The sequence below is a fragment of the Bos grunniens genome, chromosome 20, assembly GCF_055505025.1.
Source record: "Bos grunniens cultivar Pamir isolate PY7600 chromosome 20, Bosgru_T2T1.0, whole genome shotgun sequence".
Classification (NCBI taxonomy): domain Eukaryota; kingdom Metazoa; phylum Chordata; class Mammalia; order Artiodactyla; family Bovidae; genus Bos; species Bos grunniens.
This window is the reverse complement of record NC_141184.1, coordinates 38,101,742-38,245,520: the sequence shown is the minus strand read 5'-3', so window position 1 is coordinate 38,245,520 and position 143,779 is coordinate 38,101,742. Positions and strand designations below refer to the sequence as shown.

The following is a 143,779-nucleotide window of genomic DNA, read 5'->3' as shown; positions in this document are numbered from 1 at the left end:
TCAACATTCAGAAAATGAAGATCATGGCATCCGGTCCCATCACTTCATGGGAAATAGATGGGGAAACAGTGGAAACAGTGGCAGACTTTGTTTTTCTGGGCTCCAAAATCACTGCAGATGGTGACTGCAGCCATGAAATTAAAAGACGCTTACTCCTTGGAAGGAAAGTTATGTCCAACCTAGATAGCATATTGAAAAGCAGAGACATTACTTTGCTGACAAAGGTCCATCTAGTCAAGGCTATGGTTTTTCCAGTGGTCATGTATGGATGTGAGAATTGGACTGTGAAGAAGGCTGAGCACCGAAGAATTGATGCTTTTGAACTGTGGTGTTGGAGAAGACTCTTGACAGTCCCTTGGACTGCAGGAGATCCAACCAGTCCATTCTGAAGATCAGCCCTGGGATTTCTTTGGAAGGAATGATGCTAAAGCTGAAACTCCAGTACTTTGGCCACCTCATGTGAAGAGTTGACTTGTTGGAAAAGACTCTGATGCTGGGAAGGATTGGGGGCAGAAGGAGAAGGGCACAGCAGAGGATGAGATGACTGGATGGCATCACTGACTCGATGGACGTGAGTCTGGGTGAACTCCGGGAGTTGGTGATGGACAGGGAGGCCTGGCGTGCTGCGATTCATGGGGTCGCAAAGAGTCGGACACGACTGAGCGACTGAACTGAACTGAACTGAAGATTTAAAATTAATTTCCTGAATTTCAATATTTTCCTTTAACGTGGCATTTTATTAATATTTAGGGTCACTCATAAAGTTAATTAAACTTCGCTTAGATTTTATTTTTAATTAGGATATAGTTAATCCACAGTGCTGTGTTAGTTTCAGGCATGCAGCAAAGTGGATCAGTTACACATATACATATATTCACTTATTTTAGATTATTTTCCCATATAGACTATTACAGCTTATTGAGAGTTCCTTGTACTATACAACAGGTTCTTGTTAGTTATTTATTTTACACATAGTAATATGTATATGTCAATCCCAATTTCCCAATTTATTCCCCCCTCATCCCCTGATAACTAACTTTGTTTTCTACATCTGTGACTCTTACTGTTTTGTAACTAAGTTCATTTGTACTCTTTTTTTAGATTTCACATATAACAGGAATCATATATTTGTCTTTCTGTGCCCTTACTTCACTCAGTATGACAATCTCTAGGTCAATCCATGGCACTGCAATTAAATATTTTAAATTTAATATTCCTTCTACTTTATGCTTCTAACTAGTAGAACTTAACCTAATGTTTAGGTTAAGACAATGTTTAATGTTTAGACAATGATGAATCTAATAAATTAAAGTTGAAAATTCTGCAACTCTTAAGTTCTCTTATACATTTCAGTGCTTTTTACAGACTTTGTAAACCTATCTTAAGCTTTTCAATTTAATAAAATCACAACTCTAAAATTAAAAATTCAGTTTTACATTTTAAGTTGGAGTCATGAGGCTAATATATCAGATCCTCAAATTAGTCAAATTATCTTAACTATGACAGATATTAAATATTTAAAATATGAAACATACACAATCACTCCAAAAGTTTAGGCAAAATAATTAACTTTATTGGTTGTCAGTTCGTTATTTCTATACATAAGGGGCAAATAAGCTTTATCATCCAAGCAATCTGGGGCTATTACTGCAAGCAAGTTGATTTAAAAATTCCAAACAAACAGGGTTATCTGCTTAGTGACTGATATCAAACATAAAATTTTTGACCAAAACATCCCTAGAGCAGCCAACATCTAGGAAAATTTTTCCTGCAACACTGAGGCTATTTGAGCCCTATTTTATGATCACCTTGAAATTAAAGGCTTCATCCTTACTTGTGAAAACAAGTGAAATAGTTTTATAGCCTCTATGCCCTAGGTTAAGTTGTGCGTGCTTAATCGCTTAGTCATGTCTGACTCTTTGCAAACCCATGGACTGTAGTCTGCCAGGCTCCTCTGTCCATGGGGATTCTCCAGGCAGGAATACTGGAGTGGGTTGCCATGCTGTCCTCGAGGGGGTCTTCCCAACCCAGGGATTGAACACAGGTCTCCTGCATTGTAGGCAGATTCTTTACCGTCTAAGCCACCAGGGAAGCCCAAGAATACTAGAGTAGGTACCTATCCCTTCTCCAGGGGCTCTTCCTGACCCAGAAATTGAACCAGGGTCTGAATTCTTTACCAGCTAAGCTACCAGGGGTTCAAGTTATATATTACCAAATATTCAAGATTGTATTCAATTTATTATTTACTGCTTGATTCTATTTTTTATTCTTTTCATATTTTTCCCTTTTCTGTAGGGCCATAATTCTCACAGATATTTTTATAATATCCAGTTGTGCTGTGTATATCTTGTTTCCTGTGTCATGCTAATGATAGTACATTTTTACCATCACTGCCACTCTCCTCCAGGCTACCCTATATACAATAGGAAAGGCCTGGGCAAAGGATACATTGCATAGGTCCCTAGCGTAAACATTTTAATGCTTCCCTCCCCTCTTGGGCCCTGGTCTTGGGCAATATGCCTTAGCCTGTGAAGGACCAGTATGAGATGACTTGGGTTGAGTGGGTTTGGGCTGAAAAGGTTTAGATTGGGAGGACTGGGGCTGGCATGGCTTGGGCTGAGTGGATTTGGATGGCGAACTTTCAGCTCGGGGGGCCTGGTGCTGAGTGGGCTTGGTTTGAGTGGGTTTGGGTTGAAAGGGCACAGGTTGGGAGGGTTTGTGCTGGGACTGTTTGACCTGGGGTGACTTGTGCTGATTAGGTCTGAATTGAGAGCTGGGCAAATACATGCTGTAGGACATAGGATGGAATCCCATTTGGAAAGATGGATTTGAAGGCCCACCTTGTGTCTTCAGCTTAGCTCCTTGCTGAGGGGCAGTCCTTCTTGGTTTTTGTGTGGCTCCTGCTGCTTGAAAGGCTTGATGATGAGGATTTTCAATATGGGGTTTTGTTCTCATGGATGTTCTCACTGTCTCTGTTGGCTTTGTTCCCCTGGCACTGACTTGCCCAGGCTTCCCAACTGCTCCTCCTGGCCATGAACCCAGGGAATGGAGGTGACCTACCTGGGAGTCCTCTTTCCCAGACCTTTCAAGGGTTCCTATTGTCTGTGGTCTCTGAGGCCAGGCCGGTATATGCTGAGACATGGGTCTTGGTGGTCTCCCAAAAGTTCTACCCATGTGATGTCTCCAAGGAGTTCCTGAAAATCTCATAAATGTTTCACCTGAATAAAATCTCTGGGGCTGGAAATATTGAATTCCAAAACGTTTGCCTGGACTATGTGCCCTTGTATTCTGAAAGGGCAAAGGATGGAACCTCTTAGGCCTCTGCTGTAACCAGAAGCGGGAGCCCATAGCCCAAGGGGCTTTCAAAGAAACATGGTTAAAGTTACCTCCAATTCTGGCTGGTAAAGGATGGAAGTTTCTCAGAGGAGGCATGAATACTGGGGTGAGATGGAAATTCTGACGATTTTGGTTGATCTGACAACTAGTCTCAGACATCTTAGCAGGGCTTTCAGATGAGTTTTTTCGCTGACTGTGTCTTTGTGATCCCTCATCTTCAGCTGCTCCAGCCAAGTTTTCACTAGGGGAAACTTGAATCCCCTGAATGTTCTCAAAGTCTTGGTCTACCTGTATCCCTAACTCTCTGGCCAGGGGGGCCATGTCTTCCACAGACACACATTTGAGTGAAGAGGACATCACTTCTTGGAGGGCAGCTTGAAGACCCTCCATGTTCCCTCCTCTCTGCCCTACTTCCTCCTCCTCCCAAAACAGTAGTTGTGATGGCTTCAACTTCAGGACCCTCTGGAAAACCTGAGCCTCTTCACTCTCCCTGGCCTGGGGACTGAGCACAAAGTAGCATCTTTCAATGGCAGCTTCTCCTAAAAACATTAGCAAGTCCCATTCCTTCTCACCTAGGCAGTCAGTTAAAAAAAACACAGCTGAGGAAACCTCCATTAAGAAACCAAACTGTGTCCAAAAACTTTCTAGATCTCCACGAAGGTTGGCCACAGCAACAGGCTTCTGGGGGAAACTGGGGCTTTCACTTAAACTGCTGCTATCAGGAAAACACCATGTTATCTCAACCAGGCCATCAGAGATCTGCCGGGGAAGCACCTGAACAGGCAAGTCCTGATGAAGAAAGATTTTGTGTGACTTCAGATGGGCAGGGCTGAGCAGGGCATTGAGGATTCTGGACTTGGAAAAGCTACAGTATCCTAGACGCACAAAAGAGATGACAGGCATCTTCATGAGAGTCAGAAACTTTTCTGTATCCCCTGTAGGCCCTCCTGAAGACTGTGTCGACTGCTCCTTCACAATGTCCTTCATGGCCCCTAGCATTAAAATGCTTCTGTTGTTTTCTGCATCTGGCAGTAGCAGGGGAAGAGCAAACCGGCAATGATACATGTTTGACATGACTTCACGTTGCAAAGAGCTGTCTGAAGACAGCAAAGAGGCGCAAAGGACATCCAGGGGATTAATGGTTTCTGTTTCTTTAATTTCCAAGTTCTCTACTCCAGTCAGCAATTCCCCTTTGCTCTCTTCACCCAGAACCTTGGGTCTGAGGACTGAATCTCTGGCTGTCACATCCAGTGCTTGAACTTTCATCAGGAAGTTCCAAGCCAAGTCACTTGGCGTCTCAGGCACCCACGTACATCCTCGGTCTAAGGAGAATTGTTTCACAAAGTCTGGCAGAATCTTTCTGCTTGTGTCCAGGTTCAAACAGGACAGGACATCTTTAAACACATTTTTTCTTTCTGTAGGAAGAAAAGATATAGTCAGTGAATGTCATGCTCAGCATCTAAGCTTCCTTCACTGACTTTTAAAATTAAGTAATTGATATTTTCTTTGGAAAAAAGAAAAGATGGTCCACCATCTTTCTGTTCTTTTTGTGGTTGAGTAATATGCAAAGTACATCATGAGAAACGCTGGGCTGGAGGAAGCACAAGCTGGAATCAAGATTGCCAGAAGAAATATCAATAACCTCAAATATGAAGATGACACTACTCTAATGCCAGAAAGTGAAGAACTAAAGAGCCTCTTGATGAAAGTGAAAGAGGAGAGTGAAAAAGTTGGCTTAAAGCTCAACATTCAGAAAACTAAGATCATGGCATCTGGTCCCATCACTTCATGGGAAATAGATGGGGAAACAGTGGAAACAGTGTCAGACTTTATTTTGGGGGGCTCCAAAATCACTGCAGATGGTGATTGCAGCCATGAAATTAAAAGACGCTTACTCCTTGGAAGGAAAGTTATGACCAACCTAGATAGCATATTCAAAAGCAGAGACATTACTTTGCCAACAAAGGTCTGTCTAGTCAAGTCTGTGGTCTTTCCAATGGTCATGTGTGGATGTGAGAGTTGGACTGTGAAGAAAGCTGAGCACCAAAGAATTGATGCTTTTAAACTGTGGTGTTGGAGAAGACTCTTGAGAGTCCCTAGGACTGCAAAGAGATCTAACCAGTCCATCCTAAAGGAGATCCGTCCTGGGTGTTCATTGGAAGGACTGATGCTGAAGCTGAAACTCCAATATTTTGGCAACCTCATGCAAAGAGTTGACTCATTGGAAAAGACCCTGATGCTGGGAGTGATTGGGGGCAGGAGGAGAAGGGGATGACAGAGGATGAGATGGCTGGATGGCATCACCGACTCAATGGACATGAGTTTGGGTAAACTCCGGGAGTTGGTGATGGACAGGGAGGCCTGGCGTGCTGCGATTCATGGGGTTGCAAAGAGTCAGACATGACTGAGTGACTGAACTGAACTAAACTGAATATTCCATTATATATATGTTCCACAACTTCTTTATTCATTAATCTGTTGATGGAGGAGGGATGGAATGGTGTGGGAGATGGAAGGGTGGTTCAAAAGGGAGGGGACATATGTACATGTATGGCTCATTCCTGTAGATGTATGGTAGAAACCAACACAATATGGTAAAGCAATTATCCTCCAACTTGAATTTTTTAAAAAGATGAAACAAGTAAAGTGAAAGTACTGTTTCATCACCCTGCCAAGTCTACTTTCCAAGAGATATGTCTATATGGTGTGGTATGTTTCCTTCTCTTCCTTTTTCAATACATATGCAGAAGTACATATGTAGACGTACATATGTATATGTACTTGCATATGTAGAAGTACACAGTTTGGTATAATGGATGCTATTTTATTCTATAAATGATCTTATACCAAATGATTTTTCAACTTCTTTTCACTCAGTGGTATTCCTTGCAAATTCTTCCAAGTAAGTATATACAGAGAACTACTTAATTCATTTTATGAATCCATTGTACTTAATGGTTTGGAAGAACCACTATTTATTTAACCATTATCTACTGATGATCATTCAGGTTTTCGAATTTTTTGGCTACGTTCATATGCAGTAATGAAAAAACCTGTTAATTCTTCTTTATACATATGTATAAGGAACTCTCCAGGTAGATACTGATTTATTTATTAAATGTTAACTTTTGCTAAACTTTGGAGAAATGGAAGATTTTGTCTTCTCAGAATTTACATGTTCTATATAATTTTTCCTGATGTCCTTTTCCAATTTATATTCTAGCCGCTTATTGAGAGGACAGAGATAGTGCTAAGTAGAGAAAGAAAATCAGAGAGCATTTTCTGCTCCTGATGGATAGTAACGTAGCATAAGCTTCTTGGATCCCTTGTAAAAATAGCCTAGAAGAAACAGTAGACATGAGAGAAAGTGTAGGTTTCCAGAATTAACAAAAGGAACTCTAAGAAATCCTTCAACAGTCTGAAAGTTGCTTGAACTGGTGCATCTGATGGGTAAGAAGGTAAGGGAGGAGTTGAGGCCAGCATGAAGGATCCCCAGAGGAGGCAGAGAGAAGTAAGAAGAGGGATTGCAGAAAACATATAAGTTCTGCTCTTGCCTCTCCCCTGCCTACCCCTTGCTTTTCCTTAGGACAACCATCCTCTGTTTCTTCAGCACAGAAATTGGTACCCACACAGCCCAAGCCAGATGCCAAATCTTGACAAGGTAATATCAGGCTACTGTGGAATAGTACAGTGACATGTCTAACAAGCACAGAGATGAATGAAAAATTAAGAAGCAATCATTTCTAGAACCCAGTACCATTTTTGCAAATTAAAAATTCATGAAAATAGCCCAGGTAAGGCAAAAAGAAATGATTGGAGATTTTAGCTGCCACCCACTGAAACGAGACAGAGTTTTTCATTTCAATCCCACAGTTGATCAATGGAGACCCACTCCAAGATGACCCAAATATTGGACATAGAAAATAAGAATTTTAAAAGTAGCTATCTTAACTATTTTCAAGAATTTACAATAATATAAACCCATAATGAATAATTTAGTAGAAATTACCAGGAAAAAAGAAGAAAGCATTTAAAAATTTAAATTCTTGAACTAAAAAGTGTAATATCTGAATTTTTTCAAAAATAAGTATATGGACTTTTAAAAAGACTGGAAATGACAGAAGAAAAATTCAGTGTACTTAGAGATATAGTAATATAAATGATCCAATCTGAAGAATAAGGATAAAAAATACTTTTTAAAAAATGAACAGAGCCTCAGGGACCTTGGAAAAAACATCAGAAACTCTAACATACATGTACTTGGAATCTCAAAAAGAGAAGGGGAACAAGTGGGACAAAAAATATTTGGATAAATAACAGCTTAAAATTTTCCAAATTTGGGGGAGGGGAAATTCCAAATTTAGAGATTCATAAATCCTACATAAGATGAAAACAAAGAGAATCGCACCTAGACACATCAGAGTTAATCACAGAAAACATTTTAAGGAAAACGTCTTGAAATCAACCAGAAGAAAAATAGCACAACGCAAGAGGGAACAATGATAAAATGACAACAATTGCACTCATCTCACATGCTAGTAAAGTAATGCTCAAAATTCTCCAAGCCAGGCTTCAACAATATATGAACCATGAACTTCCAGATGTTCAAGCTGGTTTTAGAAAAGGCAGAGGAACCAGAGATCAAATTGCCAACATCCACTGGATCATCGAAAAAGCAAGAGAGTTCCAGAAAAACATCTATTTCTGCTTTACTGACTATGCCAAAGCCTTTGACTGCATGCATCACAATAAACTATGGGAAATTCTGAAAGAGATGGGAATACCAGACCACCTGATCTGCCTCTTGATAAACCTGTATACAGGTCAGGAAGCAACAGAACTGGACATGGAACAACAGACTGGTTCCAAATAGGAAAAGGAGTACGTCAAGGCTGTATTTTGTCACCCTGCTTATTTAACTTATATGCAGAGTACATCATGAGAAATGCTGGGCTGGAAGAAGCACAAGCTGGAATCAAGATTGCCAGGAGAAATATCAATAACCTCAGATATGAAGATGACACTACCCTAATGGCAGAAAGTGAAGAACTAAAGAGCCTCTTGATGAAAGTGAAAGTGGAGAGTGAAAAAGTTGGCTTAAAGTTCAACATTCAGAAAACGAAGATCATGGCATCTGGTCCCATCACTTCATGGGAAATAGATAGGGAAACAGTGGAAACAGTGTCAGACTTTATTTTTGGGAGCTCCAAAATCACTGCGGATGGTGATTGCAGCCATGAAATTAAAAGACATTTGCTCCTTGGAAGGAATGTTATGACCAATCTAGACAGCATATTAAAAAGCAGAGACATTACTTTGCCAACAAAAGTCCTTCTACTCAAGGCTATGGTTTTCCCAGTAGTCATGTACGGATGTGACAGTTGGACTATAAAGAAAGCTGAGTGCAGAATAATTGATGCTTTTGAACCGTGGTGTTGGAGAAGACTCTTGAGAGTCCCTTGGACTGCAAGGAGATCCAACCAGTCCATCCTAAAGGAGATCAGTCCTGGGTGTTCATTGGAGGGACTGATGTTGAAGCCAAAAGTCCGATACTTTGGCCACCTAATGTGGAGAGCTGACTCATTTGAAAAGACCCTGAGAAAGATTGAGGGCAGGAGGAGAAGGGGACAACAGAGGATGAGATGGTTGGATGGCATCACCAACACGATGGACATGGGTTTGGGTGGACTCCGGGAGTTGGTGACGGACAGGGAAGCCTGGCGTACTGCGGTTCATTGGGTCACAAAGATTCAGACACAACTGAGCGACTGAATTGAAGGAAACTGAGCATCAGAAAGAATGGAAGCCAAATGACAGAAATGATAATCGATCATTTCTGAAGGCAAAAAGACACCAGTCTAAAATTCCTTACAGGAAAAGTATTCTTCTGGATTGAAGGCAAAATGAAGACATGTTTCAATAAACAAAAAATAAATAAAATTCTTCAGGCTAACAGGGAATAACAGCAAACAAAAACTTGAATCTTCAGGAAGAAGAAAGAGCAGAGAAAATGATAAATTTATGGGTTCCTGGACTTCCCCTGGTGGTGCTAGTGGTAAAGCACCCACCTGCCAATGCAGGAGACATAAGAGACCTGGGTTTGATCATTGACTGATCCCAAATAGTATAAACTAGAAGGGAAAGTGAAAGTGCAGTTGCTCAGTCGTGTCTGACTCTTTGCGACCCCATGGACTGTAGCCTACCAGGAAGAGAGTTGATTATATAACCTATGTCCGAATTGACTCTATACATTGCAGAGCACACAGGCATTGCCTTAAGTCTTCCTAAGACTTCAATTTGAGATGCAGTGATGGGGTGGGGAGGGGTGGGAAGAAAGCGGCCTAAAATTTAACATGACAAAAAGCATTACGATCCTTCTCTTTTGAATCAGATGTATTTGACTTCCACCACCCCACCCCTCCTCCCGTCCAGTTCTCAGCTGCATAGACAAATGTTACAGAGGAAAGAGAGCATAGCCATAAATTTTTATTAAAAATTTTCTTTTATCCTCCAGTCAACTAGAGTGGATTGGAAACCGTTAGAATTATATACAGTCATAACTGCATTATTATTGAAACTTTTCTTGACCTGTTTTCCTAAGGCTATGTCAAATACAAATTGGCACTTGCCAAGGGCATTTTCCATCTGCCTCTTTGGAGATTGAGTCCTGTGCTGCTGCAGCTATTGACCTTCAACATGCCCTGAAGGGGGTTCAGGGTGGAGAATGTGGCATTTTGTTGCTGCAGGAAAACTGGTGGAACAGGCCTTGAGATGGTTAGATATTTTCAGGAACTGATTTCATGATCCCAATCCTAACACTTTCTCATATCCAGAAAAGCACTCAGTCCCTTCATGGTGACATCAGCTCCTGGTGGCTAGCAGAAAACCTTTTGTAAAATAAATGCTTGATTGTGTGATATCCTCCTTCACCAAAAATCATATATATTGACCTTCCCCCACTACTCCTTTGGAGCAGTTTCTCAGAGCTATCTGAAGTGCTGTCTACCCGACTGCAGTCCTCATTTTAACTCAAATAAAACTTAACTTGCAACTCTCATGTTGCGCATCTTTCTTTAGTCAACAAGTGTTAGATTGGTTGCAAAACTAGCCCCAAGTAATGGCTTTCCTGGGTTTCCCTGGTGGCTCAGATGGTAAAGAATCTGCCTGCAAAGCAGGAAAACCAGGTTTGATCCCTGGGTCAGGAATACCCCCTGGAGGAGGGCACGGTAATCCAGTCCAGTATTCTTGCCTGGAGAATTCTGTGGACAGAGGAGCCTGGCAGGCTACAGTCCATGGGGTTGCAAAGAGTCGGACACGACTGAGCGACTAAGACACAATGACTTTCTGGTATCCACACCTTTTGTAATATTACTTTGCAAGAGATGCAGCCTATTCTTCCCCAACCCTTAAAGCTTTGAGACTTGCTTTTGCCAACAGAATGTGGCAGAAGTCAAACAGTGTTATGGATTGAATTGTATCCCCTACAAAAAGATGCTAATCCTCCCAGTACTTCAGAATGTGGCCTTACTTGTGAATAGGGTCATTACAGAGGTCATCAACTTAAAATGAGGTTATTAAGGTGGGCCCTAATGCAATTTGATCAGTGTCCTAATTAAAAGAAGAAATTTGAAAACACACACATGCACCAAAGGAAATGACTTGAAGACACCAGAGAGAAGATGGTCTTCAAGGCAGAGAATTCCAGAGGCTACTGGAAGCTGGGAGAGAGAACTGGAACAGGTCCTTCCCTAATGTCTTCAAAAAGAGTATAACCCTGCCAACACCTTGGTTTCAGTCTCCACCTCCATGTCTGTAAAACAATATATTTCCCATTGTTCTAAGCCACCTTTTTGTAGTATCTTACTGTGGCGGCCCTAGGAAATCTATCATACAGATGGCATGATAGTTCTGAGTCTAAGCCTCAAAATGCCTTCAGGACTCTGTCTCTGTCTCTCTGACTCCTCTGCTGTCACTATAAGAATATGCCTGACATAGTCTGAGAGTTAGCTCAGACTAGCTTGTTAGAGGGCATGGCAATCCACTCCAATATTCTTGCCTGGAGAACCCCATGGGTAGAGGAGCCTGGTGGTCTACAGTCCATGGGGTTGCAGAAAGTCAACTGAATCAACTGACCATGCATGCACAGCTTGCTAGAAGATGAGAAATGAGCCAATAGCTTGCTGACCACCGATACAGAAGTAAACCCAGAGAAGACCAGAAGAATGCCTGCCAACTATAGACATATAAAAATTATACACTCTTACTGATTTAAGTGACCCTAATTTTGAAGTGCCTATTAATTTATTATGGCAAATAAATAATACAGAAAAAAACATGTAAAACAAAAAACAAAACAGTATCATGCAAGAAACATATAATATTGGAATGTTACCTATGGAAGAAGGTGCATAAGGAATAGAGAAAAAAGTCAAATAGATTAAAAAAAGGAGGCGGTTGCAGAATAATGCTGATGGTATGCAATGAAAAAGTAATTCAACCCTATGTAACTATTGTAATATATTTAAAAAATTAACAATGAGGTCTAAAAGCAACTATGAATCGGGAAGGTATAGGGAGTAGGACAAGAGTTGTGTTATAGGTTGAATTATATACCCCTCAAATTCATAGGTTGAAATTCTAAGACCCAGTATCTCAGAATGTAGTGGTATTTAGAAATGGAGTCATTGTAGATATATAGTTGGTTAAGATGAGGTCATTACAGGGAGCCCTGGTCCTGTGACTGTTACCCTTATAAAATAAGAAAATTTGGGAATTCCTTGGTGTTCCAGTGGTTGGGATTTTGAGCTTCTCCTGCAGGGGGCTTGGGTTCCATCCCTGGTCAGTTCAGTTCAGTTCAGTCATTCAGTCATGTCCAACTCTTTGCGACCCCATGGACTGCAGCACAGGGAACTATTAATAGGACCCGGCAAACTGCATGCTGCGGCCAAAAAAAACAAAAGAAAAAGGGGAAATGTGAACACAGAGACATGAACCCAGGAAGACAACCACGTGAAGATAAAGGCAGATTGTAGGGGATGGGAGGTAGAGTGCTTCCACAAGCCAGAGAATTCTAAAGATTTCCAGCAAACTACCAGAAGCTAGGAACAGATTCTTTCTACAGCCTTCGGAAGGAACCAACACTATATACACCTCCAGACTTCCAGCCTGCAAACTGTGAGACAACATATTTCTATTGTTTTTTTTTCTTGCAGCCATGAAATTAAAAGATGCTTGCTCCTTGGAAGAAAAGTTATGACCAACCTAGACAGCATATTAAAAAGCAGAGACATTACTTTGCCAAAAAAGGTCCATCTAGTCAAGGCTATGGTTTTTCCAGTAGTCATGTATGGATGTGACAGTTGGACCATAAAGAAAGCTGAGAGCTGAAGAACTGATGCTTTTAAACTGTGGTGTTGGAGAATACTCTTGAGAGTCCCTTGGACTGAAAGGAAATAACAACCAGTCAATCCAAAAGGAAATCAGTCCTGAATATTCATTGGAAGGACTGATGCTGAAGCTGAAGCTCCAATACTTTGGCTACCTGATGCGAAGAACTGACTCACTGGAAAAGACCCTGATGCTGGCAAAGATTAAAGGCAGGAGGAGAAAGGGACAACAGAGGATGAGATGGTTGGATGGCATCATGGACATGAGTTTGAGCAAGCTCTGGGAGTTGGTGATGGACAGGGAAGCCTGATAGGAAGCAGTACATGGGGTTGCAAAGAGTCAGACACGACTGAATGACTGAACTGAACTGATTGTTTAAGCTACCAAGTTTGTGGTGCCACTCTGTTACAGCATCCTAGTAACCAGGTCAAGGTGTGCAGAGGAGGAAATTACTCTTTTCTGACCCATAATTGGATTATGGATTTGGGCTGAATGTGAGTTGGTAGTTACCTTCCCCTTCTATATTCAGAACTTGGTGGTGTTTATTTTCCCAGACAATATCTCTCTGAATTAAGCATTTCTCCTATTTTTAATTTTCATTAAGAAATATTCAAATTCAAGGTACTGGTATAATCTTCCTCACTGAAATGGCAATATTTGGATAGCTCAAGACAAGCATTATTTTGGGACCTTATCCATTTACCACAAATTCCTCTCCTGTTTCTGCTTTAATATTTAGGTCTATAATCCCCATATTCTATTGGTCACAAAGGTTCTAAAATAATTTAACAGACTTAATCTGAGGTACAGAAGGCAACAGCTAAAATTAGTGGTTAGCAACTTGTTATATGTGTGATGGAGGTGACTGCAGAAGCCTAAAAGTTCATAGTCAATACTTACTTTATCTATATACTGTCCACTTGGAGAAGGGCATGGCAACCCACTCCAGTACTCTTACCTGGAGAATCCCCATGGATAGAGGAGCCTGGCAGGCTACAGTCCATGGGGTTGCAAAGAGCTGGACACGATTGAAGGAACTTCACACATATGCACATACTGTCCACTATTTCTAGGTCCTGGGTTTTCCTCCCTGTCAACACCCACCTCTGAGGAAACTCCAAGTTAGAGAAGTCCAAGGAATTTCTGAGGAGCTGCTTTTCTGCTTTCATGTGGTGCCCTTCCTCAGTCCCCTCCTTGTTATGATACTGCAATCAAGATTTAAGTTTTTGCCTAAGTAACTCTACACACACGATTCCCATACCTTCCATACTTTTCTCCTCTTCCTCCTCCAATGACATGCCAGTTTCTGGATCCTCATAATGCTGTTCTTCATCAGAGAACTCCGTGGTTTCAAGGTACACAGAATCCTCTCTGTCATCATAGAGGCCTCCTGGGTCACTGTAAGCCTCCTCTTCCAAGGTGATGTTTGCCTCTTCAGAGTACCCCACAGATTCTAGATAGTCCTCTTGTTCTAAGTATAAAGAATCGTCTGGATCCTCATATCTCTGTCCATCCTGTAAATACTCAATTGTTGCTGGAAATTCGTACTCAACGATCTCAATTGACTGTGGCGATGTGAATTTTGATGTGTTATCTTCCTTCTCATTTTCCTTTGAGGACCAAGCAGTTTCCTGATAACTAGTTTTCTTGTCTGTGAAAGACTCAGAGGTTTCTAAATCCATGCATTCTTTCTCTTTAAAGGACGTGGTGATCTGAGGGTTCTCAGGCCGTTTCTCTCCAGAAAGGAAAACATCTTCTTTGCTTGCGCCTATCGGTAGAGGTGGCTCTATATACTCATGTTTCAAAACTTCTGGAAAGAATAAGAAAGTTTGAGAGATATTTATTTTCTCTCTCGAAATTAACAGATGTTATATTAGGGAGTTTCCATGACCTCAAAGCATCATCTTTCAATTTCATTAGATGATAGTAATACATACATAAATGGCAATAAGTCAGCTCAGAACTTTCTTTCTCCCACTGAAAAATATCAGATCACACTCCTGCGCAGCTCAAAAGTTTGAGTCTTTCACAGCAAACTCAAAGGGTAAGTGGATGAAATAGAAAACCTGAATCCTTTGTTTACTTGTGGATTTACTGTAATCCAAAATCAGGCTTCCCTGGTAGCTCAAATGGTAAAGAATCTGCCTGCAATGCAGGAGATTTGAGCTCGAGCCTGGGTTACAAGGCTCCTTTAGAGAAGGAAACAGCAATCCACTCCAGTATTCCTGCCTGGAAAGTCCCATGGACAGAGGAGCCTGTTGTGCTGCAGTCCATGAGGTTGCAAAGAGCTGGAAATGACTGAGTGAATAACACTTTCAACACCAGCTCAGACTTTCTAGGGTCATTGCTAATGAAATTTGACCCTAATAATTTCTAATGAAGAAGTGAGTAGCTCCTATTTAGAATAAATCCTGGAAATGCTAAGACCTATATCTCTAAGCATATGGGTCCTGTACTACATTAAAAACCATTAGCATTAATATTTTTATCTTAGCCTCTGCCTCTCTGTGCTGTGCTTAGTTGCTCAGTTGTGTCTGACTTTTTGCAATCACATGGACTGTAGCCCACCAGGCTCCTCTGTCCATGGAGGTCCTCCAGGTTAAGAATACTGGAGTGGGTTGCCATGCCGTCCTCCAGGGGATCTTTTCAACCCAGGGATAGAACCCAGGTCTCCTGCTCTGCAGGCAGATTCTTTATCATCTGAGTCACCAGGGAAACCCAAGAATACTGGAGTGGGTAGCCTATCCATTCTCCAGGGGATCTTTCCAACCCAGGAATCAACCAGGGTCTCCTGCATTGCAGGCGGATTCTTCACCAGCTGAGCTACCACGGAAGCCCTAAATGCTCCCTGTTTGCCACTAATTATCATTGAACATTGAAAAATTAGCATTTGACTTGCTCCAGAAATTGAGGATTCTGCTGACATTCTTCTTACAGAGAAAATGAAATTGCTAATACACCACATATGTGTGTCAAAAATTATTTTCCCTCTATTTTCAAAATGGCCATACTAAGTGAAAGATGCAGCTTTTGGTCTTAAGGTTGTTAATACCTATGAATTCACTTACTTGATAAAGAAGTCCCAATGTATCACTAACAGTAGTCTCTTTCCAATTATAAGTATTTCTGGATGTCACTGTCAGAACAGTAAGACATTTATACCAGCAAGAAAACAACTGCTGGTTTTGGATTATGTTTGAACAAAAAAGTTATAAATCCTCCAGAACAATAACATACATCATTCCCTGCTTTTTAAATCTTGGACACTTTTCCCTTTTATCATATTTCACTGAAAATTATCCCCAGGAGAATGACAAATGAAAATAAAGGGTAGTCATTTTCTTTTTTTTCAGGAAAACTGCCTCCTCCCTCTCAGCCCAAAAAGTGTAGAAATTTAACCTACCTTGATTTAAGTTGCAAATGGTAGCTGACTGGGAAAAAGTATTAAACAAACAGTTGAGGAAAAGCTGACAGCTCACTTCTCCTTTTTTCTGTACCAAAATCAACAGCTTCCGACTTTTCTTCAGGGGATCTGTAATATTCTCCAGAATCTCATACTCTTCCTCAGAAATCAGCTTCCGAGAGGTTAACGTATCTAAGATACAATCAGGATCCTGTTGTAGGATTTCTAATAACTTTTTTCTTTCTTTTTCTATGATCTGGGACGGAACACTCCCAGCAGCCATTGTTCCTGTTTTCTGCAGACCAGGAAATGAACTGTGAAACTGTTTCAATGCAGAAACACAAGTTTGGTTTTGCTTTTTTTTTTTTTTTTAAAGGCAGAGTAATGCGTTTTGGCAAAGATTAACCATGTCAGTGACCCTTAGTGTTGGAGAGAGTGGATAAAAACTAGCCAAACAGTTTGGGGGAATCCAGCCATGAGCCCCCACAGATCCTTATAGATTATTTACCTGTTTTTTTTTTTTTTGATGACTTGTCTCAGTTTCATATGGTTTAGCCTCCAAGAACTCTTTCTCTGAGAAGAGCCTCTTGAACTTCAGATTCCTTGCTCTGAACTCTATCTGCAATATCAAGATTATGAATTGATTAACCCTTTTGGAGAGAAATCTGTCAATATGCAGCAATAAATAAATAAATGTGACAGATAAAAATAAAAATTAAACCATTCAATGCAGCAATTCCACTTCTAGGAAATTATCTTAAAAAATAATGAGACAAATGACCAAAGATGGATGTGCAAGAATCTGCACTTTCATATTTTTATAATAGCATAAAAATGAAAGTAACTCAAATTTCCACAAATTAGGATTTATGGAACAGATTTGATACATCAACAATGGTGTTACCAAGTAAGGTCTGGCTGCTCATCACTCAGTGAAAGTCGCTCAGTCATGTCTGACTCTTTGCGACTCCATGGACTATACAGTTCATGGAATTTTCCAGGCCAGAACACTGGAGTGGGTAGCCGTTCCCTTCTCCAGGGTATCTTCTCAACCCAGGGATTGAACCCAGGTCTCCAGCATTGAAGGAGGATTCTTTACCAGCTGAGCCACCAGGGGAGCACTGGAGAGACAAATGTTGGAGAGACAAATATGATAGAAAGGAAAGTTGTTTTAATCAGAATGCCAGCAATCTGGGGAGATGGTGGACTCAGTGTCCTCCCAAAAACAGCTCAGAGGATTCTGGTTGGCCACGAAATTTTTATAAGGAAAAGGGGAAGTAATCTCAGTTAACCATTGAAATAGGGCGTCAGAGTTGCAGCCATCTCCCTCTGTGTGCAGACGTGTGGGCAGACCAGTCAACTTCTTAGATTTTTCTTTAGAGGCTATCTTGTTCACACAGTGTATTTGCAAGGTTATACTAAAGAGGAAGCTAGCGAAGAGATCTGGTCATCTGTTAACTACTTATTCTTCATTTCAACATCTTTGATGAATGGAAAGAACCAATAGATTAGGCAAGGTATGGGGTGATCAGGATTTGAAAGGCATGCTAGGGCCAGAGACATGTAGAGCATGGGGTGCCAGGATTAAGGCTAGTGACAAGGCAAAAGGGGTCTCCTGCAGAGAGCTCTTTCCTAAAAAGAGCCCTTTCCTGCCAAAAGGTGCTTACACATCTCCACTTGTCAGAACATCATTCTGAAACTGTTTGGTACCATTTTGGAGGGCTCCGACGAGCTCCGGTACTGGAGTCCTTGGTGCCCCAGCGGAGAAAGAATTCAGAGAGAACCAAAGTGATAGGTAACAAGTGACTTATTAGGTAAGGATGCCTGTGAGGCTTACAAGTGGAAAGGACAGCGGTTGCATGCTCTGAGGACTTAGTGGGCTATAGTTTTATTTATTTGTTTATCTTTGGGTCTCTGTTGCTGCATTGGGTTTTCTCTAGTTGCAGGAACGAGGGGCAACTCCCTAGTTGTTGTGCATGGGCTTCTCATTGTGGTGGCTTCTCTTGTTGCAGAGCACAGGCTCTAAGCACACTGGTTTAGTAGCTGCGGCTCACAGGCTCTAGAGTGGGGACTCAGTAGCTGTGGCATATGGACTTAGTTGCTCCAAGGTATGTGGAATCTTTCCAGACAAGGGATTGAACCCATGTCCCCTGCATTGGTAGGTGGATTCTTATCCACTATACCACCAGGGAAATCCTATAGTTTTATAATCAAAGGAAAAGTGGGGAAGGGGAAAAGACCAATTTCCTCCTCATTTTTGAGTAGACATCATGCTTCCATCATCAACTCCTCTAGGTTGGGCAGTTTTCTTGTCCCTACATGGTCAAACCAGAACTGTCATGACACTATGAAAATATTATTTTGGGTCTCAGTACAATGAGGGTCTTTACTTTGAAATGTCACCTTTTCATAAATTATTGTTCTTCATGCAAGTAGAGAATATGCCGTCACTGGGCAGAACAGCATTGTTTTATTGTTTTAGGGCATGACCCATGCTTCTGCATGATTTTGTTGCTAAGCAATCCACTTGGGTTTGTGGTTAAGCTGACCTGTTTTCTTAAGTGATCATTAACTTATGGAGGTCTCCCATACTTGTTTCTTTACATACAGTCCTCTAGTGGGATTAACTCTGTCCCTATCAATTCTGTTTCTATGGGATTATGGGCCAAAGGCTGTCTTTTGTAACTTCTTGATACTGACAGAGGGTGCTGTATTTTTAGAGTGGAAGATGTCAGATGGGTTAGTAGCATCTCTTTGCCTACAGTTTTAGTTGCCCACTTACATATGCAGACAGAACAAGCTACAATTATTTTTCTTTTAAATATAATGTATATCTACATATACATATTACATACATACACTATACATATTAACATTTTAAACAAAACTGGGATCTATAACTTGCTGTTTTCCATAATAATATATCATGGATATCACTACTCGTCAATATGTGTAGATTTACTTCATCCTACAATTATTTCATGTCCACCAAGATATAGATTATTATTGAAACGGGGAACCGAATTCTGTTCACAGAGACAAACAGTGGAATTCACAAACTGGCAAACACTCATGCAGGCAAAGTTTATTTTAAAGGACAGAGATACAAAGCCTTCAGCATAGACACTGAGAAGGGGTGAAGAGACCCCAAAGACAGGAATAACAGCAGTTTTTATATATTTATTAGAATTGATCTGTTTGTTTTTGGTTGGCTCTGGGCCAAAAGCATGTAATTTCTGACCAATCAGTTTAAATGTTACAGTGTCCAATTTGCCATTTTTATGGTTTTTTTTTTTCTTTTTTTGGTTTCCAGTTTCTCTAGACATTGTGACACCATCTCTTGACCCTTTCTCAAGACCCCAGACCATTACTTAGAGACCAGATGTATGTTTAGGAGCTAATGGTCCACCTGCAGTTTTTCTCCTTGATAAACTGGACAGCAGTTAACGATTGTCTTGTCCTGGGTCTGAATGTTTTATGACCCTCCGGATGAGGGAGGCATTCCTTGGAATGCCTAGAAACTGGAGCAGTAAATACAGCTTTGGGCTAACAGAGAAAAATGCTTATGTGAGAGAATTAAAACTGAAATTTTAAAAAGAACCAAGGCTCTGACTCTATACTGACTGCCTAACAATTTCTACCTCATTATGAGCCATAGAGTTAATCCCATTCTCTTAAGGCCAGTTCTTGGAATTGTACTGGCCATAGGTTCAGTATTGCTCAAGATAGAACAGTTTATGTTATGGCTACAGTCAGCTCATCATGCAGATGGCTTTTTCCTACTGGTGGCAGTTATAGTATCTGTAAAACAACTCAGGAATGTGCATCAGACACTGAGTCTGTGACTCTGCTGTCCTAATCATTAATGGCTTGAGTTTGCTCCTTTGTGACTCAGGGAAGCCTGGAAGACTTCAGTTTTCCTATAAACAAGAGGCAGGAGACATGGAGGGGCCTTGGTGATTGGGATGGGATGGGCCAAGCTGAGTTTTGCTCAGTTCCAATGGAATATCAAAATGAAGTTAAAAAGGATGAAGTAAATCTACACATATTGACAAGTAGTGATAGAAATGATATATTATTAAGGAAAATAGCAAGTTATAGATCCCCTTTTTGTTTAAAAAGTTAATATGTATAGTGTATGTATACTGTTTGTATATATAGATACACATTATATTTAAGACAGCCAGGAAAGAGATAACACAAATGTACCTCTGTTATTTCTGGTTGATCTCAGAGAGGCAGCAGTGAGTGGTGGTATAAAATGAGATTGTAATTCCCCGCCCAGGAACTGAACCTGGGTAGCCTGGATGAAAATCAGGATTCCTAGCCACCAGACCAGCAAGGACTAGAGGCTAGAAGCTATTTTTCCCTGGCTTTTGCCCCAGTGAAAAAGCATTTCTCATGCAGGCAAAAACTATAAATGCAGGTACAAAGTTTATTATTAGAGACATACATAGCACAACAACATATGGGAGAGCACACAGATAAACAGTTTGTTAAGACAGAAGCAAGGAAGAGATATACCTGGAGAGAAAGGTTGTGAGCTTCCCCACTAGTGAGGAGGAGCTCATAAAGATGCAGTTAAGTCATTTATGTAGGCCATTTCTTCCAGGTCTTTTTTTCACCCTTGGCCAATTGTTCTTTTTCTTTTTCCACCCCTTACCCACCCTTGGACCCTCTCAGACATGCATGTGCAACTTGTTTCCAAGATGGATTCCAGTCCAGAGGCCTATGGGATCATGTTTGCATCACATATTATGGGCTGGCATCCCCTCCTTTTTGACCCCCAAGGAGCCTTTCTGGCCACATGAAATGTCTCCCTTGCCCCAAGGATGGGAAATATATGACTTCCTGATTCTTTGCTTAAGCAAGGTTTAGCCCTTCTCTGTCGCTGCCATGATTGTTATCTTAAGGTGTCCACTGGACACAAAGCCTGACTGCTTGCCCTGAATCTGTTGTTACTTTCATTTTTGGAGGGCACACAGGAGGATGGCTGTAAGTAACTAACCTTCCTGTTTCAGGAAATGCAAACAGGAGGCTAGCTGCAAGTGTCTAGCCTGAAGCCCACTTTTTTCCTGCCCAGAGATATGTAAACAGGAGGCCAGTTGTAAATGCCTAGCCTGGGGCCTATCTGTCTCCTGCCTCCTGGTGATATAACAGCAGTATTCAAACTTCTACACTAAACATTTCTATTTAACACTTTTTTGTTATCAACAGAATTTAATTTTCTAAAAAGTTATCTGGTTGGTTTTTATTTTCGGTTATAGTTCACAAGAACCTTAAAACAGTATAAATATCAACAGAATACTGGATGAGCAAACTGTAGTATTTCACGTAATGTAAAAGACAGCATTCAAAAAGAATGAATTTCAGTGACCCACAGTATAGGTAAATAATAATAGCATTAAGGGGAAATTTTAAGTCCCCAAATATTATATGCAGCATAGCACTCTCCTAAAAGGCTCAAAATAATGGAAATACAGACACACAGAGATTTTAGGAATACACATGGCATCAATGGGAACAGTGAGAGACTTTATTTTCTTGGGCTCCAAAATCACTGCAGATGGTGACTGCAGCCTTGAAATTAAAAGACACTTGCTCCTTGGAGATCAAGATCAGTGGGAGAAATATCAATAACCTCAGATATGCAAATGACACCACCCTTATGGCAGAAAGTGAAGAACTAAAAAGCCTCTTGATGAAAGTGAAAGAGCAGAGTGAAAAAGTTGGCTTAAAACTCAATATTCAGAAAACTAAGATCATGGCATTCGGTCCCATCACTTCATGGCAAATAGATGGGGAAACAAGGGAAACAGTGACAGACTTTATTTGGGGGGCTCCAAAATCACTGCACCCCAAACCAGTACTCTTGCCTGGAAAGTCTCATGGACAGAGGAGCCTGGTGGGTTGCAGTCTATGGGGTTGCTAAGAGTCGGACACGACTGAGCAACTTCACTTTCACTTTTCACTTTCATGCATTGGAGAGGGAAATGGCAACCCATTCCAGTGTTCTTGCCTGGAGAATCCCAGGGATGGGGGAGCCTGGTGGGCTGCTGTCTATGGGGTCGCACAGAGTCGGACACGACTGAAGCGACTTAGCAGCAGCAGCAGCAAAATCACTGCAGATGGTGACTGCAGCCATGAAATTAAAAGACGCTTGCTCCTTGGAAGAAAAGCTATGACCAACCTAGAGAGCATATTAAAAAGAAGAGACGTTAGTTTGACAACAAAGGTCCGTCTAGTCAAAACTATGGTTTTTCCAGTAGTCATGTGTGGATGTGAGAGTTGGACCATAAAGAAAGCTGAGCACAGAAGAATTTGATGCTTTTGAACTGTGGTATATGAGAAGACTCTTGAGAGTCCCTTGGACTGCAAGGAGATCCAACCAGTCCATCCTAAAGGAAATCAGTCTTGAATATTCATTGGAAGGACTGATGCTGAAGCTGAAACTCCAATACTTTGGCCATCTGATGCAAAGTACTGACTCATTTGAAAAGACCCTGATGCTGGGAAAGATTGAAGGCATGAGGAGAAGGGAATGAGAGAGGATGAGATGGTTGGATGGCATCACCAACTCAATCGACATGGGTTTGAGTAAGCTCCAGGAGTTGGTGATGGACAGGGAAGCCCAGTGTGCTGCAGTCCATGGGGTCACAAAGAGTTGGACATGACTGAGCAACTGAACTGACCTGGAATCGATATAATTACAAGAAATGAGAAGGAAATGAAATTCAGAAGGATGGCTACCTTAGTTGGGGGCGGCTGGGTGGGGATGGGATGGGATTGAGGGACAGGGAAATTATGGAGTTAGATATATGGTATCATCTGGGGATGAGTGTATAGGTGTTTATTATATTATTAAAGATAAATAGTTAAACATATAACTGAAAGTATACCATGTTTGTGTTACTGAGTCCAAGCTTGCTCTGCTCGCCACATGACAGGCCAATGAATCTGAGAGACGAAGTGTTGAGGCAAGGAACACAACTTTATTTGGAAAGCCAGCTGACAGAGAAGATGGCAGACTAATGTCTCAAAATAACGATCTTGTTGGAGTCTGGATGCCAGGTTCTTTTATAGACCAGAGACGGTTAGGAGTTGAGGAAGTAAAAAATCCTTTATCTTGAATTCTCTTGAATGGCCAACCTCAGGGAGGGGATCTGTTCATCTCTTCATTCTTGCAGCCATTCACAGGTAAGCAGGGTCAGATTATCTCCCTGTGAGCTGAACAAGGGGCAGGGTTCCCTGAGGCAGACCATTATGTATAGTTATAATAACAAGCCAGTCAATCCTAGAGGAAGTCAACCCTGAATATTTATTGTAAGGACTGATGCTGAAGCTGAAGCTCCAATACTTTGGCCGTCTGATGCAAAGAACTGACTCACTGGAAAAGACCCCGATGCTGGGAAAGATTGAAGGCATGGAGAAGGGGATGACAGAGGATGAGATGGTTGGATGGCATCACTGAATCAATAGACATGAGTTTGAGCAAACTCCGGGAGATGGTGAAGGACAGGGAGGCCTGGTGTGCTGTAGTCCATAGGGTCACAAAGAGTTGGACACGATTGAGTGACTGAACAATAATAACAAAAGCAACAAAAAGACAAAGGTTAAAATCAAAGAAACAGATCTATCATGGAGTCAGAACTGGCTCTTCCTTCCAAACACTTGGACTAATGCTGAGCATGTAGTTTTACTGAAAGTGTCACCTCTCTGGACACCAGTGCCGACTCAAATCCCTCAAATCCCCAAGACAAAGTTTTGGGTGAATTACTTTGCCAGGCAAAGGAGGACTTCTGCATCAAAAAACTGTGTGTCTCTACCCAAGAGAACTTAATGAGGGGTTTTTATAAGAGAGGGTTTCAAAGGTGGGGTCTCTGACAAGAGTAGGGTGTAAGTAGGGTTTACACCACCTTAATTTCATCTCAGATGGTCAGTCTCCTAATCTTGATGAGCTTCTCTGGTCCCTTTAATCTTGCTTCCTGTGGTTTCTTGGCTGCCTCTCCTTTGATTGTGGAGGTTTAGTAGCTAAGTTGTGTTCTACTCCTTTCGAACCCATGGACTGTAGCCCAGCAGGCTCCTCTGTCCATCTGATTTTCCAGGCAAGCAAGTGGGAGTGGCTTGCCATTTCCTTCTCCAGGGGATCTTTCCAACTCAGGGATTGAACCCAGGTCTCCTGCATTGTAGGCAGATTCTTTACCAACTGAGACACCAGAGAAGCCCTTGATTAGAATTGTTCAAATCTGCCCTTTGGAACTCAGGGAAAATAATGGCTGGAGTCTTGCCTACAAGAAACAGGGGATAGAAAGATCCCATGCTTGGAAGTCCCACAGAGCTCCACTCGGTTTCAATATTAGAAACCAAGGATAATGAATCATTAAATTTTAGGGACCCTAAGGTTGAAAAAGAATAAGAAAAGCCTTATATGACATTAAAAATTAACTTTAGGTTAAGAGTTTTACAATGTGTCACAAAAGTATAGGTTTCGAGAGATGTACCCTACTAAATATTAACAATCTGATTGTCCATTTTAGTAAATTTGTCACCTTTTCTTTTTTATTCAAGTTGGTTGGTAAGGTGTTCTAATAACCAGCTTCTCAAACTGGATCTCCTCTTCACTCGTCCCCCAATACCATCCTCTCCCACAATAACCTGCTCCAGTTCTCAAAGATGATGGGAAAAAAAGTGTTTCTTTGAAGTTGGATATTTCACAGTAAAATTTATTTAAGGAAGGCAGTTTAAATTCAGTTCCTTGGTAACAGGAAATGTGCACTGCACAAGCTTAGAATGAGAACGGAAGTGAGTTGGGGGAAGGGTATGTATTTGACGTATTTGAAAATACATTCATCAAATTAAATACAATGAAACAGGAGTAAAATTTTTGTTTGCAGCTAGAAGTTTAAGTTACGTGATTTTTTTTGAAGATGAAGTTAGTTGCTCAGTTGTGTCTGCCTCTTTGCAACCCCATGGACTGTAGCCCACCTGGCTCCTCTGTCCATGGAATTCTCCAGGCAAGAATACTAGAGTGGGTTGCGATTTCCTTCTCCAGGGGATCTTCCCGACCCAGGGATTGAACCTAGGTCTCCTGCTTTGCAGGCAGATTCTTTACCTTCTGAGCCATCAAAGAACTCTTAAAGATAAAAGTCAAAAGTAATTTCACCTATTGTAGGGGGAAAAAGCAGGTCAAATTAAGAGAATTGAATTGTATCAGAACAACAGATGCAAGACTTCTGATGTCTCTATCACTCTCTACTAAAAGGCAAAATGCCGTAGGGCAAATACCCAGGTAACAGCAGAGGTCATCTGTTTCAGAAGTCAGTCTACTCCTGACCTGAACTTGGCATCTGGATAAAAATCTGGGGGTACTAAATTGGCTTGATAGACCTCTATAGGGCCAAGGGCCTACCTGACCAGGGTTAGAATGGTGTGATTTCAAGCATACCAAAAAGGGAGAGGAGAAATTTTTCACCCTGACAATTTGGGGAATGTCTGGGGTAAAAGAGACCGTCACCTAGTGCCTGCTGCGCGGTTCGACTCCTCCCTGGTTGCTACCTGTCCCATTTCTGAAACTGAGTAGGACCCTGTAGGGCCCCCCGGGTACAAAAGCCTATCCACGTCCCTCTTGTTTTTAAGAAAAAGGTTTCAGCCTTCAAGATCTTTCTTGTGTTCCAAAGGGCAGACAATTGAAACAGTTAGCTGTTCAAACTGTTACTTGTTAAGGAAGTGAGGGAAGGCATAAACACAAGAAAGGCAGTAAAGGGACTTCCCTGGTGGCTCAGTGGTAAAGAATCCGCCTGCCAGTGCAGAAGACACAGATCTCCCCTGGTCCTGGAAGATCCGATATGCCAAGGAGCAACTAAGCCCATGCTCCACAACTATTGAGCCTGTTCTCTAGAGCCCAAGAGCTGCAACTACTGAAGTCTATGTGCCGTGCTCTGCAACGAGAAGCCACTGCAATAAGAAGCCTGCACACAGCAACCAGTGAGTAGTCTCTGCGAGCCAAAACTGGAGAAGAGCCTGCACAGCAACGAAGACCCAGCATAGCCAAAAATAATTAAAAAAAAATATTTTAAAAGAAAAGAAGTTAGGAAACAACAGTACAGCAGTAAAGGAACTCTCCAGTTCCTCCCCAATGGGTATACATAATAATCTGATACAAATTTTTGAGTTTGGTTATCAAAAAAGCAAGAGAGTTCCAGAAAAACATCTATTTCTGCTTTATTGACTATGCCAAAGCCTTTGTGTGGATCACAAGAAACTGGAAAATTCTGAAAGAAATGGGAATACCAGACCACCTGATCTGCCTCTTCAGAAACCTATATGCAGGTCAGGAAGCAACAATTAGAACTGGACATGGAACAGACTGATTCCAAATAGGAAAAGGAGGATGTCAAGGCTGTATATTGTCACCCTGTTTATTTAACTTGTATGCTGAGTACATCATGAGAAACGCTGGGCTGGAAGAAGCACAAGCTGGAATCAAGATTGCCAGGAGAAATATCAATAACCTCAGATATGCAGATGACACCACCCTTATGGCAGAAAGTGAAGAGGAACTAAAGAGCCTCTTGATGAAAGTAAAAGAGGAGAGTGAAAAAGTTGGCTTAAAGCTCAACATTCAGAAAACGAAGATCATGGCATCTGGTCCCATCACTTCATGAGAAATAGATGGGGAAACAGTGGAAACAGTGTCAGACTTTATTTTTTTGGGCTCCAAAATCACTGCAGACGGTGATTGCAGCCATGAAATTAAGAGACGCTTACTACTTGGAAGGAAAGTTATGACCAAGCTAGACAGCATATTAAAAAGCAGAGATATTACTTTGCCGACAAAGGTCAGTCTAGTCAAGGCTATGGCTTTTCCAGTGGTCATGTATGGATGTAAATTGGACTGTGAAGAAAGCTGAGTGCCGAAGAATTGATGCTTTTGAACTGTGGTATTGGAGAAGACTCTTGAGAGTCCCTTGGACTGCAAGGAGATCCAACCAGTCCATCCTAAAGGAGATCAGTCCTGGGTGTTCATTGGAAGGACTGATGCTGAAGCTGAAACTCCAACACTTTGGCCACCTCGTGTGAAGAGCTGACTCACTGGAAAGGACCCTGATGCTGGGAGGGACTGGGGGCAGGAGAAGGGGATGACAGAGGATGAGATGGCTGGATGGCATCACTGACTCGATGGACATGAGTTTGGGTGAACTCCGGGAGTCGGTGATGGATAGGGAGGCTTGGCGTGCTGCGATTCATGGGGTTGGAAAGAGTCGGACACGACTGAATGACTGAACTGAACTTAACTGATAGGAACTAAGCTCCTTCCCTGCCACCCCAACCCCCACCTCCACTCAGGTGGAGGATGGCTGAGCACAAGTTTCTTGGAACATCACCCTTTTACCTTACCACCAACTAGAATGAAGTCACATGCCCCCACAGCCCTTACTTGGTTTTTAAAGACTTCCCTAAAGGAATTCCTCGAGGGTCCAGTGGCTGGGACTCTGTCCTTGCACTGGTGAAGGCCCAGGTTCAATTCAATCCTGGTCCAAAAACTAAGATCCTACAAGCCCCATGGAACAGCCAAAAAATTAATTAAAAACCAAAACATAACAAAACATAACAAAACCTCTTCCCTGAAAACCATCGGACAGTTCAGTTTTCTGAGCAGGAGCTATGCTGACCTCCTTGGTTGGTGTTTGCAAAACCTTTGTCTGCTCTAAACTCCAGTTTCAGTTCCTTTGGCCTCACTATGCCTCTGGCACACTAACTTGGGCTCAACAGTGTGTCTCAACTGATCTCATTTAATACCTGTGCTAAGGAAAATAATGCTCTCCCCGAAAGATGACTATGTTCTAATCTCCACAACCTGTGAAAATACTAGTTTACACCAAAGGACAACTAAGGTTGCAAATCAGCTGACCTTGAGATGAGAATATGGGTGGAGCCAAAGCACTCACAAAGGATTATTAAAAGATAAACAGGCACCCAAAACTTAAGTTTGAGCAAAAATCTACCCAAAAAGGGCAGCACCAAACTGGAAGTGGTTAGTAGCATTCTAGGAGCCAGGGGACTTTATAAAGTGTGGAAGCAAAGAAAGAAATTACTTGATTGGCTGTAGGTTAAAGACTAATTTGTGGTTTGATTGTTGTCCTTAAGTATGAAGTGAAGTGAAGTCGCTCAGTCGTGTGCGACTCTTTGCAACCCTGTGGACTGTAGCCCACCAGGTTCCTTGGTCCATGGGATTTTCCAGGCATGAATACTGGAATGGGTTGCCATTTCCTTCTCCAGGGGATCTTCCCGACCCAGGGATCGAACCCAGGTCTCCCGCATTGTAGGCAGATGCTTTATATAATATTGTACTGATGTCTTCCATGTTGCATAACTGAAACTTTATACTAGCTGGTTAAATGTTTTGTCTTAAACCATTAAGTTTGTAGTAAATTGTTAGAATGGCAACAGGGAACTAATACAGTACCTCAAACAGTTAAGTCTAACCTGAACTGCAGTTTGTTTCAAAAACTCAAATGTTGGTCTTCTCACTCTCTCCCTGCTGGAGGGATCTTCCCCTGAACGCCCCTTTCCCCACCTACCACTTCCATAAAAACAGTGACTCTCCTCTTCCCAGTTCCTAGAAGAGCTTAGTGCTTACTACGAACTTATCAACTGTTAACCTGTCAAAAATTTAACCTTCTAACTCCTAGACCTCATCTTGTTCTTTTAACTGTGTGAAAGATGCTCAGTCGTGCCCCACTCTTTGCGATTGCATAGACTGTAGCCCGCCAGGCTTCTTCCTCCGTCCGTGGGAATTCTCCAGGCAAGAATACTGGAGTCCCTCCTCCAGCGGATCTTTCCAACCCAGGGAAAGAACCCAGGTCTCCCGCATTGGGGGGTAGATTCTTTGCCCTCTGAGCCACCAGGGAAGCCCAAGAATACTTGAGAGAGTAGCCTATCCCTTCTCCAGCGGATCTTCCCAACCCAGGAATCCAACCAGGGTCTCCTGCACTGCAGGACTGTTTACCAGTTGGGCTATCAGGGAAGCCTAGAAGTTAATTACTTTTGCCAATATTTCACAAGTGTTAGGTCACTAATTGCTTCCTCTAGACAGCACGCATTTAGGATTGTTTTTCCCTACTAACTCTTAAATGTTTGGGTATTTTACCCTTTTGCAAGGGTGGGGGCTTTCCTCGGAAGAAGGTTGCAATTGAATTAACTGTTTGTATCAACAAGATCTGGGAACCACCAATAGTAACACTTTAAAGTGTTTTGGACTACACATATCCAGGCCCCACCCAAAGCTGTCAAAGCATATGTCCTCATGTTAGAGTTTAGGAAACTTGTTAACAAGTTCCACGTCTGATTCCTTGGCATAGTAAAATGGGAGATCAAGCCATATGCCTATTACTACAGTTTAAAAAGGCATTTCCTGCCTTTCTCTTCATATTCTGAGCCCAGCTATGTCCTCCTAGCAAGTGAGGACTGTGCTCAGTAGCTTAGTCGCAACCGACTCTTTGCGATCCAATGGACTAGCCCACCAGGCTGCTCTGTCCTTCGGATTTTCTGGGAGCGGGTTGCCACTTCATTCTCCAGGAGAGCTTCACCACCCAGGGACGGAACACGCGTCTCCTGCACTGGTAGGCAGATTCTTTACCGCGGAGCCTGTGAGGATCAGTCAGTCAAAAGCTTCAGGCCGGAGTACAGAGGAACGTGGAGAAGTACACCAGCCCAACCCCCAACCCTACACAGACGCCGGGAGGGCTGAGCTAGCGCCTGCACCCCAAGCAGGGGAGCCTCTCTACCCACATTTCCCATCTCCTAGGAAACCGGAATCTGCAATGTGGCCTTAGCGCTGACAGAACACTCGTAAAGACCGAAGGGAAACAACAGGAGGGTAGGTAGTCGAGTTCCGGTCTAAAAGTTTGAGGCAGGGAAAGGCGGATCCGGGAGGTATACGCCCAATCCCTTCCCCAGAAAGTTGTGAGTTCCGCTCCGCTGAACTCTCTATTGGCCCTAACTAGCTCTGCGATCCTCCTCTCGAAACCACCCACACTGCGGTGACGGACGCTTGAGAGCGGTGCACTGCGCCCCGCCGGAAGTGCTTTCCTGGGTGGAAGCTTCAGAGCGAAATATAGCGGAAGTGCTTTCTCTTCCGGCCTCTTTGGTCTCGGCGGCAGAAGCAAGATGGTGAGTGTTTTCCAGGGGCTCTCGTCATCGGCTTTCATCCTCACCCCCTGAACTGCGCCCCATGCGATCCTTGGGGGCCCTGGAAGCTTTCGGATAAGAGGAGCCGGTGGGTAGGGAAGGCAGCTTTCGAGAGGCACGAGAATGGCTCATAATTCTGATGTGGGGATGCTGAGCCTGCCGTCGTGGAGCTGCAGCTGCTCCAGGCCCCTTTCTTCTGACTTTTGGAAAGCCCGCACAGCCCTGCCCACCAGTGGGAACTAATGGAAGGAGCATGGGTTGCGGGTATTTGGCTCTGTAAGCAAAAGAATAGTTGGCGACGGTCCCTGGGCAGGAGCTCTTAGATTTTGCAGTAAGAGTAGGTAGGAAAACCACGTTACCTCCTCCTCTTTTGCCTTTTACGTTTTTCATTGTCCTTTTTAATAATGTAGCAAGTTTCAAAACATGGCAGATCTTGCCGGGGCTTTAGATGACGTGAAATCTAATAGTGCTCACTGATTTAGCACAGTGTCAGCCTTTGTGATTGTCATTAGTTTATATCAGTAGTTACTTTAACTGAAAATGTTTGCATGTGTATGGAAATGACTAGACTTAAACATTTATCTCCTTGCAGACGAAGGGAACGTCATCGTTTGGAAAGCGTCGGAATAAGACGCACACGCTGTGCCGCCGTTGTGGCTCTAAGGCCTACCACCTTCAGAAGTCGACCTGTGGCAAGTGTGGCTACCCTGCCAAGCGAAAGAGAAAGTGTAAGTTAATGTTTATAAACGTACTTTGAGAATAGTCTCGTTTCATATGTACATCGGTGGGGCATGACTTTGAATGTTGTTTCCTAGCAAAATTGTACATCTGTATACCACTATGTTGATTAGTTGCTAAGTTGTGTCCTACTCTTGGAACCCCATAATCTTTAGCTTAGTAGGCGTCTCTGTCCAATGGCTGTCCCAGGCAAAAATACTGTAGTGGGTTTCCATTTCTTTTTCCATGTATGGTCTTCCCTTGTGGCTCAACTGGTATGCTGAGCTTGCAGTGCAGACCTGGGTTCGATCCTTGGGTTGGGAAGAATCCTTGGAGAAGAGAAAGGCTACACATTCCAGTATTCTGACCTGGAGAATTCCATGGACAGTATAAGTATACCGATAAAATGAGTTTAAAGCCAAGGCAGGCATTTTTAATTATATTGACAGACAATGTGTCCTGGGTATGTAGGGACAACAATTTGGATCTTAACCTGAATTTTTTTTTTTTCCCAGATAATTGGAGTGCTAAAGCTAAAAGACGAAATACCACCGGGACTGGTAGAATGAGGCACCTAAAAATTGTATACCGCAGATTCAGGTACAGTTTTATGTTTCAGTTATAGGTGGGTGTATGGGCTTATATAACAGTCGTCTCAACTCCTCTGGTTCGTGGGATGAGGTGTTGCTAGGGTCCTTTTTCTTCTGCCACCATAACCTTCACATCAGTCTCGAACTTAGGAATCAGTGAACAGTAGTAGGCACTGAATAGGCTGGAGTGTAGTTTGAGGTAGACTCCAGAAAATAATGGCATTTATTCGCATACCTCCATTTCATTTTCCTGCCAGAGTTTGTCAAGATGATAGTATGTAATTGAGGCCTTCAGTTTTGTGGCTTTGGGCAAGTCTGCTTGCTGTAGAACACTGTTGTACTTAAAGAGAGGCCTTAAGAGTTTTAATTTCAGCCCCAACATAGTCTTATAGAGAAACTGCATTTTTAGTGGTAGCAGTTGAGGGGTGTAAGGCCTCCACTGAAGTGATTATTTGTTGGGGACTGGGATTGTCCTGTGCATTGTAGGATATTTAGCAGAATTTGTGACCTTCACTCAATTCAAGATCTTCAAGACCGCAAGACAGTTTGGGGGGTGTAAACACAACACACTTAGATGTATTTGTGTGTTGGAGTGACCTTTGCACTTAAGGCCAGTATATAGTAGTATGGGATAGGGTTCAGTGGTCTGCTAGTTTGAGTTAAGAGCATGAATTGAAGCCAATTTTAACCTGTGTGTTCCTCAAAAGACATTTCAAGTAGATGTTAAGTGAGTTAAGACATTAACCGTAGTTAAGCAGTTGAGAAAATGTCTATCATTAATCATGTTTTTCCTTAGCTAAAGGAAGGTAGGATCTCTGACCCATATTTTAAGAATCCGTTTTCCCAAAACCTTGGGAATCATAAGTGGTGGGGAAATACTGATCACTGCAACCAAATATGTTGCCTTGGCTATTTTGAAGCAGAGGGAAATAAATACCACAGCTTATCAGTGATGTTCTAAAAAATAAATGTCTGAACTTATGAATTCAATATTGATTTCATCATCTAACTGAGATAAGCTCATGAAAATATATTTTAACAAAGATTGAAATGTATGCGTTGACATTGCTGAAGTAACCATTCTTGTTTTAAACACAATGCAGGCATGGATTCCGTGAAGGAACAACACCTAAACCCAAGCGAGCGGCTGTTGCAGCATCCAGTTCATCTTAAGGATTTCAACGATTAGTCGCACAATAAATGTTCTGGCTTTTAAAATTATCTGGTGTGCTAAGGTATTTTTAATAGGCTGTATCAGTGATTTACATAGGTTTGTGAATGTGACAACTAAAAATCAGGTTTATTTGTTAAGTGGCTGTTTTGGAACACTACCTTTTAAACTGGGTTGTGATACTGCTTAATAGGATTGGGCCTTTACAAGCGGAATTCTAAGATTCCTTAAAGATGACATTAAGAAGTAACATCTGTGCTACTGTGAGAACTGTGTTACCTCTGTGGTCTTTGTGGAGTGGTTGTCGTCCTGTATGATAGGCTTTGGATTTCTGGTGAGAACACAAAGGACAGGAGTTGAAGGAATTCCATTTTGGAAAGGTGGTTTTGTGGGGTTTTTGTATTTGATTTACAATGTTGCGTTAGTTTTTTACAGCAAAGTGATTCAGCTATACGTTTTTCTTTTTAAGATTCTCAGGTGATATTAACTCTTGGCGCCCAGCTCATAGGCTGTGTGTGCTTTTTAAGGTGGTCAGCTAAGTGAACAACTAGGTATGAGTCAATAAGAACATTTGTAGGGCCATGTGCAAATGCAGTGTATTGAGTAGAATGCAAAGGAAGGCCAAGTATAAACTCACTTGTAGGCTAGTAGAATTTTTTTAATCCTCACCTAGGTGATCATTGACTTTTCAGGGCTCTGAATTTTTCTGCCTTGCTTTCTGGTGTTTCTGCCAGTTTTTTGAAGTGAAGACAATACCAACTTTGTTGGACTGGTAAGAGAATAGAACATTAATTAAACATCACAAGTGTTGGAGTAACTAGCATAAAATAGCAATGTGGCCAAGCTGTGCTGTCCCAACTTGTAGCTTCCCATTTTTTTAAGAATTTAACAACTTTAATCTGATCTTGAAGGAGTTTTCATGATCATCACTGCCTCCGCAACCTTACCTTTAAAAACTGCCCTAGAATGCATTCCAAGATTAGTTAATTGCTCCCTTGCTTTTTTCCTTAGCTCCTAACTCTTTCAGGTCTCAGCTTGCTTCTACAGGAGCCCCAGCTGATCTGAATCTATATTGGGTTTCGTCCCAATATGTGTTATGTAATATAATGACTCTGTTCTACTTTTGCTGCTGCTCGCTGTTGAGTTGCTAAGTGTGTCTGACTCTGCAACGCCATGGACTGTATCCCACCAGGCTCCTCAGTCCATGAGATTTCCCAGGCAAGAATACTGGAGTGGGTTGCCACTTCCTGTGTCTCCTTTGGCAGGCAGGTTCTTTACCACTGAACCACCCCGGAGGCCCTCTTCTACTTTGTTGTTGTTAGTACTAAGTCTAGTCCTACTCTTTGTGACCCTAAGGACTGCAGCACCCTGGGCTTCTCTGGCCTTCACTATCTCAATGGAATTTGCACTCTTACGTTAATTGAGTGGGTGATGCTATCCAGCCATACTCAGGGATGCATAATAAGTTCTGTATTCAGTTGACATTTGATCATGTGATTTTTACTGGTGTACCTGTGCTTATTGATTTGTAAGGTGGAAGTCTAACTATGGGCTTTCAAAGTGAAGGTGCTTCTACAGTGGCTGTAGCCTAGTTACTGTAGTGGGTTCAAATATTTGAAATTGCTTTTGACCTATAAAAATAGTCATTTTATTTTGGCTTGAGTACTGAATAATCTGACATGGTATTAAGATCTTTCTGAAATCTTGCAGTGTTACTAAAGGTTGATTCCTGGGTGCTGGAGAGGCCCATTAAGATAGGTAATACCCAGGGCAGAATAAATATTAGGCCTTGAGGTAAGTAGGTGCTGACCTGAAGACAAGAAATTTCTAAATCCTGGGTCAGAAAACAGTTGGCACAAGGCGGGGTTGCATGAGAGGTAGACAGTGATGCCTTAAAAAAGGCCTCTGTGTTTATTGAGTATAAAGTGACTTAGTCCTTATTTGCCAGTGCCTGTGGCCTTGACTGTTTGAGTTTCAGTGGGAAATTTCTCTGATAACATGGAAGTCGTAAGACCCAGGGAGAAGCAGTGGGCTAGAGATGGAGCTGGTTAACACATTCAGTACAGACAGGTGGGTTCAGTACAGACAGGTGGGTTCAGTTCATTCAATGCTAGTTTGCAGACAGTTCATACCTGACATATCTCATGATGTCCTGAGGATCAAAGTTGGTTTGGACAGTGGATCTCTGTCTAACAGAAGATGCCTGAGGCCAGCGCCACAACTAAGGGATTTATGTTTCTTTGGCAGGGGAACACAGGAGCCGTTGAGTGTTACCATAGGGTATCTGAAGTAATACCCAGGAATGTATCATTATTTATGTATGCATTTGACCTTTCAGTCACAGCTACTGTGGTTTTGTCAGTTGGAGAAAATATCAGAGGTAGGGGTCTTGGATTTTCTGGACTAGGGGGCAAGGATTTGGTGCATTCACTGAGGAATATAAGATGGAAGCAACAGGAAGAAATTGTTAGGTGGTGTTGATGCCTGTGGGATACTAGAAGTATCTTGGAAGAACTCAGTAAAGCTAGTGGCAGCTGAAGTGGAAAGCCGAAAGCCCAGGCTGGAGATTTGCATTTGGAAATAATGAACATAGAGTTGAGAATGGGAATTGATTTAGGGATTAGAAGGAAATGGTGAAACCTGGGAGGCATTTAAAAATGATGGGAGATGGGAGGAAAGGATTGTTTATTTTTCTCTCTTTAAAAATTCAGATTCTTGACTCAGTAATGGTTGAAACCATTTGAAAAAGAGAAGACAGTGTAGAGAGGCTCAAGGAAAGGTTTGGGGAGATGTCCTTAGGAGATGAGGAATGAGAGTGGTTCATTAATTTGTTCAGCATACACGTGATGAGTGGGAACAAAAACCAACATGGTTGAAGTTGACTCCAGTCATTGCAGAAATGAGTCCTACAAAATAAGTGTCCTGTGGGACTAAGGCCAAGGAGGAAAAGATTTTTAAATTAAAAAAATTTAATGACTTCAGGGTTTGGAAAATTTAGGTTAGTGTTTATTTTCCACCAACCTTGTTTCTGTAGAGCATCAGGAATAAAGCCAGAGGTTCAGGGGTGATTGGGCAATAAAGAATTTAGTTTAAAATGAGAAGAGTTTAGTTTAAAAAGCACTTTTGGAAGGTTACCTAGTTATTCTGTAGTTGCCTTTCACTTCTATTTATGATACTGTGCCCCTTATGAACCAAATCTAGTGACCTCTGTGTGCCAGAAGCAGTTCTGGGCCCAGGAGATACAGTGGAGAATAAGACAGACTCCTTTGGCAGAGATTTCAGTAGAGCATGTGACAGCCTGCACTTGGTGTGTATGTGGTGTGTTGGGGTTGAGATACCTAGAACAGATAAGTAATTTCAGGTAGTGTTAAGACCTATGAAGACAAAAATACAGAAAGTGTGACAGGATGGAGGTAGAGGACCCCTTAGAAAAGTGGTTAAGATAAATATGGAAATTCCCTGGTGGTCCAGTGGTTAGGACTGCAAAAGGCCCCAGTTCAGTTGCTGGTCAGGGAACTAAGATCCCAACCCTAACTTTTGTCAAGTTAAATGTTTTTCTCAAAACGAAAGGTAATTCATAATCTAAGAGAAGCATATGTCAGAGACTATCAAACTGAGAAACTAAGAATGAAATCTGGAGCAAAAACTTCTGTCTATGGTAAGGTAAACGGATGTCTTGTCAAATAACCAATGAAAAAATGGTTCTCATCTATGCGAGTGGTCTGTAGATTACCACAGACATGGTATGTGGATTGAGATTTTATTTTTGTGTGCTCATCTCTATGCAATGGAGATATGCCCCAGGATGAAGACTTTGTTCTTTTTTTTTTTTTTCTTAAGATTACTCAAAGATAAGAAAAAATATCCTCCAGTCATGATTAGTTGTAAAAATAGTTTTTATTTCTCAAGAAATTTTTGGTTCTATGTTATAGTCAGAATTCAAAGTTGACTTAAGCTTATCTTTCAGCTTGGGCCTCTTGGGCTGAAGCCATTGGAGAAGGGGGCATGATCCCTCTGATTTCAGCTTTTCTCCTTGAGATGAGGGGCTTGTGAGCTGCAGTTTCACTCAGTGGGGTTTAAAGAGTAGACAACACGGGGGAGTGATGTTTCCTTTTCCTGAGGTTTCCTCTACTTCTGAGGGCCCTACAGACAAGATCCCATGCTTTTCCTCATTCCTGAGTGGCTCACATCTGGTCCACAGGAAAAATTCCCACATTCCTGGCCTCAACAACCTGAAGTTTCCTAGGTTTAGAACTGCTGCCGCTGCTAAGTCACTTCAGTCGTGTTCGACTCTGTGCAACCCCATAGACGACAGCCCACCAGGCTCCCCCGTCCCTGGGATTCTCCAGGCAAGAACACTGGAGTGGGTTGCCATTTCCTTCTCCATTGCATGAAAGTGAAAATTTCAGTCAAAGTGAAGTTGCTCAGTTGTGTCCGACTCTTAGCGACCCCATAAGACTGCAGCCTACCAGGCTCCTCCGACCATGGGATTTTCCAGGCAAGAGTACTGGAGTGAGGTGCCATTGCCTTCTCCGAGGTTTAGAACTAGAAAGTAGTAAAACTATTCTAAGAAGGTTGGATTGAATACTTCCAACTCAAATTTCTTTACAAAATTTTTCCATTAAACTCTTATATCTTTGATTTGGCTGAGGATTCTAAAAGCTGTGACCAGATGTGAGCCACTCAGGAGAGAGGGAGAATGGAAAAACAATAAGATCCTACTGGATAGGATGGGGACCTGTACTCAATATCCTCTAATAAACCATAATGGAAAAGAATATAAAAGGTACATATGTATAATTGAGTCACTTTGCTGTACAGCAGAAATTAACATTGTAGGACAGCTATAGTGTTGGTCGCTCAGTCGTGTTTGACTCTGAGATCCCATGGACTGTAGCCCACCAGGCTGTTCTGTCCATGGATATTCCAGGCAAGAATACCAGAGTGGATTGTCATTTCCTCCTCCAACTACAATTTTAAAAAGCTGTGACCTGGTTCTTGGATATATTGTGTGTGTGTGTGTGTGTGCGCGCGCGCGCGTGCCTCCATGCTTAGTTACTTCATTGTGTCTGACTGTGTCTGACTCTTTGCAACACATTGGACTGTAACCCTCCACGTTCCTCTGTCCATGGGATTCTCCAGGCTAGAATACTGAAGTGGGTGGCCGTTTCCTACTCTAGGGCATCTTCCCAACCCAGGGATCGAACCTAGGTTACCTGTGACTCCTGCATTGTAGGCAGATTCTTCACCCGCTGAGTGTGTCTGTTGTTGAGTCACTAAGTCCTGTACAACTTTGCCCCATGGGTTGCAGCACACCAGGCTTTCCCTGTCCTTAACTATCTCCCAGAGTTTGCTCAAATTCATGCCCATTGAGTGGATGATGTCATCCAATCATCTCATCCTCTATCACCTCCTTCTGCCCTCAATCTTGCCCATCATCGGGGTCTTTTCCAGTGAGTTGGCTCTTAGCATCAGGGGGCCAAAGTATTTGAGCTTCAGCATCAGCCCTGCCAATCAATATACAGGGTTGATTTCCTTTAGTATTGACTGGTTTGATCTTGCAATCCAAAGTCCAGGAGGCTTTTCTAGCACCACAATTCAAAAGCATCAGTTCTAAAGCACTCAGCCTTCTTTATGATCCAACTCACATCCATACATGGTGGTGGTGCAGTTGCTAAGTCATGTCTGACTCTTATAACCCTGTAGACTACAACCTGTGAGGCTCCTCTCGTCCATGGGATTTTCCAGGCAAGAATACTGGGGTGGGTTGCCAGTTCCTTCTCCAGGGGATCTTCCCAGCCAAGGGTTTGGACCTGAGTCTCCTGCTTTGCAGGCAGATTCTCTACTGACTACGCTACGAGGCAAGGGCATCCATAGATACTACTGGAAGAACCACAGCTTTTGACTCTGCAGACCTTTGTTAGCAAACTGATGTGTTTGCTTTTTAATATGCTGTCTAGGTTGTTGTAGCTTTCTTTCCAAGAAGCAAGCATCTTCTCTGTGTCTGATTTGATACTTTCCAGCCCACTGAGAGCCCTAACAATTGGACTGCCAGGGTATTTACAGCCCTAATCTTAAATGTTCCATTTGTATAGTTCTGGAAAAGACATCTATCTAGCACATGCAGAAGGTGTGTGATTTGCTCTCAGAAATTGTTTAAAATGATCTGAACTCTATTATATATAGTTACTATGTGGAGATAATTAAGTCCTTTAGGGGAAAGATCTTTAAAAAAAAAAACAAAACACCGAGGACTCTCCTGGTGATGGAGTGAATAGGCATTCGCTTGCCGATGCAGAGGACATGGGTTTGATTCCTAGTCTGGGGAGATTATGCATGCTGCAGGCAACGAAAGCCCGTGAGCCCTAGAGCCTCTGCTCTATGAGAAAAGCTACTGCAATGAGAAGCCTGTGCACCGCAACAAAGACACCCAGTGTGACCAGAAAAAAATTTTTTTTTAACTGTTAAGGTGTTGAAGAAAGGTCTAGCTCCTTTAAGGTAGAGCAGGTGGAAGAGGTGACCAAGGAGGAAGCAAATGGATACCAGGTGATAAATGGTACTGTTTTAGAAACATCACCATCTTGGGCAAATGGGAGGAGGGAAGGCTTGTCAGTAAATGGTTCATCCAGCTCAGAGTGGAAAGGGCAGAGAGCAGAAACTTCATGGTCCCTGTGTTGCAGGGCAGCAGCCCTAAGAGAAGTAGCTCCCCAGGGCAGGAGAGACAGGAAGCCTCAGAGGGAAGTACTGTCCAATTAGGGATGACTCTGGAGAGAAGCCTCTGGGAACATGCGCCTCTGAGGGAGCAAAGCATGGTGCTCTGCGTTTCGAGTTGCAAGAGGCTTGAGATGGTGTAATTAAATTTCCTTATTTTAGAGAGGAACAAACTAAGGCACAGATTTATTGTAGATAAATATATATATATATTTCTTTGCTAATAAGGATTCTGACAACAGAGTATTGGAATGCACTGCTTTAAATATTACATTGTACAATGTAAGGTTCCTTTTGTAGAAATTTGTCTTTATTAAATAGAACCCTAATTCATCTATAGCCTAGATGTGGAAACAGTGCTAATCATACATTATATAGTACAGAGATCTAAGATACCATTCACATTCATGACTTTAGCACTGGATTCTCTAAAGATAATAGCAAGCCATTTTCTGGTCATCTTAGAGCAAATCTGCCCTTTTCTGATTTCCTCCTCTCCTCCCAAGAAAGTCCTTTGAGGATATACTATGGAGTAAAATCCTCAATAGTTTAAAATTTTTGAACAGTTTTAAATTTTGAGTAAATTTCGTATTCAGATACAGCTCTTCAAACCTGCATAGGTGAACTCTAGGCAGATTTTATCACACTGTGCCTTCTGGTATTTTTCAATTACTTGGCATTTAGATCAATTATAAAATTTAGTTGTAGATGCAAGCACCAGATCAGATCAGATCAGTTGCTCAGTCGTGACCGACTCTGCGACCCCATGAATCTCAGCACGCCAGGCCTCCCTGTCCATCACCAACTCCCAGAGTCACTCAGACTCAAGTCCATCGAGTCAGTGATGCCATCCAGCCATCTCATCCTCTGTCGTCCCCTTCTCTTGCCCCCAATCCCTCCCAGCATCAGAGTCTTTTCCAATAAGTCAACTCTTGGCATGAGGTGGCCAAAGTACTGGAGTTTCAGCTTTAGCATCATTCCTTCCAAAGAAATCCCAGGGCTGATCTCCTTCAGGATGGACTGGTTGGATCTCCTTGCAGTCCAAGGGACTCTCAAGAGTCTTCTCCACCACCACAGTTCAAAGGCATCCATTCTTTGGCGCTCAGCCTTCTTCACAGTCCAACTCTCACATCCATACATGACCACTGGAAAAACCATAGCCTTGACTAGACAAACCTTTGTTGTCAAAGTAATGTCTCTGCTTTTGAACATGCTATCTAGGTTGGTCATAACTTTCCTTCCAAGGAGTAAGCGTCTTTTAATTTCATGGCTGCAGTCACCATCTGTAGTGATTTTGGAGCCCCCCAAAATAAAGTCTGCCACTGTTTCCACTGTTTCCCCATCTATTTCCCATGAAGTGATGGGACCGGATGCCATGATCTTCGTTTTCTGAATGTTGAGCTTTAAGCCAACTTGATGCAAGCATAGACAGGAATTTAGTATTTGCAAAATAAAAACCAGCTACTGCTCAAAACATAGTAATTATGTATAAATACCAGAAATAACAGGAATACAAGCATCCAGTTAAAATAGCTGGTATATCAGTGATGGCTCAATGAAGAGACAGAAATCACACGGTAAACTTGAACAGGAAAAGATTAAGGGATTAAGGTAATACGGGACTGGTAAGGAAAAACTGAAGTGAACCCTATAGGAAGAACAGAAAGAAGCAGCAGTCACTTCCCCTGGAGCTGAGATAAAGCACCCAAGGAAGAGGCGGCCTCAACCCCCGCAGTTGAGAGCCAGATGTTGGAAAAGGTACAGCATAGTTCACTGGATATTGAAATGTCTTGTTTCTGGGACTTGACGGGAAGCCACCAGAGGCATGACGCTGGGGAAGTCATTCCTGAGGATGTGCCTTGCCTAACAATGTTTTGAAGCTGCCTGAAGGGAAAGCTTCTGGAAAGCCTTTTGTAAAAGTCAACTATAATGTACATAATCCAATAAGTCACTTAGAGCATTCTCCATATTAAAACTTCAGAGTCAGGTAATCTAGAAGCATTTCAATGAAAACAAAATATACTAGAGTTAGGGCTTCTCTGATGGCTCAGATGGTAAAGAATCTGCCTGCAATGCAGGAGACCTGGGTTCAATCCCTGGTTCAGGAAGATCCCCTGGAGAAGGGAAAGGCTACCCACTCCAGTATTCTTATCTGGAGAATTCCATGGACAGCGGAGCCTGGCAGACTACAGTCCATGGAGTTACTAGAGTTAGAACAAATTCCTCATATAAAAAACTCCCAATGCCAAATAAAATCAACATAATTTTTTAAGTTAAACACTATACATTTCCTGATGTACTTGAATTTAATTGTATTTCATTTTACATAAGAGAAATAATAGATATAAATAATATGAGAATCAGTAATTTCACATAATCACATGTAAGAAATAATATTCCTTACTAAAAAATAATCAAGTCTTTAACTCTTATGTAATTCATTAGTTATTAAAGAATCCACCAAAGCATATAACAGCTCAGTTCTTTAGAGTATATCCTCAATACATTTAACGTAACTTAGTAAATTCTACCATATTATGGTTCTTTTAGAAAGTATAAAATATCTCAAAATATTTGGGGACTTCCCTGGTGGTCCAGTGGTTAAGAATCTGCCTTCCAATGCAGGGGACGAAGGACTGATTCCTGGTCTGGGAACTAAGACCCCACATGCCTTGGAGCAACTAAGCCCCCCGGACACAACTAGAGAGAAATCAAGGGCTGCAAAGACAGATCATGTGTGTCACAACTAAGACCTTGATGCAGCCAAATTAAGAATTTTAAAAGTATCTCGAAATATTTGAAGAAAAATATTTTAAGATGGAGACCAATATACTTTACATTTTAAAAATGGTTTATATTTTCCTGTTTCAAAAGCATTTAAGGGTGACAAAAAAGAAAGAGATGAACGTTAGTGGAAATTGCTAAGGGAAAGAGCCAGTTTGAAAATACTACATGCTGTATGAGTCCAATTACATGATATTCTGAAACAGACAAAATTATAGAGACAGGAAAAAGTATGGTTGAATATGTGAGGCAACAGGACAATTTTTAGGGTACTGAAACTATCTGTATGATATGGTAATAGTGGATACAAAAAAAATAGTGGATACATGATACTCTTAAAACCCACAAAAATTTATAGCACAGAGTGAATCTTTTCTTAAAAAAATATTTATGGACTACACTGGTCTTCCTTGCTCACGACTTTCTCCAGTTGCAGAAAGCAGGGCTACTCTTCACTGAGATGCACAGGCTTCTCATTCTGGCACTTCTCTCATTGCAGAGCATGAGCTCTAGGGTGTGCAGGCTTAGTTGTCCTGCTGCATGTGCGATCTTCCCAGAGCAGGGATCAAACCCGTGTCCCCTGCATTGGCAGGCAGACTCTTTTTCGGCTGTGCTAGGTCTTCGCTGCTGCACAGGGTTTCTCTAGTTGCAGAGAGCGGGGGCCACTCTGTCTGCAGTGCATGAGCTGCTGCTTATGGTGGCTTCTCCTGTTGCAGAACACAGGCTGTACAGGGCACATGAGCTTCAGTACTTGCAGCGCAAAGGCTTAGGAGTTGCAGCTCCCGGGCTCTGGAGCACGGGCTCAATAGTCGTGGCACCTGGGCTTAGTTGCCCTGCAGCATGTGAGATCTTCCCAGTTCAAGGATGGAACGTGTGTCTCCTCCCTTGGCAGGCAGATTCTTAACCACTGGACCACCCGGGAGGTCTCAGAGTGAATCTTAATGTATGCAAATTTATTTGGGAAGTTGTAGTATATGGCCTAATATTAAGGCTCAATATTATGTGTTGCCTTAATAGTCATGTTTATTACCTGGTAAAACTGGGAGGGCCTAGAATGGCTTAACTGTGTATGTCCTTCTCCTCAGTCTTCCCTTAAATTAGTTCCTCTAGCTAAATCTCTAGCTTTCCTTATTGAAGGGACCAGGCACAGTCAGTGCTAGTCCCTGAGAAGTGGGTTTCAGTTCCCTGCCAACTTGTGGAACTATTCTTAACATTCTTAACATTCAAATCAAATAATCATATTCTTCACAGGAACCGGGGGCACTGTGCCCTCTTGGTACTACAAATCTGTCTTCCATAGCCTCTGGTTGTTTCTTCTCTTCTTCAGTGTGACTTCCCTGTGGCCCTGAGTGGTATTGTGGTGTCCATGGCTACAAGTATTTGTGACCACAGACTGATGTTGATATCATCTGTCCTGTGTCAGGAGTTGCTTGCCTACTCCTATAGCCCTAGGGAGGGAACTCCTCTCTCACCAACAGGGTGAATAGGAGGCAATTAATAGGGGGACCTGAGGATGGACTGCAGATTGTGACAACATAATCTATGTGTATTATACACATATGAAATCACCTCACTGAAGAGGGTGGAAGAAATAGGTGATTATCTAAGGAAATGGTAAAGAGCAAAATTACCATCTGGAAGGGACTTCCCTGGTGCTCCAGGGGCTAAGACTTGAAAATGAGTGAAGCCTATAAAACTAAAGACAAAAGGAACTGCACACAAGCACTGGATTCACATTGATAAAATTGTTATCCACAGGGGTAAGGTTAATAATTCTGATACTTCCATAAATGTAAACTCAAACTGAGCAATTAGGTAAATGGATATTAGAAAATGAAAGCTAGGTTTCTCAGTGTTGGAGCAGGAGTTTGCAGATAAGCAAAGGGAAAGGCTAGGATAATCTATGCAGCAACAAATTAAGAGTTGTTTGTATGGATCAGTATGAAGTCATGTTTAGCTTAATATAGATAGGGGTGATTCTACCCAGAGAAATAGAGATATGGGTATATTTATTAGTTAGAATACACACATATATTTATTTGCTCTGTCAGCTGAGAGAGTCTCAGTTCAGTCACTCAGTCATGTCCGACTCTGCTACCCCATGGACTGTAGCACGCCAGGCCTCCCTGTCCATCACTTACTCCGGGAATTTACCCAAACTATAGAAGCAATTATACTCCAAACAGCAAATTTTGGTTTCTAATATCACTCTCCAATAAAAGTAACAAGGACACCTTTGAGAAATGACTGATCCTAGGACCAGGACAGGACAAGTTGAGTAGCCTGTAGTGTCAGAAAGTGACAAAAAAAGAATAAAAACTACACTGATGGAGGCATATCAAAGGGATACAGGAGCCAACTGAAAGGGCACCCAATGACCAAAGCTGGAACAATCTGAGCAATGAAATCAAGGTGTATCAGATTATAACTTGGTGTATAAAAAATAAATATTCATGAGTCCATACTGCTATAAGCAAATGAAACATCCTCCCCACCCCCACAAAATGCATGCTTAGCTGGCCTGTGAGCTGCTGCCAAAAAGCTAGGGTCTGGTAACCACAGGGTCCTTGTTTCCTGGGACGTCACTCCAGCTGTCCTCTTTCTCTGCCTTTCCACTTAAATTCTGAATCAATTTTTCAAGAATAATGTTTTGAAGGAGACCAAATTACTAGTACAAATAGCCCAATTATTACCCTATTCAAGGCATCCACATGTCATCAACCCCTTTTATTACCAAACTTCATAAAAACAAATCTTAACAGTGACCAGAAACAGTCCAGTGATTTCTGTCTCTGATAGTCTCAGCTGATCCAAAGGCACAGTTTAGATGACCAGCCTACTCTTCATGCAATGATCCAAGGCCATTATTTCCCTTAACTGATAAGAACAGGGCAGCAAACAGTTTGGAGTTACATTGTTTTGGTGAATGACTACTCTTTGTGCCACTGATCATGGACAGATCCACATGCCTGATACTCAGTAAATCAACTGAGCGGTGGGGAGGGTTGACATCTTCTTATTAAAAGTAAGGAACCCATCCAGGACTAAGCAAGCACAGTTACCTAGAGAGAGACCGAGGGGGTCCTTGTGAACAGTGCTGATTTTCTCTAGAAAACAGCTCTGGGCCTATTTCAGCACGGGTGATTGAATGTTAAAAATCATCATCATGAGGGGGTTGCAAACATTTTAACCTAAAAATATTTCAAACCAGGATTGGGAATCATCTACGCTAGATAAACAGGGGGACAATTATCCACAAACAAATTTTAATCACTGTAATTTCCTGGAGAACGTCTAACTTTATGACTATTTTTTCCCTATTTCTTTCATAGGCTCATATTGCTTCTGGGTCTTCTTAAGTATTCATGTTTTCTAAGTAAATGTCCTGTCCTTGGGTCCCTTAACTCCACAATTTGGGGAGATTGCACCCAAATTCCCTGCCCTACTATGCCATTTGTTTGATGAGGACACCCAATCTGTATCTCTAGACTGACCTTTCTTTGGGCTAGTGGACCTGTATTACCAGTATATTTCTGGATACCTTTTGTGACTGTCTCTCAGATGCCTTGATGTTATAGACAGAATTTATTATTTCTGTTGAACCTCCATTCCCCACTCTCCTACAAACCTCTCCAGAAACCTGGGAGGTTAGTGTGGACTCTGTATCTTGCTAATTTCATATCTAAATAGGTCTTGAGTTTTTCCTTTACATATATGGTGCCTGTGTCATCATTTCTTCACTAGATGATTGCAAGTCTCTTGTTTTACCACACTTTCGTCTCACTCTTCTGCAATCTATCCTCCGTACTAATGGCAGAGTCAAAAACATTTTTTTTCTAACAGTTGATTTTTTTCTGACTCTAATAACATGCTTGAGGTTTAAATCCAAAACATAATACAAGAGTACTAGGGCAGAGTTTACACTTTGCACCAGACTCTAAGTCACCCAGTTTGCCTTCCCAAAGGCACCCAAAGCTATCAATTCCTTTGGTAAAGAATGTATTTATTTCTCAAATGCATCTACTTTGAGACTTCCTGGTGGTCCAGTGGTTGGGACTCAGCACTTTCATTGCAGGTGGCAGGAGAACTAAGATCCTGAATGGCACGCTGTGCAGCCAAAAATAAATAAAATGTATCTACGTCACATCTTCCCTTGGCTCACCATTGTCTGTAAGAAAATTGTGACATTGAGAAGCACAATCCTTCAGGATTTTGTCCTATTTCTCATTCCTTTTAGCCATTCCCTCTATCAATCTAAATTTTGTCCCCTGTAAACATTTTTCTTCTCTAAAAAGTCTAAGGCTTCCTTCCCTCTGTGATTTTGCATATCCTCTTTCTCCCACCAGGGTTGCCTTCTCCAAGTTCTTTCATCCCTATGCCATCCTTTTTTTTTTTGAGTACAGAGTACCACCTCTTAATACTTCTCTAAATATATTCAAGTTCAAAAGACTGAACCTCCACAGATAAAGGTTATACCCTCCTCTCATGAAGCCCTTTTAGGACCATATATATGTGTGTGTATATATATATGTGTGTATATATATATATATATAATTATAGCACCTATCACACTGCTTGGCCATGTTAAAAGCAGTACTGTAGGTTCCTTTGTTTTCTGAGTCCTCAGAGTCAATTTGCATAATACCTAGTTGTTGTTTAACAGATAATGAATATTAGTTACAATGTAACTGCAACTAAGGAAATATTAGGCTGCATTACTAGCACAGTACTTAAAATTTTTAGTTCTGGCCACCATGTATACAGATAGACACTAAGGAAGAGTACTATCTCTCTGACAGTATAGTGTAAAATGTATTAAGAAGAGGTGGAAAGAATACACAGAAGAACTATCCAAAAAAGATCTTCATGACCCAGATAACCATGACTGTGTGATCACTCACCTAGAGCCAGACATCCTGGAATGAGAAGTCAAGTGGGCCTTGCCTTAGGAAGCATCACTATGAACAAAGCTAGTGGAGGTGATGGAATTCCAGTTGAGCTATTTCAAATCCTAAAAGATGATGCAGTGAAAGTGCTGCACTCAATATGCCAGCAAATTTGGAAAACTCAGCAGTGGCCACAGGACTGGAAAAGGTCAGTTTTCATTCCAATCCCAAAGAAAGGCAATGCCAAAGAATGTTCCAACTACCGCACAATTGCACTCATCTCACATGCTAGCAAAGTAATGCTCAAAATTCTCCAAGTCAGGCTTCAACAGTACGTGAACCATGAACTTCCAGATGTTCAAGCTGGTTTTAGAAAAGGCAAAAGAACCAGAGATAAAATTGCCAACATCCGCTGGATCATCGAAAAAGCAAAAGAGTTCCAGAAAAACATCTACTTTTGCTTTACTGACTATGCCAAAGCCTTTGCATGGATCACAACAAACTGTGGAAAATTCTTTAAGAGATGGGAATATCAGACCATCTTACCTGCCTCCTGAGTAATCTGTATGCAGGTCAAGAAGCAACAGTTAGAACTGGACATGGAACAACAGACTGGTTCCAAATCAGGAAAGGAGTATGTCAAGGCTGTATACTGTCACCCTGCTTATTTAACTTATATGCAGAGTACATCATGCTAAATACCAGGCTGAATGAAGCACAGCTGGAATAAGATTGCTGGGAGAAATATCAATAACCTCAGATATGCAGATGACACCACCCTTATGGCAGAAAGCGAAGAAGTAAAGAGCCTCTTGATGAAAGTGAAAAAGGAGAATGAAAAATTTGGCTTAAAACTCAACATTCAGAAAACGAAGATCATGGCATTTGGTCCCATCACTTCATGGCAAATAGAATGGGTAAACAATGGAAACAGTGACAGACTTTATTTTGGGGGGGCTCCAAAATCACTGCAGATGGTGACTGTAGTCATGAAATTAAAAGATGCTTGCTCCTTGGAAGAAAAGCTATGACAAACCTAGATAGCATATTAAAAAGCAGAGACATCAATTTGCCAACAAAGGTCTGTCTAGTCAAAGCTGTGGTTTTCCAGTAGTCATGTATGGATGTGAGAGTTGGACTATAAAGAAAGCTGAGCAGCAAAGAATTGATGCTTTTGAACTGTGGTGTTGGAGAAGACTCTTGAGAGTCCCCTGGACTGCAAGGAGATCCAGCCAGTCCATCCTAAAGGAAATGAGTCCTGAATATTCATTGGAAGGACTGATGCTAAAGGTGAAACTCCAGTACTTTGGCCACCTGACATTAAGAACCAACTCATTTGAAAAGACTCTGATGCTGGTAAAGATGGAAGGTAGGAGGAGAAGGGGACGACAGAGGATGAGATGGTTGGATGGCATCATCAACGCGATGGACATGAGTTTGAGTAGGCTCCAGGACTTTGGTGATGGATGGGGAAGCCTGGCATGCTGCAGTCAATGGGGTGGCAAAGAGTCAGATATGACTGAATGACTGAACTGAACTGAACACTGTAATGGCCTTAAGAAGAAAAGACTAGGAGGATACAGAGCTCCCTTAGAATCTGAAGGACTAAAGAGGAAGCATCTGACAACTAACGAGTGAGTTTTCCCATGAGACCCAAGATTCTCCACCACAGTTCTTCACCATAGTTCACCTTCATCATTGCTGAAATGTATTGTAACTTATTTGCATTAATAGAAGTGGAAGAACTGAAGTTTGAAAACAATTTACTTCCCCCCTCTTCTTAAACTAGGCTGGATTCTAGGTTACTTCTACAAAGTCACTCCTGCCCACTTATATTCCAATATACTTCGTTGAGATAGGGGTACAACTGATGGGTCTGGAAGCTAGGCATAAGTCCCAGTTTACCTTATCTTCACTTCCACCCTGGAAGAAAGATGAGCTTGTGAATATTATTTATTGTGAGGTTGGGAGGATACAGAGAACTGCCCTCCTAGACTATAAGCTAGTCCAGAGTAGGGACCATGACTTTTCATTTTGTGTCTACCCAGTGTCTAGGTGGAAGGAAATGTGACAAAAACTTTTAAAAAGGACTGAAGGAAACAGAAAAACCAAGGGAATAAAGGAAGTTTATTATTTGCTTTCTTAGAAACTGCTGACTTAATTTGGTTTTTAACTCAGATAAGGGGGGAAAATAAAACATCAAGAAAAGCTGTTTAAAGACTGTGGGAGAGTGGATGAGTTCTAAGTTCCTATTCAATTCTTTGATCTATGATTATCAGTTTTATTTACCTAACAATACCTTTAAGTGATTAATGGCATTTAATGAATATGTATTAAATAGAATCATAATCTAAAATAACACCATGGCAGAAATGAACTGATGTTTCTGCTAAAAATTGAACTGATAGTTTTATGAAGACACTGGTAACAGGTTTGCAAAATGCAGCTTCAGACTGCTGCCTTGCTGGATGCTCTATGGCTTAACTGGCCTGGTACAAGTACCTTGCAATTTTTTTCCTTTCAGAGCAAAAGAAATCACAGAACCTTGCTGGGCTAACTTCTAGACAAGACTCAAATTTAAAGTAATTTATTGGGGGTGGATTAAAGGGTTTTTTTTTTTTTTTCGTTATTTTGTTTTAGTTTTTTCCTAAGAGAATCCAGAGAGCTATTTCTGTTTTGTAGAGACCACAAAAGCCAGAGCTGCAGAAACTCAAAATTCAAACAGATAAAGGTGAAGAAAGGAGAGAGGAAACATTACAACAATAACCTATGCTTGCCTCCCAGTATGTCAGTAATGAAAGATTTCTTAACTTTTTGGCTCTTCAAATTATACTGCAGTCAATACTACAGTAGGAACTGACTTGTCCAAGATTAGTTGTTAATGTCTTCTGATTATTTGATGTAATTCTAAGCTCAAAGGCTTTTTTGCCTCCTCTGCAGTACCTTGCTTGGAACAAAGCTGTGCTTAATGCACATTACCTTGATTTCATCAAGTATATAAAAACCAGAACAGTTGAGTAACTTTTATTGGGAAGGAAAAATAACATTTTTAGTCTTTTTTTTTTTTTACATGATTTTCATGAAGAGGCCAACTCTTTGCCCATTGATACCTGTCCAAATGCTATGACACTGCAAAACTGAGATCACATAAACTGGTTTGTTTGTCCGTTTAATTTTGCCCACGATGCAGGAATATAATTGGGTAACACCCTTAAAATCCTACTGCAAATAAGCATACTTTCTCTACTCCCCCTGTGATATGCCATGAACCCATTTGTATAGGCTTTTACTCACTGAAAGTACAATAAATATTTGTCGATTGATTTGGTTGATGCAACTGTAAGCCTTGTTTTCAGTTCAAAATCTTCATTTTACTGATGATATAAAAATACTAACTCCTGTACATCCAATGTCTGGATAATGTCCTGCTTCCCGAACACACACCCATTCACCCTTTACCCCAACCCGCTCCTCGCAACGGAGCTTGTTGTGGGGAGGACGTTTCAGGAAGGTATTCAGCAGGAGGAAAGACCGACAGCGCTACAGGAGCTATCGAGGTGCTCGATAGCAGCTTTCCGGCTCAAAAAAGAGCAGCGCGTGCGGGGGGTGGGGTGCAGAAAGAGGAAACTTCATCAAAGATACAAGTGACAACTCCCAGTGGCGTCTAGCTAGATTCCGATCCGAAGCGGAAAAATGAAAAGGTTAGAAAATACTGGCAAGGTGGTATCTCCAGCCATATTTAAATTCACGCTGTACTAGTAACAAACCACATTATCTGCCTTACCCAAGCAAGCCTATCTTCCCTCTTGGAGTCGGGAGAGGGGCCCCCACGAGTCCGGAGTAATAACTAGGGGAGCCTACTGTCTGCGTAGACTTCGCCAGAGGAAAGGAGCCGAGGGGCTCCGGCCCTCCTCGGCAATCCAGGAAACCCCCTCCCGCGCGCAGGTGGGCGGGCGCCCCTGGCCACGCGGAGGCAGATCTAGGAGAGGGGTACCGGTGGCCCTCCCAGCGAACCCCGCCAGTCCCGCCAGGGGGAGCGTCTGCGCCCGACGGCCGGCGGCTGGGACCCGGCGGGCGGTGCAGGGCGGCGGCTCGGCGGCGCGGCTCCCCTCCCGCGTCCCCACCCCCTCCCCGCCCGCCCCCGGCGCGGCCCTGCCCGCCCCCTCCGCCCCCTCCCGCGGCGCCATGCGCAGACTCAGTTCCTGGAGAAAGATGGCGACAGCCGAGAAGCAGAAACACGACGGGCGGGTGAAGATCGGTCACTACATCCTGGGGGATACGCTGGGGGTCGGGACCTTCGGCAAAGTGAAGGGTGAGGACCCCCGGGGCAAGGCTCGGCCCCCCGCCCAGGATCCAGGAGATTTCCGCCTTTCGCACCTCTTCATCCTCCCCCGCCCCTTGCGTTCCTGGTCTCCCGGGCTCCGCAGCCCCTGTCCTGCTCCGGCGCGAGCACAACCCGAGGCCGCCGCGGGACTGCGGCGCAGCCCCCCGTCCCCTGCCCGCGGCGGGTGGGGGTGAGGTGCGGACTGGTCGCCATGGCGACGGTGCGGCGGCTGGAGGGGCTTGTACGTGAGAGGGGCGGGGATGCGGAGGTGCTAACTTTCCCAGGCCCGACAGTCGCGGGCAGTGCTGAGTGCTCCCTTTGCTGGGTCCGGGCGCTGGGGTCTCGGCGGGGAACCCGGGAGAGGCGGCCTCCTATTCGACCCGGCTGTGGTCCCTCGGATCAGGGCCAGCCCATCGCCTCCCTGGCCGTCCTCGGCATTGTCCGTATTTCTGTCTTCCTTAGGAGACTGTTGGCTTACCTGCCCTAGCTGGCTGACAGGTGTGAAATGTGTACGCCCCCGAAGTAAGGTTGCTTTGGAGGTAGTTTACAGAATTATTTAAAAAAAAAAAAAAAGGCCGTCTCGTCGGAAAGGATCACTGATTTTTTTTCAGAGTGGTTTATGATTATAAATTGGTCCTATATGTATTTGCGATCTATGGTTTATGGTCTGAATGCACACCTGGTGTCCTCAGTGTTTCTTAATTACCAAACCCGGTAGGCAGATTTTTCCTCCGGATAGTGTTTATTCATTGATGCAATTCGCTTCCGTTTATTTTCACAAGATATTTATATTTTAATGAGTAGTTTAATGTTCATCTGAATTTTTTTTTTCTTTTTTGAAGAAAAGTGGAATCGCTTTTTCTTGTGTTTCAGTACAGTATTCTGGAAATAACAAACTTGCCCTTCAAGTCACCAATTCTGGCACAAAGAGTTTAATTGCAAATTTTGTGAGGCATAAATATTTTTTCTTTGAAATAGTTGACTCTGCTATTAGGAATGTAGAGGAAGGAAGTATGGAACTGATAAAAATTATTATGCATTGGCTTTGAATAAAGAATAGCCTGTGACTTGCATATAATAAGCTCTTGGTAAATATTTGAAAGAGAAAATAGTTTGTGAAAGTCTGTACAGTGAATTAACTAACCGAGCCTTGCTCTATCAGAGCTAAATAAACATTTTCTGATTTTATCTAGGGATGGAAGAGGAGAGCCCTTCCTTCTCTTGCTCTTCCTGAGTCATAGAACTGGAAAATTGCTGTATAGCCCACAGGGAAGCAACTGCCTAAACCTTCTTAAGAAAATCAGCAAGGCCACCAATGTAAGAAAGTAAGAAGCAAATGCCAGAATAGGGTAATTACAGCTATTAGGGTGGGTTTGTTTTGGGGCCAGTAAGATGTTTCTGTGCTTTTGAAGTTACTTATTTTTGACGATGTTGTTTCTTTACTTGTTAGCCATTACAGACTGCTTTCAGTTTGTAAATACTGAAGTATTCACTATTGCCCCCCAAACAGTAATGACAGCTTTGTTGCCTTCACTCCGCCCAGGGTTCTGCTTGGATTAGCATGCTCATTGTTCTCCTAATTCAGACCTGAATAGAGTCAGGTCTCACGTTCTTATGTGCTAGGTGGCTTTTGGCAAGGTAGATGGTAGATAGGAAAGCCAGAGGATATTCCTCATTTCCTGGATTTGATCTGTGTTATGGCAGTGACATGAATCCCTCCAGTGACTGCTATTCCTTAACCTTCACTCCCCACACCTGCCTCTCGAAATAACACATGCTGTCAGAGTCAACCATCTCTCCAAATATAGAAAGGCCAGTGTTAGTCAGAGGATCATAGTTTTCATGGATCGGGTTCCTTTGTTCATAAATACATTAACTGATGGTGGTCAAAGTCTTCAATCACAGCCTTTTTAAAGTTGTTGAAACAGTTGAAATGCTTCCTGCCCCCAAATAATAGAAAATTCAACACAGCCCAGCCAAGAACGTCTTTTCTGTGGTTCTGTGTCCAGGGCGAGGAAGCCCCAGCATCGCCCTCAAGAGTCTTACTGGCTCAGTCAGTCCGTCTGGCCAGGATTTTTATGTGCTAATTGGTTTAGGCTTGTGTTCCTATAGGGCAGATGGCATTACCCTTGAAGGAAGAGCGCCCCCTCTCGGACGTATGGGTGGGAGGGCATCTTCTGAAGTACTTGACTAGTATGGGGAGATAGGGTAGACACCTGCACAGAAACGGGGTTTTTTTTGGAAGAGAGAAAGGGGGACCTAGATGCTTGGTGAACATGCAGAAATAGCCACTATAGTGATGACATGTTAACTTACAGTAGCCAAGAATTTGACCGGAATTCTTACAAATTATACAATTAGCCACATATTTCAAAGGAGGCAGTTTGGAGGAGATAGAGCTTTTTAGTCATACACACTGGTAAATTTAACATAGAAAGAGAGTCTAATAGAAGATGTGATATCATATCATTCCCAATATGATATACTTATAGGAAACTTATTGAGGGGATGGGGAGGACTGCAGATTCATAGGCATTATTTTGTTTCTTGTTAAGGTTTAAAAAATCCTTTGGTAACTTAATGGGAACATTTTGAGGGGAAACTTTAGACAACTAGGGTTAGTTTGGAATTATGCTTGAATTATTGTTTCCAAGATACCTTTTTTCCACCCCCTTGATTGTCGAGGGGTTGGTCTCCACTCCCTTGTGGTTCTACTCCCCTCTCCTCCCAGGAAGAACATTTATAAAAGCATGGATGAATAGAGTTATTATTGCAGTAAATATAAGTGGAAGTTTTTGCTCATTTTCTAAGAGAAGATACTTCTTCAGTAGGATAGGTAATCTTTCCCAAATGAGTTTTTATACATATAATCTGTTTATTAAGTTGGAGTATTTTATACATGAAACTGAAAGTTTAGGTAAATAGGTGACTTCTTTTTGAAGTTATTAAAAAAAAAAGTTATTTAAAAACTTTTAAGTAAAAAAGTCTAGATATGAATTAGAGCTATATATACCAGCATGGGTGAATCTCAAGTATATAAGGTTAGGCCACAAAAACAGAAGAAGTTGAAGAATATGTCCAGTCATGTTATTCATATAAAATTTAAAAACATGAAAAAAGACTTATACATTGCTGACAGGAGCACAAATCGGTACCACGTCTACAGAGTATGACAGTATTTATAAAACTAACCCGGCAGTTCAGCTTCTAGGAATTTATCCTGTAGGTATATGGAATAATGAGTTATTCATTGCCATATTGTTTGTCAGTACAAAAGATTGGAAGTAACCTTGCTAGCAGGACAATAGTTAAATTATGGTTTACCCATACAGTGGTATATACCTTGCAAACATTAAGGAAAAAAAAAAAAGCAAGACTTCATATAATATAGGGAACAATTTCCAAGGTGTATTTTTAAGAGAGAAAAAAAATAAAGATAATCAACAAAGTGTATAGCATACCTACCATTTGTGGATAAAGAGCAGGGGCAAATTAAAGTATCTGAGTGTAACCATGTGCATCTGTATACAGTGTTTCTTTAAAGACACACATGAAACTGTGCTACAGTAGAAAGTGAATATTACACATGTTCAGGGGAGGGGAACTAGGTTGTAGGAAGACATGTCACTATATCTTTTTATATTTTTGAATCTGCATGAATTCATTATGAATTCAAAAGAATATATAGTTTGTGAAAGTAAACATATGAAAAAATTGTTACTATATCATCATATATGTGGGAAAGACAAACCACATTCAAGATAGTGGTAACCTCTAGGGAGAAGGAAAGGAGGAAGGAATCTGGGAGGAGTCAGACTGGGCTTCAGTTGCATCTGTAATGTTTTATTGCTTAAGCGGCTATTGGGTGGAACATGGGTATTTGCTTTGCCTTTTGGGATGCCTAAAATGTTTTGTTAAGAAAAGGTACCTTTCTCAAATTTCCACCTATAGTTTTAAAATTCATCCCTCTCCAGCCAGAATTCAGTTATTTCACTGATACTTTTAGCAGTGTGGGGTTTTTTGTTTTTGTTTTTCAATTTTAGAGTGAAAATGAAATGGTTGGGTGATTAGAATATCTTTAGTAGACATTTCTATCTTTGTGGCAACTCTTTATCAGTGTTTAAAATTCTCTCTTTCAACGTATGATCTTACTTTACTTGAGGATTACATATCTGATTAGAAGAGCATGTTTACAGAGTTCTACAGTTAGACAAAGTTCCTTTTAGAAAGCAGTAACAGGTTGTTAGCTAATGTTTAGTTGACTCATCTGTTGCTGTTGTTGTGAGGGAGATATTGTGAATTGTGGTAACCTTTGCTGTGAGTGACTCAGGTCTTCCATGGCAGAAATACCTGTCTTCCATTTCACCCAAAAGCCACATCTTGCTATTACTGTAAAACAGTGATAATCTGAAGAGTAAAGTTTTGAGCTTTGGACCAAGGGAGAAATATTTCAGAAGTGCATATCCTTGACAAAGTCCATGTACTGCACTGATTGACTTATGGAGCAGCAGTTAATTTGGCTGCAACTGAGTTTAGTCACTGGAGAATCTTTAGCTTAGTTTTGAGGAAACAGTTCAGATTTTGATATTGTTGTCAAGGCTTCTTTCCCTTCACAGTGCACACTGATGGTGCTGTACAGTGGATAGGTCCCAGACTTGGAATTCTTCCAACTAGAAGACCTGTTCTGCCTTGATCACTTAATAACTTTACTTCAATGAGTTAATCTCTCAGCGCCTCATATTACCTGCATCATAGGTTTATTGTGAGGCTCAAATGTGATCTTGTGTTTCCTAAGCTATAATAAAATAACTATACTTTCAAAACTATTATGCTACTAAAATTCTAATACTGAACTATGTTGGCAGTGGGTTCAAGGCAAATATCGTTGTTCCTATAAGTAAGGAAAACATAACATATTAATCATATGATGGCTGGAAAATTACCGAGATTTTGCTGGGAAGAAAAAGGGAAAAAAATAATAGGAGATACTGCCTTCTCTTAAAAAGAAAACATTTGGAGTCCTCAGTGTTCAGTTCAGTTCAGTCGCTTAGTCGTGTCCGACTATTTGTGACCTCATGGACTGCAGCATGCCAGGCCTCCCTGTCCATCACCAACTCCCAGAGTTCACCCAAACTCAAGTCCATGAGTCAGTGATGCCATCCAACCATCTTATCCTCTGTTGTCCCCTTCTCCTCCTGCCCTCAGTCTTTCCCAGCATCAGGGTCTTTTCCAATGTGTGAGCTCTTCGCATCAGATGGCCAAAGTATTGGAGTTTCAGCTTCAGCATCTGTCCTTCCAATGAACACCCAGGACTGATCTCCTTTAAGATGGACTGGTTGGATCTCCTTGCAGTCCAAGGGACTCTCAAGAGTCCTCTCCAATACCACAGTTCAAAAGCATCAGTTCTTTGGCACTCAGCTTTCTTTACAGTCCAACTCTCACATCCATACATGACTACTGGAAAAACCATAGCCTTGACTAGATGGACCTTTGTTGACAAAGTAATGTCTGCTTTTTTTATGCTGTCTAGGTTGGTCATAACTTTCCTTCTAAGGATTAAGTGCCTTTTTATTTCATGGCTGCAGTCACCATCTGCAGTGATTTTGCAGCTGCCGTTCCCACTATTTCCCCATTTATTTGCCATGTAGTGATGGGACCAGATGCCATGATCTTAGTTTTCTGAATGTTGAACTTTAAGCCAGCTTTTTCACTCTTCTCTTTCTCAGTGTTGGGACATTGTTTTCAAACCTTGGAGGAAAAACCTGTATCCAGTTAAGACTGGGAAATACCAGATTAAACACTTGATGGGTTTCTTTCCAGTAGGGCTCTATCGGTGTTACTGTGTTAATATGCATAATAAGTTTCTAAAAAGGAGAGGAGACACCCTTTCCGAGACCACTTGATTTTGAAATCTTTTCCCATGAAGAGTCTCCAGTCCTAGTGTTTTGTAAAGCATACTTTAGAAAATTTATTCTAATAATTTTAGTTTTATGATTCTTCTAGCCCATTGAAAATTAGAATTCTTGAAATTAGAACATTGGAGAAGAGGCTGTGAATTGACTCCTGATAGACCGTGAAGGATGAAACACAACTTCAAAAAGTAGAAAACCCTAGGATCTGGCCCATAATAGCCTGGGAGCAAGAAGTGCTATCTAGAGAAGTAACTCCCATGATGTCCCTGTGGTCCCTGTCATCATGTGTTCCATTTAAGAATGCGTGGACACATGTAGTACAGTTCAGAAAAATCTGTTTTCAAAAAAGATTACTTTTGTTAACTTGTTGATTTCGATGTGACTATCATAAACCTAGGGATTCCCACGTGGCTTGTGGTAGAGAATCTGCCTGAAATGCAGGAGACTCAGGGAATGCGGGTTTGATCCCTGGGTTGAGAAGATCCCTTAGAGGAGGAAATGGCAACCCACTCCATTTCTTGCCTAGAGAATCCCCATGGACAGAGGCGTCTGGTGGGCTACAGTCCGTGGGGTTGCAAAGAGTTGGGCACGACTGAGCGACTAAACACAACAGAGCACACGTCCTAAGCCTGTCAGTTTCTTAGGGCTGTGGTAACAGTACCACAAAGCTGGGTGACTTAAAACAAGTTATTTTGGAGTTCTGGAGACCAGAAGTCCCGAAAGCAAGGGTTTAGTAGAGTTGCACTCCCTCTGAACGCTTTAGGGGAGAATCTTTCTTCCTCTTCCAGCCTCTGGTGACTCCTGGTGTTCCTTGGCATGTAGAAGCAAAACTCCAGTCTCTGCCTGTCTTCACGTGGTCACCTCTGTGTGTGCGTGCCTGTGTTCTCTCCTTTTCTTATAAGGACACCAGTTATTAGATATAGAGCCCACCCTAAATCTAGGATGATTTTATCCTGAGATCCTTAACTAACTATGCCCCCCAAAACCCTGGTTTCAAATAAGATCCCATTCTGTGGTGATGGTAGATGTGAATTTGTGGGGAAGAGGGGACACTCTTCAACTCAGTACACTTGCATTATATTTTATGTGCTTTTATTTATTTATTTGGCTGCAGTGCATTGCTCTCAGGATCTTAATTCCCTGACCAGGGATAAAACCCAGGCCCAGCAGTGAAAGCCCTGAGTCCTAACAATTGGATCGCCAGGGAATTCCCTATGTGCTTAGTTTTATGCTCTTCATTTTTGTCTTATGATGCAGTCACCCCTCAGAATACTGGAGGGGTTGTTTCTAGGAGCCCCCAAGGATACCAAAAGCCCCAGATGTTCAAGTCCTTTTTATTAAGTGACATAGTATAGTGGGCCCTCTATACCCTTGGGTTCTACATCTAGGGATAAGAGGGCTAAATGTTTATCTGCTGAAAAAAATTATAGTATTAGTGGACTCTTGCAGTTCAAACCCGAGTTGTTCAAGGATCAGTTGTAGATTTTTGAGTAACTTTTAAACAGATTTAATAGAATGAATAAAATGTCTTTTTTGGTCTCTTGTTATAAAACATTAAAATTGATAAGAAGCAGGTTTTTACTGCATGTGCATGTATTCTTAGTTGCTCTGCTGCTGCTGCTAAGTCGCTTCAGTTGTGTCCGACCTGAACCCTGTGCGACCCCAGAGACAGCAGCCCACCAGGCTCCCCCATCCCTGGGATTCTCTAGGCAAGAACACTGGAGTGGGTTGCCATTTCCTTCTCCAGTGCATGAAAGTGAAAAGTGAAAGTGAAGTCACTCAGTCTTGTCCGACTCTTAGTGACCCCATGGACTGCAGCCCACCAGGTCCTCCGTCCATGGGATTTTCCTCAGTGGTGTCCAATTCTTTGTGACCCCATGGACTGTATCCTGTCAGGCTCCTCTGTCCAAGGAATTTTCCAGGCAAGAATACTGGAGTGGATTGCCAGTTTTCTACTTGAGGGGATCTTCCCAACCCAGGGATTGAACTTGGGTCTCCTGCATTAACAGACAGATTTTCTTTTTTTTTTTTTTACGTCTGAGCCACCTGGGAAGTCTATTAGAGTGGATTTATTTTCTCATACAGGAGAAAGGTCATAGTAGCAAGTGCCTGGCACATAGTGGGTGCAGGTACTCAATAACTATTTCTTAAATAAATGAATGAAGTTTTAGAGTAAGTCTTATTAGTTTGGAGAATTCAATCTGTTATTCTTTTCAAAATTATAAGACTGTGAATCAAGGGTTCCTCTTACATGTTCAACTTCTATATCTTTTATTAAAAGGATATTTATTTAGTATTATTATATATGTAATATTCTTTTGAAGATCATCTTTTAAAAAATAATCACATTTCACATACCATTTTTGGAAAAAGGACAAGTTTTTGAGACAGACATTTTTGTTTTGTCAGTCACTAGCTATGTAACTTTGGGCAAGTTATTTCATCTTGGTTATTTCATCTTCCTGTACTTCAGTTACTTGTAAAGTGTTGCTAATATTGCTAGTCTTCCAGGCTTGGGAGAGTTAGAGGCAGTATGTTTGGCTATAAAGTGGGTATGTCATGAATATTAACTACTGAGTTGTATACCTTAATTATGTTATGTATTATAAACCAATTAGATTTATATGTTTAAAAAAAATAGTAATCATTTTAAAAATCTGATTTCAAATTAAGTCAGATAAACCTATTTTTACCTCTGTGCTCTTCTGTGACTGAATAAATGTTTCTATAGTTTTTGGGTAGTAAGTGAAATCTTACTTTGTGTATATACATCTAGCAATATCATGTTGAAAATTAACCAAAGTCAGGAATTGGGTTGAACTTTGGAAGCTAGGAATCTCTGGTGTTGGCGGGAGCGGGGGATGGAGCAGGTTAGTAAGATTGAAGCTTATGGGGATAGAAGCCAGGTGCATAGAAATTACAGCTATTTGGAAAAAAAAATGAAAGTGTTAGTTGCTCAATTGTGTCCGACTCTGTGACCCTGTGGACTGTAGCCTGCCAGGCTCCTCTGTCCATGGAATTCTCCAGGCAAGAATACTAGAGTGGGGAGCAATTCCCTTCTCCAGGGGATCTTCCTGATCCCACCCAGGGATCGAACCCCAGTCTCCTGCATTGCAGGCAGATGTCTGAGCCAGCAGGGAAGCTATTGTTTAGTACTTATTGTGGACCTGGAAAAAGGCATGGCACTGAATCTAACTATAAAAAGGACAAATCAAAAAGCTGAGATAAAATTGGCTATACAGGATTAATCAGAAATTTTAGGACTGATTAGCTAGGAACAGGGGAGACATTTGGGAGCAATGGAAAATAAATAACCTTAAATAGTAATAGTCATCGTTTTTTCATGAAGAAATTACTGTGCTGGGCATGATGGAAAGTGTTTTACAAGCCCTACTTCATGTCACCCTATGGGGTATGTAGTATTGTTATTTTGACTACAAAGTTGAAATAATTTAACTTGTTCAAGTCAAAGTTTAGTAACTAGAGAGCTTTCCACATAGCTGTTGCTTCAGACTTTGCTTCATTAACTTACTGGGAGTCATTTTCTTTTTCTCCTATTTTGGACCCCTTCTTTACTGAATACCATCTTGGCTTACTTCTTGATTTTGTTGGAATATAAATTCTCCACTAGACCCTTAGAAAAGACTTTGCCACTATTAAAAAATGTCTAAATTCTGTTATAACCATTGATTATCTGGGTATAACATTCAAAATGGAAAGGTAATCACTTAAATTTTTTTCTTATTTAAAAAAATAGAAACTACATGCTCATGAACCAAAATTTAAAAGGTTCAAGGGCTTATAGAGAAAGTGTGTCTTTAACATGAGGGAGGTTTTTGGAATGAGGAAACTGTTCTGTATCTGATTATAACAGTGATGACACCAATTTCCACGTGTTAAAATCCATAGAACTGCACACCAAGAGAGAAAAGCTCAATTTGTATGTATGACAGATTAAAAACTAAAAAGTAAATTAAGAGAATTTAAAAGTATAAAAAGGTAGAGAACAATAAAGAAGTTGCTTTCTTTCTCTCTGCCTTAGCCCTCCAACTTTCTTTTCTGGAAAAAACCACAGTAGTTTCTTATGTGTCTTCCCACTTGAAAGTGAAAGTATTAGTTATTCAGTCATGTCTGACTCTTTGCAACCCCATGGACTCTAACCTGCCAAACTCCTCTGACTATGGACTTCTCCAGGCAAGAATTCTGGAGTGGGTAGCCATTGCCTTCTCCAGGGGATCTTCCCAACCCAGGGATTGAGCCTGAGTCTCCTATACTGTGGGCAGATTCTTTACTATCTGAGCCACAAGGGAAGCCCATACTTAATCACTCTTAAACACTCAGGGGTAAATCAGGCAGAACTGGAAGGAACTTGGACTTGATTAAGTATTTTTGGAGAATGCTAAGATTTCTACTCTTAGAATAGTTCTAAATATGTTATTAACCAAACCTGGCACTAATTTATTAAAATTATTTCTCCTACAGTTGGCAAACATGAATTGACTGGGCATAAAGTTGCTGTGAAGATACTGAATCGGCAGAAGATTCGAAGCCTTGATGTAGTAGGAAAAATCCGCAGAGAAATTCAGAACCTCAAGCTTTTCAGGCATCCTCATATAATTAAACTGTAAGATCTGATTATATTAAATATAGTCATATCATGTTTTCATCATTTTTGTTAACCTACTTAATCTGACAAGTGAGAAAGCTGAGTGACATTTCATTTTATTCCTGAGAGTTTTAGAAGTTCTTCCTATTCATGTATTTATCTAACCCCATTCATGGTCACTTAAGCCTGAGTCCACATTTAGCCCTTGTGTTTATCAGCTGCTATATTTCTTATTTTCTGAGCTGATGCCCTTTTGATAGATGACTTTCAGTGCCCCCCTACTGCTATAGAACCAACAATGATTCACAAAACAAAAACTCCTGACCTCCAAATTTCCACGTGGTATCAGTTAGCCTCATCGAGACAACACAGTAGAAATTGTCCCTCACTCCCCTACACTGGTTCTATCTGATAAAACAAATAATAAATAGAACTTTAGAAATCCAGATTTCAAAAGGCAGTAGTATTTCTGTTGTTTTACAGTTGCCAGTTGTAGGGTCTACAGATAACTTATTTACTGCTTGGCTTTATTATGCAGACTGTAAATTAAAACCGTTTAGGTTTTTGTATTGAACTGGCTGACTCAAAATTTGTTTCACTCTCACCTCTTCTAATCTGTTGAAGTGCCATGGTTTTAAATACCATTTTTGTGCCGACAGCCCTTAAGTATACGTGTCCTGCTTTGAAACCCATTCCTGGATGGCAGACTCCTATTCCTGCTATATTTTACATCTCCATTTGGGTGCCCACGAGGCACGTGAAACTCGGTATGGGTAAACCTGAACTCTTTATTACCCTCTCACACTTGGTCTTCCACAGTTTTTACCATCTCAGGTGATAATCTGGTTCCTGAGGGCAGAAACTTAGGAACTATCCTTAACTTTACTATTTCTCTCACTTCCCAACCTCCATTCCATCTCTTCCTGCAAAAGTATATCTAGGATCTGATTCCAGTTCCTTCATTGTCATCAACCCGGTGTGGGCCCCCTTCATTTCTCTCATGGACTACTGCAATAGCCACCTGCTTCTACCCTACTGCCCAGTCAGTTCTTCACATTGCCACCATCAGTCAAAGTTATTACCCTTTTAATCGGCCAGGCCACATGACTGCTTTGCTTAAAACCTTCATTAGCTGTCTCTCTGCCAGAGAATAAAAGCCACAGCCTCATCATGGCTTTGTAAGGTTCTGTGTCCTCTGGTACCAGTTGCCTCTTTGACCCCACATCCTGTTTTCTCTCTCCCAGCTTACTCAGCTCTAGCCTTCCTACTATTGCTCAGACATGCCAGGCAGGCTTCCCCCTGCGGGCCTTTGCACTTGCTCTTCCCTCTGCCTGGTTCACCTTCTTGGTAATGGCATGGTTTGTTCCCTGATTTGCATTAGGCTCTGTTACATGTTACTTTATCAGAGAGGCCTTCCTTGAACACCCTGTATGAAAGATTTCCTTCCCTTAGTTTGCTTTATTTCTCTTCATAGCATGTTCCACCACCTGAGATATTGCTTTTTTATTTAGTGTCTGTTTCCTGGCTCCTGGAAAATAAACTCCGTGAGTGCAGAGAATCTGTTTTGTTCACTGCAGTTTTCCCAGCCTCTAGCACAGTGCCTGGTGTATTATAGGCACTTAGTAGATATTTATTGAGTGAATGAATATACATGTTTTAATACTGGTAGATAATGTTTTCTCTCACCAGGTACCAGGTCATCAGTACACCATCTGATATTTTCATGGTGATGGAATATGTCTCAGGAGGAGAGCTATTTGATTATATCTGTAAAAATGGAAGGGTAAGCAGTTCTGATTTAATCCTGTATATATTTTGTAACTCCCCTTATCCTTTATGAGCATCAGAATATTAGAAAGCAATTCTGTTAAGAGTTCTATTTAATAACCAGTCCCCTTAGTCACATATTTGCTTAGAATCATAGACTTGTTAGAGCTAGATCTTAAAGATTATATCCTTAGCCTACTTACACAGATATGGAAACTGAGACTCAACGGATTTTTTTTTTTTTTTGCTCAAGGTCACTTGATTTATCAGTGATAGGATTAGATTGAGACCCTAGAACTCAGGATCTTCAGACTTAGCTTCTGGGGCATATGAATACTTGTAATATATATCTTAAAGTATGTATTTAATCCTTAAAAAACATATTATTTAATACTTAGAAATCTGGGCCTTGCTAGTCAACCCCTGCTGCTGCTGCTAAGTCGCTTCAGTCGTGTCCAACTCTGTGCGACCCCAGAGATGGCAGCCCACCAGGCTCCTCTGTCCCTGGGATTCTCCAGGCAAGAACACTGGAGTGGGTTGCCATTTCCTTCTCCAACAGTCAACCCCTAGCCACATTTAAATTGCATTCATTTTTGGTTTCAGAAATCTGATGTACCTGGAGTAGAAAGAACAGGCTCCATGAAGGAGGTAGGAATTAGACTTAAAGAATTTAGAGTTGGAAGGAATTTTAGAAGACATTTTGAACAGTATCTTAAGTTACAGATACAAAAACAGAACATTACCCCTACTGTACTTTTTCTCATACCCAGAGTATGTGGTATGCAAAAACCTCTTTTGGAGGAGCCTCATCAAGCACTAAGAAGCCAATTGTTTTCCCTCCCAATCTAAAGTTCTTTATATCATTCATTCATTTGTTCTGCATAGTATATCTGTTCACTTTCATCAAAATCAAAATCATTAACAAAGTTAATTTTGATTTTACCATTTCTTGACATGATTCATTTCAATTTCAGCTCTTTCACTTGTCTTTTTCACCCCCTGCTTCCTCTACCAACCCCCTGCCCCCATCCCTGGCACCAATGTTCTGCCTAAAAAATGGGAAAAGACACAAGTTGAATTGGTGTCTTGCCTTCTTATCTTTTCCATTTCTCATGTCCTGATCATTTTGTTTTACATTATGGAAATTGTGCTCAATTTTACCCATTGCATATTAAAATTCCAGCTGTCATTTTTTATTTCTTTCTTGTTTTCTGAAGTCATCTTTCTTTAAATAGCCTATTTTTTTGTTCCACAAAGATAATAAACATCTGTTTGAGGATGCCAATTTCTTTAAAAATTTTTTTCTTTTCTTTCCTTCATTGCTTCTGTACCTTCTGTGTTCCCTGCTTTTTTCTGTTCATTTTATTGGTGTTTGTCTTTTGTGCATGACCCTTGCTTAGATATCTGGTGATTGTGGGTTGTCCACTCATATTTGAGAGTGAAATTCTAAATGCCAAGGTCAGGAGGGTGGAATTTATTAATTGATGGACCTTCCCATTGGTTGAATGGGTAGGGACCTGTCTGTTTACTAGGGAACACCAAATGTCAATAATAAACAATATTTTTTCCTTGCTGAGATAGTTGCTCCAGAAGAAACCTTCCAGTTTCCTTGAGGGTGTGAGCTTAGCTGCCAGTGCTTTGTGAGCTAAATGGAGAAAGGTCCAGAAGGCTCACTGATTCCTATGCTGACTTTCATTTAAGCCCTATGTTCTCCATGTGGTGCCTCATTCCTGCTCTAGTGTCCTTGAGGAACAGGGCTGGTTTAGCCTTCAGTTCAGTTGAGTTCAGTTCACTCGCTCAGTCGTGTCCGACTCTGCGACCCCATGAATCGCAGCATGCCAGGCCTCCCTGTCCATCACCAACTCCCGGAGTTCACTCAAACTCATGTCCATTGAGGCGATGATGCCATCCAGTCATCTCATCCTCTGTCGTCCCCTTCTCCTGTGCCCAATCCCTCTGAGCATCAGAGTCTTTTCCAATGAGTCAACTCTTCACATGAGGTGGCCAAAGTATTGGAGTTTCAGCTTTAGCATCAGTCCTTCCAAAGAATACCCAGGATTGATCTCCTTTAGAATGGACTGGTTGGATCTCCTTGCAGTCCAAGGGACTCTCAAGAGTCTTCTCCAACACCACAGTTCAAAAGCATCCATTCTTCGGCACTCAGCTTTCCTTACTAAAGAGTAAATCATGGCTCTTATTCCCCAGTAAGGGTGGTGAGCTTAAAACTTGTTTCTTCAATCAGCTGTCCTGTTTCCAGTCCATTTCTCACTTCTACCATCAGAAATTCCCAACACTTCCAATATCTAAGCCCTTCAAGAAGTCTGTGTGCAGATGAGTTTATCATTGAGTTCCACCTCTAGAGGCTTGGGTTCCAGCTTTCTGTGGTTAGCCAAGTCTTTATCACTGTTCACCTACCCTTTTGCTTAGTGACTCCCCTCAATTACTGCCATCTCTTCTCTTGCTCTTTTGTCTTTATATGCTGTCATCTTAGTGATGTTCCATCTTCCATGTTTAAATATGCTTTCACTTTTCTAGTCTTTCTTTATAGACTTCCCCTCCTTGATCCTTTGTACTGTATTAATATAGTATCAAATATAATTTTCATTTTTGTAGCCTAACTAGTTATTTTACTGCTTGTATTTTGTTCACTCAGTTAATTTTCTTCTCTTTCACATTCAGAACACATTGTTCTTTTCATTTAGTATATTTATATATGGAGTTGTATTAGAAAATGAACTTATATTTCTTCTAGAAGTAAATTAGATTGCTAATCATTATTACCTGCTCTTGAGGAAGGGTATCTCTTATCTCTTTGATAGTTTTGGTTTTGTTTTCAAAAGAATTTACTGGTTCATCTTCCAGATTATCTATTACCATTTAAGGTATAGGAACCTGGTTTTAGAATGCTAATTTGTGACCTGTGTTAAAGAACTGCATGTTAGCGTCCTTTATCTAGAGGATTAATAGCTTATTTATTAAATATGACTTCTTGGGAGCAGGCATATCCAAGTAATGGTTTTCACTTATGGAAAAAAATCATAAAATAAGAAAATGTGGATAAATGGAAAGAGAAGTTTTTAAAAAATGTTTTTAAAAAATATTTTTAAAAATGTAGTACAGCATAAGATATAATTTTTTCAGTAAGCAGAGTAAAGATAAATGCTATTATATTTTATAAAGGCTTCCCTGCTGGGAATCTGCCTACGATGCAGGAGACCTGGGTTTGATCCCTGGGTTGGGAGGATGTCCTAGAGAGGGAACAGCTACCCGCTCCACTATTCTGGCCTGGAGAATTCCAGGGACTGTATATAGTCCATGGGGTCGCAAAGAGTCAGACACTGAGCAACCTTCACTTTCACTCTATTTTATAAAACAAACGAATTAGGGTTTTTCTTTTTTTTTTTTAATTAAAACACCTTTTATTTCAGAAGCTAGGATAACATGGTTGCTTGCTAATTCATCAACGATGCTTAAATGTTGCTTTCTCATATGGTTCAAACCAGTATTCCCCACCCCAACATAATTCTCTGTGCCTTTGTCCTGCTTTGTTTTTCTCCAGAACACTCTTATTCTTTTTATTTATGTGTCTATTGTCTTTAACTAGATTAGGGCCTCTTTTTATCATTGCTATATCACGAGTGTCTAAAACAGTGCATGGCACATTGAAGGTATTCAATAAATATTTGTTAAAAGAATCAAAGAGTAAGTATTTGTAATTTATAGGAGAAAACATGCCTAGTTTCAAGTAAAAATTGAAATTATTCGAAGTAGCACATGATATTTAGATGAGAACAAGCTATTAGAGTATAGTCATGAGAGTGATAATATGAGAAAATTGAGTTACCGATTTGAGTTCTAAGATCCTCCTAGCATTTCTGTTTTGTGCGGTCTGTACCACCTCCCCATTTGAAAAGCATCTCATGAGTGAGGTTCATTTGGAAGGCTCTTGCATTTTCACAGTTTTATAGGCTAGAGAATTATAGATAGACTACTTTCTTTTGAAAGATACACCTTTAAGTTGCCTCTCTGCTTTTTCTTAGTTGGATGAAAAAGAAAGTCGACGACTGTTCCAACAAATCCTTTCTGGTGTGGATTACTGTCACAGGCATATGGTGGTCCACAGAGATTTGAAACCTGAAAACGTCCTGCTTGATGCACACATGAATGCAAAGATAGCTGATTTTGGTAAGGAGATTTTTATAGTTTCATATATTCATTTAACAAACATCAGTAGGTTTCTTCAGGTAACTTGCATATAATCAACTGAATATCCCAAAGTAGTATATCCTCACTATTAGTCTAGGAGCATACGAAAAGGAGTAAAAATAAGGAATTCTCTTTTCATAGCTTTATGTCTTTAAAACTGACTTTTATTACATTAGGCAGACAAACAATTTAAATTCGCAGCATTAGCGACATCATCTGAAAAAAGACCATTATTTGTGAAGGAGAAGTTAGCAACCTATTTCCATGTGTTCTTTTGATCAACTATGGAGCAAGAGGAAAGAGACTGGGATGAAGTTACTCGGACTTTGAAAGCCAGAAGGCAAACTATGTGAACAAAATTATTTTTAAAAAATGAAAGTAAAGTATTTAAATAATAGAAAAGCATAATTTCAGCTTGAGGAAAATGTAATAAATTTGTTTTCCTATATAAATTGCCATTGACATTAAACCTAAGATAAAAATGAAATCTCTGCAACTCTCTCTTGCTTAGTTTCAGTTCAGATCAGAGGAGATGCTTATAAATTTTATTTTCTTCAGTTTTGTATATATGATCTATTTTAGAGATTCACTAAATAGTTCCCAACAGCTCTGAGCTACTGAGATTTTTTTAAATAACTGACTAAATTATTTGACTTCCTTATTCTTTAGTTGTCATTATTTTTATTCATTGTATTTTTGAGGAAGCAGAGTTTTCTTTTTTTGGCTGCACCTGTGATTTCCAAAATCACTGCAGATGGTGATTGCAGCCATGAAATTAAAAGACGCTTACTCCTTGGAAGGAAAGTTATGACCAACCTAGACAGCATATTAAAAAGCAGAGACATTACTTTGCCAGCAAAGGTCCATCTAGTCAAGGCTATGGTTTTTCCAGTGGTCATGTATGGATGTGAAAGTTGGACTATAAAGAAAGCTGAGCGCCGAAGAATTGATGCTTTTGAACTGTGGTGTTGGAGAACACTCTTGAGAGTCCCTTGGACTGCAAGGAGATCCAACCAGTCCATCCTAAAGGAAATAAGTCCTGGGTATTCATTGGAAGGACTGATGTTGAAGCTGAAACTCCAATATTTTGGCCACCTAATGTGAAGAGCTGACTCATTTGAAAAGACCCTGATGTTGGGAAAGATTGAAGGCAGGAGGAGAAGGGGATGATAGAGGATGAGATGGTTAGATGGCATCACCGACTCAATGGACATGAGTTTGAGTAAACTCCGGGAGTTGGTGATGGAGAGAGGCCTGGTGTGCTGTGGTTCATGGGGTCGCAAAGAGTCGGACACGGCTGAGCGACTGAACTGAGCTGAACTGAACTGTGATTTGTGGGATCTTAGTTTCCTGACCAGGAATTGAACCTGAGCCATAGCAGTGAAAGCACTGAGTCTTAACTACTGGACTGCCAGGGAATTCCTGAGTTTTTTATTTTTGTAGTAGAACTATGAAGGAACTTGGATATTAAAAATTACTTTTTTTTTTTTTTTTAAGAATCAGATCAGGGGTTAATAGAAACTTTGAATTTTAATTCCAGTCTACATTTTTTCCTAGTAATTTCTTTATTAATAAAACATGTCATTTTTTAAAAACGTTTTTTATTTTATATTAGAGTATATCTAATTGACAATATTGTGATAGTTTCAAGTGGACAGCAAAGGGACTCAGCCACACATATACATGTATCCATTCTACCCCAAACTCCCTTCTCATCCAGCTACTTCCCTGTGCTGCAGTAGGATCTGTTGGTTATCCATTATAAATATAGCAAGAGCATACATGTCGCTCTCAAACTCCCTATCTCTACCCGCTGTTCTACCCCACCTGGCAACCATAAGTTTGTTGTCTAAGTCTGTGAATCTTAAACTTGCCCAGTTTATTCTAATAAGCAAAATCACTAATAGCTTAATATGTATTCACTGAACTCCTGACCTTGCACTAACTTAACTGCTGAAACAGGTTACAAGTTTTATGGCATAAAGGCAAAATATTTGGGAACAATAAAGGATGTAGGATTCTGTTGAAAAAAAGAACAAAACGATGATTTATCACTTTAATGCAAACTCAGTTTTATTGTTTAATGGAATTTTGTTTTTATTTTTGTCCTTGGGAAATCTTGAGCGGTGAATTTTGTGCATTTTCAGGTCTTTCAAACATGATGTCAGATGGTGAATTTTTAAGAACAAGTTGTGGCTCACCCAACTATGCTGCACCAGAAGTAATTTCAGGAAGGTAGTGTTTGACACCTCCTCCCTGCCCAGTATATTTGTAATCATATTTTTCTCCTAGACTTCGTTAGTCTATAGTATAATACTCAATTCTAGTGAAAGAAATTTAAAGCTTATTCTTTTCTCATCCAAAAAGTGTTCTATTATAAGAATAAAACATTATAAGTGAATAAGGATTAAGAACTCCATTTATAAAGGGGGATATTGGTTTGCAAGTTAATATAATATTAGTTAAATGAGAGTACTCTCATTTTTTCCCCTGGTGGAAGACATTGAAGGCTTAAAAACTAGCAAGTTTAAAAGTGAGACATTAAAAACTTGACTAATGCAGAAATATCTAGTAGTAAGAAATGGTTTACTATTTTCTTAGATGAGGAATTAAAAGTGTAATGTGTAGCTTTAATTTTTCAAATTAGCTTTAGCTTTTATGATAAGGTACTTTGGGGAATTGGACTGAAATATTGATAAAATCTTCAGATTTCATTTATTTTTAATTTTCATTCTTTAAATCTTCTAGAGACTGAAATAAGAATTCTAGTCTCTCAGTTTATTTATACTAACTACCAGCATTGAGAACATGAAGATCTTAGTATAAGGCAGCTTTTTGAATAGTTTAGATGACAGTAAAATTTACTTTTTTGAAGAGGAATTGTTCATTATACTACTGAAATAGAAAACAGAGAAGCTAAAGTTTGTTTACTAGTTTTTATAATTAACTTTTAATAACTTTTCATTCAAACCTTATTTCTTTGTTTGAATGTCTTACATCCTGATTTAGAATGCAGAAATGTTATAGTATTTTCTTTCTATTTTCATAAGCCAGCTAGCCTAGCCTACTCAGAGAAATTATGTTTGTGTTAAGGCATGGATATGAGTAAGGCAAAAATACCTAATTTTAGATTTATCAAGGTTCATCATTATCTTTTTATATTAGCAGGGAAATGTTAATATTATTTCACGTGGGCTGTGTAAATTATTTGGGGAAGAAGACAAGTCAGGACCTGGATACTGGGGGCGTTGTTAATTAACTAAACAAAAAGATATGTAATTGTGCATATATATATTGGGCCGTTACTGAAGTCTGTTTTCCCAGTTTGGATAAGGTCTTTCTGTGTGGTCTAGATGTATGGAAACCTTTACTTGCAAAACAGTATTTATTAGTCAGTTCAATAATTTATTTGACCAATTTAAAGAAACCCTTTCCCTGAAGCCAGACTTTGAATGGGTTACCTAATTAGTCTGCAGCTAGTTATGTCAGTAGGGTTTCTCTACTGGCTCAGCGGTAAAGAATCCACCTGCTATGCAGGAGACCTGAGTTCGATCTTTGGGTCAGGAAGATCCCTTGGCGTAGGAAATGGTAACCCAGTCCAGTATTCTTGCCTGGGGAATTCCATGGACAGAGGAGCCTGACGGGCTACGGTCCATTGGGTCGCAGAAGAGTTGGACACGACTTAGCGACTAAATAACAACAACAGTTAAGTCAGCAGGCTATAGTACAATGCAAATAAGAGTTTAAAGTCCTCTGCAAATCAGTTAGCTGGGCTTCATTCCACAGCTTCAGGCCCCTTTTACCTTGGTATAAGGTCTTGGGTAATTGGGGAGAGTGGGTTTATAGTCTATCACTATAGAACATTCCCAGTTGAGGAAAGATCACTTAATCTGTAACCAAAAAACAGTGGTTTTAAATTCAGTAATGATATGTTTGTTCAAAGTTTGGCCCTATTAGTTGGATATTTTGTAAGGTAGTATAATTTAATTTAATAGTATAATTTAATTACAAAGGATAATTGTAAGGTAGTAAGGAGAGAATTTTAGCTATAGTCTGTAACTTTAAAAAAACTCTTAATTTTTGTTTCCCAAGATACTACTGATAGAATTAGTGTAGAATCTCTATGTGTAGAGAAAAAAAAAAAAGTAAAAAAAAAATTAGAACAAAGAAATAAAATTTTTAAAAAATAAAATAAAAAAAAAGAGAAAAAAAATTAAATGAATCTCTATGTGTAGTATATAGCAGTGACTTATAGAAACCATATTCTGACTAATAATTCTTTATACAATATCTGTATTTAAAATGTATTATTAATTAATTGACTCTTAAGTTACTAATGATTGTTTAACCCAGTTGGTATTTCCTGTTGCAGATTGTATGCTGGTCCAGAGGTAGATATATGGAGCAGTGGGGTTATTCTGTATGCTTTATTATGTGGAACCCTTCCGTTTGATGATGATCACGTGCCAACTCTTTTTAAGAAGATATGTGATGGGATCTTTTATACCCCTCAATATTTAAATCCTTCTGTGATTAGCCTTTTGAAACATATGCTGCAGGTGGATCCCATGAAGAGAGCCACAATCAAAGATATCAGGTGATAAAGCAATCTGTCAGATCTAACAGTATCAGTGATATAAGTCAAGTGAAAGAGAAATTTGCAGAACAGTTTGTACAATGCAATCCCGTTTTTATATTAAAAATAGTGTATAGACTCAAACTTATTTTATCTTGATATTTAAAAATACTAAACTGGCTACCATTGGAAGTAAGATTAGGAGGAGGAAAGGCTTTCACTTTTTGCTTATGCTTCTTTATTTGTTTTGAAATTGTAACTGTGAACATTATATTACTTTTTAAATTAAAAAAAAAAAAGATGTAATGAAAAATAAAAAGGACCCTAGTTGGGTATTAGATTTAGTAGTGATTCTTTAAGATTTTCTGTAATATGCTTCATGTTTGACTATTACACATTCTCATACTTTTTCATAGTAAATTTGGATGTTGCTGTTTGAGTTCTCATCTTACAAGTTACTGTATTTTTTCCTTTTGTACATCTCAAGGAATGAGAACATTTTAATTCAGTCAATGACATGTTTGTTTTTGTAGTAGTATACATTGAATTACATATGAAATTACTGTTTTATAAGTAGAAAAGTCTACCATTATTGCCAGTTTCATGTGGTTCAACCTAATAGTTTAAATAAGGCAAAAGTGATGATGACAAATCTCAAATTTGAGCAGGTCATTTCTGATGAAGATAATACTGCAAACTTTGTTTCTTCTACCATTGATTTTCTTTCCTTTTTTCGTTAATGGTAATTTCTCTTTTGGTCTTCTAATGGCTATATAGAACATTTCTCTGAGATGGAAGAAGGATGAAAGAAATCAGATGTGTATCTGGGACTAGTAAAGAAAAAAATATTAGGGCAATGAAGAAGAAAGTGCATATGTAGAACTTAAAGTTTGATTGCTAAAATATATATACAGTAAGGACCTACGTTATAAGCACAGGGGACCCTATTCAATACTGTGTAATGACCTATCTGGGGAAAGAGTCTAGGAAAGAGTGGATATATGTATAACTGATTCACTGTGCTGTACAGCAGAAAGTAACACAACATTGTAAACCAACTATACTCCAGTAAAAAAAAAAGCTTAATTCCTTCCCATTTAGTCCATATTCTGCAGACTGAAAAAGAGAACGAATGGCAGGTCATGACTTTACTACTAGAGGGAAAGGACTGATCCATCTCTAAAATTTATATTTCAGAATGTCTTAGTTAGAGGTGGTTTTTCTTGTGTTTTACATATTTTTTTCCAATTTAAATGAAATATGTGAGAATTGGAAAAGACTTAGAAAACACCAAAAACATTAGAGAATTTAAATGATCTTTAATTCCAATACCCAGAAGATAATCTTTGTTCTTTGGGGTGTTTCCTCTCAATATTTTTAGTTTTAGCATATTTTTATATAATTCAAGTCAAAAAAATCCCTTTATATATAAAATTAGGAAATCCTTAGTTCCTTCGTTAATATAAGGGGATATTATTATTATCTTATTGGAGTTGTTTGAAAATGAGGTGAGATAACAGATATGAAGCGTTCAGCCTAAAATCTACCACATAGTAAGCATTCAATGAGTTAAAGCTGTCTATTTTTGTTATATATTTTTTTCACTTAACATTATATCCCAAGAGGAAGCCACAGACTAATTTTGTTCTTTTCTGAGCTGGAAATAAGATGGTCTTTACCACTAGCATGTCATTGCCATTTGTTCCAAAAATTTAAAGTTTAGACACTTCTTCCTGGTTGCACCAGCAGTGTTGTCTCCCTCTTACTATCAAAGTAAGGCTGGAGCATTTCTGTTATACAGTGAAACATGAGCCAAAAGAGAAAAATCTGTTTAAAAAAAACGATGACACAGTATGAATATAAATATAAATGATAATACTGTATGAGCATAAATTCCCCCAAACAGTTACTTTCAGTCTCATCTCTCCTCCAAACCCTTCTGACAGCTACCATTTTCTCTCAGGGAACATGAATGGTTTAAACAGGACCTTCCAAAATATCTCTTTCCTGAGGATCCATCATATAGCTCAACCATGATTGATGATGAAGCCTTAAAAGAAGTATGTGAAAAATTTGAATGCTCAGAGGAGGAGGTTCTCAGCTGCCTTTATAACAGAAATCACCAGGACCCTTTGGCAGTTGCCTACCACCTCATAATAGATAACAGGAGGATAATGAACGAGGCCAAAGATTTTTACTTGGCAACGAGCCCACCAGATTCGTTTCTCGACGATCACCACTTGACTCGGCCCCATCCTGAAAGAGTACCATTCTTGGTTGCTGAAACTCCCAGGGCGCGCCATACCCTCGATGAATTAAATCCACAGAAATCCAAACACCAAGGTGTAAGGAAAGCAAAATGGCATTTGGGAATTAGAAGTCAAAGTCGGCCAAATGATATCATGGCAGAAGTTTGTAGAGCAATTAAACAGCTGGATTATGAATGGAAGGTAAGAAAGAAAGAGCATTCTGAATATTAACACATTTGACAAACCTGTAGTCTACCATGTTTTATAGAAGAATTCCTTTTCACTTTGTTTTTGTCCATACCATGCGCTAGGTTGTAAACCCGTATTATTTGCGTGTTCGGAGGAAGAATCCTGTGACAAGTACATACTCCAAAATGAGTCTGCAGTTATACCAAGTGGATAGTAGAACGTATTTATTGGATTTCCGAAGTATTGATGGTATGTACACACAGAACAACGTAGACAACATATTAGACCTTGTTACTTAATTTGGCATTTTAGTAAATCTCTGAGTCTTTTGAAGCTTCTTGAATTGTACTTCGTAATTCAGTAGCAAAAGAACATAAAAGCACCTTTTAGATTTGAATATTTGAGAATCTAGGAAATAGTTTATTGTCCTTTTAAGACTATCTTCTAAAATCCTTAAAGCCTTATATAGCTTTATCCTAAAGTGATAGTTTGTTACATTTTTGTTTCTTGTAGTTCATTTTGGTAAGATGAAATGCTTTATTTAGGATAAATGTTGACTTTGCTGTTAAAGTCAATAGCATTAAACTTAAAAAATAAAATTAAGTACAGCATAGTGCTTCCCTGGTGGCTCAGAGGTAAAGAATCCACCTGTCAATGCAGGGTTATTTCCCTGGGTCAGGAAGATCCCCTGGAGAAGGAAATGGCAACCCATTCCAGCATTCTTGCCTGGGAAATCCCATGGACAGAGAAGCCTGCAGGGCTACAGTCCATGGGGTCACAAAGAGTTGGATGTGACTAAGCATGCATGCACACAGCTGTGTATATATAAATGTTCTCTCACAAACAGAATCTTTAACTAAGTAGACGTGTTTATGGCTATTCTTCATTGACCAAGTCAATTAAGATATGTTGCCACTTTTGTTCACTTACGAGATTTACCCATGGCTTTGTCTTCTTTATAAACTCAAAGATAGTGCCTATAGTATCAGAAAGACACAGCTTTAAGCTATGATATGTTGGCCAAACCTGTGTGTCTGTTTATGTCCAGATGGTAGTAACAACACAGTTTGAGATACAGAATGGGTTTAACTTTTTTTCTATTGTATTTGGATTAAATTTGTCACTTTAGGTTTTTTAGTACCAGGGTTTACCAACTGAATGACCACTTACTGTTGTGTTCCTAATTTTAGTTTTTCCTTTATTTTTTTCATTGGAATTGTTGCTCTTTTATAAGATCTTAAATATGAAGACAAAGTAAGAGCACTGAGATGAGCGTTAGTAGACTTAATTTCAAGATTTACCTCTCTGTTCACTTGTTACCTTAAGTCACTTGTTAAGCAAGTCACTTAACTGTTAGGGGTTTATGCTTTCTTATCAATAAAGCAATGAGTTAGGTGAGATGATTTCCAAGATTCAAATTTTAAGTGCATTTATTTTATTATTGTAATATAGAAAGGTTGACTTTTGTTGCTAGTGAATGATGTTTATTAAGCCTCATTATTATGTCATTGACCTCTTAATCCTGGATTGCAAGACTGATGAGTAGCCAAATATGTACGCAATCTTAATAAGTCATCAGGGGACTACATTACTGTGTGTAAAAGAGGCAAGTGGCATGACACAGATTCATTGCCTCTGTTATAGGGAGTATTCAAAACAAACATGCTCTTGATAGCTGGTCTCACTTAAAGAAGCAAATTAAATACTGTTAAAATTTTGGGAAGGGTGTCATGGATTAGAATAAATTGAATTTTTTTTTTTTTACCCAGATGAAATTACTGAAGCCAAATCAGGGACTGCTACGCCACAGAGATCGGGCTCAGTTAGCAACTATCGAGCTTGCCAAAGGAATGATTCAGATGCTGAGGCTCAAGGAAAATCCTCAGAAGCTTCTCTTACCTCATCTGTAACCTCACTTGACTCTTCTCCTGTTGAATTAACTCCAAGACCTGGAAGTCACACAATAGAATTTTTTGAGATGTGCGCGAATCTAATTAAAATTCTTGCACAGTAAACCTAAAACTTTGCTTATTTCTTTGATAGCAATAAGCATGCATAATAAATCATAGCCAAATGCTTCCATGTATAATCAAGTTATACGTAATTATAACTGAGGGTTGGCCTTTTGGAATGCAGTTTGCACAGAGGTTGAAACATGATTAATAGTTAAAAGCATAATGTGCAAAAATGAATTAAGACAATTTTGTTCATTGTTCAGTAGGCATATAGAATAATATACTATGCGCAATGAATTATAGGTCTCTCAGGCTCACTTGATTTTTTGGCTATTTTATATTTAGTGTATACAGGGCTTTGTAGAATATTAATTTACCATAAAGGCCTTCATATGTTAATTACATGTTGATGTGTTATATATTTGCTTCAAAGATTTATTCAATAAATATTTGCCTAGAGACTTCCCTGGCAGTCCAGTGGTTAAGACTCTGTGCTTCCAACGTAGGGAGGTGCAGGTTCGATCCCTGGTGGGGGAACTCAGATCCCTCATGCCGCGTGGTGCGGCCAAAAAGGGAATAAAGAAATAAATATTTGACTAGAATCCCCAGAGACTTTTAGAGGTGATTTTGTTTTCTGGGCTCCGTAATTTAGCAAGTATTTTCAACATTAGGGACAGCCTGGATGATTCTTCCATATCCTCTCCTTAATATTCTATAGTATATGGTAAGTCACATTAAAGATACCTGACACAGTTAAATTTTTTTCTTTTAGTTTGGTAAGTGCAAAAACATACAGAACTTATATATTCAGACACTCCAGGCATTAATTTTAATTCTACAATTTGCCCCACTATATTCTGTATATAAATTGCTCTTTTTGTCACAAGAGCTGCATTGCATATACTGTAAATAAATCATTGGTTAGTTTGACATTTGACAGAGTCCTCTCTCCTAATCATGTCAGTCAGTATTAAATGTATGCAGGAATGTCTGGTCATTCAATCATGTACCTTTTAAATTGATTCAGTGCATAGGACATGTCTTACAAACTGTTAACTGCTTAAACAGGATTTTTTCTCCTAAATTTCATTATGGCCATTTTTTAGAAGAAAAATTGAAAGGCTGTAAGATGATCACATGTGTTATCTACCACTTAGATTCAATACTTGTTAACATTTTGCCATATTTATCTATATATCTGTATGTAGATACAGTTATATATATATGTGTATATGTATGTGTGTATATATGCTTTTTTCCCCTGAACAATTTTGACATTGCAGATAGACTCATCACTCCTCAAAACTTAAAGCATCTCCTAAAAAATAATGACATTCTCCTAAAAAACCATAATACTATTCTCTAATACCATCTAATCATGCATATTTAGATTTCCCTCATTGTCATACAAATTTATTTCAAACCAGGCTCCAACTAAAGTTTACACATTGCATTTGGTTGTCTCTTAGCTATTACCTTATTATTTTGATAAAATATGGAACAAATCAGTTCTAACTAGTCACATTTGCTTTGGATTTTCATTACTTAAAGTAGCATTATGGGAACTTCCCAAAGTTGCTTAATCCTCAGATTTATAATTTCTTTTTCTTGCTCTTAGTGTAATGCATTACATACTAGGTGTAAGAAAAAATTTAGCCACCTCAGATAAAATTTGTGTCATGTGTATGCTAATAAAAAAATACTGTCGTTCATAATTGCCTTATATTTTAACTTGAAAGTTTTTTGGTATTCTCTCTCCATTGCAACAGAACTCTTCCCCCATCCCCACCCCCTTTTTAAGACTCTTGGTATTGTAGTGTTGTTTTTGGCACCGATGTAACTTGATAATAATGCTCTCAAATGTCATGATCGCTTGTATAGTTGTAGATGTAGCTCCAGCATCCCTAGAAACATGCACTGAATTCAGGAGAAAACCTTGCTTCCTTCTGTCCAGGGCTTATTCTATTCAACTTAGAATCAGAAAGCTGTATAAAATGATAGGAGTTCCATTTAAATATAAGTTCAAACTGTATTTATAACTTGTATGTGGCCCTCTGTTTTGGAGATACTGTCTTCATGTAGGCTCTCTTAAGTGCAGCATTATGTTCCTAATGTTAAGAACAGAAGACTGTATTTTTAAAGCTACAGATTTGTATATAGAGCTAAGACGTAATGTCTCTGACCTGTTGTGGGGAGTGGGGAACAAAAAGAGGAACCAATTAAATAGGACCTTCTAAAAATTGTTAATTTTGTAAACGGCTTCTTTTTAAGTTATTGTGATTCCTTTAAGTTACTGAGTTTTATTTTGGATACTTAAATATTGCACTTGTTCAAATAATATGATAAATACACAGACTATTGGAAGTAGGTTCTTTTTAAGCTGGGATATTTGAAATGACAACTTTTAGTTGAGAATGTCAAGGTTTCATCACAGTTTCCACAAATTTACTGTTGTTTGCAAATTCTTACTAATTGAAGATGTAAGGGAGTCAATGCAAATGATTTTTAATCTTTTTTTATTATCTTTTCAGCAATTTATATTTTTTGTGATTTTATGCAACCACATTTTTACTTTGTCTTGACAGCTGAAAGATGTATAAGGCATTTGCCAGAAATGTACTGTACACAGTTTTAAATAACAGATTTTACTGATATGTAAAATTTTTGCCATTAAAATAAATGATTTCTCACTGAGAGGAACTTTTCTACCAGGTTGGGGGACTGGGGAGCTTAATATATCTAATTTAAGGTAATTTCACTGAAATAAACTCCATTGCTTTTACTTCGATTATATTTTTTCTTTGGATGGCTTTGTAGTTTTTCAGAGTTTTAAATCATTTTATACAGAAAATCCTGACCTCTCACCCGGCCACCTACCCCCACCTCCCCTTTTGGCCTTTCAGTGATACCATTCACACTGAATGATTGGTGGACTATGGGTGGATGGAGAACTCCATGCACCTTTGGAATGTGCTTTACATCTTTTCCCCTTAACTCCTTCCGAGTCCCCCCATCCATAACAGAAATCCTATTTTCACTGTGAGTTTTCTTCACTAGATGAATCAAAGCCTACATACAACATAACTATAAATTGGTAGTACGGTAGAAATTAATCTTTGTGGTACAAGATTTTTGAGGCTTGTTCACGTTTATCTTGACCAGGGTATACTTAAGGATACAATTTCAAATACTTTGACTTAGAAAATGGATAATAAAAAATACGATTTTTCATTGGTTTACAATGTGGTGAACTTCTGAGAAAACTATGTGGAAAAAAAAAGTTACTTGTTATGGCCAACCATCTGTGTACCTTTTAAACAGTGTGCCTAAATATAAAGTATAGTGCTTGAGCAGATTTTGGCACTTGAATGTTATGATTTTTGTTTCATCTAAAAATTAAACACCTGAACAAAATATTAAGTTATATAATGGAAGAGCAGTTACGTTTGGCTGCTAACACTGGATTTGGTTAGAATCCCACTACTGTTAGAATTCAATCAGTAAAAAATCTTATATCCCATATGGCATTGTTGGCTTGTGTTAGATTGTTGACATTCTGAATCTTTAAAATAACCTGATAATTGAACAACAGAAAACAGTCCTAAAGAGTGTTATGAACAATGCATGGGTTGTTCTTTTAGGGAACTTATAAATTACTCTAGATGTTTACCCTGACTGAACAAAATTGTATGAGAAATTCTCTTGCCTGAAAAATCAATATTTATTGAACTGTTCTATTGTAAAAAGATTGTTCTATTTATTGTGAATGACAATAAATGTTAACTATGACAAATTTAGAGAATTTCCAACAACTTGGAAGATGATCATGTTGTCTACATAGGCAGCATGGGAAATTATTAAATATATCAATAGGTGCATTATCACAGAGCAAAGTAAGTAGGGAGGTGGTGGGGGTTTTGAGAGGTTTGATATAGACTCCTAGAAAGGTGTACAGCTTCAAGAACCATTGACTTATTCACTCTGCAAACTATATCTTCTTGTACATCTTCTACTATGAACCAAGCACTATGAATGTAACCATAAGGCATAAATCCTGCTCTGAGTCCCTAGATACATACATTTTAAAGATATTTATAGAGGTCTAACATATGCAGGAAAGTGCTCAAATCAAGTATTTCCCTTGATGAATTTTCAGTGTTTTAGGTTTGCAATGAACATGGCCATGTAAACCTCTACCCAGATGAAGAAACACTGCCACCACTATGCTATGCTATGCTATGCTAAGTCGCTTCAGTCATGTCCGACTCTGTGCGACCCCATAGACGGCAGCCCACCAGGCTCCCCTGTCCCTGGGATTCTCCAAGCAAGAACACTGGAGTGGGTTGCCATTTCCTTCTCCAATGCATGAAAGTGAAAAGTGAAAGGGAAGTGGCTCAGTCGTGTCCGACTCTTAGCGACCCCATGGACTGCAGCCCACCATGCTCCTCCATCCATGGGATTTTCCAGGCAAGAGTACTGGAGTGGGGTGACATTGCCACCACTATAGTAGTATCTTTTTATTAATACCAGAAGTGATATAATAAGTGATATACTATCACTTCTACTATATCCTTGAGGCAACAGAGAACAATCCTGGTATGATGTGGGAAGTAACTACACAAGAGTGTGAGTGCAAGGGGTAGGGCTCGTAGGTGGCTATCTTGGAGGCTGGCTACCACGATTGTGTACTGATTATTTTGAAAAAACTGGTTCACTTCTGCAGTTCTTATAAATCTTGGAAACATCTAATCCAACAATAAAAAAGAAAACCACATTTGATACCACCACTGGTCTCATCAGAAAAGTCTGGGGACTTGCCTGACAGTCTAGAGGAAAAGACTGTGCTTCCACTGCAAGGAAACTAAGATCCCACATGCCCTGCAGTGTGGCCAAAAAAAAAAAAAATCTGGAAGCACCAGGAAGCTGGCAAGATAATTATGGCAAATACAAGTATTCCAAAATGGTTGTTGTTTAGTCACTAAGTTGTGTCTGGACTCTGTGACTCCATGGATATAAAATTTTGCAATAACGAGCTCATGGTCTGAGCCATAGTCCACTCCAGGTTTTCTTTTTGCCAACTGTATAGAGCTTCTCCATTGTCCACTGCAAAGAATACAATCAATCTGATTTCGGTATTGACCATTTGGTGTTGTCCACACATAGAGTCATCTCTTGTGCAAAAGGGTGTGTGCTATGACCAGTGTGCTCTCTTGAAAAAACGGTTAGCCTTTGCCCTGCTTCATTTTGTACTCCAAGGTCAAACTTGGCTGTTACTCCAGCTATCTCTTGTTTAAATTCTTGAATTTTATTTTTGGCAACACTGTCAATTGTTTTCCTTGATGTAGCAGGTGCCTTTCCTTCATTTTCAAACTGTCTGTCAGACCCAAGCCTGGATAATCAGCAGGTGTGTCAGTTCTTCTAAGTAAAAGCTGTATTCCACAAAAAAGTTTGTTTATAATGTAACCTCACAAGTGTTTTTATAATGTAATCTCACAAGAGCTTTTATCTTGAGACATCATACTTCAATGGAGTAAAAGTACTTTGTACCTCCCATTTTTGTCACACAGAATATTAAAAAGAAATGTGTATACTCAGGGTTAATAAATTGATTTTTACTGCTTCTTCAAGGACACTCAGTGACTGAATCTTCTTTTTCTTACAATGAATGTGTACTGAGGAGAGAATGACCACTAGTACAGCTTGGTATCACCACCTTGATTTGTACTGAGGTCCCAGTGGTTTTAGCCACCATTGCTTTTCCATTCTTACCGCAAATGTCAACATTATGAAAAAGGTAAATGATGTCATGATAGTATGAAAATATAGTTTTGTTTTTAAATTTACTTATTTGGCTGCACTGGGTCTCTGTTGCAGCAGGTAAGATCTTCATTTCCTCATGTGCTATCTGTCACTGTCACGCTCGCACTCCAGAGCAGGCAGGCTTCAGTTGTTGCAGTGCACAGACTCTGTGGTGTGCAGGTTTAGTTGCTCTGTGGCATGACAGATTTTTAGTTTCCCAATCAGGTATGGAACCTGTGTCCCTGCATTTCAAGGCGTATTCTAACCCATAGAGAAGTCCCCCAAATACTTCTGACTCTGAAAGGATCTTGAGGACCCTCAGGGGTCTGAGGCTCATCTTTGGAGAATCATTGTTTCCCATCAGTGGTTCTCAATGAGGCAGAGGAGGGGGACCTATCTTCCTTCCAGGGACTTTGGGCAACTTCTGGAGACATTTTTGGTTGTCACCACTGGTGGGGTGGTTCAGTTCAGTTTAGTTCAGTTCAGTCGCTCAGTCGTGTCCGACTCTTTGTGACCCCGTGAATCGCAGCACGCCAGGCCTCCCTGTCCATCACCAACTCCTGGAGTTCACTCAAAGTCACATCCATCGAGTCAGTGATGCCATCCAGCCATCTCATCCTCTGTTGTCCCCTTCTCCTCCTGCCCCCAATCCCTCCCAGCATCAGAGTCTTTTCCAATGAGTCAGCTCTTCACATGAGGTGGCCAAAGTACTGGAATTTCAGCTTTAGCATCATTCCTTCCAAAGAAATCCCAGGGCTGATCTCCTTTAGAATGGACTGGTTGGATCTCCTTGCAGTCCAAGGGACTCTCAACAGTCTTCTCCAACACCATAGTTAAAAAGCACCAATTCTTCGGCGCTCAGCTTTCTTCACAGTCCAACTCTCACATCCATACATGACCACTGGAAAAACCATAGCCTTGACTAGACGGACCTTTGTTGGCAAAGTAATGTCTCTGCTTTTGAATACGCTATCTAGGTTGGTCATAACTTTCCTTCAAGCAGTAAGCGTCTTAAATTTCATGGCTGCAGTCACCATCTGCAGTGATTTTGGAGCCCCCCAAAATAAAGTCTGACACTGTTTCCACCATTTCCCCATCTATTTCCCATGAAGTGATGGGACCAGATGCCATGATCTTCGTTTTCTGAATGTTGAGCTTTAAGCCAACCTTTTCAGTCTCCTCTTTCACTTTCATCAAGAGGCTTTTCAGTTCCTCTTCACTTTCTGCCATAAGGGTGGTGTCATCTGCATATCTAAGGTTATTGATATTTCTCCCTGCAATCTTGATTCCAGCTTGTGCTTCTTCCAGCCCAGCGTTTCTCATGATGTCCTCTGCATAAGTTAAGTAAGAGGGGGACAATATACAGCCTTGACGTACTCCTTTTCCTATCTGAAACCAGTCTGTGGGGTGGTAGTGGATGCTAATGGCATCTAGTGCCCAGGGATACTGCTGAACACCCTGCTGCGCACAGGGGAGTCACCCTCCACCCCGACCCTCCCGCTGCCTCAAAGAATGATCCAGTTGGAAACGTTACACCCTTGAGGTTGAGAAAACTTGGTCTACAAAAATGAAACCACAACACTGAAAACAATCTCAATTTTTCAATTTCCTACACACTTCCCTGTGTTACACGTTCTCACTTTATTTTTCAAAACAGCTACTTTCGGGTCATAGTTCTTTCTTCTTTAGGGACGCTGCATCCAACTTTTTGCCCCCTCGGCCGCCCTCGCCCGCCGACCCATCCCCCCGAGTTGAGCTAGGGCCCTCCCTGGTCCTCTCCCCACCCTCATATACTTTTATAGTCGGGTTTGCCTCTGTCCTCAGCGCCTGGCTGATCTCAACTAGGTTGTAAATTCCTTCAGGGAGGGCCGCGTGTCAATGCCCTCGATTTCCCCAGAAGTCGTTTTCCGCCCTCTACCTGCTGACTGGATTGGCCTCGCGATACCACCAGCGAAGTCCTCTCCACGCGCACTCAGCCTGCGCAGACGCAGTTTCCCTCGCTCCCGGGCTGTGGGCACCAGCGCTCCGATGCTCTCGTCTGCCGCTAGAGGGCGTGCCCGGTCCGAGCGGCCCGGACTACCAGCTTCGGAGGGTAATAATGGGGTGGGGGCGGCCGCAGTGACTTCTGGGACTTGTAGTCCCAGGGAAAGGATTGCGGATGAAAGGCACTGAGTCGCCTCTTCCCAGCTCGCTGCTCCGAACGGTTCGGACACCCTAGGTCGACCACCCCACTATCTTGGAAGACCCGGCACCTACGGCAAGCGGGAAGGAGGTGGGGCACGATAATTTCCGTTTCCGGTGGGTAAAGGGCAAGCGGAATGTAAACAGGGGACCCGGGGAGTGGTCTTCGGGTAACACAGGCTACGGGTCAGTGGTGGAAGTCGGCGGAAGTGGGGGAAAACGAGGCTGGTGGGTCTTGGGGTGACGGGAGTAAGGAGCTTCAGAACTCGGAGTTGAGGCCCACCGCGGGTGTGGCAGAGCCGGGACGCTAAGGTTGGTCTCTAGGGACCAGCAGTTTTGGGGTTCAGGCCCTCCTTGGTGCTCGCACCCCGGGCGCGAGGAGCAGAAGGTAGCTGACTTTGCACCCCGGGGACGGGGCCCGTGTCTGGGGCGGGGCTCTGAACTCGCGGGTGACGTCCTGGGCAGCCCTTGTGAACTTCGCAGTTTTTGTGTGTGTGTGTTTTCAAAATGAGGGGAAATCGCTAGTACTGGTTTCTCTCTTGCGGTAACGTGTTCTGGTAAATCGTTTCTTGCGGAATCCCTCAACTCCGAATACATCCATATACGCAGAAGGATGCTGTTTTGCTTCCTTGTTTGTGTTCTTCGGTTTCCTCGCCATCGTTGCTTCATTTTCCGACGCAGTGAAGAGAAGCGTTCTCTAGCTTGTGGCAGGGTAAAATGTCTGTGTTATTCGGGTTCCCACACTATGTTGCCTTCCCTGGTGGCTCAGTGGTAAAGAATCCGCCTGCAATGAAGGAGACCAGGGTTCGATCCCAGGGTCGGGAAGATCCCCTGGAGAAGGGAATGGCAACCCACTCCAGTATTTTGCCTGGAGAACCCCCAGGCTCAGAGGAGCCTGGCGGGCTGCAGTCTATGGGGTCGCAAAGAGTTGGACATGACTGAATGGCTAACACACACTGTTTCGTCCCTCACATTGCTGATATGGAAACTTGAACCCAGAAAACTTAATCATCCTCATTCTTGTCACCTTTAGGGACAGTGGTAAATGCAAGACTTCTTGACATGACTTATTCTAATACCTTGTGAGACCTTTCTAACGATCCCTTATGTTCTCTTTCTGTACTTCTGGACTTCCGTTTCATAGTAAACACACTTACATTTTCAGGCTTTTTGTTGTTGTTGTTCTTTCCCTATGTTACTTGCAGTAGTCTTCAAACATAGGAAACTCATTCTCCCCTATTATCATGGGTCTGGAAAGAGGATTTGGCTTTGTCCTCATTCCCTAGTATAGTTTATAATCCATTACTCCCTCAGGCTTTTCTAAGAATCTCTGCTCCTTTGGGAAGTGTGTGGTTTACCCCTATCAGCCTAGGCATTCTTTTTTGGTTTGTTTTGGGGTGGTTGTTGTTTTCTGGCCTCCCTTCTCAGCATGTGAGATCCTAGTTCCCCAACTAGGGATGGATCCCATGCCCCCTGCAGTGGAAGCATGCAGTCCCAACCACTGGACCCCCAGGGAAGTCCCACCCAGTACATTTCTTGATTGCTGTAGTTTATTGACACTTCATTAAGGACTTAGGCACATGACCCACAATTTTCTTACCTCTCCAAAATCTGCCATTGTCTTGGGCCTTTCCATGTTAGTGACCTCATAGCCACCCACACTTTTTTTTTGGTCTCTTTCATCCTAGTGGTTACTTATACTTTATTTCAGTGTGCATTGGTGATGAAGAGCTTGGTATGTGCTGGAACTTATTATTTCATTTCTCTCCCTCTGGTACTCCCACAATGCCCATTCTCTGATAGTTGTGTGTAGACCTCTGGTCCATTCTTTTCCTTATCTCAATAGTTGATCCGTCAGTTGATACTCTCTTTGGGGTTGTAGGCTCCTTTAAGAATGGAATGAAAGCTTAGAGACTCTTGTGCAGGGTGCATACAAACATATAAAAATTCATTTACAATTCCAAAGGTATCTCAGTATCTATAAACCTTTCCATGTAACTAGCAAGAGTTCTTTGCTCCCTCAGTAAATCCCTCCTCCAAATAAATATTTGTTGAATTCTTCCAGGGTTTTAACTTTGTTCCATCAATTATGCTTGCTCACTCAGCCCTTATATTTTGTATGATTATTGCAGATTTACAAAGCAGTTTAACATTTGTTATCATTCTGATTAACCAATTTTGAATTTTTCAAAAACTTTTTATGATGGAAAATTTCAAACATATATGCAAAGAAAGTACAAAGACTCCATGTACTCATCACCTAACTTGATCACTTATCAACCCATAGCAATCTTTTAATCTGTATATCTTATATCACACTCATCACTCCTGCTATTACTTTGAAACAATGTGTAATTTTATGTAAAATACTTTAATATGTATTCCCAAAAGATGAGCATACTTTTTGTCAACATAATACTATTATACCTGAAAAAGCAAGAATTTCTTAATATCATCAAATATGAAGGCATTGTTCTGATCTGCCCTATTATTTCATAAATTTTTCCTCCCCATTGGCTTGTTTGATTCTGTAACTAAACAAGATCCACACGTTGTGTTTGGTTTGTTTTTTAAGTCTCTCTTAATCTAGGGGATACCTCCCAACTTTTCCTTTTTTCTTGAAGAAACCAGTTTTATTTTTCCTTATTTCTGTTTCTTGCTGTCTTGTCAGACATGTTATTTAGCATTCTCCTCTGTATCCCTTATTTTTTATAAACTGGTAGAGATATGAGGTGATTTAGTGTTAATTTTGGCAGGAATACTTCATGGCTTCTGTGTCACTTCCATCAAGAGATACATATTGTGAACTTGTCTGTCTTTACTGTGTTGGGCTTCCCTGGTGGCTCAGGCAGTAAAGAATCTGCCTGCAATCCAGGATACCTGGGTTCAATCCCTGAGTTAGGAAGATCCCCTGGAGAAGGAAATGGCTACCCACCCCAGTATTCTTGCCTGGAGAATCCCATGGACAGAGGAAACTGGCAGGCTGTAGTCCATGGGGTCACAGAGTCAGACACGAGGAGTGACTAACACTTTCACTTTCACTTTAGGATGTTAGCAGCCATAGATGATTATCGCCTAGATCCGCTCTTTTAATTAGGGGCCAAAAAATGGTGACAGCCTTATCCTTTTATGCTTTCTTTACCTGTTTGTTGAAATACTTCTATAAAGGGCCAAGTATGAAATTTAAAGCTCTCTCTTCGTAGTTTTTCCAGAATGGCTTCCTTTGGATGGAAAAGGAAGATTGGTGAGAAGGTCTCAAAGGTCACATCCCAGCAGTTTGAAGCTGAAGCTGCTGATGAGAAGGATGCAGTCGGGAAAGATGAAGGCAACTGGCTTCATGCTGTTAAACGGAGGAAAGAAAGTCTCCTTGAAGGCTGTGCTGAGAAAAGCAAACAGCTGAAGGATGAAGGAGCCACTCTGGCTGAAAATAAAAGGTATGTTTTTAAAGTTTTCTTTTAGAGGATGGCTTTGGTCTTTGGTAGGATGGAATGCTCTTCAGATCATCCAGAGATCTACAGTCGGGCCTGGGTGGCGCTGACTGGTATATCCTTTGTGGTGCTGAAGCGTTTGAGACATTAGAAGTAGGAGTGCTGACAAGAAGCACTTTTAAAAAATGCTTTTCTTTATTCTTTTTCTTCTTTTTTTCCCACTATTGGTAAGGATGATTATAAAAGATTCCTTATTTATCATTTTTGTCTTAATTGAGTCAAAGTTGAGGAACCAGCCTTTTTGTTTCTAGGAATGTTATTTTGATTCTGGGAGTAATCTTATTGAATTTTAATGTAAAACATGAAGTAATGCTTAAACTATAAAATATTAGCACCTCAAATTGAAAGTGAAGGGAAGACAGTCAGCGACAACTAACAGCTTTGTGTCCTAATGTTAGATGGTGAATTCTCATTTGTAATGTTTAAGCACAAAGATTTTTCTCTTGTAGGACTTCTCAAGATTGGCTGTTCTATCTTAGAAGAAAATCAACTGTAAATTTTCCACATTTATGAAATCATTTTGAGAACATCCATAAAACATGTTTAGAAATTCCTGTAAATGCCTGTTAAAAGTTCATTAATTTTGTCATTTTTATCTTTTTCTCTAGACCACACTAGTGTGTAGAAGGGAAGAGCCATTCAATTATTGCCATGGGATTCCCTCTGAATTTCCTGTGGTAGATGAGAGATATCAACTTTGTGGATAAACAAATAGCTTTTTTTTTCCTTGCATGTCAAAACATTGAGTCATTTCACTGAAATCAGCTGGATAGGATGTTTTATTTTGAATGGAGAGCACTGTGAGATAATTAAGTATTTTAGCTCTTTAGCATATGTTTTTGGATTACTGTATACACAGCTTTGAAGGATCACTAAACAGAATTAAAGGAATCTGAGTTCTGTGAGTCATCTGGCTACTCTAAGCCAAAAAAATAGAAATAATGGTTTAAAAATATCTAAGAGAATATTCAACATGATTGAAAGTAATATGAGGAGTAGGAAATAATATAAGGAAGAATAGTAAAGTTAAATTAAAAGACTAGAACTCAATCCTTTCCCCATCAACTTCATCTTAAATCACTATCATTTTCGGTACATTTTAAGCCACAGTGTCCTTCCTTGTGTTTTTGAAGACAGTTCTTGATGCACCTTTGTCTCATGACTCTTATCTGAAAACCTGTTAGTTCCTGTGTTCTGATGTTTATCGTCTTGTCCTTCAGATCTCTGCTCATAAGTCCTCTTCTCAGCAAACCACTCCCTGGCTACACAGCATCCTGTACTTCCTTGTTTTCCATCACATCAGCTTTTTTTTTAAAGAAAGAATTTTAAATGTCTATTTTGTGATTAGGTGAAAGCAATGCTAATCAAATAAACCTTACAAAAGATTGAAAAACTTCTTTACTCATGACTTATATTTCTAAATCTGTGTTTCAGAGAAAATCATTAAATTGATCTCTGCAAAGGTGAGAGATCAGAAAGTGAATTCGTTGTTAGGGTGGCAGTTATTTCAAGTGCTGTAAGGCTTGTTGATGTGCCAAGGTGTACGAACAGTGTTAGACATTTATTGATGTACCAATTTCTTTAAAATGTGTTCAGTTTTAAGAAATGTGTAACGTCATCATTAAAATCTAACATCAAATAGCCATTCATCCATTCATCCTTCTTTTAAAAAACATTCAAAGAGAGGTAAGATATATTAATAAATTTTAAGGAGCTCAGCTTTTGATAAGATGCTGCTGCTGCTGCTAAGTGGCTTCAGTCGTGTCCGACTCTGTGCGACCCCATAGACGGCAGCCCACCAGGCTCCCCCATCCCTGGGATTCTCCAGGCAAGAACACTGGACTGGGTTGCCATTTCCTTCTCCAGTGGATGAAAGTGAAAAGTGAAAGTGAAGTTGCTCAGTCGTGTCCAACTCTTAGCGACCCCATGGACTGCAGCCCATCAGGCTGCTCTGTCCGTGGGATTTTCCAGGCAAGAGTACTGGAGTGGGGTGCCATTGCCTTCTGCACAAGAATACAAATAATTAGAGTAGTGTGTGCAGTAAGACAGGTCCATAGAAAATATTTTAGAATCACAGGAAATCAGAGCCACCAATTCTACCTGTGTATATCAAGGAAGTTCTGACAGATAAATTCAGTCTTCAGTTGGGATTCAAAGAAGGAGTAGTATTTGCCAAACCAATAGTGTTGGGAAGTATTTCAGGAAAGTGGGGACAGAACATGGAAGTAGAAAGACTCATGAAATTGTTTTACCTGTTTAGGAAGATTCTACCAAGTTGGTATTGCTGGAGCAAAGAAATACAAAAAAGTTTACAGTACACACTCCTGAAGAGAGAAATCTAGGTTGTGGTCTCTTTGTATGCAACAATAAGACCCTTTTCATTGTATTTTGTTAACAATGGTGAGAAGTAATTTTATGACTTAAACAAAGTAAGAAAAACCACAATCACATCAGCTTTTTAAATTTTCTTTTAGTATTTCTCCCTTTTTGAAGTTACATTTTTCACTTATTTAGTGCTTTATATTTCTTTGCCTTCTATAGAAATGTAAGCTCCAGGAATGTAGGGACTTTGTCTAAACAGACTTTTGTACCCTACCTTTAGCTCTTAGAACAATTTGTGTCATTTACAAGGCCAGTCAGTAGATATTTACTGAACATTTGTAAGGCTGCTGTGTTATGGTATATCGTGGCTAAATAGGTTTTTGTGGATTAACTACCATATATTACCTTGTACCTATAGAAATATATATTTTTAAACTCCAGATTGGAACACCATTCTGGGAACATATCTTATTTCATATTCCAACCACAGAGGACCTTTGGGAATAGAATTTTCCTGTCTTCCTCCTGCCTGAGAATATGACACTTGAGAATTATTGTTCTTTTCTGAGTCCAATTCCTTTCCCCAAAAGCTATGGTGGTAAGGATTAAGTAACAAAATATGAAACAACTTTGAACTTGGAATGAGTAATAATCCTAAGAGTGTAGAGAAGTAGGGGTGCCTCTGGAGGCATTGCTAGAGAAGGAGGGAGGGAAGATTGATGGAAAGGAGGGAGCTCCTTCAATTTCCTGGGATACATTGTTTTGCCTCCTTGAGATTTTTTTTACCCTGCAGGTTTTCTCATTTCGTTTTATTTAGCACTTAGGGAATTGTCTGAGTACATTGAATATGTATGATCCAAGTGTGTTAATGTCATTCTTCCTCCAAAGGAGGCACAGTTCTTGAGCATCACAGACTCTACCCTGTCCAGTTTACTTCATTAGTAACAAACTATTAACTACTCTCAGGAAAATGTGGTTTGCAACAGAATAGCTTTTAAATTTTGAAGTTCTACCTTGTAGTCTTCATGATTCCATCTAACAGAAAACTGGTTTACTTTTCTACTGAAGCCCAAATAATGTTAGTGCCTTATGATTGTGTGTGCTCAGTCCCTCAGTCTTTGCGACCCCTCTGTCTATGGAATTTTCCAGACAAGAATACTGGAGTGGGTTGCCATTTCCTACTCCAGGGGATCTTTCCAACTCAGGAATTGAACCTGCGTCTCTTGCATCTCCTGTACTGGCAGGCAGATTCTTCACCACTGTGCCACCTGGGAAGCCCCTGGTGCCTTACAGAGACAGTATAGTAAGTCTGGTGGTTTTGAGTGTGGATTTTGAAATCATTTTAATTCTATTCAGATGCTAACTTTATCATTTTTACTGTAAAAATTTTGGGCAGATTCTTAATCCTTTGTCAATTTATAGTTTCCTTATATATAAAATGAAGGTGACATTTGTCTCATAAACTATTGGGGGATTAAAGAGCAAGTCCATGTATAAACACTTAGCATGCCACATAGCACCTAGTACGCACTGGTGAATATACTTTAGATAATGTAAGATTTTATATGTGATTGATACATATCATGAAGTATTAAATTTTTTTTTTATGAATTATTTTGTTCAAGTATCTTTTTATCAAATTAATACTAACCAGGACATACCGTAGACTTCCAAGGTGGTTCAGCAGTGAAGAATCTGCCTGCAATGCAGGAGATGTGGAGTCAGTCCTTGGGTCAGGAAGATCCCCTGGAGGAGGAAATGGCAACCCACTCCAGTATTCTTTTTTTTTTTTTTTTTAACCACTCCAGTATCCTTGCCTGGAAAATTCCATGTAGCCTGGCGGGCTACAAAAGTCGGGCATGACTTAGCACGCACACACTTGCACAGGACACATGCATGCACAGGCCATGCATACCTTTTTAAGAATCACAGTATGGGTTCAAACTTTTATATACTGGCTTTTAAGGTTTCAGCCACTAGATGGTGATATTTAATTGTGTAGCTGAGTGGTCTCATTTTTCCTTGTATTAGTGTGTATATTTGGAAAGCTGGAATAATTTATAATTTGCCATGAGTTTTGTTCCTTGTCTAGAAAAGCGTACTACCAAAGTGAACTTGAGGGTGACCTGGCTGTGTGAAATGCATTCTGTTGAGTGCTGGCCTGGATGTATTTAATGATAGTGATCTTGCCTCTTATTCTGCAGAAGAGAATAGATGCAGTCAGTGTAGAATGCCTTTTATTTTCTCACCCCACGTCTTCCAGTCTGAGTGTGTCTGCATCAAGGCCACTTACTTTCACTGTGTTGTAATGAAGTGCCCCTGCTTTTATCAAAGGCCTATCTCATCCCTTTTTGCCTTTTCAGGAATCTTGTTCCTAAAACCACCCTCATTTTTTAAAAAGGTTTTTTTTTTTTAATCTATTTAATGAATTTTTGGTTTCACCAGGTCTTAGTTATGGCATATGGGATCTTAGTTCCCTGACTAGGGATTGAACTCAGGCGCCCTGCATTGGGAGCATGGAGTCTTAGCCACTAGACTACCAGGGAAGTCTCCCCTCCTTTTGTTTTGATATCATCTGTTTTTCTCTCTCTCTTTTTTACCCTTTTTAAAATTTAACTATAGTTGATGTATAATATTATATAAGTTATAGGTGTACAATGTAGTGATTCACAATTTTTGACAGTAAAGAACTCACCTGCAATGTAGGAGATATGAGTTCGATCCCTGGGTGGGGAAGGTCCCATGGAGAAGGAAATGAAAACCCACTCCAGTATGCTTGCCTGAAAAATTATGTGGACAGAGGAGCCTGATGGGCTATCATCCTTGGGGTCACAGAGTTGGGCACGACTTAGCAACTACAACAAACAAACTGGAATCTCGAAGTCATCTCTGCTGGTTGATGTGCCATTCCAGAACTAATCAGCCCCCCTCACCCTCAGATCCCTGCCCTTGAGAAAGCTCATGATATTCTTTTTTTTTGATAGTTTTTTAAAAATTGATGTGTAGTTGATTTACAGTATTGTGTCAGTTTTAGGTATACAGCAAAGTGATTCAGTTACATATATATATATTTTTTCAGATTATTTTTCATAATAGGTTATTACAACTATTCTTATTACCATAAGGTCCCGGCAGACGCTGCTGTCAGAACAGACTAGAGAGCCGCCATGTATGGTGCTGATAATGCAAAGACCATCACACCTTGATGCTGGCTAGGTTGGACCTTATGGTGCTTCAGAGGGACTGGGTCACATACCCAGAAGTGTGAATGGGTTAAAGCCTTGTGGGACTGACTTTGATCAATGGGAGGCAGGATATGGGAGGGAGACTGCAAATAAATTCTTTTTCCTCCATTCCCCACTGGACTGTTTCCAGTACAAAGAGGTTTCACACTGTGTCTGAAGAAGTCCTCCAAGGTTAACAATCATCTGTGTTTGTTTTTGAAGCTGTTGTCAGCTTAACATATGCCTTGTGTTTATTCTCCCAAACTGCCTCACTTTTCTCTTTTTTCCTCAATCTTTCCTTGGATCCTATCTGCCACAGAGTTAGCCTGTAAGCTTAGGCTTCATATCATCAGGCTAACATATCATCCTGGATTCCTTTCCTTTTTTCACTGCTCTTATCCGGTCCACGTTGAGACAATTTCACTTTTTCATGTATTCTGAATCACTTTTATCCCCCCTTCTATCTTCATTGCTGTCATCCTAGTCTAGTTTATTGTCATCTTATCTAGATTACTCTGGTAGTCTCCTAACAGGCCTCCCTGTGCTCACTCTTACACCCTTACAGTTAATTTTCCTCCGCTGGGCCCAACTGATGTTTTCAAAATGCAAAGCGATTCATGACTGTATTGCTTGGAAACTGTGGATTCCCCATCCCTCACACAAGAAAATCTACGCTCATAACCATGGCCTACTAGTTCCATAACCATGGCTTCAGACTACTTCTCTTACCTGTCAGTTCCCTTCTTTCCTCCTCCTCCTACAGCCATGCTGGTTTTCTTTTCTTGCCTCAAAAAAAAAAAAATAGGGTGTTTAAGCCTCGCTTGGCCTTTTCCTTTGTCTGGAATGAACCTCTCCAGATTTTCCATTAGCTGACCGCTTTCTGTCACTCAGCTCTCAGCTCAGATGCCTTCCCAGAGAGACTTTTCCTCACCCCTGTCATAGCCCTCCGTGTGTCTGTCATCGTGGTACTTAACCATGTTTTAATTTATATTTGTTGTCTTTTTGTGCCGACTTCCCACACACGTACATTCTAGAATGTAAATTTGAGAAGAATGGTAGGTCCTTTTATATTTTGTTGAATGCTGCATCCGCAGTACCTAGAATACTACCTGGCCCAGTAGTTTTCTGCTCTGGTGCTCAGTAAATGCTTACTAAATGAATAAGCTGGTAACTATATAGCTCATTAAACTTGATGCTATAGCAAATTACAAATCTAATTGGGAGCAAAGTAGCTAAACCCTGTGACATTTCTATCTGGTAATAAGTGTGCTGATTTGCTTGGCTTGGTCACCAGCTGTTCCTGTACCTCAGGTCGTATCTTACCCAGCCCTTGGGCAGTCCCTGGAACTATTCACTCTGCTTCCTTCTTTGTGCTAGTTCAGTGGCATACTGTTAAGGTTGTCTTTAAACTGGCTGAATCAGACTTTGGACACTTATTAACCATAGTGACTTTAAAGCAAGTTTTTATCTTTTAATGCTTCCTATCCAGCAGCTGCAGTAGGGCCATGTCTGTTCAATCTGTTCCAAACCGAAGTTGAATTAAGAGATATGCTGTAGAGTTTATGAGTGACCATTGATTTATTAGGTGCCAAGTTTCCTGTGATCCAAAAATGAAGGAGCTTGGTGGTACCACCTTTTATTCATAGGCCAGGAGAAGGGGAGAAATGAGAAAAAGCAAAAGGAGAAATGAGAAATGAGATAGGGGAGGGAATTCCACAAGCTGATGGTAGTGAAGTGAATGCCCATCAGTTCTTGGCTCTCTTCAGCCGGTGGAAAGCAGCTCAGTTTTCCTTTAAACCTATGTGTGCCTTTAGCAACAGTGCACATTTCATCTGGCAGTGCCTCTGCTAACAGGAGTGGCTGTTTTCCAAATCAAAGCAATGCGGCTGGGGAAGAGGACATTTTTCTTTCTGCCTCAAATCTGTGTGCCTGTGTGTGCAGGTGTGCGTTTTTGTATGTGTGGGCATACATGCATGCCTGCCTTAATGAAAGGAGAAAACAGAACTAGTGATGGTCAGTGTCATGTTAAACTTCTTGGTTTATTTTGTACTTTGGGACGACTTAAACTTTAGTGCATAAGCAGCTTTGTGGGGGTGGATGGGAAGAGCCATCCTGACTTTTTAGGAATAATGCTGTTGGCATTTTGGGCAGGAGAGTCTCCTGTGCATGATTGCCCTTTGCTTTGCAGGCTGCTAATCCTTGATCCTCTTGCCACTAGTGTCTCCAAGCCTTAGTGACAACCAAAAAGTCCTCCATAAATGCCCCCCATGGGGTGATGACTGCCCTTGCTTGAGTTAGGAAGAAACTAGGACTGAAAGTGACAAAGTTTATCAGTGGTTGGATCAAGTTGGGGCTTTCCAGGTGGCGCTCGTGGTAAAGAACCCACCTGCCAGTGCAGGAGACATAAGAGACACGGGTTTTTTCCCCTGGGTTGGGAAGATCCCCTGGAGGGAAGGCATGGCAGCCCTCTCCAGTATTCTTGCTGAGAGAATCCAATGGACAGAGGAGCCTGTCAGGCTGCAGTCCATAGGGTTGCAAAGAGTTGGACATGACTGAAGTGACTTGGCACGCACGGGGCAACTAGAGTAGGGGTTGGCACACCGAAGTCTGCTTTTATAAATAAACTTGTATTGGGACACAAGCAGGTACTTTTCTTTGTGTATTGCCTGTGACTGATTTTGTGCTACAGCAGATTGAGTAGTTGTGTCAGAGACTGTGGCTCACAAAGCCCGAAATACTCACTGTATGGACCATTACTATGCTGACCTTGGCCTCCAGACCCTTCCCCAAAGCCACAATGGCTCTTCCCAGAGTCTTAAGATACCCCTACTTCTAATCTCTTGATTTCTTTCTACCCATATTTCCATTCACCTGGTCTTGGGAATTTCTTGTAATTTCTGTACCTAGAATGGTGAGATGAAACAAAAAAGAATTAAGGTGTCTGCTACTTTTGTCTGAGGGTAGAATTTTGTTTTTACTTCTTTCCTTTTTGTTTAAATGTTCTGGAAGCATGCTAGCTCCTGTCTCTTCTTGCTATCTTCCATGCTTCTCTCTGCTGCTTTCCAAGACTTCTCTTGGAGAAGGAAAGGACAAATTAGTTAGGCAGAATCAGTGATATTAGCACCTTTTCTGTGCCCAGCCATGTTCTGGGTGTTGTAGAGAATATAAGCAAACCCACCCTTTGGTCCTTGAATTCATTAGTAAAGAGAAGATAAAAATACATGGAAGAATTAGAGAAAAATTAAATGAAAACAACATTGGGGTCATTGGAGAAAGCATTGGTCATGTAATTCTAAGAGCACGCTTCAAGTCCTGGTTTCTCATGTGTCTTTGGACTACTTCTGTAACTACTCTCTGGTCAATGGTCTCAGTAAAATGAGAACAAATGCCAGTCTTATAGAACTTGGTGAGTACTAAGTGAATTAACTTTCTATGAAAATAATGGTGTGTTAAGTAATTGTATGGAAAGTGTTTAGTAAAACGTAAAGTACTTAGAAGTGGGACTTTGTGGCCAATTAAATGATGCTCATGGTTTTCATGAGAAAAGAGGATTTTTACTTGGTCTCAGAGGACAGAGAGCCTTTGACTAGGTGAGGAGGGGGAGGAATGGGAACCTTAATGTGCACATTTGTACACTAAGGGTAGATATGTGGGTAGAGACGAGGCAGAGATGCAGCTTAGGAACTTCTCTGGTGGTCCAGTGGTTAAGACTTTGCACTTCCACTGCAGCGGGTGTGGGTTTGATCCCTGGTCTGGGAAGATGCCACATGGCATGGCCAAAAAGTAAAAAAAAAAAAAAAAAAAAAAAGACACAGCTGAGGGAAGCAGAGGTCTGGTGGCGAGTACGAGAAAAAAGATTGGACAGATAGGCTAAGACTGGGAGAGATCAACTTGCTACTGTTAAATCCTATGGAATTTACTACTCTACTATAAATTAGAAAATTATGAGTATAAGAATTATTAAGAAGGAATAATTTAACTTTCAAGAGAAAGATGATAGAACATAGCATACTTCCAAAATTTTTCATATAGTGTCTATAATAACATTTGGAAATGTTAGAGAAAAGCTTATAATCACTCATAATATGCCACTTTTTTGGGGTGATGTAGTTAATACTTTTAGAGATAATGTCAATATGATTAATATTTAGTGTATAATAGCACCAAGGAGGAGAAGGAAATGGCAACCTACTCCAGTATTCTTGCCTGGAGAATCCTGTGGACAGAGGAGCCTGGTGGGCTGCTGTCCGTAGAGTGGCACAGAGTTGGACACAACTGAACTGGCTTAGAATGCATGCACGCATTGGAGACGGAAATGGCAGCCCACTCCAGTGTTGCCTGGAGAATCCCAGGGACAGGGGAGCCTGGTGGGCTGCCGTCTCAGGGGTCGCATAGAGTTGGACACGACTGAAGCGACTTAGCAGCAGCAGCAGCAGCACCAAGGAACTAAATTTCTTCAATGATGTATGTATTTTTTTGTTAAAAATCATATAGATAATAGCTATAAATAATAAAAAATGGATATTAAATTATAGTAAGCATTGTTGAGTGTCATGTAATCTTTTCCTCCATCATCTCATGAAACCTTTTGCAATGGTTTTCTGAAGTGTATCCTACATGGTCATGTGGTTTTATACCTTACTAAGTTGCTGGATTTAATTGCTAATCCTTTATTTAGGATTTTTACATTTATCTTATGAACTGAAAATTCTTCATTGATCACTGGGATTAATTTTTCAAATAATGTATTTACCTTAGCCCAAAAGTTTGGTTTATTTTCATTGCTAGGTTCTCCAAATACAGGCTTCCCTGGTGGCTTAGATGATAAAGAATCTGCCTGCAATGCAGGAGACCCGGATTCGATCCTTGGATCAGGAATATCCATCCCCTGGAGAAGGGAATGTCTACCCACTCCAGTATTCTTGCCTGAAGAATTCCATGGAAAGAGGAGCCTGGCAGGCCATAGTCTACGAGGTTGCGAAGAGTCAGACATGGCACTGAAATTCATTAGGACTCCTTTTTGTTTTTTGTTTTTGGTCATTAGGACTCTTAAGACTACATTTCTAATTATGCCATTTACAGTTTTGAATTAGGCAGTGGCTGATATTTTCTGGTCAGGCCCCTTCCATAGAGTTCCAGTTCATCCTATAGTTGCTACAGCTGCATATACTTTGGTGAACAAAATACCTATTACACTGTCTACATAGAGCTTTTAGTTTAAATAAACATGGAAATAAATGTAAAGTTTCAAATAGTTTTTTTTTTTAAGTTATTTATTTATTTATTTTTGGCTGGATGAGCTTTTCTCTAGTTGCATCAAGCAGAGGCTACTCTAATTGCTGTGCATGGACTTCTCATTGAGGTGGCTTCTCTTATTGCGGATCACAGGCAGGTTCTAGAGAACAGTCTTGACAGTTGTGGCGCACAGGCTTAAATGCTCCAAGGCATGTGGGATCTTCCGGATCAGGGATCGAATTCTTGTCTCCTGCTTTGGTAGACGGATTCTTTACTACTGAGCCATTAGGGAAGCACCCCTCAAATAGTTTTACAAAGACACCGTGAGCCAGTATTCAGCAGAAGGCTTCTCCAAGAGAGCGAGAAGACAAGTGATTGAGTTCATCTAGGTGAAGAGAATTACTCTTTATTGTTGCCTTTATTATGATTTTATCATATTTATCATTTAAGTATGCTGCTGCTGTTAAGTTGCTTCAGTTGTGTCCAACTCTGTGCAACCCCAGAGACGGCAGCCCACCAGGCTCCCCTGTCCCTGGGATTCTCCAGGCAAGAACACTGGAGTGGGTTGCCATTTCCTTCTCCAATGCGTGAAAGTGAAAAATGACACGCTCAGTCGTGTCCGACTCTTAGCGACCCCATGGACTGCAGCCCACCAGGCCCCTCCACCCATGGGATTTTCCAGGCAAGAGTACTGGTGTGGGATGCCATTGCCTTCTCCATCATTTAAGTATAGAAACTTGCTATAGTCCAGCCCATTTATTTGTGAATGTTTTTATTGGATCCAAATTGTACTGGAATTAATTGCCAGTGAATTTTATTTTGTAACATGTATGTGTAAGCTAAATGAATGGAGTAATAGAGATAGTAAAATATTTTAAGTAATTTTTGTATCTGAAGTAAAAAATTTATATTAAAGGAAGAATCTGATATTAAAATTACGACTTTTTAGAAGTTTTTAAGAAAATTCTCATCGTCTAGTGTCACAAGGGGTGGAATAGAGCAACTGCGTTCAATACGATAACTAAGAAATGTCCTTTACTAATTAGCAGTTGGCATTATTGCTTTTATATGCTTTTGAAAATGATCTTTATTCAGTGTGTTTGCACCTCCAAGTAATTTCAGAGCTCCTTCCTGTTTCCAGAGTGGATTGATCCTTTATAAACTATTAGTTCTTGTCTCTAATAAATTAGAAACCTTTAAAGACCTGTTTCTTCTTTTGTGTAAGTAGATAGTTTAAATTATTACTGAAAGTAGACTTTATGACTTAGTTTCAGTAAAGTTTGGTGACTTTATTTATGACTATTTATATTGAAACTATTTATGACATAGTTTCAATAAAGAATGGTGACTAAAATTCAGAGCAGTTTAGTATTGGATTGGCCAAAAAGTTCATTTGGGTTTTCCCATGAGATTTTATGGGAAAAAAGGAAGGAACTTTTTGGCCAACCCAGCGTTTCTAATTATTTAAAATTTTTTTAAAATTTATTTTTAGCTTAATTTAATTTTACTTGATGTTATGTATTTTTGACCGCGCTAGGTCTTTGTTGCTGCAAGCGGCCTTTCTCTAGTTGCAGTGAGTAGAGGCGATTCTTGAGTTGTGGTGTGCTTTGCATTGCGGGGGCTTCTGTCCGTGCAGAGCATAGACTGCAGGGTGTGTGGGCTGAGAAACTGAGCTCGCTTCAGAACACGAGGCTCTAGAGCACAGGCCCAGTAGCTGTGGTGCGTGGGTTTAGTTCTCTGCGGCTTGTGGATCTTCCTGGACCAGGGATCAAATCTGTGTCGCCTGCCTTGGCAGGTGGATTCTTAACCACTGGACCACCAGGAAAGCCCCTCAACATTTCTTTTTAAAGTATATTTATATTGTATCTCTATACAGTATGTACTGTAGTCTGAGCATCATTTCAGTACTTCTTCCTGTTCCAGATCGCCTCTCCTTCAGTATGACTGTCCTGAGAGAGTATGTAGTTAGGAAGTATACTTTTTCTCTTCCATTGTTTTTACTCTTTTTTTTTCTTTCTCTCTGAGCCTTCCTGAAGTTTTGGGAAGTTAGGTTCCTTACTATGAGTGCTCATTATATGGAACTATACGTTATTTTTTTCCTTGATTTCTTCAGAATGTCATTCTAAATTCTAGACAGGAAAACTCAAAATAATTCATAGAATTTTTTTGTTTTGGCTTAATTTAGTGTATTGAGCATCATCTAAAACTTGAAATCGGATCTACCTGCGTTGGAAATCACACACGTTTCAGTCAAATCTGTTTAAAGCTACTTTTAACATCTTTATAATTTCTCTGTAAAAGCTCTCCCAAAATCAAGGACGCAAACTCTAATTTCAAAAATTATATACTTAACAGTGGTAAGCCACTTCTGATAAACTAAGCTGGAAAAGTTACTTCTATCATTAAGCATTTTGGGAAAACAATGATTATAAATATTAGGAACACAATATAAAATAAGGTGAAAACTTTAATGTTCTTGATAATAGAGTTTTAAAAGGAAATAAAGGGATGAATCATGCATTAGCTACTGATTTACTAAAATGTGTCTGTATAGGAGGGACTTCCCAGGTGGCACTAGTGGTAAAGAATCCGCCTGTCAGTGCAAGAGTCGCAAGAGATGCGGGTTTGATCCCTAGGTTGGGAAGATCCCCTGGAGAAGGAAATGGCACCCCACTCCAGTATTCTTGCCTGGAAAATTCTGTGGGTGGAGGAGCCTGGAGGGCCGTAGTCCATGGGGCTGCAAAGAGTCAGACATAACTAAACACATGAAGCGCAGAGCTGTATAGGAGTAGCTTTTATATTTGTTTTGGTATTTCCGCATGAGCACATAAAATTGTATGATAGAAATCTACCATAATTTTAGTGAAAAGTAATTACCGTTTGTATTTAGTGACATTTTATTTGACATTGACAAAATGCTGTAACATTGCTTCTTAAATACAGTCTTCATTCATGGATTCTGTATTTGTGAGCTCACTTACTCATTTTAAATATATTTGTAAGCCCCAAATGAGTTTCCAGGTGCTTTCCCAGCTGAGTTCTCAGCTGAGTCAAAAGACTCCTGCCTTTGTATTTTAGCTCTCACAGTGAAAACAAGCATCCTCTCTGTGGTCTCTTTCGTGTTACGTTTTCCACATTTTTTGCTTTTTCTTGGTGGTTTTGCTGTTTTAAAAGGCCCCCAAGTGTAGTGCAGAGGTGCTTTGTAGTGTTTGTTGTTAAGTCCAAGAAGGCTGTGACGTGCCTTACAGAGAAAATACTCAGGCAGAGGCAGGGGAGCAGAGCATTGGAGGCGCGTCATAAAACGAGGTGAACGATGGTCTATCTTCAAATCATTAGTAGTTCCTAAAATCGAGTGGTCTTTCTCCCAGAGTTAAACACAGTCTTCAAACAGATATCTTCTCAGAGCTCAGCAGGGGACCCTATAAGTATAGAAGATATTAATAGTAGTTCTCATCATCATTTCTGCATATTCAGATGTGGTTTGCCTAGAAACAAAGACTGCCAGCCATTGTGGGGTGAATCTTCAGCTTATCCTTGTATGTGGACTGCTGCTACGAAGTAATAGCCATTGATACAACCCATATGGCAGTTAAGGCAGACTTTCTAAAGTTCCCTGCCACCCTGTCCACCCTCACGCCTGCTGCTAGGCATGGAGTTGGCTATGTGGCAGATGTAGTCTAGGATTTGCCACACTGGCATGAGACCTTGGAAATGGTATTGCCATTTGTATTATTTACTAGTACAGGGATGCTATAGCATGGTGAAAATGTTTTTACTTTTTAAATGTTATTTAACTTTGTATTTTCTACCTAATTCTGCCTTTAGTTTTCTGCTCCCTGCTTAAATCAGTGCAGGTCAGCCCACATTTTTGGTTGTTATGGTCACGTAGTAGGTAGGAAATTATGTGCAAGAATACGTAGAGGAAATGAAGGGTAGCTGGAAGTGATTCAGGAGAAGACAGCATGTGGTAGGGCTTAATATACCAAGAGAGAGATTATCAGTGGTTCACAACCCTGGTTTTTACTAGTATAACCTAGGGAACTTTTTAAAAATACAGATGCTTGGTCCCTACTCCAGAAATGTCTCATTGATCTGAAGCAGGGACCAGTGTGTATGTGTGTGTGTGTGCGCGCGCGTGCGTGTGTGCATTTTTTTCTCCTCCAAAACCTCCCTAGATCACCCACCATCCACCATCAAAACTGGTGGATTATATATTTTCTGTTTAGCTCTAGAAGAGAGGATGAGTAGCATTGATGGAAAGTACAGAAAGTTTCAGCTTGTTATAATGAAGAATATTCTCTTAATTTGAACTTTGTCCTCCTAGAAATATTAAAGTATACATGAGTTAACTGCTTGGGAAGAATGCTGTGAGGATGACTGCTTTGGATAATGTGTAGGACTTAATCTTTCCTTAATTTTATTTAAAAAAGAAAATGCTGCTGTATTTCTGCAGATTTATAAAATTGGAGGATAATTGTTTTACAGTATTGTATTGGTTTCTGCTGTACAACAGTGTAAATCAGCCATAAGGATATATGTATAAACATACATAAGGATATATGTATAATTCTGCAGATTTAGTATGGAGTATGCTAAGATCAGTTTGGGGCATATTGAGTCTGAGGTGTCTATAGGGAATCTAGGTGGAGATGTTGACTCAGAAGAGAGTCATGACTGGGAGAACATCAGTGAAAAGAAGATGATGGTGGAAATCACTGTCTCCATACTGGTTTTCATTTATATGACCCACATCTTATAAACTTACCGTATATTGATAGTGATAAATAAAATACGATCCCTGGACTCATGGAGCTTATAGACAGAGAAACTAAATACTGAAGAATGTTTACAGAATGACCTGGCAGCGTCTTAAATTGTCATCTCTGTCAGCTAGATTGCTGCAGTAGGGTCAGGGGTTGCAACTGGATTATAAATTCTTGAGAGAAGTCCTTTGTAATCCACTTGAAATGAGTGACAACATATGCAGACACTGAGATTAGAGAAAAAAAGAAATTCTATGGTGCTTTCTTAGCCCAGAAAATAAATTTTCAGGGAAAATTTCCAGTCTTTTTTAATTTATATTTTGCTTTTGCTGTCCTTTTTTAAAAAAACTATTTTGTTATTTGCTGTCCTTTCCCTTCATCTCTTAAATTTTTCTGCTTGTGTAACATCATCCTTATCAGTTATTGAATAGAGATATTTCTTGGTAAACAGTTATTTCTTATTTTCTGACCTTTAAATTTGGTCTTGTATTCTCAAAGACTTACTGAAAATAGAATACTAATGTAACTTTAACAACTATAGATACCGAGAGGCCATTCAGAAGTGGGATGAAGCACTACAGTTAACCCCAAATGATGCTACCCTGTATGAGATGAAATCACAGGTAATGGTTATGAAGAATTTCCCTTTCATTGTGAAATTGCACTGTTTGTGATGTGAGCAGTGATGAGCCAAAAGAATATTTCCTCCCATTTTCTTTTGTTAAGTACAGTTTGTTTATTTGGGGAAAACATATGTCACCTTATTATTTATGGCTCTTTCCTCATGCATCAAATTAGAAGTTTGTTTACCTTAATATTGAAACTAATTTTTATTTCAACCTAACTATGCTTAAGATATGAGTGATGGGTATCTTTTAAAAAGTTACTGGTGATCTCTTAAATAGATGAAATGTATTAGCTTTCCTTGGAAATTAATTGTAGTGGACTTAACAGTAACTCAGTCTCTTCAGAATGAGGATGAATTGGATTCTGGATGAAGTTATTTCTCTTAGAACAGCCTGGTCCATAGCAAAAGGTCAGAATAGACTCAGTTTATTAATAGTGTAAAAATAACATTTGTACTTATAAATACATTTTTAATGTTTTGTGGGAAAGTTCATAAAGAAAACCTCTGCTGCTGCTGCTGCTGCTGCTAAGTCGCTTCAGTCGTGTCCGACTCTGTGTGACCCAATGGACGGCAGCCCACCAGGCTCCCCCGTCCCTGGGATTCTCCAGGCAAGAACACTGGAGTGGGTTGCTATTTCCTTCTCCAATGCATGAAAGTGAAAAGTGAAAGTGAAGTCGCTCAGTCGTGTCCGACCCTCAGCAACCCCATGGACTGCAGCCCACCAGGCTCCCCCGTCCATGGGATCCTCCAGGCAAGAGTACTGGAGTGGGGTGCCATTGCCTTCTCCTGGAGTACTTCTATTAGACTATTCAAGAGACTTTTAAAATCTCAGACAGAGTGCTAACATACTTCTGGCATGGAATAGTTGCAATTCAGCCTGATGTGCCCACCTAGCATGTCTTTCAGATGATGATCCAAAACATAGGGCACATCCTTTTTCAGATCTGATTTTAATTTATCCAGGAAAAACCCAAATAAATTATTTTCTACTAAATGAAATGCTGTGAGGACCTTCATTTGGATAAGCCTTTAATTTTTAATCTTAAACATGTATATATTAAAGGTAGGATTGTGGCAAGCTGTATGAAATGAGTTGTTTTATTTGGAACTTGATAATGGTAGTGTCATAAATCTTGTGAAATGCAAATGGTCAAAATTTTATAGATAAAAGCCAGCACTTCCCCATAAATTGAAGTAGAGGGTCCTGGAATGCCTTGATTTTTCTGGTGTGTATGATTTGGAGAACGTAATTGTGGGCAGGCTGGTGGTGTGTTTAAATGATTTTTATAGCAGGAAGATGTTCATGTAGGACAAGATGGGTGGTTGAACCAAAATTTAAATTTACCTAGTTTGACAGAAGGACCTGGGGTTCCCTAAAAAACACATTGTAAGTTGAGTAAATAGAAGGGGAGTTGGAGTTCAAATAGTTGTGAGCCATCATGGCCAGAATATGGCTATCTGGTTTAGTTGGGGCTTTCCAGGTGGCGCTATTGTTAAAGAACATGCCTGTGAATGCAGGAGACATAAGAGACATGGGTTTGATCCCTGGTTGGAAAGAACCTCTGGAGGAGGAAGTGGCAACCTTCTCCAGTGTTCTTGCCTGGAGAATTTCATGGACAGAGAAGCCTGGTGGGCTATAGTCCATAGGGTTACAAAGTCCATAGGGTTGCAAAGAGTTGGACACAACTGAAGCAGCTTAGCATGTATGCATGCAGTAGGGTTCAACAGTTGCAAAGAGAATATATTTTTCATAATTATTTCAGGAATAAGAAGAATATAACTTTTAACCCTGAGTAGTACTCTTGCCTGGGAAATCCCATGGATGGAGGAGCCTGGTAGGCTTCAGTCCATGGGGTCGCTAGGAGTCGGACACAACTGAGCGACTTCACTTTCACTTTTCATGCATTGGAGAAGGAAATGGCAACCCACTTCAGTGTTCTTGCCTGGAGAATCCCAGGGACGGGGGAGCCTGGTGGGCTCCCGTCTATGGGGTCACACAGAGTCGGACACGACTGAAGTGACTTAGCAGCAGTAGCAGCAGCAGCAGCAGCAGAGGAGAGGGTTAAAACCACGAAAATGTTTTATTTTCCAGACTAAAAATGTATTTTCAAAAATGGAGAGTTGTTTATATATGACTGTCTATTTTTTTTTGTTTAGTTTTTAGTTTGCTAATTTATGAATGTTACTGATGGGTTTCTTCTTTTTTGGCCATAGGTCCTAATGTCTCTTCATGAAATGTTCCCAGCAGTTCATGCTGCAGAAATGGCTGTCCAGAGAAATCCACATTCATGGGAATCTTGGCAGACTTTGGGGCGTGCTCAACTTGGATTAGGAGAGATAGTCTTGGTAAGGAAGTCAGATTATTACAGTGATGACGTTTTATTTTGACATGTTTTTGATCAGTTGAACCAAAAGTAAATAGTCGTTTATCAGATCTACACAAAAGGTAAATAGCAAATAACCTTTTAAAGGTATTAACCCATAAACACTGCTCGCTTATTACTGATCATCTTTTTTCCATTACAAATGTCAGTTACAATATATCAGGATCAGAATATTTTTCAGGTATTTGGCATCATGGGAATTAAAAAAAACAACAACAATAAATGTTGGCATTTGGTAAACCTTATTTAAATATAAAATAACTTTTAGATTAGTTCATTGCATCACTCAGTTTACCCCCATTATAAAGTGATATCAGTAGCACTATGGAGACAAAACCACTAAAAGATTGTGTTGAAGAAGGAAGAAAGTAGAATACGGAAGAATAATGGTGATAAATACTTTAGACTGAAAAGTTGCTAAGATTGGTGAGCAGAGAAATGGAAAAGGGTAGAAGCTTATGAAATTGAAGTATTCATTGTATAAAGTTTACTATAAACTGGTACTTAATGAATTTCTCACCTTATCTGGACTATACCTTGTATGTAGCAAAGGCTCAGTAGGTCAGAGTTGGCTGTGAGCATTGTCTTCTTTTCATTTTTGTTTTGACTGAACTACATATACCTAACAGCTAATTTCCTAACAGGTGTTTGCAAGTCTAATATAGTGGTGCCAGATTTCCTCTGTGTCATCAAGTAAATTAAAATTTTTCATACTTTTATTAGACTTTTATAGTTGAAAACAAAACAAGCAAAATATCCCAAAGAAGTTGTTTTAACATTACTAGTAATGGTTTTAGTAAGTTGTGGATAACTTAGATTTTTCCGGTACTCTTGTTAAATATATGATTATTTCTAATTACCAAATAGGGTATTTATCAAATTCTCAAAAATCGTATAGAATCTTGATGAGAAAAGGATTGAAATAATTTCAGAATTGTAGTCTGAAGGAAGATTCATAGCGATGGAAACAAGTTTAACCAGAGATTGTTTTTTTTCCTTGCCATTTGACATAGTCATCTTTTCTCTCTTTTGTCTGAAGACTTGAATCATATCACAGTTGGAAAAAGAAATTAAAGGAATTTAGTTTTCTAACAGGTTAATTGCAAAACAAACAGAAGTCTAGCTTATAATACTTTTTACCCATTTCTCTTTTAATAAAACCTTACATCATTATCTGTTTTACATATAAGTGTTTACGGTAATGGAGAAAATCTCTAGGACATATAGCAAAGATTGTCCTATAAAGAAAGAAAATAAAGTGCAGATGAAACAACAGAGCTATTTTGAACCAGCTAATGAAAGTAAAATTATTCAGTATTTTAAGTTTTCAAAATAAGAGTACCAGTGGTTCAACTGTTACATTTTTCCCCTTGGTAAATTTCTTTCTTATTTATATTGTGAAATTATTGGAGGAATCAAAAGTGGTTCCCCCCCCCCATTTAGTATGATTTTAGGACTCTATTTGGAAAAAAATCTAAATTTTTGATTTTTAGATAAACTTAAGCTGTTATTTTGAAACATTGGAATAGAAAAAATAACTTTATTCATTGTCATAATGAAGGGAATACTGTAAAAAATATATTGAAAACAAGCTAAAATTTTTAACATCTAACAGTTCTTAATAATCCATATGGACAAAAACGTAAGAAAATACATAGGTAAATTAAACAGGGAGTAAGTTAAAGTCAATAGTTGGATATGTATCTATGAGTAATATTTAGATTTTTATGTGGAGCTGAGTGTGTATGTTAGAAAATGGTCACAGGCTTACTTTGTTTTTCATTGTCTAATTCTTTGAGGTGTAAAGTTAGGTTTTTGCTTGAGATCTTTTCTGTTTTAAACATAACATTTATCACTATAAACTTATAGTTAGTTTTGCTTTTGCAAATATACCATCCTGTAGCGTCAGGATGTTATAGTTTGATTTTCATTTCAAGATACATTTTAATTTCTCTTTTGAGTTCTTCTTTGACTCACTGGTTGTTCAAGAGTGTGCTGCTTAATTTCCACGTATTTGTGAGTTTTTCCAGTTCTATTGATTTCTAGCTTTATCCTCTTGTAGTTCAGAAAAGATACTTGGTATGTCTTCTTAAATTTAAGACTTGTTTTGTGACCTGAGATGTGATCTGTCCTGGAAAACGTTCTGTGTGTTCTTGAGAATAATGTGTGTTCTGCTGCTGTTGGATGAGTCTTTCTATATTTGTCTGTTAGGTCCCTTTGGTCTGTAGTGTTGTTCAGGTCTTCTGTTTCCTTATTGATCTTATGTTGGAATGTTCTATCCGTTATTGAAAGTAGGACATTGAAGTCTCCTACTAATACTTTATTGCTATATGTTTCTCCCTTCAGTTCTGTCAGTGTTTACTTTATATACTTAAATGTTCTGATGTTGGGTGTGTATATATTTATAATTATTATATTTTTCTGGTTCATTGATTCTTTTATCATTATATATAATGTTCTTCTTTGCCCTCTTGTGACACTTAAGACATGTTATCATTATTATGACCTAAACTTTTGGCTTCGAAGACAGGCATTCCTGATGCCTTTCTGATCATGAGCTGGCCCAAGAAATCCCCAGATTTACATGTTTGCTGATTTCCAGAAGCTGAACAATGCATTTGACTTGTTTTGAGCCATCATATCAATACCTCTATTTTAATGGACTTTTTGGTCCTTATCAACAGTTTTGTCAGCTACTTTCTTTTATACTATTTGATTGTTTTTTTAACCATAACCATCATTCCAATACATTTACCATTTTTTAAACCATAACCATCATATCCAGCACAGTTCTAACTTCCATCTTTACATTGTAATATGGTGAGAAAAAGAGAGAAACATATTGTGGATTATATTAAATACATTCCTTACTAAAACTAAGCAAAGAAGTCTGACCTTTTCTCCCCTGTAGGCAATTCGAAGTTTTCAAGTAGCCCTTCACATCTATCCGATGAACCCTGAGATATGGAAAGAAGACCTTTCTTGGGCAAGAACACTCCAGGAGCAGCAGAAAGTAGCAGAGAGGATTAAAAAGAGTGAAGTACCAGCAGAAGTAACACATTTCTCACCCAAGTCAATTCCTGACTATGACTTTGAAAGTGATGAGATTGTTGCTGTTTGTGCAGCTATTGCTGAAAAACAGAAGACAGTTGCAGCAAATAAAACAATGGTTATTGTGTCAGCTTCTGGGACTGTAGAGACTGTGACCGAGAAGGAAGATGGTGCTGCACCACCGGATGCCTCTGTTTTTATCAAAGCCCGATGAAGCTTAGCAAGAGTCCTTTGAATCCATCTTTGATTACCACTTAAATTTTAGGTGTGGGGGCTTTTAGTCTGGAGAAACAGGGTAAAATTCCTGCTTGTTAAATAAGTTTTTCAGATGAGACATATAAAACTTAAGTGAAAGAATTATTGTATAGTTTTTGGACTGTACTTTGATGAGGCATGATTTCAGCTCAAGATTAAAATTGAGTACATGGTTTTTTGATTAAGAAGCTTAATTTAATCAAAATATATAAGTGAATGCATTTTCAAGATACCACTTGAAAAGCAAGTTCTCAAATAGTGAATAACTTGATGGCCAGTGTTATTAAAATATTGACTTGTTGATTTTTGTTTTATAATAAAGGAAGTAGGCTTCTTTCCCTGCTAGAAATATACCGCTATTCCTATTCACTCTTCTTTTTCTCTTGTTTCATTAGAGTAAGTCCGTCACGAAGCTTGAATCTTTTTGATACTCATTTTGATTCAGAGTTGTCATTTGGTCCTATGTAGGATCTTGAAAGTTTGAAAATGCATGCAAATGTGTATGCTGAACATTTTATGAAGTTTCTCTTTTGATTTGTGCTTTTAACTTTATAATTATTATAACAATGATAGTTGCCACTTTCAGTATTTGTTAGATGTGTGAGATACTGACAAATGTCAGAATCATGGTTTATTTTTTAAATTATTAAGGTAGATAGAGTAATCCTTAGCACCAAGTGAGTCATTTTAAAGATGTGCATTTTTTAAAAAAATCAGTGGCTCTTACAGATACATCATAACAAATTACACTACTATTTTCCCAGTCAAAAGCAGTATTTTCTTTTCCTTATTTTTAAAAGATTAAAAACAATTTATTTCTTGCTGTAATTTCCTAGCTGATGGTTTAGAATTCCTTTTCTAGTTAACTTTTATGGAACTGCTCAGTGAAATGAGAAATAATCACAATTTTAAATGACTCAATTATACTTTTCTAAAAATTGAGGGGGAAAAGTAGATATGTTATTGAAATAAAGGAGTGAATAACGTTAGGCGCAACATACACAGAAATTGAAGTGTGATTTATGGTTTAATCCCATGAATAGAAAGGATATATTGAAGGATATATTTCATTGAAAGGTCACCATCACATCCACAAATCAGTACTGACATTGCTAATGTTAATTATTATTTTAGTACAGTTATATAGAACTGCTGAGTACTGTTACTTCTGAAACTCAGGAAGCTAGTATTGGTATTTTATCCTTGTTAGAGAGGAAGTAAGTTACTTTTTATTTTAAGGAATTTTATCTTGCCCACTGGGAGCATGTACATGTAACGGTCTGAGATGACTGAAAAACATTTTTTTTAGTGGAATGCTTACTTCTTTTTTTCAGAGTTGGAGAAGCCAGCATTTGCCTTGAAAAGTACTATTTTTCCCCCCAAAGTTATATCAGATAGTTAGCTCTGGTTAGAGAAGTTTGTTTTAGAAAGATCAAAAAAAAATTAATGATATTTTATTTTGTTAAATAATGCATATTCTTCAAGGGCAGGTAGATGGTGTGTAGATAAATGTGCACTTACTGTTCCATATGTTGTTTTGAGTAATGGATGTTGATTGTATAGTTTGTGAATAAATAGGGTTTTTTGCTTTTAAAGGTTTGCCTATTTGTGTTGTTAGCTTTTGAAAAAATTAGATTGATTAATTTATTTCTTATATGAAGACAAAATATATAAGGCACCTTGTATGGTGTTTTGTGTATGAAGTACTCAGTAAATGTTAGCTGTTTCTATGAAGCACTTGAATTGGTTTTATTTAACCTCACTTTCTTCTGATTTTAAGAAAGGAGGAAAACTTCTTTGTAATTTTTTCCATACTTGGAAGTGAGAAGTCACTACTTCTGATACTATAGGACAGATGGCTTTCAGTTGGGGAATGTTGTTGGTATAAGGTTTATGAAGTGAAGTGAAGTGAAGTCGCTCAGTCGTGTCCGACTCTTTGCGACCCCATGGACTGTAGCCCACCAGGCTCCTCCGTCCATGGGATTCTTCAGGCGAGAATACTGGAGTGGGTTGCCATTTCCTTCTCCAGGGGATCTTCCGACCCAGGGATCAAACCCCGGTCTCCCACATTGCAGGCAGATGCTTTAACCTCTGAGCCACCATACCTCAACCCAAAAGAAACAAGATCCAGGATGGGAGTGCGTGTAGCTACTAGATTCTGTTTATGAACCTACTGTTGCCTCTGTACTGACATCAGTAGGCCAGGTTAGTCTCTTTCTTACACAGAAATAAGACATAAGATGGTTTAGATGCAAGATGGAGGAGAGAACGAAATAGTGAATTATGGAGGAGAAAGGGATCTCATTTCTTCAGGCCCCCAAAACTGCTTAGCACTCTTGTGTACGAAGGGAAAAATGCATACATTATTTTATAAGGATGTGAATACTGATAGATCTGTACTAAGCTTGGTAACTGTAATAGCAAATTCTTTCAATCTGAGGGAAATAATTGATGTTCATGGTAATGATATAATTAAAGATATTTAATATACTTTCTGAAACAACACTAAACACTAATACTATATTGAACATAATTTGTAGTATTCTTATCTGAAAATGTGTGTGGCATAGATACTCATTAGTCAGAACACTATACAATCCAGACCATGTCTGATAATTTGAGAATCATTATTCTCTAGACAACAGGTTCTTAGATTATAAAGTATTTATCTTAAATGTGCTAACAAATACTACATAAACACATGCAAAGTTTAGACCACGAAACCTGGATCTTTTTTATTTTTTTGTAATTCTTTTTTTCTTAAAAAAATTTTTTTTAATATTTTTTAAATTGGATAATAATTGCTTCAAATATTGTGATGGTTTCTGCCATACATCAACATGAATCAGCCACAGGTATACGTGTTTCCTCTCTCTTGAACCAAGATCTACCTTAATTGGAGCCTATGTGAAGGGTTTTATGGTACACTTCAGTATGAAATTAGCTTTTAAATTGATGTTATATGTCAAAACTATAAAGAAGAGTTTAAATTAAAAAAGCTTTGGCTCAGAAAGCTAGTGTTTTCATGATTATAACTGACCAAGATAGCCTTTTCAGTTTGAAAATTGTGCTTTGTGTAATGACGTCAAAAGCTCGTTTCCCTGCCTTTCTCAGCAGCAGGAAATTGTTAATAATTTCTTTAATCTCAGACTTCATGAGTCAGAAGCCTTTTAAAATTGATTTGGACTTTGATTTCATGACATACATATATCTAAATGAGTTGTACATTGACACAAGAACCATAGTTCTATAATTATCTTCAAATCAATAAGTAGATTAAGTGTGTTTTTCCTTAGGGATTATTATGAAACTGATGTTGTGTTTTGTAATTGATGACATTTTAGGATTGAGAAAATAATGTTTTTTTTTAAGCCAATAATAAAAATACACAAGTTTGTAGATGATTCACTCATTACTAAAGTAAAATGAAATATGTCACTTTCCCTCCGTGAAATTAAATACGCCTACTTGAGTGGAAGAGGGGATGGCCCTATAGCCAGTGTACCATGAACTGTGCCTTAATGTGTGTTATGTGTGAACCTCACTTGCTGTGCGTGCCAGAGTGGAAGAAAGGGTGAGAAATAATAGTCTATACTTGGTTGAGAAGGCAGAAGGATGGGGAAGGGGATGGCTTTTTTTCCATGGTGCTTTGACATCCATCAACCAAGGAATTCTGGTTTCTCCCTTTGTTCCTCCCTGCCATCTCCCCAGTAAAGGGAGTTTAAGATAGAAAACTGGACATGCAAACCTCTTTCTGCATTTGTTTTTTTGAAATGTGTCATGCCTGCAGACAGCCTATGTTGTGGTCTCTTGCTGGAAGTGTATGTTTTGCAGCGAAGACTGTCTGTCCCTGCAAGAGGAAACCTGTAGTTGTTCAGGACTGCCAATGCCTTGGTGAGCAGATGTGTCTAATTCTGGGTTTGATACTAGGTGGCCATTGTTGGCACAAACCTCAATCATATCCTTTAACCTAGACTTTTTCATCAATAAATCTGACTTAAATCTCTGCATCACATTTTGTTTCTGAAGTGGTTCAGAAGTCAGGAAGGGAAAATGGGTGTTACTTTGAGTCCCTCATAACAAAGATTACTGTAGATTATTTCAATGTAAGCATGAGACAAAAACCAAATTTCTTTCTAATTTTAGATTTTTTTTTTAAATCATGGAAATTCTATTGAAAATGGGCAGTGTTTAATTCCAAGGCAGTATGCAAACATTTGTTTGGCATATTTAAAAGGTCTACTGACTTAGCGTTGTGCTAGACCACAATATTGATTCTAGATTTAACTTGAAGGAGAGGATATAAAACAGTATCTCTGCCCATCCTGTCAACTTTTTTGAGTGTAATTTTGCATATGATAAAATGCACTTATGGTAAGTTTAAGAGTTTTGACACGATGGTAAGTTGAAGAGTTTTGACAGTACCATCAAGATGGAGAGTATTTTTATCACCCAGAAAGTTCTCTAAAGTTTATTTATAATCAGTTCCCTTCCACCCCACAAACACTGTTCAACTAGTGATTTGCTTTCTGTGACTACACACTGATTTGACTTTTCTAGAATTTCAAATAAATAGATCATACAATATATACTGTTTCTGATCTTCTTCACTTAGCATAATACTTTTGAAATCCATCCATGTTGAGACTCACCCATGCTATTGTGTAGTGTGTTCCTTTTTGTTGCTGAGCACTAGTCTGTTGTATGGATATATCACAATTTGCTCTTCATATCTGTTGACAGACATCTAGGTTGTAGATGAACATCTAAGTTTTGATCTGCTGTGAATAAAGTTGCTGTATGCATATGTCACAAGTCTGTGTATGAATATATATGTTTACCTGGGGATTGAATTGCTGTGTTTTATGGTAAGTATATGTGTAGCTTTAGAGGAAACTGAATCTTCTAAAGTATTTGTACTGTTTTGCATTCTGACCAGCAATATATTAATTTTCTGTTGTGCCATATCCTTGTCAATGCTTGGTATTGCTGTTGGTTTTCATTTTAGTGACTTTAGGGCTTCTCTGGTAACTCAGTTGGTAAAGATTCCACCTGCAATACAGGAGACCCCATTTGATTCCTGGGTCAGCCAGATCCGCTGGAGAAGGGATCCGCTACCCACTCCAATTTCTTGGCCTGAAGAACTCCATGGACTGTATAGTGCATGGAGTCACAAAGAGTCAGACATGACTGAGCAACTTTCACTTCAGTGATTTTAGTGGATGTGTAATGGTATCTCACTGTGGTTTTAATACGTATTTTCCTGATGATGTTGCGCATCTTTTATATGCTTGTTTGACATTTGTATATCTTTTGGGAAATACCTTTCAAAATATTTTGTCCATTTTTTATTTGGGCTATCTTATTTTTGAGTAATAAAAGTTTTTGTATATTCTGGCTAAAAATCTTGAGATATATGTATTGTGAATACTTTGTTCCCATGGTGTGGCTTCCTTTTTTGGTTTTCACTTAAAAAAAATTGTCTGTTTATTTATAACCATTGAGTTTTAGTTGTAGCACGCAGGCTCTTTGCTGCAGTGCTAGGGCTTTTCTCTAGTGTGGTATGTAGGCTACAGACAGCATGTGCTTGGTAGCTGTGGTGCGTAGGCTTAGTTGCCCCTCCACACGTGGGATCTTAGTTCCCTGAACAGGGATCGAACCTGTGTGTGTCCTGCATTGGAAAGTGGATTCTTAACCACTGGACCACCAAGTCCCTGCTTTTTTGTCTTCTCAGTGATATCTTTTGAAGAGTGGAAGTTTCTAATTTTGATGAAGTCCGTTATATTTCCCTTACGGTTGTATTTTTTGTGTACTTACAAGATCAGAAAGAATTTCTCCTTTCTCGTAGAAGTTTTACAGTTTTAGCTTTTATACTTAGGTCTGATTCAAGTTAATTTTTATGAAAGGTATGAGGTAAAGGGCTAGGTTTCTTTTTTGGTTTTCAGTTATTCAGGTACTATTCATTAAAAAAAAATAATTACCCTTTCCTATTAAAATACCTTCACCATGTATTTGAGGGTCTGAGTTCTGTATTCTGTTATGCCGATCTATATGTCTATTACTTTTTTTTTTCGGCTGTGTCTTGTAGCTTGTGTTATCTTGTGCTGTTCTACATATACCATCAAGTTGTGAATGAAGACAGTTTTCCTTCTTTTCAAACTGAATGCTTTTTATTTCCATTTCTCACCTTATTATGCTGGCTAGAACCTCTAGTACAAAAGTTCCCCAATCAAGGATTGATCCTGGGCCCTCAGTAGTGAAAAAGTATCAAGTCCTAATCACTGGACTACCAGGAAATTTCCCTGTTCTTAAAAATCAGCATGATTTTTCCAACTTTGTTCTTTATTTCCTAAAGAATTCTTGAGCTGTTCTGATTTCTTCCATGTACATTTTAGAATCATTTGTCTTAATCTACATGTAAATCTGCTGGAATTTTGATTGGAATTGTATTGAGTTTGTAAATCAGTTTGGGAAGAACTGCTGTCTTAACCACCCACTCCAGTGTTCTTGCCTTGAGAATCCCAGGGACCAGGGAGCCTGGTGGGCTGCCATCTATGGGGTCGCACAGAGTCGGACACGACTGAAGCGACTTAGCAGCAGCAGCCATCTTAACCATGTCACATCTTTGAATCCATGGTCATGGCATAATTGTCATTGTTTTAGATCTTTAATTTCTTCGTCATGTTTTTTAGTTTTCTGTGAATGAATCTTGCCTATATTTTTGTTGTTTATCCCTACGTATTTCATATTTTTCTAATGCTGTAAGTATGTTTAAAATTTCATTTTCCAGTTTGATACTATTACATAGAAATACCTATTTTTGTATACTGACCTCGTAGCCTACAACCTTGATAACACATTTATTAGTTGCATTAGCTTTTTTATAGATTCTTTAGGCTGTTCATATATATTATCAAGCTGTGAATGAAGACAGTTTTCCTTCTTTTCAAACTGAATGCTTTTTATTTCCATTTCTCACGTTAGGTACTGGCTAGAACCTCTAATACAGTGTTAAATAGAAGCTGTGAGAATGGACATTCTTGCCTTATTTATAATCTTTTGGTCTTTCACTGTTAAGTATGGTGGTATCTGTAGTTTTTATATACATCCTTTATTAAATTGAGGAAGTTCTTTCCCTAGTCTGCTAACTATTTGATAAATGTATTTCCTGCATCCATCTGAAGATCATATGATTTTTGTTTTTTATTCTCTTAATATGATGAATTACATGTGTTTTTCAAATGTCAATTGCATTTTGGGGATAAACCCTATTTAGTTATGATGGAATATCCTTTTTAGATCTTTTTTTATTCAATTTGGAATAAGGATTTATATGACTGTGTTCATGAAAAATATTGGTCTGTAGTTTTCTTTTTGTTGTTTTTTTGGTCTGTAGTTTTCTTGTACTATATTTTTTTTTTTAGTTCTTGAGTCAGAGTAATGCTGACCTCTTTAAAAATAGAGGTTGAAAAGTATTTCCACCTATTCTTTTCTCAAAGAATCCCTATAGATTCAGTATCTTGTTCAATAGTGTTGATTAGAACTAACAAATGTTGTCACTTAGACCTAACAGTATCCTTTTTGGGAAGGTTTAAAATGACAAGTTTCAAAAGTAGGTACAACATAGACTTTTGTCTGTTGTGTCACATTGAGTGATAGTATTGTTTGATTAAATTAGAATCCCCCCCCAAAAAGCCCATTCATTGCATTGTTGATATGTCTTAGACTTTTATAATCTATAGATTCCCTTTCATTTTTTTCTTTGCAATTTATTTATTTTTTAACTGAGTTGCCTGTCCTTTAGAATTTTCTACTTTTTGTGCCCTGTCTCTTGCGTCCCACCTAATGTCATTAATGTTCCTCTTGACCTACATTTCTTATAAAATGATTTGTTGTTGTTCAGTCACTCAGTCATGTCCAGTGACTCCATGGACTACAGCACACCAGGCTTCCCTGTCCTTCACCATCTCCCCCAGAGCTTGCGCCAGCTCATGTCCATTGAGTCGGTGATACCATCCAACTATCTCGTCTACTGTAGTCCCCTTTTCCTCTTGTCTTCAATCTTTCCCAGCATTAGGGTCTTTTCCAGTGAGTCAGCTATTTGCATCAGGTGGCCAAGCTACTGGAGCTTGAGCTTTAATATCAGTTTTCTGGTAAGAATATATTACGGGTGGTTTTGGATACTTAGACCGAAAGTTAAATATTTCTGGCTATCTGTTTGTAATGTCAGCACACATTGATTATTATTGCCTAGATTTATTGTTTCATTAGAGGCCAAAAAATGGTGATAATTGTTAGAATTTTGGTGCTAGAAAACATCTTTAAAGAAAAACTTCTCATCAATTATTTTATACCATAGAAGTGATTTATGTAGTACAGGCAGTTTATGTATTGGAGGCTTTGTTCTCCGCCTTTATTTAGCACTTTTCAAAATAATAGGTTGGTTGTACAATATCCTCCAGAGGTGACTAGTAAGTGTTCTGTTCTATTTTTGTATCATTATGAAGTCACGCATTGAGATATATATATGCTGTGTTTCAGTCCTTGCAGTTATTGTTCATATTGATGAATATTATCCCGAACTTCAATAGATCGTGCCAAGTTCATTTTTTTCAATGGTTCTAATTTTGTATCAGAGTTTCTAAAGCATACTTGGTATTTTCAGGCTGTAAAATTTTTATGAATATGATTGGTATATAAAAATATATATATATATATACACATAATTGTGATTTCAGTGCTTAATTCATTTTTTAAAATTTGCAATATTAAATATTGATTTTTTATTATGGAGGAATATGATTTGGCTCTCTTTCATTTCCTCTATATATTTACTTACTACTCCTGCATCCAATTCCAATACAGTTGATTGTAATTTTAGCCTCAATCTATAGTCATTGTTAATATGACTATGTAATTATTACACATAGTGGATCTCACTGGGTCGATTATTTTCATTTTACTTTTCGAGTACGTCTCTGTCTTTCATGGAGTCAATAACTGCCTTGTTTTTACATTTCTTAGTTTTCTATGTAGTATATATTACAAACATTCCCTCTGACTAACAGAAATAGAATACTCCCCTCAATATTCCAAATATAAAACAATCCATTCATTTTCTTCTCTTTCTTTCTTGGTTTTAATCTAGAGACATCCTGAGCCCCCTCTGCTGCCTTTTGCACAGTTTTACTGTGTTCCTCTGTGGATCTGTTGCCCTGAGTTCTCTTTCATCATTGTTCTTGGAATTCTTTTGGCTTCCCCCTTGTATTGAACTCAAGAAAGAGAAATATTTACCCAGTTGTTCAGATTTCAGTGTAGGGACTTGCTGTGGCTGAAAGTTGTTATGACGCAGGTATGTTTGCCGTGCCGTGCCCTTCTCTTCTGTGGTGGAATTTACCTAAAAGGGTAAATACAAGGTTATGGATGAATGGTAGAGATACTGATGTGAATACAAGGACAAGAAGCCCAACTGTATTTCTCTCTTTTCTTCCAAAGTCCTTCCAGCTTAGAGTTAAAGCCCCATGTGTGACCCAGGGCAGCTCCAGGTTAAACGGTAGGGTCAAATGTTCTCTCTTGCTCTGAGTCTCTCTTTCCTGATTCCATTTTTGGTGTACCTGGAGAGCAATCATGAGATAATACTTACAGCATCCTAGACTCAGGTTCAGTTGTAGTGGGAAAGTGAAAGTGAAAGTCATTCAGTCATGTCCAACTCTTTGTGATCCTATGGACTATACAATCCATGGAATTCTCCAGGCCAGCATACTGGAGTGGGTAGCCTTTTCCTTCTCCAGGGGATCTTCCCAACGAGTGGATCAAACACAGGTCTCCCACATTGCAGGCGGATTCTTTACCAACTGAGCCACAAGGGAAGCCCAAGAATACTGGAGTGAGTAGCCTATCCCTTCTCCAGCGGATTTTCCCTACCCAGGAATCGAACAAGGGTCTCCTGCATTGCAGGCAGATTCTTTACCTACTGAGCTATGAGGGAAGTTATGAGGGTGGTGGGAAGGGGGAACTGTGAAAGCAGCAAAGTTCATGGCTTGTTTTATTTTGAAACTGACAAGCACTTTAGGAAAAAAATCACTGTTTTGTGTAGTGCAGATATTCTGCACTCAGTCTAAGGCCAAAGGCATAGTTCACAGGGAATACTACTGTGCCTTGAGTTTTCCATGGCCCCTGGAAAATGGAAAATGGCATAACCCCTGGCTATGGCTCCAATAAGGAACTTGTGGAGACAAGTGGCTGTAATTTGGGAAATGATTCTTGCATTCCATGGTTTTCTAGTCAAAGTACCATTTGAATTGCTGTATCAGTATCACAGTTTTTTCTGACTTGACCTGGTTGGTTAGATTATGAGATTGTCTTAAAGATTATGAAAGTTAAAAAAAAAAAAAGGGAAAGTGTTAGTTGTCACTGTCATGTCCGACTCTTTGTGACCCCATGGACTGTAGCCTACCAGGTTTCTCAGTTCATGGAATTCTCCAGGCAAGAATACTAGAGCAGGTAGCCATTCCCTTCTCTAGTAGATCTTCCTGACTCAGGTAATGAACCTGGGTCTCCTGCACTTCAGGTGGATTCTTTACTGTTTGAGCCACCAGGGAAGCCAGTGTTGTTACAGTTATGTTCCTGTCTACTATATCCTATTGGAACCAGATAGGATTTAATACTAACCATTTAGATAATGAGAACTGACCTACAGAAAAAGTTAGAGGCTCTGAATGGTCAGAAACAAGTTTACCACCAAAAACTGTCTTTGCATAGCATAGTTGGTAAAGCTTATAAATAAACATGGAATAGATGGTGAACAGTGCTAAATGTTCTTTTTAGAATAAGCCAGACTCAACAATAAAAAGACATTGTTTTGGACTGAACTGTATCCTCTGAAATTCACATGGTAAAGCCCTAACTCCCAATGTGACTGTATTTAGAGGTGGGCCTTTAAGGAGGTAATTAAGGTTGAATGAGGTCGTAAGAGTGGGTCTTAATCCAGTGTGACCAGTGTCCTCTCAAGAGACACCGGGGATGCATGTGTACAGAGAAGCCCATGTGGTAAGACAGGAAAAAGGTAGCCATTGCAAGCCAAGGGGAGAGGCCTTTGGAGAAACCACATCTGCCAGTGCCTTGATCTTGGACTTTCAATTTCCAGAACTGTAAGAAAATAAATTTCTGTTATTGAAGTCAGCAATTCATGGTATTTTGTTATGGCAGCCCTAGCAAACTAATACAGACATACATACCAATTTAAAAATGCATAGATGATTTGAATGGCCATTTCTCCAGAGAAAATCTACAAATGGCCAGTATGTGTATGAAAAGATTCTCAACATTATTTGTCACTGCTGCTGCTGTGGCTGCTAAGTCGCTTCAGTCGTGTCCGACTCTGTGCGACCCCATAGACGGCAGCCCACCAGGCTCCCCCGTCCCTGGGATTCTCCAGGCAAGAACACTGAAGTGGGTTGCCATTTCCTTCTCCAGTGCATAAAAGTGAAAAGTGAAAGTGAAGTCGCTCAGTCGTGTCCGACTCTTAGCGACCCCATGGACTGCAGCCAACCAGGCTCCTCCACCCATGGGATTCTCCAGGCAAGAGTACTGGAGTGGAGTGCCATTGCCTTCCATTTGTCACTAGGTAAATGCAAATCAAAACCTCAGTGAGACACCGCTTCATACCCATCGTGTGCTCAGTCATCATCGTGTTTGACTCTCTTGCGATCCCATAGACTGTAGCTCATTAGGCTCCTCTGTCCATGGGATTTTCCAGGCAAGAATACTGGAGTGGGTTGCCATTTCCTCCTCCAGGGGATTCTCCCTGATGCAGGGGTAGAGGCCCATCTCGTACCTTGGCAAGCAGGTTGTTTACCATTACGCCACCTTGGACAGTGACATTCACATGGGTGGATTTGCTTGCATCAAATGCATCTGACAGAAATATATGGATCACAAACTTTGAGTGTGAACAAGGGGTGACTCTTGAGGGCCCAACTGAGTCATACTTCATTAATCCAAGAGAGTGAGGAAGTGAATGGATCAGGATCATGGGGAAAGGAAACCCTTCTGCGGTACTGACCTGATCAGGATGGACCCTCTGTGTGCATCATACCCATTAGGATGACTATAATTTAGAAGACAATAACAAGTATTGAGGATGTGGAGAACTTGACATTGCTGGTGGGAATATAAAATGTTGCAGTCACTTGGGAAAACCTGTGGCAGTTCCTAAAAAAATTAAATGTGTAGTTAATTTATGACTCAGCACTTTCACTCTCAGATATATAGAGAAATACCTCTGCCAGATATAAAGCAGTATCTCCCCCCCCCAAAAAAAAAGTTGTACACAACTGTGGCTATCAGCATTATTAATAACAGCCAAATTAGGGAATCAATTCAAATGCCCATCAACTGATGAATGGATAAACAAAATGTGGTATATTCACACAAATGAAATACTCAGTTTAGTTCAGTTGCTCAGTCATGTCCAACTCTTTGCCACCCCATGAACCGCGGCATGCCAGGCCTCCCTGTCCATCACCAACTCCTGGAGTTTACAGCTATAAATCAGAAAGTACTTATTCATGCTATGTGAGTGAAACTTGAAAATATTATGCAGACAGTAAAGGCCACATATTGTATGATTTCATTTATGTCCAGAATAGGCAAATCCATAGAGATGTAGTGGTTGCCCCGGTCTAGGGGGAAAGATGAATTGGGAGTGACTGCAAATGGGTCTGTGCTTTCTTTTATTCTGGAATTAGGAATGATGGTTGCACTCTGTGAAAATGCTACAATACTTTACAAGGAAAATTTTATTGTATGTGAGATTTATTTAGAAAGCTGTGGTACATATACACAATGGAGTATTACTCAGCCATTAAAAAGAATACATTTGAATCAGTTCTAATGAGATGGATGAAACTGGAACCTATTATACAGAGTGAAGTAAGCCAGAAAGAAAAACACCAATACAGTATACTAACGCATATATATGGAATTTAGAAAGATGGTAACAATAACCCTGTGTACGAGACAGCAGAGGAGACACTGATGTATAGATCAGTCTTATGGACTCTGTGGGGGAGGGAGAGGGTGGGGAGATTTGGGAGAATGGCATTGAAACATGTATAATATCATGTATGAAACGAATCGCCAGTCTAGGTTCAATGCACGGTACTGGATGCTTGGGGCTGGTGCACCGGGACGACCCAGAGGGAGGGTATGGGGAGGGAGGAGGGAGGAGGGTTCAGGATGGGGAACACAGGTATACCTGTGGTGGATTCATTTTGATATTTGGCAAAACTAATACAATATTGTAAAGTTTAAAAATAAAATTTAAAAAAATTAAAAAAAAAAAAAAAGAATCAGCTAGAATCAGCGTTCTGGGTGGTGAACCTGAAGTAAAGGATGAGTGAGTATACCTTGACTAGTATTGCAAACTTCTGAATAAGACTTTGTTTCTCCTCGCATGAATATGGGTGATGAATATATTCATTTATATATAAATCTCAATATCATCTTTGCTGACAAAGGTCTGTCTAGTCAAAGCTGTGGTTTTTCCAGACCATAAAGAAATCTGATTGCCGAAGAATTGATGTTTTTGAACTGTGGTGTTGGAGAAGACTCTTGAGAGCCCCTTGGACTACAAGGAGGTCAAACCAGTCCGTCCTAAAGGAAAGCAGTCCTGAATATTCATTGGAAGGACTGATGCTGAAGCTGAAACTCCAATACTTTGGCCACCTGATGTGAAGAACTGACTCATTGGAAAAGACCCTGATTTTGGGAAAGAGTGAAGGCAGGAGGAGAAGGGGATGACAGAGGATGAGACGGTTGGGTGACATCACCAACTCAATGGACACGAGTTTGAGTAAGCTCCGGGAGTTGGTGATGGACAGGGAAGACTGGCGTGCTACAGTCCATGGAGTCGGACATGACTGAGCAACTGAACTGAACTGAAATGTTGTCTCATTGTCCATATACATGGAAGAAAAATAACAAGTAGAATAGTCTCTGAAAACATTGTGTTTAGTCTTTGGTTGTTGTTTAGTTGCACAGTCGTGTTTGACTCTTTGCTACCCCATGGACTGTAGCACACCAGGCCTCCCTGTCCCTGACCATCTTCCAAAGTCTTTGGTTAGCATGGTAAAATAGAACACTTTAGAAGGTTTTGTTTTGTTTTGTTTTTTCCTTTTCCATTATGGTTGATTCCAGGATATTTTTTTTAAATGTATTTATTTTTTAATTGAAGGATAATTGCTTTACAGAATTTTGTTGTTTTCTGTCAAATCTCAACATGAATCAGCCATAGGTATACATATATCCCTTCCCTTTTGAACCTCCCTCCCCTCTCCCCTCCCCAACCCACCCCTCTAGGTTGATACAGAGCCCTTGTTTGAGTGTCCTGAGCCATACAGCAAATTTCCATTGGCTATCTATTTTACATATGGTAATGTAAGTTTCTATGTTACTCTCTCCATACATCTCATCCTCTCCTCCCCGCTCCCCACTGTCTCCATACATCTCACCCTGTCTTTCCCTCTCCCCATGTCCAACAGATCTTTTCTAAGCTAGCTGAAAATCACTAAGCTATCAGGTCTGTGAAAATGACAGTCTTGATTTTCTGGTATCATTCAAAAACATCTTTTAAAAATTGCAAAAAAAAAATTATAACCCCACTCCGGGAGATTATTGCTGCTCAAAGTATGTTCTCATACTGGCAGCATCACTATACCTAGGATACAGCGCAGAGCTACTGAATCAGAAAGTTAGTGTTTCCACGAGCTTTCCAGATGACTGATGCATGGTAAAGTTTGAAAAGCAGAGGTCTAGAGAATTTACAAGTAGGAAAGGCCACAAGTCTATGCTAATGTTTTAATAATGAACATTTAGATTCTTTACATGTAGCAGGTTAAGCATAATACTGTCTCTGCTACCATCCATACAGACTGGTCATTTCGAGCACACTTTGCACCCAGATCTTGGTTTCTAAATGCCATTCTTTATTATGTGGCTCCAAGGCTTTGTGCTATTCTTGCACCTTTACATTGGACATTATTTGTAAAATAAAGAAGTTAAAATATTTCAATTTCAAAAGATGGAAGATGACCTGAAACACACAAAAATCACACAGGTTTCCAAAACTGATGATATGGAACTCCAATTGAGTGTATTTATTTATTATAATCTCCAAAATAATTTCAGTTGGCACAACTGCTTCTTAAAACCACATTACTATCAGGCTCAATTTAATTACAACCAAGCAATTCACAAAGACATTGTAAGCAACAAAACATGCTCAGTATTTCTTTGAGAAAGGTGCTTCAGATATGTGTACAGCATGACTGGGCATTACACAAAACTTTTAGAAGATGATTCTTACATGCCCAAGTTTTGTACCTCTTCTGTTGTGACATCTGTGAAAGGCTAATCCTTCCACACCTCCCGTAAAACCCTTGATGGTGCAATCTGCCTTTCTCTTAAATTTTAAAGAATATTCTAAGTCATTCCTTAGGAAAGTAAAACTATACACATTTCCAAGGGGGAAAACAAGCTGCTTACTTTTTATATTATACACTTCAATTATGGGTTACTAACACTTTTTAAAAGCTTTGTTACATTTTAAAAAGTACCAGCTAATGAAGACACAAATACAAAATATTTATCAGCACGTTAGGTTGTCCTGAAATCACAGTTTTCTGGATAGATACATGCAGCATCACTAAACGTTTTTCACTATGTATTACACATAGCTTGGAAAGAATTTTAATATTTCGGCCTGTAATGTCCATGTCTTAAATAGCATTTTGCTTTATTACTTTAATAGTGCTAAACTCTTTTAAAAATTTGTATTTATTTTATAGATCTGACTCACTGAATTTTCAACACCATGGCCTCACCTTGGTTATGAAAAAATATCTTAACATCTGCAACTTCAGTTGGTTATACTAGGGGGAGAGGGATTACCACAACTTTGTTATACCTCGTATTAACAATAAACCTTCTCACAGAGAAGAAAATACTTTAAATACCTTAAATCATATTTACAACAATAAAATTCACATTTCATGCTTTAGTGAGACCCTTAAATCATCCACAAGACAGTCCTTTATGGTTTATTGGAATAGAGCCCTTCTGTACATGGACTTCTGCTGTGTGCCACATATAAAGCTCTTGATTTTATGAAAATAGCAAAACTTATGCTGTCCTCCTGTCAAGTAGAAAAACTGAGGGTACATCTTCCCAGCCATGAGGTTGTCACCGAAACGCTATTATCACAGCGAGGTGGCAGCCAAGGCTTCGGACCTCAGGACCCAGAAGGAGCAACTCGTCTGTCTGCAAAGTGCTCAGAAGCCCGGGTGTTCTCTACTGTGCGTGATAGGATGAAAAGAGCCCTCTCAGCACTGGCCAAACAGCTCGCTGATGTGTCTATTGCACGGGATCTTCGAAGCTTCCAGAAATAGTGCTGTATGTCTTCCCTTTACTACTATATACATTTTTCTGATAAGTTCAGCGTTTCACTGGGAAACGTGACTTGCAGGGAGCTCCCCTTGGGGGCGGGCCCAGCCCGGCAGCTCCCGCCAACCTCGTCCACCAGTAAGAAGCTCTCCGAGTCCTGCCCCTGTGAGGAGTCTGAGGTCTCCGATATTCGCAGAGTCCTAAGCGACGTGCTGTCTATTTGGGTCAGGCCCACGCCGGGCACACCTGGCAGCAGATTCCTGCCTCCCCCGAGGCCGTTTTCACTGAGTTCTGGCGTGTACAGGAGGGTCTGCGACGTGCTGCTGATCTCCTTCAGCTCCCGGGAGAGGAAGGAGCGGGAGTGGCCGGACACGGCGGAGGACGTCCTTCTGCTGTCTGAGCAGTGCGGCCCCGAACGCTCCCGGCGCGACCCGCCGATGCGGCAGAAGAGGCATTTGATCTTCTCTATGGCTTTACTGAGCACTGTCTTCCGCAGGAGGATGTATATCCAGGGGTCCAGGATGGGGTTCACAGAAGCAATTCGGATGGCCTGCAAATCAGGGTTTTTGCTGATGACTGGCTCCAGTTGTGGCCGATATAACTGGTTGACGAACACTCTCACCTGCGAAAAGGAGATGTCCACGTTTAGTGTTTAGCATTCATTCATCAACTGGGAAAAAATTTGCATGCAACGTCTAACTTAGTAACCCTGTTGTGAGTGCTTAGTCGCTGTCTGTCCGACTCTGCGACCCCATGGACGGTAGCCCGCCAAGCTCCTCTGTCCATGGGATTCTCCAGACAAGAATACTGGAGTGGGTTGCTACGACCTCCTCCAGGGGATCTTCCCGCCCCAGGGATCTAACCCAGGTCTCCCGCATTGCGGGTGGATTCTTTACCGACTGAGCCATTAGTAACATTGGCTGCCCTCTTTTCTGTTAGTAAGTGCCAAGAGGGGACTTCCCTGGTGGTTCAGTGGTTAAGACTGGTATTTACAATGGAGGGGCCTGGGTTCAATCTTTGGATGGGGGAACTAAGATCCCACATGCCTTGGAGCATGGTCAAAAAAATTTAAAAAGTTTAAAAAAGCGCCAAGAGCAGCATATATAGAACCAGGAAGACCACCGATTACCACTTATCGAGTTAGTATAAATTTAATATATCAGTAACTACCTTATGAATATCTTCTCTAGGTCAAAGATGGATAAAAGAATGCAATGGGTGTACAGGAGACATAGGCATAAAGAATTTTATTAACTTCATTTCTGTGCTTTCTCACAGAATAGTGAGAAACTTTTAAACTTGGAAATTTAAACCAATATTTGAATCTATTATCATCTAGAATGGCCAGAGAACAGTTTTTATTTAATCTAATGTTATCAACTCTTACTTCAAAAACCTTTTCCATAACCAATTATGTGTCAATAAATAATAATAAAAGAAGAAAAAAAGAAAATCTTTCCCAGTTAGTTTTTTTCCCCTGTAACTGCATTCCTCACCTAGATTATTGCATCAACCACCAAACTAGCTTTCGCATCTCCACTTCCTGTTCTCTCCAAACCATCCTCCAAACTGCCACCAGAAGATTATTTCTCAAATGCAGATTTGATTATGCTACTCGGCAGCTAAACCTTCAATGGCTCCCTGCTGCTTGGGAACTATAGTTCTGTTCAACATCTGTCACTCTGAATCCATCCTGAAGGCTTCACTGGAATCCACCCCTCTGTATCTCTGGAGCATTTTAGAATAAACAGCCAGGAGCACTCTGGAGAGACCAGACTCACTGAAGAGAGTATAAATTTGTAAATTTGAGGAAAACTATCATTTTATTCCTTAGTGGAAAGGTACTTCTTATTTTCTCTCTTTTTAAAAATTAAAGTACAATATTATGTAAATGACAGGTGTACAGTATAGTGATTCACAATTATTAAAGGTAATACTCCATGTATAGTTATTATATAATACTGGCTATATTCTCTGTGTTGTACAATATATCCTTGTATCTTATTTAATACCTAATAGTTTTACCTCTTAATTCCCTACCTCTATATTGTACCCCCTTCTCTCTCCCCACTGGCAACCACTAGTTCGTTGTCTATATCTGTGAGTCTACTTCGAAAAAGCACTTGTAAAACATACACTTCCATATCTACTCCTAAAGAGTAGATCTTAAAAGCTCTCATCATGAGAAAAACATCTTGTAACTAAGTGTGGGGATGGATGTTAATTAGACTTATAGTAGTGATTATTTTACAGTATATACAAATATCAAATCATTATGCTATGCACTTGAAATAAATATAATGTTACATGTCAATTATATCTAAATAAATATATGTGTATATAAATACACACACACACAAGACACACACCAAAAAACCCAAAATTTTACTGTTAAAGGATGATGATGCTATCTGAGTCTTACTTCTAATTCCACCAGGATCATTATATAATAATCTCACAATAATTCGTATAAAAACAGTGGTTTTTAAGATAATATAATTATTTGATAATTATTACTTGCTATTAGTAATTATTTTAGGTCAGGGAGAAGTAAGAGGTGAGTCTCACGGCCAAGAAAGATGCATTAAAAACCATAAAAAGAAGAAAGAACTATAGAAGCATAGCTGGAGCCATTTAACCAAGGGCAAATATGTCTAATATTAAGAAGAGTTGATGACACTGCCACTTTGTCATACGTATAATAATATTTATGGTGTATGAATCACTAAGAAAGAATAGGGATATTTTAGATTTATAACAGACTGGATAAAAAGAAGTCTAAAACATGTAAATAATTCTCATTAATCTGCAAAAGTCAACTTATATGAAACATTTCTAAACGATGCTAGATCAGTGGGGTGTAACTGTATTTCCACTTCTTCCTATACTGGAAGACCTCAATCAACTACAGGTATATAATCCTTTATCAAGAAGTTGCTGTTGTTTCGATATTCATTTGTTTTGTTTTCAGTTGCAAAACCTGAACTGACTAGACCATGATGCTATTTATAACTTTATTTATTCCTCTTGATGTGAATATTCCCATGTTTTGCTCCAGAGGTCCCTTTCCAGTTTCTGATGGGGATATTACATATTGTATGTGGATTACTAAATTACTTTTCTAAAAGCCAAGAAATTCTGAATTTAAAACATACTTGGTCCTAAATATTTTGGATAAGCAATTACATACAGCCCTGTAACTCTGATAGAATAAAATGGTGAAATGGCTCTAAGATGAAATTATTCCCTCGATCTCTGGAAGACAGCTAAATAAAAAGTGTACTAGAATGAACAACAGTATATGATGGCTACTCTTTTTTTTTTTTTTTTTTTTGCCCAAACCACACAGCATGTGAGATCTTAAGTTCCCTGACTAGCGACAGAACTCACACCCCCCTTCAGTGAAGTTCTTATGATGACAACTCTTAAAATATTTTTAGAAACTATGTTTGTATAAATGATTCTACCAAGACAAAGGATGACTGACCTTCTGTCCTTTCAAAAACCAATGGAACAAAGCATCTTGATTTCTTCCTACCATACTCTTTATTGAGGTTCTCAGCTGTGCCTGGGCACAGAGATTCCCTCAGGTCTATGGACCTTTTCTCAGATGAAGTGTTACTGAAACCAGGAAGTTTTGAGAACCTTATTTAGATCCCCCACCCTGTTGGTGGCTGATTCTGGCCTGGGCCTCAGGTCTCCAAATTACTTTCATGTTGCTTTTTCTGTTTTACCAGGCTAGCTAGCCTTCTACTTAAGAATTATCTCCTGACAATGGAAATATTGGCAAAATACAAAGCATGAGGTCTATATTTTACTCACATCACACAGTAGGTTCTTAAGGGTAAAAGAAATGATGGATTTAAATCTGGATTTAGTATCAGGCCCTCCCCTGAGTGTGCTGCAGCTAACTTGCTTCAGTGGTGTCCGACTCTGTGCGACCCCCATAGACAGCAGCCCACCAGGTTTCTCCATCCCTGGGACTCTCCAAGCAAGAATACTGGAGTGGGTTGCCATTTCCTTCTCCCCTCTGAGTGTAGCCTCTAGAAAAAACCCAAGGCAGGATTTGGGTGAATTTGAGACTTTTAGCCAGTAGGTGGCAGTGTTGTTCTACTTGGGAGCTGGTCCCACAGCTCTCCCTAAGAGGTTTGCCCAGCCACTTCAAGACCCTCTTTCAGAACAGAATTTTTAATCTAAAGTTTGCATTTCTTTAAACTTTAACATTGAGATACTTCATTGGTAGTTGTTTCTCCCACCGCTTCCTCGATGGAAACACATTTACTACTGAAAGGAGTAAATTTTTTTAACACCTGAAATGGCTATAGAAGGAATGAAATTTGTAGCTATTTAAGGGAATAAACTAGGAGTTACCATTTATTTTTTAAAATTCCTATGACCCTTCAGAAAAATCAGTGTTGTAAAAAAAAATTAATAGTGAAGTTTCATAATCAAGGTGACAAGAGGCAAGGAAAGAATTATTTTGTGGCTCACTTCATGCTCAGTAGTAATGGAAACTATAAGGGCGTGAAAAGGAGCCTTATTTCAGTGTTCCATGGTGTGTGTGGGCGGGGTGGGCATACAATTAATATAAGCTAGTGAACCTGGTCATTTTATGTCTTCTCAGGAAAGCAGAGCTCATGGGGTAGCAACAAAGATGAGTATGAAAAGCAACGTTCCAAATTTAGATGAAAACACTCTCAAAAGCTGGTAAAATGATTTGAAAAAAAAATGAAGACGGAGCTTTTCTTTGCAGCATGATCTCAATGGAGACTGACTTGAATAGAGAAAAAAAAGACAAAAGTGAGCAAAAGCTCCACGCACTTCACTAGATTTCAAAATAACCACAGCCATCTCTGCCTCACTTTAAAGGCTGTACTTGATTTGCTTCCCCAAGGGGGCAGACCCCAGATTAGGATGGGACCATCCACAGCAGGACTCCAGCGTCACGAAGGGAGGAGAGAGCACTTTTCTGCAATTCTTGTCCAACAGGCTCTGTATGTTACACCAATAAACGTGTTCAGGCAGTTTTCAGCGTTGGAAGAGCGTGCTGCTGAGAAAACCGAACCTCTGAGTGGGAGGCGGGTGGGGAAACACCTTAAAAGAATTCACTGAATACAAACAATGTATTTAGTCTCTTGCAATTTTATTAGTCTGTTTCTTCAGTAGCTGCTGATTTGCACATGTGGCTTATTGTTAGCACTGGCATACATGACAATATTCTAAACTTTTGAGGATGGCTAGAGATTAGGATTCAGGAACATACCTTGGAAAAAATATGATAAACCCAAAATTAAATGTGATGACGGGAAAGCTATAAGGAAGGCTACATGTTGTAAAGATAAATGCCCAGTTCTGTTCAAATCCTGGCTCTCTGCTCCATATAATTTATAAGCAAAATCATGAAAGGGCTTAGTACAAATATGTGGAAGCTTGGCTACTGTGGAATATATCAATAATATGAAAACCACAGCTTAGAGGTTGCTTTGGGGTATAGTTAATGACTTGCATAGTCTCTAAAACACATACTTCCTGTTTAATGAATTAACCTGTTGGCAGGGAATGTCTAATTGAAAAGGAATGTTGAAATTTTGATTAGACTGATTTGGGAGTTGACTGTCAACATAGAAATGCTTTCCAATAAATGACGAGAACCTGTGATTGGATTTGTATGTGCTCCTTGTTCTGTTCCGAGCACATGAAAGGAATGTTCTATGTGTGATCAGTTATCTAACTGCCCTGTGAAGGGTCTAAAATTGACACAGCTGTTACTAGAAATTCTTCCCACCTCCTTTTTTTTTTTTTATTTAGTGACAAAAATCTCTAAGTAAAGGAGAGTGGAGAGAGTTCTTGGGTGGGTGGTGGAATGAGAGCTCAGTTCTCCTTCCCTCTGTATCACTGACCAGCCATCTAACTGCAGAGCAACTGCTTTACCTCTACGGGTCAGTGTGTACACTGAAAATTTACTTCTGAAGTGTTTAGTTTCTTTGAACCCTTAACTTTGAACATTCTAACAAGAACCTTCAAGAATCACTTCAGCTCTGGGAGGAAGAGATCTTGTTAGCAGATGTTCCATAAAATCAAGCCTTGACAGGTCAGCAAAGCATGGTGAAAAGAGCCTTAGACTAGGACTCACTCCCAGCCACCCAGGAAATAGCATGAAATAAAGTCATTATCTGCAGTTGAGGAATCTGAGGTGCAGAGACAGAGAAAATATTGGTCAGCCCTCTTTTCTTCCTAGAGCTTTTTTAAAGACTCAGAGGAGAAGCAGGGAAAACAACCTTACTTTTATGTGCTGCTCCACAGTCTTCAAGGTACTACTCCTGGATCTGCAATTTTATGTTCTGGTTAAAATTCTGCTTTTGGGAATTGCTACTTTTTAAAAATTTAGCCAAATTTATTTGAAAAAAAAATCCTTCAGGTTCCGCTGTAATAGTGCCTGGATTTATGGCATTCTTCATGCACCTATGTGATTTTTAACTCATCTGGAACCCCATCAGTTTCTTTTAGTTTCCACTTCCAGTCTGCCCGCAGTAAACAAAAGTGTATCTACTTACACAGTTTTCCTCTGCTCTAATAAACCTTTGGCGATCAAATGCTGATGAAGGCTTATACAGACAACTAGTTTATAGTAAGGAACCAAATAAACACTTAAAGGAAGCTATTTTCCTAAGTTTCACTCCTCCCAGGCAGAAAATGAATCAAACTGGCCATTCTACTTTTAATAGAGGTGAAGGCTTGCTACTTCAGAGTAAGAAGAAAGAAAATAAAAGAAACAAGTAAGCAATAAATACTGCCATAGCATGCCTGTGCGTGGGGGAAAATGCCTTTCAAATCCTGTAGTGTAACCGTTTAGCCCTGAGGCCAAAGACTGGATTACAATAATGTCTAACATTAGTAACAAAATTAGGTACCAGACATTGATCCAGCTGCGGCATTTAACACCAGGACCTTAGGCTGTCTCACTTGCATATTTCTAAAGAATTCATTCCCTTTTATTTATTTTGAGCATAAACTCTTTCATTTCTTTAGCTTCTCTTGTATTTCAAAAACCAGAGACTGCTTATAAACAGAACAGACAAAATGACATTAACCTTGTCCCACTAAACCTTGTCATGCAATGTTCCCTGTTGATTGTATTTACATCTTTTCTCTTCATTGCTTATGACTCACTTTAGAAAATTTTGCAACTTCAGCACAGTTCTTCATATAACTGCAATTAATTTTTCCAACCTTTCTCAAATTTCCATTCCAAATCTATTTTATGAGATATATATATTTTGGAGAACAAATTAAAATTGACTTTTATACTAAATTCAATACCAACTGCCTTCTAAGAGCCACTGTCGTTTCTCTTTCTCTGGTATCTGAAAGACAAAAATGTGGCCGCTTTGCAGTGATGCTTGTTTTCCTTATGTATTGTAAGTCAAGGTTTGTGAAGCTGCACATAAAGTATACTTGCTCTGTTATTTCCAAGGCATTTTAAGTGTTTGGAAGGGTTTGATTTGCCTCCAATAGGATTACCAACCAACTTGATTTGATAAAGTTAAAAGAGATTCTTCATTAGTTTCCTTGAAACTGAAGATAGATCTGACTGTTTTAAAAGTCAGAGTTCAGAAATTTTCAACTCAAATTACAATATGAATGTGAGAAATGTGGGAAAAAAAAACAAACCAAGAAAGTTGTAAAAGTGATCCAAGGAAGGCTACAGCTGTGAATGCTTCCCTTTTAATTCTTTCAGTCATTGCTAAACTGTGGGCGGGTGAATAATATAATGACATCATTCTTATCATTAATTTACAATTAGATCTATTCTGAAGCTACCATTACTTGTATGATTTCTTATTACTTCCAAAGGTATGTCTATGTGATTATTTCTCAGCTGAGCCATTTTCAATTTGCAGGGTAAAAAGGTTAATATCACTACACAACACTGACTTTACAAAGAGTAGACAATCCTTGTTAGTTTAGATGTGGTCAGTCTGCAAACCACAAATATAACTCCTATAATTTCTTGCCTCTTGTTCCTCAAATAATGTCAAAGGCTTTGTGATAAATGGCTTTGCCATCAGATCTACCATTTCAGCCCATAAGAGGCTTTGAAGAGAACAGTTCATCTGTGACTGTGTGGTCATCAACAGCTTCGCATGCTTGCCTCCAACAAAAACACAGTTTAAAAGTTATGTGCGTGTTGCTAAACCTCTAGCTCTGATTCCTCAGTTCTTTAAAGTGGATGTTCTGTAAATAACAACCACTCACTCTGGCATTTACTGTTCTGTAAAACATAAGGCAGAGGCCACAGAAGGAGGCCCCAGCCAGAGAGTTGTTTCTTCTAAAATCTCCCTCTATTCTAAAGGTGCCATTACAGACAGTAAAATATGTTTATGTGGCTCAATTAACTCTCTAAATTATCCTGGGTCCTGGGAGGGTTTAAAGGCCCTTCTGGCCAATTATATTTACTTCTGTTTATACAAATTGGCAAGAAGCTACTGTACACCGGCTCTCCACCACCTTGGAGTTCCATTTACAGATGGAAGGAATTTTATCCATCTGTAATTTTATATAATATTTTATATTAAAATATTTTGTTAGATATAACATCAATTTTATGATATATTTTTATCTTAAAATCTCTGAATAGTATTAGTAAAGGAAAAGATGGAATAATAGCCTATAACATTTATTTTCTCATGCTCCCAATCAGCATTCAAAAAAAACAAAACCAACTTTTTCAAGTTGATAGTTTAGAATTTCCAGGAATGTGGTGTTTTGAGATATAGAAAAACTCGACTAGTTGCTTTCATGAGAAACTCTAGATGAAGTATTATGTGCATCTGCCCATGGGTTTCTAGTGCAAAGAGAGGAGAGCTAGGCAGACTTTCAAACTTTCTGCTTGTAACATTTTAAAACATTTGAAAAGTTAATGCACAGGCAATGTTAAAGAAGATGGTGTCCTTAAAATAAAGCGTACCAAAACGCAAACTCACACACGCTGTTTTGAAGGCCAAAATTAGAAGTGTTCTAGGAGGGAGACATGACGTCATATTACAGAAGCAGCCTTGGGGTTAGATTGGTCTGAGGTTCATCTCAAGTTGCAAAGCTTTGGCTTGGCAATAAATAAGGTGACCATCTCTAAAGCCCCATCTCTCTAGAAAGGCACTCTATCTCTTACAGTTGAGAATGTGAATTCAATACCCCAGGTGCATCAGCCTATCCTCAACAGGTCCCCTGAAACGCCTTGCTTTCCTGGCCCCTAGAAAGAATGAAGCTCTGGGCCTTGCCCATGGAGGGCCACATGTGCACCGAGATGTTTTCCTGGGGGACTCACTGCATGGCAAAGAGCAAGGAATTTAGCTTGACCGTCTAGTTCTGTGGGATTATTTTAAGCAAGTAATTCCCAGTGTAAAGTGAAGGAGTTAGACCAAAATGCATCCAATATCCCTTCAAGCTCTAAAATTCGACATAAGCTACCAAAAGAAAAATTTTAAAAAAGGACATAAATCAGAACACTAAAAACCCTACAACTGTAAGGAGTGGACACCAAAGAAATCACCGGCCCCGATGGTTCGGATTCCGCCTGAGGATGGGGCTCAGTCATACTACAGCGGTTTCCTCTCTACATCCGACGGAGAGCGCGCCCGTGTTCTCGGAAGGCTCAAGGCCACTGTCAGGCAGCCTGATGTAGGGGCTGTCCCGGGAGGGAGAGGAAACTAGGCTTTCGGGGAAAGAAACTCGGCGATGTAGGGGAAAAGCACCTGCTGCACCTAGTTAGCGACGGGGCCTAAAAAGAGCCTGGGCGTGGGGACCCCACGGTGGCCTGTGGCCGAGGAAAGGGAGAGCAGGGAGCGAGCGATGGAGGAGGAAGGTGGACGCAGGAAAAGGGCCGAGTAGGACCCTGGCCCCTGCCACTCACCACAAGCGGGATGGAGCAGATGAGCACCACCAGAGAGGTGGCGATGAGTAAGATGACCATCTGGATCTCGGCGCCCGCGATGCGGCGGAAGCTCCGGCGGCGGCGAAAGTCGCTGAGGCGCGGCAGGGCGGGGGAGGAGGCGGCCGGGGGAGCCCGGCAGGCTGTCGGGGCCAAGGCGACGGCGGCGGCGGCCGCGTGGTGCTGCTGCTCGGTGCCCAGCGAGGTGCGGCGCATGAACTGGCGGTGCATGCGGAGCAGCGCGCCGCACACGAGCACGTTGCAGAGCACGGTGGCGAGGATGAGGAAGGAACTGAAGCCCGCATACATGTAGGAGAAGGCGGCGTGCGCTGTCACGTTGGTGGTCCAGTCGATGAAGCACCAGGTGGCCGGGTACTGCAGCCGCGAACTGCCCAGGCCCATGCTGGGCAGCGCGCAGAAGAGCACGTTGGACGCGTAGACCGCGAAGAGCGTGAGCCCCGCCAGCCGCTTGTCCACGTAGTGGCTGTAGAAGTAGGCGTGGTTGATGGCCAGGTAGCGCTCAATACTCATCGCACAGATGATGCTGAGCCCCGACAGGCCAAAGAAGAGCAGGATGAAGGTGCTGTATTCGCACAGCGCGTGGCCCCCGGGCCATTGGCCCTTCAAGTAGGTGGCGATGGTCACCGGGCTCACCAGCAACGTACCCAGCAGGTCTGTGACCGCCAGCCCGCATACCAGTGTGTAGAAAGTTGTCTCCTTCTGCTCTTTGCGCGACTTACAGAGCACCACGATGGCCACCAGGTTGCCCACGACCCCGAAGATGAACATCACCGCCGGGATGGTCACTGGGCTGTTCAGTGGGTTGGAGGCCTGGGAGGATGATGCATTGGTCCCAGGGGCGGTCATGGTGGTGGCCGACGGTACACTGCCTTGGACTGCAAGGCTGGGTCTGTGGAGAATAGGAGAGAGACGAAGAAGCGATGAGGAGAAATTATCACCTGCAAAAAGGTGTCAGACCCGCTCCCAAGAAACAATATGCTGATGAGAGATCGGGGGGAGCAACTCGATCCAACATTGTGGACTGTAGCCACTTACCAACTCAGCTACCTAAATCTCCAGGCTCCGGATAAGTCCTGCCGGCAGCACCACTCTACGGGCATTAATATTTATACGTTGATACGGTCTTTCTCTCCTCTCCCCAACCCAACTCATTCCATTGCCAAGATGAACAAGACCTATCTCAAGGGAAAAGTGGCTTGCTCGTTTTCCCGACAGATTCTGAGTCAATAAAAGTCTCGCTGAAAACAAGTTATGGAAGATAATTTGAAGAGAGCACTCTTCATTTCCTGGCTACGCTCAAGGGGCGCCCGCACCGCTCTCTGCCCAGTGCCCCCAACCCTGTCTCACCTGTGGAAGCCGCGGAGGTTGCAATTACGTAAGCCCCCAGGGTCAAGCCTCAGATGTCCTGGACAAGCCTTCAACCTGCCCTCAGCCGTGCCCTGCTCAATGTGGAGCTTGCCAAGCCTCTGCCTTCTCAGAGCCTGCTCTCGGTGGCTGCCAGTTTTCCGGAACTGGGGTCAGTGGTCAGCTTTCAAAAACTTGGAGAAACAGAAGGGCAGCGAAATGGGTCAGTGAAGCCTGATCATGGATTGCTTTTTTCCTTCGTCTTTTCCTTCGTTTCTTCAAAGACGATCTAAGCTTTGCGGAGCCCGCGGGAATCGTCCGTGGGCGGACAGCTCTCAGGTGTGCGGCGCAACGCGCTGGTGGCACCGAGCCTGGGTACCGGGCTCGGGCAGCCCTCCTCCCCAGCCCAGGGCAGCGCGGGCGGCTACCGGGGCTGGTGGCTACAGCTGAGGCCGCTTCTGACGCCCTGGGGGCGGCTTGAGGTCCCCTCTGCCCGAGGCTCTGACCTGGGGCGGTTCATCTTCCTCTCGGGCTGCCGGGTTTCCAGCTCCGCTCTTGCCAGTCCAGCCTCTGTACAAACTTTCCTGCAGCTTCAAGTTTCCCTGGTGGGGGCGGGGCCACACAGCGCGCGGCCTGGGCGCCCATTGGCCAAATGTGAAGTGGGTGGGGCGCTCGCTAGCTCCTGTGCCCGGCGAGGAAGCGCTGCCGGCCGGAGGGCGGGGCCCCCGGCGGCGCGGGTCCCACCGCGCCTCTGCCCGCTGCTTGCCTGCGGCTTTCCAGCCCACCGCGGGGCTGGGATGGTGGAGGCTTGGCCTCCCTGCTCCAGGCAGGTGGTGCTGAAAGGTCGCGGTCCGCGGGGACCCTGGGGGAGTCCCGGTATTCTCCTGTGCACCCTCTTAGCTACTTTGAACTCGGGATCCAGGGCGGACAGCTCTGAAACCCTCATCTTTTCTTCCTCGCTGCCTCCTTCTCCAAGTGGGCTATTTCTCGCACCTTCTTCAGCCGAGTTGCAACATCTGGGTGCTGGGAAGGGAGGTCAGCGGCTTATGACTCTACCTAGGAGGTGTCGAGGTGTGTGTGTGTGTGTGCGCGCGCGCGGCTCTGGGAGGAGAAATAGGGTGCGTGCGCGAGTGGCCCCGGATCAGAAGTAAGGGTGTGCGTGACTGTCGTGGTGGCTGGATGGAAGAGTGGGCATCAGGATTAGGCGGGGAAACGACGAGGAATCCATCCTCTCACCACGAAAGGAGTTCGTTGGCAGTGCCGAGACAATTAAAAAAAAACAATAGGTGAGGGGGTGGGGGGAAGCCGGGACAGCAACGTCTTCGGTCGCAAGTGGCAGAGACTGCGGCTGCGGAGAGCCGGCGCGCGGCCCTCCAGGGAACGGACAGTGACTGCGGAGGGCTGCCTGTCGAACCGCGGAGACCTTTGTCCTCCTTCGGGGAACTTCTCCGCCCCGTGAGAACGGTTAGACTGAGTTTCGTGTCTGGGCTCGGTTAACAGTCGGATTTAGACACCTTCACCATGAATTCTTGGAAAGGCTGATACTGGGATTGTTTTCAAGTAAAGGAATTGTCCAGTCACTACCTCACCGGTCAACTCTTGGAAAAGCCTATTTGCTCTACCTTTTAATCTTTGAATTACAATTTGGCTTCTTCTCGTTATCCCCTTCTTTCTATTTTACTTGCTACAGTCAGAACTGTTCTATTAATATTTTACTTGCTAAAATCAGAACTGAAAACTAAAAAAAAAAAAATGATTGTAAAACTTTATGGCATAATTATAACCGCTTCACCATTTTTTTTTAAACCGTAAAGTGAGATTGTGTGAGCCTTCATAATTTCAGTTCCTAGGATCTCTTTCCCGAGGTCGATACATGCATTTTAAAATAATGCATCTCCTCACAGGATAAATAACTTGATACTTTTATATGCCAAAGCGGGCACTCATGCCTTTATTATTTCGTGAATGTACAAAACTAAGAATTTATCTGGTGCTCCAGTTAATCTCAAGTGACACAGTAACAAACGAGTAATAGAAGGAACAAAGCATTACAGTTTTCAGCTAATTACAGGACGTAATTGTATAAGACACCATGTGATATATTAATATAACATCAATCTGTTGTTTGTATTGTTTCCACATGAATATCAGGGGTTCGGAAAGAAACACATTTGGTAGCAGATGTAAAAAGAACTGATGGAGATCCGTCAGTTTCTCAGAGCCCTAATCCAGTATAACCACTTCTGTTGTCTGTGCTTCCTGTTAAGTAGTAAGCTCTAGGATTGTGTCAGCATTGAAAAAGGAAACTGCACGTTCTACCCCCAATCTTTTGTGACCACATTGCATCACTGTCACCCTGTCAGGTGGTTGTTAGTAAGAGTTTGAAGGGGAGGTGGGAAGTTCCACTTATAATCACCCTCTGCTAATAAAATTTTTTTTCCAGTTCTCTTTGCATTTGAAGTTCCTAAAATGGAGAACAATTTGAGTTGGTCCTTGTTAACTTTTCATGATGAAGAGTATTTTAAATATAAAAGTTGAGGCGCTCTGTTGAGAGAATTAGGATTAGAGATTTTAGCACATTGCTGATAAACTGGACTTGTGACCAATAGAGCTGTTTTTCTTACTACTCATTTGCATTCACTTTCCAAAGTAGCTTTACGAAAATGAAAATAAATAAGAATCCAGAACATCAGACTGAAAAAATGTTAGGAGGTTTACCTCTACCGTCTCTTGGTACATGATTCTTAAAACTTAAGTTTAAGCCTTCAAAAGTAGAAGTTGAAAATTTGGAAATGAATATTTTATTTTCTTTATTTGAAAAACTGGGACACTGTTGTTCAGTGTCCCTCACACTCTCCTGGGAATGTACGTTGCGAAAGAAAACAAAGAATCACCATGATTCTTTGTCATTTGATTCTTTGACAATTCTTGTCATTGTTTGTGTATTTTATGAAAAAAAAATTATTCTAAGCATTGATTTATTTCCTCTCTTGCCATTTCTGCCTCAATCCCTACTCTACACTGCAAGTCCCTGTTTCAATTCTGTCATCAAATCCTCCCTGAAGGTTTGCACTAGTCCAAGAATGGCCCCACTGATCCTTTTGATTGCTCTCTGCTAGCTAATTACTGGACTATTCTTTTAGGTCAACATCATAAGGCAGGAACTCTTAAAAGCAGAGTCCACTTGGAGGCTACCAACTACATTCCCTTTGACTAGGTTGAATCTTCCTTGAGTCAAAAGAATGGTTAACAAAGGGGCTAGTTCCTGGGAGGAAGGTAGCAGGATGAATCAGATCTGGCCTGGACCACATACTGAGGCAAAGCTGGCCAGATCTTAGAGCATTCCTAAACAGCTAATATTCATGTAGCAAAGCCCACACAAAACCTGAGCATTCCTAAAGAGCTAGCATTCACGTAGCAAAGCCCACACAAAGCCTGCTCTGGGTCATTCAGGACTGGCCATTAGATACTCAAAAAGGTGAAAAAGGTGTTGATCTGGTGCAGATAACCCAGTGCCCATGGCCACATCTGTCTTCCACATGCTCACCCAACTGGTTTAGTAAATTACAAGTATGACATTAACCTGATGTTGGGCATGAAAAGAGGTCCATGATTGTGGCTCTGGTCCCTCCCTTTTTAGCGGTGCATTTTAAATGTGCACCTAATTATTTTCATTTTCCAAGCATAAGTTTTGTGCTGATTCTGCTGCTTAGGGCTGTTATACATGTTAATACTGTGATTGACTCCTCAGCATCTTCATGTGGGCCTAAATTACCACTGTGGAGGCTGGTCGCCACCAAGTGATTGCTTCAGGCTTGCTTCTTCTCTGACAGTTTCACTCATCAAAGTGACAGCTTTCTACCTTTTTATTCTTCCCCTCTTCTTTTTCCAGACAGGTATTTCCACTGCACTCCCATTGTAAACTGGGCTAATGGACAAAGAAAGAAGATTATTTAATTAATGTTGATCATTTTTAAAAAGAAACTTTTTGTTTTGTATTGGAGTATAGCCAATTAACAAACAATGTTGTAATTGTTTCAGGTGAACAGTGAAGGGACTCAGCCATACATATATAAGTGTCCATTCTCCCCCTCAAACTCCCCTCCCATCCAGGCTGCCATACCACATTGAGCAGAGTTCATTTACTATTCAGTAGGTCCTTGCTGGTTATCCATTTTAAATATAGTGGTGTGTACATGTCAATCCCAAACTCCCTAACTATCTTGCTCATTTTGGAAGGTACAGGTGGAGAGATAAAGTCCTATAAGTCCAGGTGTCTCTTCTACAGGAAGATGGACATGCTGATTATATTTTAGTTTCTTCTCACTTCCCCCGAATTGCTGTATATTTTAGCACTTCAGAAAATACACAGAGACTCCCTGGTTTAGTCATCAACACCCTTATTTTCTATAGCTTGTTGACTGCTTTCCACGGAACTTTCACAATTGCATTCAAAAGTGAAAGAAGAAAATGAAAAAGTTCGCTTAAAGCTCAACACTCAGAAAACTAAGATCATGGCATCCAGTCCCATCACTTCATGGCAAATAGATGGAGAAACAGTGGAAACAGTGGCTGACTTTATTTTGGGGGGCTCCAAAATCACTGCAGATGGTGACTGCAGCCATGAAATAAAAAGATGCTTTCTCTTTGGAAGAAAAGTTATGACCAACAGCATATTAAAAAGCAAAGACATTACTTTGCCAACAAAGGTCCGTCTAGTCAAGGCTATGGTTTTTCCAGCAGTCATGTACGGATCTGAGAGTTGGAGTATAAAGAAAGCTGAGCACTGTAGAGATGCTTTTGAACTGTGGTATTGGAGAAGACTCTTGAGAGTCTCTTGGACTGCAAAGGAGATCCAACATAAAGAAAATCAGTCCTGAATATTCATTGGAAGGACTGATGCTGAAGCTGAAACTCCAGTACTTTGGCCACCTTATGCAAAGAGCTGACTCATTGGAAAAGACCTTGATGCTGGGAAAGATTGGATGCAGGAGGAGAAGGGGACAGCAGAAGATGAGATGGTTGGATGGTATCACCAACTCAATGGACATGAGTTTGAGTAAACTCCAGGAGTTGGTGATGGACAAGGAGGCCTGGTGTGCTGCAGTCCATGGGGTCACAAAGAGTCAGACACGAATGAGCAACTGAACTGAACTGAACTGAACTGTGCTCTTCTTAGTAACCCTCTGAAGGTGTTAGGTGGGTGTGATGGAGACCCATGCTTTACCAAATCCTGTTTCCATTTTTTTCCTGAACACATAGCTGGATGGCATTTCCCAGACTTCTTGTGACTAGCTGAGGCTCATGTGGCTGTATTCTGGCCAGTGGAAATAGGAGGAAGTGATGTGTATCACTTTCAGGCCTGGTCCCTAAAGGACCCTGATCCTCTGTGCTGTCTATCTTCCCTTTTCTGCCAACAGGATACAAGGCCCTGGTATATGGCAGAACAACTAGGTAGAAGGTAACTGGGTCCCTGTATACCTGCATGGAGTGAGGACCTCATTCTAATCCCAGTGACCTTCACTGGACAATGAAATGAAGAGAAATAATCCCCTGAGATTTGAGGGGCTGCTTGTTTGGGCAGTTACCCTGTGCTGACAGAACAGTATGATTGGAATCATCCGTCTTCAGTAATGAGACTGTGGGCCCAGAAAAGCTATGTGACTTGCTCAAAGGCACAAAAATTAGGCCAGCTGAAATTTATCCAGTGCTTAGCTTGTGTGAGACAGTGTGCTGAATGATTTATGCATATGT

At 40.2% G+C, this 143,779-nt stretch overlaps 5 protein-coding genes and 1 non-coding gene across 28 annotated transcripts; 4 read left to right on the top strand and 2 right to left on the bottom strand.

Moving 5' to 3' along the window:
• Window positions 1-1,551: 1,551 nt before the first annotated feature.
• CARD6 (caspase recruitment domain family member 6) lies at window positions 1,552-16,425 on the bottom strand. Of its 3 annotated transcripts, none has more exons than XM_086361568.1 (3): window positions 16,127-16,425; window positions 13,682-14,533; window positions 1,552-4,751 (listed from the first exon to the last, which is right to left on the bottom strand). In XM_086361568.1, exons 2-3 carry the CDS (start codon window positions 13,890-13,892, stop codon window positions 2,476-2,478), a joined length of 2,487 nt encoding a protein of 828 aa, XP_086217694.1. In that variant the 5' UTR covers window positions 13,893-14,533; window positions 16,127-16,425; the 3' UTR covers window positions 1,552-2,475. The 3 variants fall into 3 exon arrangements, with proteins under 3 accessions (XP_086217694.1, XP_086217692.1, XP_086217693.1); XM_086361566.1 differs by having other exon boundaries at window positions 13,985-14,533; XM_086361567.1 differs by having other exon boundaries at window positions 13,985-14,530.
• A 13,843-nt stretch (window positions 16,426-30,268) lies between these two features.
• Window positions 30,269-32,844, top strand: RPL37 (ribosomal protein L37). The gene is made up of 4 exons (XM_086361565.1): window positions 30,269-30,298; window positions 30,909-31,044; window positions 31,549-31,633; window positions 32,727-32,844. The coding sequence occupies exons 1-4, from the start codon at window positions 30,296-30,298 to the stop codon at window positions 32,794-32,796; spliced, it is 294 nt and encodes a 97-aa protein (XP_086217691.1). The 5' UTR covers window positions 30,269-30,295; the 3' UTR covers window positions 32,797-32,844.
• On the top strand, window positions 32,564-32,644 carry LOC147350270 (small nucleolar RNA SNORD72). Its single transcript, XR_015149314.1, has one exon. It is a non-coding gene; the product is annotated as a small nucleolar RNA SNORD72 (small nucleolar RNA).
• An 18,302-nt stretch (window positions 32,845-51,146) lies between the features above and the next one.
• Window positions 51,147-79,741, top strand: PRKAA1 (protein kinase AMP-activated catalytic subunit alpha 1). 14 transcript variants are annotated; one of them, XM_086361546.1, is made up of 11 exons: window positions 51,373-51,487; window positions 52,693-52,816; window positions 61,894-62,035; window positions 63,707-63,800; window positions 64,388-64,432; window positions 67,825-67,969; window positions 70,138-70,225; window positions 72,363-72,587; window positions 74,530-75,016; window positions 75,127-75,253; window positions 76,774-79,741. In XM_086361546.1, exons 4-11 carry the CDS (start codon window positions 63,741-63,743, stop codon window positions 77,016-77,018), a joined length of 1,422 nt encoding a protein of 473 aa, XP_086217672.1. In that variant the 5' UTR covers window positions 51,373-51,487; window positions 52,693-52,816; window positions 61,894-62,035; window positions 63,707-63,740; the 3' UTR covers window positions 77,019-79,741. The 14 variants fall into 14 exon arrangements, with proteins under 14 accessions (XP_086217667.1, XP_086217668.1, XP_086217672.1 ...); XM_086361545.1 differs by having other exon boundaries at window positions 52,693-52,824; XM_086361541.1 differs by lacking the exon at window positions 52,693-52,816 and having other exon boundaries at window positions 51,147-51,487.
• A 5,137-nt stretch (window positions 79,742-84,878) lies between these two features.
• TTC33 (tetratricopeptide repeat domain 33) lies at window positions 84,879-115,104 on the top strand. Of its 8 annotated transcripts, none has more exons than XM_086361557.1 (5): window positions 84,879-85,030; window positions 88,143-88,373; window positions 104,513-104,594; window positions 106,814-106,945; window positions 109,895-115,104. In XM_086361557.1, exons 2-5 carry the CDS (start codon window positions 88,153-88,155, stop codon window positions 110,246-110,248), a joined length of 789 nt encoding a protein of 262 aa, XP_086217683.1. In that variant the 5' UTR covers window positions 84,879-85,030; window positions 88,143-88,152; the 3' UTR covers window positions 110,249-115,104. The 8 variants fall into 8 exon arrangements, with proteins under 8 accessions (XP_086217683.1, XP_086217684.1, XP_086217686.1 ...); XM_086361558.1 differs by having other exon boundaries at window positions 84,879-85,056; XM_086361559.1 differs by lacking the exon at window positions 84,879-85,030 and adding an exon at window positions 85,056-85,125.
• Window positions 115,105-125,418: 10,314 nt separating this feature from the next.
• Window positions 125,419-138,597, bottom strand: PTGER4 (prostaglandin E receptor 4). Its single transcript, XM_086361555.1, has 3 exons — window positions 138,029-138,597; window positions 136,643-137,570; window positions 125,419-127,354 (listed from the first exon to the last, which is right to left on the bottom strand). The coding sequence occupies exons 2-3, from the start codon at window positions 137,525-137,527 to the stop codon at window positions 126,761-126,763; spliced, it is 1,479 nt and encodes a 492-aa protein (XP_086217681.1). The 5' UTR covers window positions 137,528-137,570; window positions 138,029-138,597; the 3' UTR covers window positions 125,419-126,760.
• Window positions 138,598-143,779: the final 5,182 nt, after the last annotated feature.

Bases quoted from the DNA above. Each gene is read 5' to 3' on its own strand.
- CARD6 (XM_086361566.1), bottom strand. From the start codon at position 16,409: ATGGCTGCTGGGAGTGTTCCGTCCCAGATCATAGAAAAAGAAAGAAAA. The intron at 14,534-16,126 runs GTAGGTTAAATT...TATTCTTTCCAG, and splicing joins CATTTGCAACTTAAATCAAG to AAGTTTTGAAACATGAGTAT. The intron at 4,752-13,984 runs GTATGGGAATCG...TTCTTCCTACAG, and splicing joins AGAGGAGAAAAGTATGGAAG to AAAGAAAAAATGTGTTTAAA.
- RPL37 (XM_086361565.1), top strand. The intron at 31,045-31,548 runs GTAAGTTAATGT...TTTTTTTCCCAG, and splicing joins TGCCAAGCGAAAGAGAAAGT to ATAATTGGAGTGCTAAAGCT. The intron at 31,634-32,726 runs GTACAGTTTTAT...AACACAATGCAG, and splicing joins ATTGTATACCGCAGATTCAG to GCATGGATTCCGTGAAGGAA.
- PRKAA1 (XM_086361541.1), top strand. From the start codon at position 51,361: ATGCGCAGACTCAGTTCCTGGAGAAAGATGGCGACAGCCGAGAAGCAG. The intron at 67,970-70,137 runs GTAAGGAGATTT...GTGCATTTTCAG, and splicing joins TGCAAAGATAGCTGATTTTG to GTCTTTCAAACATGATGTCA. The intron at 75,254-76,773 runs GTATGTACACAC...TTTTTTACCCAG, and splicing joins GGATTTCCGAAGTATTGATG to ATGAAATTACTGAAGCCAAA.
- TTC33 (XM_086361557.1), top strand. From the start codon at position 88,153: ATGGCTTCCTTTGGATGGAAAAGGAAGATTGGTGAGAAGGTCTCAAAG. The intron at 88,374-104,512 runs GTATGTTTTTAA...TAACAACTATAG, and splicing joins ACTCTGGCTGAAAATAAAAG to ATACCGAGAGGCCATTCAGA. The intron at 104,595-106,813 runs GTAATGGTTATG...TTTTGGCCATAG, and splicing joins TGTATGAGATGAAATCACAG to GTCCTAATGTCTCTTCATGA.
- PTGER4 (XM_086361555.1), bottom strand. From the start codon at position 137,527: ATGACCGCCCCTGGGACCAATGCATCATCCTCCCAGGCCTCCAACCCA. The intron at 127,355-136,642 runs GTGAGTGGCAGG...TCCTTTTCGCAG, and splicing joins TCTGCTCCATCCCGCTTGTG to GTGAGAGTGTTCGTCAACCA.